Genomic DNA, 111564 nt, shown 5'->3' on the forward strand with positions numbered 1-111564 from the left:
CTTAGATGCTAAATAATATAAAAGCAGTATTTATTTTACTAGGTATTACCGTAGTTGAAGTACAGTAATATACTTTAGTGTAAACAAGCATGATTTTTCTGACAATGTTTAACTTTTGCTCACTGCATTTCAAAACACATGTCTCCTCTCTTAACAGGTTCGTTACTTTTTTCAGCCTGCGCAGATGATGACGCAATATAAATACAGAGGTAAAGTAACAGTTGTTGAAATCTTGATTTATTGAGATCTCGGGGATTTACCATTACCAGTTATGATGCAACACATTCGGAGAACTAAGATGTTTCCTATCCGTTATGTTGAAGAAGGGAGATGTTATCAGCTCCAAAAATGATTTGTGGTGAATGTTGACAGATCAGATCATAGGGGGTGTTTCAAGTTGTATTTATCCTTCGATTTGATCAAAAGATATACCTGAGCTGACGTTTCTGTAACTGAGATTACAGTAAACAGACAGCAATAGTAAATGTTTTAATCCAAAGCCCAAAAGTAATCGTACGCTTTTCTCTGAAATGCTGATAAAGGTTTTATCATCCATCATCCATTTATTAATGTCAGGAGATTTTAAAGAAATCCTTAGTTCATAGTTTGATAGACAATTATGACAATATTATTCAACATACAATATGTGAATTGGGAATTAACAGTACAGGATCAAGCTTTCCATCTTCTGTTTAATTATGGTATACTTTAGTCATAGGCGGAGTTTGACTTTGGGGGCAGGGGGGCACAACACGTTGATGACCCCAAAACGCAGTGTTAGCAATAAAATGAACTTACAAGAATATTTATAATAATAAGTTGACAATTAGCGTTTTTTGTTTCCCATCATTCTTGAGAGAAATTGAGGATGGAATGGAGGTAGGTTTGTCTTTATTATTCAATCCAAAAAAAAAGTTGCTTCAATCAAAATATTTATTTTTTTAATTTAAAAAAAAAAAATAAGTTGTGTCAATTAAAAAAAATGTGTTTGAATGCAAAAATAAATTTGAAAAATCAAAAAAATGCATGTGAAAGCTGTTTTTCTCTGATTTTTTTTATTTGGAGTCGTTTTTTTTTTTTTTTGATTGGAGTAATGTTGATTTGTGTATGAACCACATTTTGGCTAGAACATTTTTGTCTTTATTATTTAATCAAAAAATAAGTTGCTTCAAAAAACATATATTTTCAAAAAGAAAAATCACTTCAATCAAAAAAAGAAAAAATTCAATCATAGAAAACGTTTTTTAATGCAAAAAAAATTTTTGAGATTGTAAAATTTGCATTTGAACACTTAATTTTTCATTGAAAAAGTTTTCTTTGATTGAAGCAATCCTTTTTGTGTTAGGGCCATATTATGGGTAGGACATTTGTGTCCAAATCATTCAATCCCCCCCAAAACGTTACTTCAATCAAAAAAAATATTTTCCATCAAAGAAAAAAATCATTTGAAAAATAAAATTGCTCTCCCCTAATTTTTTGTTGTTGTTGAAAATTATATGCAAAGCAAATGACCGTCTAAGGTGCTAGTCACATGATCTGTTCGAAAAATAATTTTGACCCATTAAAGGGTATGTAGCGGCAAAGGGGGTGTGAGACATCAATAGAACCGTTATGTGCCAAGATAACAAATATTGATAAAGTTAACAAAAAAATCAATCACATTAATGAGCAATTATCGAAAATAGATCGAAAATGACGAACATTTCCGAAAGTGTTCTGGAAACAGCCGAATGGGGCGGAGACGTCACGACAAGTGATTGACAGTCGAGGCGGAGCCAGGTGCCATTGTTTTTTAACGACGAGAGAGTAGCGTTGGGGTTTGTTTGACCAAAACATCACAAAAATGGTTCAAAACTGCTGTGCTATGTGGTATACAAATAGTTATTTATCGGAATATAGTATCCATGAGTTCCTGAACGCGAAAAAAAAAAGCTGGACTACACAGACAATGGGTAAAGTTCGTCCGTGCAAAGAGGGCTAATTTTCTAGACACAGCCTCCGGCACGCTTTTCTGTGGTGTGCATTTTCCACCTGAAAGCTTCTCGAACTATGGACAAGAGAAATCGGGTTTTGCTAAAAGATAGCTGCTAAAAGGAGATGCAGTGCCGACCATACAGGCGCAGCCACCTAAATGTCCCGAGATATCAAGAAAGAGGACGATGACTGGTAAAGGAGGCTAAAGCTAAGCAAAGGAGGGGAGCAGCCAAGCTCGAAATGGCCAGAGTGAGTACTCTTTTATAATAAAAAAATGTCACGCATTGGATACAGGACTGGACACATGTATAAATTATCGTTCGTAAAATATATAGAACAAATCCTCTGATCCCATTCATATTTGTGTTTGTTGGCAGAGCGAAAAGCTATGATAGCGCAATAAAAGATAATTATTCTATGCATTCCTTTATTTTGCAGTGACGGTGTATCAGCTTCACAAAAAGAAATGCAAAACAAATCATTGGTGTTTCCCGCACGATCTGCTGCCGATGTCTCATCAGTGTCATTGCTCCCCTCAATGACCGTTTCATTACCAGGCATGAAAATGGGTCAGGGGTTAAAAAGGTGAGAAAGGTGTGGAGGAAATATGTTCCGGCGTTCTGCCAAAATGTCCGCCGTCGGCAAAACGTCCTACATGTGGCCAATTTGACCATTTTAATTTTTCACATAAGGCTTAATATTCGAGTTAACGGGGGTTTAATTAGTTGAAGGAGTTGATTTCAACCACCATTGACTCGCGCTAGCTTAGCCACTCCGGAGCCCTGAAACTAACAAATAACTGTCAAACTGCACAGAATTTGTTCAAATCATTTCCAACGACTAATTAAACCCTGGCTAACTCAAAGATTAAGCCTAATGTAAAAAATTCTGAACTTCCCCTTTAAAATAAAGACCATTGAATATGGCCCTTAAAATGTTGTCTATAAAAGTTTTAGAGCAATGAAGCAAACAACACAAATGAATAAAATGAACAGGAATCCTTCAAAGTATTTCATAATGGGTCCAAATTATTTTTCGAACAGATCATGTGACGAAAGAACCTTAGAGACAGCCGTTTGCATTGCTTAGCCAAAACTACAGCTGAGGAGGCAAGATGGATATTTAGAATTTCTTTAAACCTAAGCTTTCAAAACCCTCAACAACAACTGAGCTTAAACCGAGGATTGAGCACGAGCAGTATCAAAAAGTCCTGGCTGTCGTGTTACCTGTTGTGGTGCTTGAATTGGATGCTTATAGCGGTGGACAGTCTTTTTGAGCCAGCGCAAAGTTTGCAGCGCACGGAGATATTTTTGTTATCTTTACTGGACAAAAATGTGAAGTAATGGCTGTGTTTCCAGTGTGCAAATGCAGCCGTTTGTAGTATATCTCCTGCCTATTTCATTGCATCCTGGCGAGGTAGCAAGGCTATGTTGTTTTGGCCACAAACTCCCAGCGCTCACGCATCATGGTAATACACGTGACCCTTTTTGTTCCATCCCCGATTAAAAAATGTGACATGTGATGTCACTCCCATGACTACAGTATTCTTCATTCTACACATTATGGGGCAATAACAAAATAGTAACGCACAGGCATCAAGGAAAGTAATTTTACTCAGATTACTGATTTAGAAAAATTAACGCGTTAGATTGTTCTTTACTGAAAAAAAGTAATCAGATTAGTTACGCATTACGATACCGCGTTATTGACAACACTGCTTTTATATTTCCGTTAAATACACAAGCTTGACGCTACCTTAACGGGAGCTATTTTTTCACCGGATGCTCCAGCAGTGTTCAACGCAAGCTGCAACGAACGGCAGTAACTTTGTCATACCACAAAATATGAAAACGAAAACCATTACTCACTAAATTCAATATGCTGGCAAATGCATTCATCTAAAAACAATTGGGAGTGATACTTTACCTCCTCCAGCGAATGTGAATTTGTGCTTAGTACAAGATCATCTGTCGCAATTAGCGATCTTTGACGCTCTTTTTTTTTTTTTCCTCCCCGCATACAAACTTGTTTCTCTCTCAGCGGCTGTGATTAACCTCAATGAAGTTGCTGTCCTAGCTAAGCCTTGCCTATCATTCGTCTTTGTAAGTTTTTAGTAACTGTGTATTGAATTTGAAAGGAAAATGTGTGTTTTGTTTTTGACGAACTTTTTCATGAAGCTAAACTGTTGAAGCTACTCACATGTCGAAATATACGAGTGTACAACGTTTTAAATGTATTCATTTGGTATATTTCAGTTACCACGATTTGAGAGATCAATAAATTGAAGAATTTACGCCTTGCGTTTGGAGTGCTTATTTTTGGGTTTGCTGGAATAGCGTCACTGACACACGCAGCATCAAACAGGGGAAGGGGTAAGCGCTGCCGCGCCAAGCTAATTCTGGCTGCATTTTCGACACATGAAAAATAACGAATACGTACTATTGTATGACGGAAAATTTTAGTGGTTTTGTAACCGCGACGTTTTCATAGCATGGTAATCCGTGAAGGTAACTGGCACATGCCTACAAACGACCCCCCCCCCCCCCCCCCCCCCGCCCCCCGAAAAGTTTTTCTCCTCGGATCTACACGATTCACGTAGGTCATCCTTTTTGACTTCAAAACGGCGAATTTCGCCGAAAGGTGAGAGATTTTCATGCCTGCATTACGCTGCACTGGCGTTCGTTTGGGCTCAAATTGGTAACCTAAAACACCGATTAAAGCTTCGTAACTCTCCTCGTCACCATTAGATGAACATTCGTTACGTCCTTCTACGTCTGATTCGTCGCTGAAACTAGAAACGAAATTGTCTGCCATCATCGCCGCCATTCAGTATTAAAGCACTGAGCCTTTTTCTTGTTGAAGAAACACCCCTCACTGTCAATTCTGAATTCTCTTTTATTGACAACGAGGGGTGTTTCTTCATGAGGGAACCTGGAATATGTGCAGGACGAACACAATGCATCAGCATAAACAGCTCAAAACACCCCTAATTCTCCCCTCACTAGAAGGAATTATATTGATGCAGACAGGCGCTGCCCCCCTAGTGGCCGGTGGCACTCTCTTGTCGTGACGTCACGCACACAATCTGCCAGATCTCGGGCGCCGGTCGTTTTAGCTTGACAATCGAGCCAAATTTCTCTCATTTTCTTGAGTGTAATTACACGAAGTGGCATGATATGAATACAAAAGGCATGCGTTTATGGATAAATGATGGAATATTAAAATTTTCCCAGGGCACTACATACCCTTTAAAAGAAAAAAGTTTTTTTTGTTCATTTCATTTATTCTTGTTGCAGTTTTATTGCTTTACAACTTTTATATATATATAGGAAAGTCAATTTCAAGCAATGACACTTTTCAGCCACCCCCCCCCCCCTTAAAATCCGCTTATGACTTTAGTGTAGATTGTCAGTCATCCAGGTCATGGCAATTCACACAGGTTGATTTAAGGCAACTGGACCTTCTTGTTTATTGAAGACACTTTACCATTGATCCAAAAGACTTTTTCACCTCTATGTTTTCAACAAAGTCCAGGTGTCTTGATTCAATCTTTCCGGACATGTAATAATGTTGCCCAGGGCCACCGCTAGTAACAGCACCAGAAGTAACATGCCAAGAACATGTGAATAGCATGAAGAAGTAAAGTACACTCATCATCGACTAATTGGTTTAATTATTTGTTGATTGTTTCTCCTCTATCTGAAATACACAGAAGAGTATCCTTTTGTACAAAGAATGCAGAAGATCACAGATTTATTCTTAGTTTTTTTTTTTTCTTAACTCAGGTCAGGCCAAATCACATATACAGCCATCCTAACTCACCACGCATCTGCGATGTCTGCATGCCATGCATCAGTGAGCTTCAGGACATTAATGTCATAAAATGAAAACTATGTCCTGGCCGATAACTCCTGGTAACCTACTGTATATATCTTCATTATAACCATATACATTTCTTCTTTGCACATCCAGTCATACTACGTGGAGCCATGCTGGTTACCCATTCAGACAACAAACAAGCACAGAGATGTTATATATGGCGGAAAACACTCAGGTGACTTGAAGTTCTGCTCTGAGACCCCCAATTTAGCCAACTTTCAAAATTGTCCGATATGCATGCATCATTGGAAAGCTTAAAATCTAAATTTTCTGGGGAAGAAAATTTTTGAAAAGAAAGGCATTTAAAAAAAAAAAAAGTTTTTTTAAACAGCAAAACCCTATCTGGAGGTGAGAGCACGCGAGAGCAGAATTACAGACGCCATGACTTTAAGGAGATATTATCGCGTACTTCCCTTGTTTCGATCCAAAAACTCCATGTAGCATGTATCACTGAGGGTCAAGACACAGCTGTGAATGGCCACAGCTGGATTTTTGGGGGATTTTATGGGTGAAACATGGTAATATAACAAGGGTCGCGATGCAGAAATCGCAGACATCAAGGAGTGGTCGCGATTTTCTTTTTCATATATTTACCATTTTCAATGGTTTTTTTTCTATTTTTTTTTTTGTTTTGTTTTAGTTTGGATCGATTATTTATCATCTAACATATCGGAGAAAATGCGACAGAAACAAAAAAATACAATTAAGCGATAGTTTTGAGGTAGATATCCGTGACTTTTTTACAGACGCCATTTTATTCATTGTGACATAATTTGTTTAAAAGTTTAAAATATGTGAATGAATAATTTTTAAGACGTTTTTTTTTTTTTTAAACGAAATATGAGCCATCAGTTAACGATTTTAAGCTAAAAACGACAGACATTTTGAATAATAAATATAATTAAATACCTTCGTTTTATGGCTGGGTTGAAACAAAAGCGGTTGCGTGACGTCTGTAAACGGGGGTATTCAGGGTAAAACGGACAAATTAAAAATAGTTCGGGGGCTTAATACGCCATGAATCTGCTATGGCAGCATATAGACATGTTTGTTCTATCAGGCACAACAGTTCTTTTGGCTTAAAATACAGCAGTTTATTTTAAAGAGGGTTGCAAGAGCCGAAACTGCTTTTTCAGTGTTGTCTGTGTTTTCCGCCATATATATGGCTTCAATTTTGCATCACTGGAATAAGTAGGCTAGGATTGACGGCAGTCACCCGTCTTGCCTTTGTGAGTGGACAGTCAGATAATAGCTGTTGTTTAGTGAATGCTCACATTTGGCTCATATTCAGTGTTCCCGCATTAAAAGGTCTTAAGATGCAAAAAAAAAAAAAAAAAAAAATAGAGGCTTGGAGACCTGAAATAATTTAGTAATTTCTATTTTCCAGATAATGAATTTATAAATTTCTTTCAACTTTGTGATTCTTGTTTTGCAAAGAAAAATACTGTGGCATTTTATTATTGGGTAATGTACTATGTTTATGATATTTTAAGTTACCAATTACTGTACAGGACTATAATTTTAGTTGACTACTGCAGTGGCACAGAGAAAAAGTGGTTAGCACGTCCGCCTTACAGTTATTAGATCAAGCGTTAAATCCAGGGCTTCAGCCTTCATGTATGGAGTTTGCTTGTTCTCCCAGTGCCTGTGTGGGTTTTCTCTGGGTACTACTTTTTCCTCCCACATGATACATCCCCAAAACATGCATGGTAGGTTGACTGACCACTCCAAATTGTCTCTAGGCTAAGTGTGATTGTTGTGCGTGAATAATTGTTTTTTTCTCTTTGAACCCTGTGATTGCCTGGCAAACAGATCAGGATCTCGTCTATTGCCCATTGTCCAAAACATTTGTGCAACAAAAAATTACAAAACATAATAAGTTCTTTCTGCAAGTATCATACGCAGCAGTGCAGGAAGTAATGTAACATACATACGTACATAGCCTGATCCCTCAATCGACAGATTTCCTGAGCGAAACATGGGCGGTGCCATCTTTGACATTATCTGTCTGCTACGGAGTTTCGGTTTAGACAGAAAAACATGAAGTGTGATTGAAGTAAGCAGTGTGTTAAACTGCAAAAACAAACCAAAGGAACCCATGGAATCTCCAAAAATTGATTCAGCACGACGTAGATGAGGCTCCGCGACTTTCTGTGCACTGCGTGGTTGTGTGAACTCCTGGAAGCGCCTATATACAGTAAATGGTTGGAAGTGCAATGTTTTGACCAGCTACAGGATGTTGCTCGACAAACTAAAAGATAGTCTGTTTGGTCTTATCACTTTGTTGATCATTCGTGAACAAAATTCTAACAATCTGTGCAGACTGTGTTAACATGTAGATTGATACGCCGGTCACTTGAGTGACCAAAATGAGGCAAAATTACAAATAACAGTTGTCGAATGCAGAAAGGCTGACACAGATTTTGTTGTTACAGTACATGGAAATACTACAAGGTATTGGTCATCTGGTTAGATAATAGTTATTATATTATGAGCTCATCACACATGTACATATACACAAAAATAGTATGTTTATTGCAGATATTGATCGCAATAAGACTTGTACAAAATGATTCCATTGGTTGTTTTATTCAAAACGACTGGTGCATGTGCAAAACAGGTCAATAAATCACAATTTTTAAAAGTATTAGAAAAATATTAACGAAGGAGCATAAGTCGGGCCTTTTGTCATCAGAGTAGAATGTGTACTGTACTGTAATTGTTGCGAGGCACATCAAGTTGTCTTCCCTTGCCTAACAGCGTTTTCCACCTGTAAACAAACGAACAAAAAATTTGTAACACTTAGTTATGCGTTTACATAATTGTGCCATCCTACACGTACTGATTAGCATTAGGCTAGCAGCAGTTAGCATTGGTTGCAGCCACAGCAGTCCAGGAGTTGTAGTAAATAATATTAAACATCATCATAATTACAATCATCATCGTAATAACAATATCAAAGGCAACATGTCGTTTCATGCGCAAGATTTTAGCGTTAGTATTTTTTGAGCACCGGACACATGAAGATGCAGGGATAGGAGGAACATACCTTCCATAACACAGCGGCCAGAAGCGGAGTTTAAAGGGGGGGCCAGGCCCCCCCCCGGTGGCCGAAAAGTGTCATTGCATGTAATTGACTTTCCTATATACTGTATGTATAAAAGTTGTAAAGCATTAAAGCAAACAACAAAAATGAATGAAATGAACAAAAAAAAAGATTTTTATAATGGGTCAAAATTATTTTTCGAACAGATCATGGGACTAGCACCTTAGATGGTCATTTGCTTTGCATATTATTATTTTTTTTAATTAGGGGGGAGCAATTTTATTTTTTTAATGAATTTTTTCTTTGTTTGAAAATAATTTTGGGGATTGAAGCAACTTTTTGGGGGATTGAATGATTTGGACACAAATTTCCTACCCATAATATGGCCCAAAACAAAAAGGATTGCTAAAATCAAAGAAAACTTTTTAAATTAAGTGTTCATACGCAAATTTATTAGTCTCAAATATTTTTTCGCATTCAAAAACTTTTTCTATGATTGAAATTTTTCTTTTTTTGAATGAAGTGATTTTTCGTTCGAAAAAATATATTTTTTGTTTGAAGCAACTTATTTTATGATTGAATAATAGACACAAATGTCCTAGCCAAAATGTGGCCCAAACGCAAAAAAACAATACTTCAATCAAAACAGTTGCTTCAATAAAAAAAAAAACACGAAAAAATACTTCAATCAAAACAAAAATTAAAAGAAAAATAGCTTTCAAATGCATTTTTTTTTAGTTTCAAATTTATTTTTGCATTCAAACACATTTTTTAATCAAATAATGAGGACACAAATCTACCTCCATATGGCTCCACCCAGGGGATACAATTTTTGACTGGGGTAACTACATTGGCACGACACCGGCGGGCGTACCATATTCAATGGATGACGATCTTGGCGACAAGTATAGCTGTTGTAAGAATCCTGATTTAGAATTCCCCTCAAGAATGATGGGAAACAAAAAAACGCTCATTTTCAACTTATTATTATACATATTCTTGTAAGTTAATTTTATTGCTGACACTGCGTTTTGGGGTCATCAACATGTTGTGCCCTCCGGCCCCAAAAGTCAAACTCCGCCTGTGCCAGCGGCAACATGGCTACCTAAACACCCGGTGTTTGGCCATTGCTTATTATGCGGCGAAACGTCCTACACAATGCTCGCTTGCGCAAGCATCCATACGCATTCACACATCAGTTAGAAGCGGTGAGTACTCACTATTTTTGTTTTTATTTAGTTTTTTAGTAACTTTTCATTGCCTCTTTTTGCATGTATTACCCTATCCTACATTTAACCATTGTGTTTTTTTGTGTTAGCTTTGAAGCAGTTGACCATATTAGTCACGTAGCGTATTTAAACCGTCCTTATTTCATATAGCTACATTTAAGTATTTTCTTAAGGCATTTTTTTAGTACGTTCTGCCCGTATGCATTCAAACAAAACAAGTTTAGAGCGCACCGTAGTACTTTGGGTGTCAAATTCGATTCATGTAGGACATTTCGCCGATGTAGCAAATTTTGGCAGAACACCGGTCTTTGTGGTGGCACGAGGTTGGTTCCACATCTGCCTTCATGAATATGTTGTTCTCCCCTGTCATGATGATGGCAGGTGGATGCGACATTTCCAAATACAGTGGTACCTCTACATACGAAGTTAATCCGTTCCAGGACCTTGTTTGTAAGTCGAAATGGTCGTATGTCGAGCAGGATTTTCCCACAGGAATACATTATAATTCCATTAATTCGTTCCACAGCCCAAAAACCTTCACCAAATCCTTAAAAAATACTGCTGGTACTATTACAAATGGCAATTACACATAGCAAAACAAATAAATTATAAATCAAAATCGTAATAATAATAATAATAATAATAATTAATAATTCCTGTATTAATGTAACGAATCGGGTTCTAATGTGGCGGACGTTTTTTGCTGACCCTGAACGCACCGCGGAGCTGACGTGCCAGAGAGACCGGTGAGTTTGAGTTTCACTTTCACTTTGAATGCTTTCTTGAGAACACCGTCAATTGCGGCAGACAGAAGGTGTTTTTGTTTTGAATAAGTTGTGAAATAAATGATAAAAACGTGGCGAAGTTGGCGATTTCTCTGGAGATGTTACCACAATAAGAATTGTCAGCTTAACTTATGAAGACTGGCGAACGATGGTCGGAGGAGGACCGTGGAGATGTATTGTTGAGCCATTTCACGGATGCCCACCCTACGCTCATATTTTTCTGTCATTTGCATCTTCATTTAGAAGGTAAGAGTCAACTTTTTCCTTGTTTCACCACCTGTACCAACCTTTTCTGAAACCAGTGTTGATTTGTCACACAAGAAAATCCGTTGTGCATTCGTCTGCGGTGCTGCCATTGTCGTCGTATTTCGAGCATGTCGTCGGATGTAGAAACAAATGGCGAGTCAAATTTTACGTCGGATGTCGAAAAGTTCGTGTGTCGAAGCGATCGTATGTAGAGGTACCACTGTAGTCTTTTTTTTTTTTTTTTTTTTTTTTTTAAAGGGATTTTTAAGAGTGAAGCCACTACAGCTCCATTGTTGTTTTGGTTAGAGAAAGTGTAGAACGGAAGTCGCGAGCAGAAATGCGGAAGTAAAGCGGAAGCTTGTCTATTACATTTACAAATCTTTTACACAACAAAAGTGGTAAAGTTACTTGCAAGCATCATCATGTAATATCTTAACTTCATTTTTTTATTTATGTTCATCTTTGTAAATGTGTTCTGCATAGCATTTTAATCACGAATATACTATAGTTGCCGCGGCGCACAAGTAGCAAATTTAGCTTTGCTCTAAAGGAGGCGCCGATTTCAAATCGTGGATGATGCCGCGGGCCACCTCCTCTTCCCCCCTCAAAAGAAAGCCCTCCAACGGACTCAAGTCACCACTCCAGGAGGTGAAGACTGAAAGGGATTTACCACTGACGAGAGAGCGGCGAAAGTTTTGTGTAGCTCTCTTAAAAGTGCCGACACCGTTTATGCGGATAGAGTAGTGGGTAAACGGGGGCGGTGCGTGAAAAGAGGGAGACATTTTTTTTTTTTTTTTAACCCTAAAGAGAGGTTGTACCGGGGGTGGTTCTGAGTGGAGCCCGAACCTCCTTCTCCACATCCACAGCCAACTCAAGTCACGACAAAGCTAACCCTCCTAAACTACTAATTTTGGTCAAGTTACACGAAGAGGTTAACACGATGTTATCGGCGTGTTTTCATTGTCGGTTTTAAAAACGGGACACTGAGGAAAAGTGAGGAAAAACCGGTTTTCCCTGGTGCTTATCCACCGCTTTTGTGTTTGTGAATGGTGGAATAATTTGTCTGTTGACAGCGTCAATTGTCCCGAACAAGTGAAGGTTCCAAGCTGCTGGCTCGCTCGGTAAGTTTCCTTCATTCCGTCTAACATTTTGTTTCCACTTTTGAATTGCTGCCTTTTGTGTTCTTTACAAACTATTGGTTTGTTCCATGTATTGAGTGGACATGTGGTATATGAAGTCGGTCACTAATTCAAATAACGCTTCAACTTCTACCTACAGTGACGTGTCAGTTATTTAATAATTAAAGTCATGCAATAATAATTAGGGTTGTTCCGATCATGTTTTTTTGCTCCCGATCCGATCCCGATCGTTTTAGTTTGAGTATCTGCCGATCCCGATATTTCCCGATCCGATTGCTTTTTATTTTTATTTTTTGCTCCCGATTCAATTCCAATCATTCCCGAAAAATTTTCCCGATCATATACATTTTGGCAATGCATTAAGAAAACAATGAATAAAACTCGGACGAATATATACATTCAACATACAGTACTTAAGTACTGTATTTGTTTATTATGACAATAAATCCTCAAGATGGCATTTACATTATTAACATTTTTTCTGTGAGAGGGATTCACAGATAGAAAGACTTGTGACTTTGTATATTGTGACTAGATATTGCCATCTAGTGCAGGGGTCCCCAACCTTTTTTGCACCACGGACCGGTGTTATTTGGGTCTTTTTTTTCACGGACCGGTGTTCTGACAAATTTTGCAGCCCATCAAAAATTGCAACGATGCGGTTCTGCGCATGCGCGTAACGTTAAACATAGCCGCAAAATGCGCAAATACAGCGATTCCAAAGTAAACACTACAAACTTTCTTGAACGAAAGGAATATTAACTTACGTTTAATCATGGAAGGACTTGTAGAAAAGTTCTCCTCAGATTCATCCTGCCATGTAAGCTTAACACAACAGCTGCACACCGCGCTCACCATTAACGACTTCGCCTTGTCGTTAAACATTAATTAAGAAGCCCGCTTCACAAAGATACGATGTTGGAAATTGTAGCAAGGTTTTCAACGCTCTTGTCGCAATGTCAGGATATTCCAGAATGACTTTAATCCAGAACCTCGGTAGAGTTGTTGTCTCAAATGTACGTTTAATAAGGTCGCCGTCATTTGCGATCTCTCTGTTTATTCACAAACGGGTCACGAATCCACTCCTTCGCGGTTCGTGGGTCTTCGAGGTTGTAGGCTCGTCAGGTGCCCTTTTCGCTGTAAAAATATCCTTTTCGCCGTAAAAATATTTCCAAAGACGTCTGTTTTCCTGTTATCTTCGCTCGTGTGGGGGCTAATTATTTCCGGGAACAAATGTGCTGCGCCGCGGCCTAGTAATACGCTATTATCGAAGACAAGCGCACATAGATATATTATATACACAAACAAGATGTACTGCTAGCAGTCCAATCAATGGACTTCTATGACAACATTGTAATCTATCCTGTAGTATTATATCTAGAGTAGACAGAGATATTGGTGTGTTAAGCAGGGGCACAGGGTTAATTCGGCCAGAATGCGGTCGTTATTAAATTATTTTTTCTTTGCGGCCCGGTTGCAAATGCGCCACGGACGTGGGGACCCCTGATCTAGTGTATTTGTTGAGCTTTCAGTAAATGATACTGTGGCCATCCCAAATGCATGATGGGAAGTGGAACCATGACTGTGCGTAGTGCCACCAATTGATGTATCTTCTCTGCGTTGGGAAATAACATAAGGTGTTAAGAAAAAGATCAATTGCTACCTTGCTTCCCCACATTGCTTCCTATGATATTTCTAATCGTAGGGAGAGGGATTGTAAGGCTTTAGCCGATTAAAAAAAGGCTCCAAAGGCTGCCAAAATTCACTCTATTCATATTACACTGCCTTTAATCTCTCTTTATAGGTAAAACGGCACCATTACAGATTGAGCGCGACAATGCGTGAGTGGGTTGTGCAGCGCATGCATTAATTGCGTTAAATATTTTAACATGATACTTTTTTTTTTTTTTAAATTAATTACCGCCGTTATCGGGATAAATTTGATAACCCTACCGTAAACCTAAACTAAAGACTATGGATGAGTGTAACATATTATGTCTGTAACATTAAATACAATTAGAAAACGATTTAATTAAAAAATGTATATATATTTAAAAAAGGCATGGCCAATATTTTGTTTGCCGAATCCAATACTTTGAAAATGACGTGATCGGACCCGATCGATCAGGACATCTCTAATAATAATTATTGTGGAGTGTTGCTATTTTAAACTCATTGTAAATTCTCTGCCAACCTTCCCAGTTCAAATGGATTGGTGGTCAATAGCCATCAATGGCAGCCAATGAGTTAAACAGCCCTCAGCGCTAAACATGGCTTTATGAGGTGTCTGTGTGTGAGTATAAACAATGATTACGTTTGTTGTGTTGACATTTGTAAAGCATTCTTTCACAGCAACAGGCTATTTGACTAATCTGACCCAAATCTGAAATTAGTTATGGATCCATGTGACCAATACAGCAGTGTTGAATGTACTATTGTTGAATTTGCAATCATCAGTGAAATAACAGAAACAACAGTCACATCTTTTGTGTTTTTATATTTATCGCAGTGAAATTTATATTTATAGAAAGCCATCTATTCTAAACTATGGTAGGAAACAAAAGCACATTTGCTGGTTCATATAGTTCAGCTTTATTGAAAAGACACAATTTTAGGGTTGTGCATTCTATGCAAACCATAAATGCATTCTTGAGTTCACAAGGCCAACATTTCTCCTTGTGGCCTACATGGCATGCCGGCAGTTGGAGCCCTGCGGTTGTGTTTTGTGATCTAGGATAGGAGTGCCTCTCGGTTTTTGGGCAGTCAGATGACAGCCTACAGGTCCTGTCTTTACCAGAATCTGGAACGCTGTACTTACAACCCCCACTTGAGTCCACACCGCCATCTCTATCTATGTGACCTACTCTGTCAGCCTACACCAGATGGTTTTGCCCTTTGAAAAGGCAGAGAGGAAATCCTTCGCTGCTTTGGGGTAAAAGAGAAGACCGGAAAAGAGTCAAGACGACAAGTTAAGCTGTGCTTATTGTTTTGTTTGCCAGATTTTAATTAACACGGACACCAGCATCTTGAGATGTTTTTTAAAAGGATTTAGAATAAAATTGCTTGTTTTTAGAACAGCCTGTTTATTACTGAAGATTAAAGGAGTTAGATTTTTAAACCAATAGGAGGGTTTGTGAGGTAAGATGTGCTTCATAGACAGCGATAGACCAACATTTTGTTAATAAAATTGTATGTACAATTCAGGGCATTTTTAACCTGTTCAAATACAAACTGTGTGCCAACCACCCTTGAATACACAGCAACCAATGGTCAATCCAAATATTGATCAGTTGCTACTCTACTTAATCAAGCTGAATTAGAGACATAACTTCACCCTTGATTTTAAGTTTTCATATAATGGTGGGATACAAGCTGTTGCTTGGACTATTCATTGGCTTTGGTGGACAAGCAAGCGTAAAGTAACACTAGGTAACTTTTCAACTTTTATAAATTTTCATAACATATCATATTTTCATAACATTTGTGATGATATGTCAACTGACAACTAGTTGAATGACACCTGTTTTATATCTTGAGGCGGTCTGTTTCGCTTTCACCGGCACTAATTAACTTTGAGCAGGGTGGCAGGAACCCTGCCACACACACAAAAAAAACTACAAATGTGTTGACTGCTTTACGGCATACGTCACTTCCCTCTTTCCCCATTCATTATAAAGACGGAAGTTAATGCGAAAGCTTTCGCGTGAATTCTGCAAAGCTGGCAGAGCAACAAAAGAGACAAAAAGTTTTATCTGAGGAGGAAAAAATAAGGAGTCGACCAGGATATACAGAATAAACAAAGTTTGGATAGCTGGCGTGACGACCCCCCACCCACCCACAACTGATCTCGTCAGCGCTGACAAGTTCGGGTTTGGGTGTGGGTGTTAGCCACACTAAGCTACACGGTTGCTAACCGTCTTATGCTATTGTTTAGCCACACATGGATTCATTATCTTATTACTATTCATCCTTCACACAGCCCCTGGAAACAGAAATGTTGTTTAATCCATCTGCTGGCGACTGGGAGGTCATGATTTTACGACACTGCTGGTGTGCACTGATCCTCATGGGAAACACAGTGCTGGTCCTCATGGGAAACGCAGTCTTCCTTAAGGCAAAACATTACCGCTTTTGTCCACCGCCGTCGCTAAAATTGACCAAAACTGAAAAGTTACAAAGTGCTGCTTTAATGCTGACAAACAATGGAAAAAAACCTTAGAAAGGCAGACTAATAACAACAGTGCGACTGTGTTACTAACTTTTTAATCGAGGGGTTTTCAACACAAATGGTGTAGCAGCACATTAAAACAAAAAACATAGCAATTATTAGATTTTTTTTTTTTCCATCCTTTGCAAAGAATACGACTGCAGCTGCTTTACTTCTGAGACTGCTCTATCTAATTATGTTGTTTAAAAGTTCAATGTGTTTTCTTCTAATAAATACCCCTTGTTTCAATTAATGGCGTATCCATTCATTTTAATGGGGAGCAATGATTTGCAGTACAAGCATTTTTGAAGAATGTGCTCACTGATCACTGATTGGATTAAACACGAATCTCAAGGCGCCAATGTATCTTATATAGTAGTTGGACAACTTTGGTGTTGAAGTCGTTGATTGCAATAAAGATGGGGTTGCAGCAGGCCCTTGTTATAATGATTAGTTGTCCCAATTGTCAACCTCTTATAGTGATGTTTTTGACTTTTATTTTTCCTTGTAGACTATGACAAACTGTTTGTTTGTTTTTAATCTTTTTCACGTATTTAACAAAAACAGAAAGTCCTGAAAATGGAGTGTACAGTACTTGATAAGAAAACATTTGAAATCCCCCGTTTTACATCAGCTTTGTATTATCGGGGGGGAAAATGTTTTGTCCAAACCAGGGGTCCCCAAACTTTTTCCTGTGAGGGCCAAATAACCCTTCTCTTCTCTGATGAGGGGCCGGGGTCAGTTTGTAACAGAAAAAGTGTGACGATTGCAGGAGTGCCTAAATGTAAAAATGTATTGTTTTTCAGAAAGCCACAATCAAATAACCCTTTCTGGATTCTTCACGGAACCAAAGTAAATAAAATAAAAATGATATAATATAATATAGTATAATATAATATAATTAGGGCTGTCAAACGATTAAAATTTTTAAGCGAGTTAATCACAGCTTAAAAATTAATCGTAATTAATCGCAATTCAAACATCTCTAAAATATGCCTTATTTTTCTGTAAATTATTGTTGGAATGGAAAGATAAGACACAAGACGGATATATACATTCAACATACTGTACATAAGTACTGTATTTGTTTATTATAACAATAAATCAACAAGATGGCATTAACATTAATATTCTGTCAAAGCAATCCCTGGATAGAACGACTTGTAGTTCTTAAAAGATAGATTTTAGTACAAATTATAGAAATTTTATGTTAAAACCCCTCTTAATGTTTTCGTTTTAATAAAATTGGTAAAATTTTCAATCAAAAAAATTAACTAGTAGCTCACCATTGTTGATGTCAAGAATTACACAATGCTCATGGTGCATAAAATCAGTCGCACCCAAGCGCCAGCAGAGGGAGACAAAAAACACAAGTAACAAGTGGACATGACACTGCTGTCATTTTAATCTGTTTGAGCGGGGCATATGCGTTAATTGCGTCAAATATTTTAACGTGATTAATGAAAAAAATTAATTACCGCCCGTTAACGCGATAACTTTGACAGCCCTTAATATAATATAATATAATATAATATAATATAATCAGGGGTGCACATAATTTTTTTGCCCAGGTTCTCAGAGGAGGACCTGGAGATGTGACTTGGTCCTCATTGAGCTTGAGAGCCGACCCACCTGATGCGATAAATTTATGACAAGCTTTACTTAGAGCCAATTAACTTTGATTAATTATGTTAACAGTTAATGCTTGATTAACATCAACTGGCACAACAAAATTGCCATTACTTTGAAGTGAAATGTAAAGAAATAAACATAAAAGCACCAATTCAAAATAAAGGGCATTATGCGGCTCCCACATTAACTCCAAGCCTTTTTAAAAGTGGGATGTCCTCCTCATAAGACCTCATTGAACGTGTATGTTTAGCTTTGTAAAATGCAAGCAAAAACACGTTTGTCAGTGCATGTTGCTGTTCATTACCTTTATTCCGCCCTATTCCGCCACATGTCCATAGGGCGAGTGGGGTCGTGTTTGACATCGATAGTTTGCTTAATTGCCACATGCTCTGTTTTTTTCGTGCTTTTCAAAGTTTGGATGGCTGAAATTCTTTGACCCTACATAAAATGCGTTGCTCTAATCGGCGACATTGGGATTCTCACGGCACATTTTGTACCGCATTTCCGTGCGAGCATCATTCGCTTCTAGCCATGGTACCTCCTGTAGCCACTTTTCAGCAAAAGTCCTTTTTTTCGGTAGCTCCGGTGACGTCTCTGTCGTCTGTCTGTCTTTTGACGGGGGTGGGGGAACACGGAAGTAATTACTCAGTGTGGCCTGCCTCATCGACATTTTGAGAAATTATTTTCTCGTGTCCGCCGCAAATAGTGGTCAGCCATCGGTACGCAAAAGCGCATGGAAGCCGTTGAGGGCCAGCGCATTTGTCTACGTCCAGTACGCATGTGCGGACCACTTATGTGCACCTCTGAATATAATATAATATAATATAATATCATGTAATATAATATAATATAATAATACTGTATTAATTAAATAGATAATAACCAAATAACCATTGCTCAGTTCTTCACAGAAAAAAGCCAGGACATAAATAACTCTATTGGGGAAAAAAAAAAAAAAAATTTTTTTTTTTTTTTTTTACAATTTTTTTTTTTTTTTTTGTTCAGAGGGCCGGACCAAATGTGGCTGCGGGCCGTATCCGGCCCGCGGGCCGTAGTTTGGGGACCCCTGGTCTAAACAACTGTAGAACTGAAAAGTCAAACGCATAAAGAAAAAAAAAGTTTTCTTAGTCTCGTCTCTCCTTTCAAAGGGATCTTGGCTTAATTTAAGGGTTCAAAGTAAATGCAGTTTGATATTTAATTGTAAATTAGTAACCCACTAGTGCTGAGGAGTTACTGTGGGCGTCAGTGCTTTGAGTGCATGCCTTATTCTAGCAGTTTTATCCAGCTGCTGAGCACATGGACACATCCAAGCAACAGAACTTTTAGCTTGAACAACAGCAGTCAAGAAGAGAGGCACAGTCTGTTGCAGCTCAATATCACATAAGAAGGGCATTATTTGGAATACAATACAATAGGAGCATTTAGGTGGATGAGAGGTTAGCATGTCCACCCCAGAGATCGAGTTTGAGATTAAGGGTACTATCCCGTGCTCCGGCCTTCCTGTGTGGAGTTTACATGTTCTCCCATGCCTGCCTAAGTTTTCTCCGGGTACTCTACTTTCCTCCAAAGTCCTAAAAACACGCGTGCCAGGCTGATTGAACACTCTGAATTGTCCATAGGGATGAGTATAAGCGTGAGTGGTTGTCTCGTTGTGACCTGCCATTGGCTGGCAACTAAGAGTGTGACAATATCTCGATACAGCGATATATCGCGATATTTTGCAACCCGATGGGTTATCGATATGCTCCCGCCAAGAATCGATACTTTTATTTAACATATTGGCCATACAATGGAGTATGGATGCTGTAAACTGCTCAATGTTTGTTGAGCAATTCCTTGGCGGTCCACTAGGGGCGCTCGGGAGTGGCGGTGAGGGTAAAGTGCGCACAAGTTGTCTAGAGAAGAAGAGAAGCTCCAAGTGGGTTGAAAAAATAAAAAAGCTCCGTGAGAACGGTGGAGGGAAAAAAATGAGAAAAATATTAGGCTCGAGCGTATGACGTGGCACTCGCGAGGTTTCCGCCGCTATCGCCATTGTGGAAGATAAACTGAGGCATTTCAACACAGGTCGCTCTTTAAAAATGGTTGGAAATTATTGTGCGGTAAAGAATTGCAACAACCGATCGAATAGAAAGGAGAATGTACAGCTCGACGGAACACCATTGAGTTTCTTCCGGATCCCTACATGGAGAAAAGGCGAGGGAAAGCTCATATCTGAACTTACCAAACGTCGAAGAATGGCATGGGTGGCCTCGATCAGAAGGAAGGGCATAACGTTTGATTCTCCAGTTACACACTGAGTTTGCTCTATGCACTTCCACTCCGGTAAGTTAATTTCGTTTGTTTACGCAAATTTCAGTAACTTTACGCCCTAAGTTGGCCTGTTGTTAGCTATTGCTAAAGCTAAACAACTAGCATGCATACATGTGCATTGTCTTCATAAGACATAATTCATGTCGTTGCTAAATGAAAAAGCTGTAATATTTTGACGTGAGAGAGTGGCAAAGAATTTGTACACAGGCTACATTTTATGCAGCAAAAGATTTGTACATCCGTGGTCACAGACTAATGTAAACACACATTGCCTACCTTTGCTAGAAAGATGTGTTGCCGTTTGCTATGGTCATAAAGTGAAGATCCTGCACCCATCCGCAGCAAAACTGTTCGTAGCTTTGTAGCGATTTGTAGTTTCGGAATTGCTGATGAGTGTAGTAACATATACCAAACACTAAATACAGCATGATGTCCATTTCGCGTAGTGGTGGAAGCTTGTCGACATCTTTATTCCATTTGTGTTCGGCTTGCTTGTGAGGGTCAACATTGTTCACATCCTTAAAATTGCTCACATATCTGTCCTTCGCCGTGGTAACAAGTTTGTCTCTGTATCGAACTGGCAAGTATTCCTTACTTTTTTCCATCTTTGGTTGTCGCTAAGTTTAAATGTCCCGTGATGCTTCCGCAATGGTTGCGTTGTCGCAAATCTCGCATAATCCCGTGCTGCTGTGACGTAAACGCTCGAGCCTAATTGCTACAAATCACACATGGGGACACACTTTAGATTTTACACCAACAAGAAAGGAAGCAAGGTGAACAAGGACTTTGCTGTATGCAAGAATTGTCTAAGAAAAATAAGTTTCACTGGGAGCTGGTGACGTAGTGGACACTGGAGTTTGTGAGCTTTGCTTTCATCACTTGAGGTAAGAAAGTTTTGCAATGTAATTGACTTTTTAATTTACATGTATTATTTTGATGACATTTGGTGTTGAATGATATAAAATAAACCAGGACCCTAAACTGGATGAAAATGAATATCGAACAAGCCCACATGAATTTACCGATTTATTTGAGAACCAATTTCCATCTAGTTTACTACACAAACTGTTATTACTGTCATTTTGATACAATAAGCTATAAAAATGGTTTGAATAGGTTCCAAGATATATAAAGTGATGTGCATGATAATTAATGTAGCCTACATATTAAAAATTGGTAATTATTGAATTTTTAATTTCTATACATTCAATTCATATTTTTTTTTAATTCAATACTTCCAACACACACAAAAAATCAGGATTTCAACTCAAACGCTATGAAGTAGCTAATATTTTTTGTTTTATTTTGTTGTTTTTAAGGTGAGGAAGACTGTGACTGAGCAAGTCTGACATCTTAATTGCTGAAGCAGATAGCGGAAGTGCTCAAACCAAGCAACAAAGTTCATATACGAAGAAAAGACCCACCAATTTTATCATTGCCCCACTCCAAGCTCAACTGCTGACACCTACGGCACTTTTTATTTATTTTTTGATCTCTCCAAGCGATATCAGTGGTCGTGGTTGGTTTCCTCTATATGTGCAGGGGCACAATTTGCAGTAGATTTATATTTTACAGCAATGTTGCTCAGAAAAGGTGTCACTGTTTAATAAATGACTTAAACAGTATTTTTTTCTATTTTCAAATATCTTTTTTTTTTTTTTTCGTTTCAACAGTTGTATCGTAGAATTTCATGTATCCAATTTCTGACCAATACATCGATAATCGCTGTATCGTGATATAATCATTATCGTGAGCCTTGTATCGCGAATCGTATCGTATCGTGAGGTGCCCTGAGGTTCCCACTCCTACTGGCAACCCTGCATACTGTTCATAGTTAGCTGGAAATGGAATACAGTCATTGACGAAATTATTGGCATCCCTGGAATTTTTCCAGAAACTACAGTTTCTCCCAGACATTAACGCAATTACAAATGTTTTCAGTATGAATGTGGTTTTTTTTTTAATTTTTATTTGCATTGGAAAAACACAAAAAAGCTGAAGAGAAAAGCCAAAATGTACACAATTTTACACAAAACGCAGAAATGGGCTGGACAAAATTGTTGGCACCCTCAATTCAATATTTAGTTGTGCATCCCTTAGAAGAAATTACAGAAAGCAATCGCTTCCTATAACTATAAACACGTTTCGTTCACCTCTCAGATGGAATTTTGGACCATTCTTTTGCGAACTCTAGGTCTCTCAGATTTGAAGGGTGCCTTCTTGCAACAGCAGTTTTGAGATCTCTTCATAGGTGTTTAATGGGCTTTAGATCTGTACACTTTGATGGCCATCTCAGAATTCTCCAACGCTTTCTCGCCACCCATTTCTTGGTGCTATTTGAGGTATGTTTTGGGTCATTGTCCTGTTGGATCACCCGTGACCTGTGACGCAGACCCAGTTTTCTGTCACTACATCCTACATTGCGGCCCAAAACATTTTGATGATCTCCAGATTTCATGACTCCTTGCACACTGTAAATGCACCCAGTGCCAGAGGTAGCAAAACAACCCCAAAACATCATTGGGCTTCCACCATGTTTGACTATAGGCACTGTGGGTTTTTTTTTTTTTTCTGGGTGCCTTGACAGTGTGCAAGGAGTCATGAAATATAGACACTATCATATTGTTTTGGGCTGGAATTTAGGTCGTCATGTCAGAAAACTGGGTCTGCTTCAGAGGTCATGGGTGTTCCAACAAGACAATGACCCAAAACATATCTCAAACAGCACCAACAAAGGTTGGAGACTAATGCCTAGTGCCAGAAAAATGAATGAGGCCTGCAAAGAAAAGAACACAGTGCCTATGGTCAAACATGGTGAAGGTCCAATGATGTTTTGGGGTTGTTTTGCTGCCTCTGGCACTGAGTGCCTTGACAGTGTGCAAGGAGTAATGAAATATGGAGAATATCAATATGTTTTGGGCCGAAATGTAGGATGTAGTGACAGAAAACTGGGTCTGCGTCAGAGGTCATGGGTGATCCAACAGGACAATGACCCAAAACATACCTCAAATAGCACCAAGAAATGGGTGGCGAGAAAGCGTTGGAGAATTCTGAGATGGCAATCAAAGTGTACAGATCTAAAGCCCATTAAACACCTATGGAGAGATCTCAAAACTGCTGTTGCAAGAAGGCACCCTTCAAATCTGAGAGACCTGGAGTTCGCAAAAGAAGAGTGGTCCAAAATTCCATCTGGTAGCTGCACGAAACATGTTGATGGTTGTAGGAAGCGATTGCTTTTTGTTATTCTTCCAAATGATGTGCAACCAAATATTGAGGTGAGGGTATCAACAATTTTGTCCAGCTTTTTTCTCGAGTATTGTCTAAAATTGTGTCAATTTTGACTTTTTTCCTCAGCTTTGTGTTTTTCCAATGAACGTCCAATAAATAAACATATTCATACTGAAAACATTTGTAATCGAATTAATTGCTGTGAGAAATGCTGTATTTTCAGAAAAAAATCCAGGGGTGCCAATAATTTCGTCCATTACTGCAGGCTCCAGCACCCCCCGACCCTCCTGAGAATAAATGTGTGCCTACTACTGACATACATTCTTGGAGTAAGTGAGATTAATAATTCAATATAATGATCACAATCAATAACAGTAATTCAATATGTTTAGCCACAGTTTAAACAATAAGGGTATTATTACACGAGAATGACACATTTAAAATGAGAATAAATTTATTTACATGAGAATAAATTCATTTTCTTTCAGATTTTTTCTTTGTTATTGACAGACAGACAAAACTGTGCAACGGTTCTACGACTAGTTGATTTGTCAACTTTACTACTCCATAATGACATTTTAGCATGACATCAGCTTGTCGCTCTGTGTTTCTGGTTTGAAGAAGAGGAAGAGCCGCCACAATCGTATCCAGCAATAGATAAGTGTATTGATTGAAATTAAGTCTGTTGCCGAAGTTGTTGTGAATTTGCAGATTTGGTAAGTTGGGGAGAAACCGTCAAGGAGCAAGAAATTCAATTCAGCAGCATTTTTTATTAACTTTTCGCCTCACAGTATCGAGCGGGAAGGCCAAGGGCAAATTACTGTATTCCACAGCACATGAAGAGTGCTGTAATTATATGGAAACACTGCTAAATACCACTATGCGGAACATGCTGCCAGGGTGGGCTAACGAGAAGGGCAGGGTATCCCTGTTCAGCCATGTTGTGCAAACGTTACTTGGCTTAGTTGTAAGCACACTAAGGGAGAACTTTTTTTCGCCATCTGGAAAAGCCTTCACATCACAGACCTCGCAAATGCTCTGATTGATGAGCCAGTTTAGGAACCAACAAGCGGATGCTTCGACTATACAACTCAATGATGACGGTTATAGCTTGAGGTCCCTTGTTTTGGCAAAAGTGTTTGCTGGAATTACAAGGTAGTGGGTTCATATAACAAAATAACAAGTGCCTGAAATATGTGGCAATACTTTACTAAACTCATCTAGCGAATGTTTCTTTCAACTACCAAACTTTATGCATGCAATGAAAAATTTTAACCATGCAATTCAATGTCAATTCAGCAAAACCACACAAACAACTCGCTTCTTGTCCTTTGGGGAGAGCTTTGTGTGGGATTCACATTATGAAGGAAGTTTTCCACCAAAGAACAACAAAAAGGTAAAGCAAGAAAGCCAGCACCTTAAACTTTTAAATCTATTTGGTTGTGTGTATAATTTTTCACACCACATGTTTCCATAGACTGGAGAATCTGTAAAATCTATGTTTGTATAATTACTTCCTACTGTGTCCTTTACAAAGCATTTAATTCAATATCATCCGAGCAAATCGAAATTAAATAAAATAGTGACTCTCCCTAAAAATACCCTGCCTGACACCAAACAATAACGCTGCTGTGTTCCTCCAACAAAATCAACTTAAGAAGCCAGTCTTCAAATACTAGAGTTTTCAGTCTCCAAAACACCATTATTATGGAAACAAAAGGCTTAAATGTCATCAGTTTAAAATAAAATCCTACTTAATGTGGTTGATGACCCACATTTTTTAAATGTTTAACTAACTACAGGCAACTATTAATGCAATTTTTGGGGGTGTTTGTCTCTACAATAGATGTTTTTGTAACACATGCAATGTTGAAAACCACAGGAATCATGTTAAAACTTACTCCTTTAAGAACTTTAAAGACTGTATACCTTATAGGGGCTTTACCTATTTAGGGAATTAGATCTAAGCAAACCCGCCACACCTATATTTTCCTTTCATTCTTAATTATGGAGCTATATTAAACTAGAATGAGTCTTAACAAACACCTTGTCTCTGTGCATGCTCATTTTGGAAGCTCTTATGTTTGTTGTAGAACACCTTAACTCCTGTTCTACTGCTTCACAATGGTAGATGAAAAAAAAAAAGTGAACAAAAATGGTAGATGAAGAAAAAAAAAAGTGAACAAAAACTAATTCCCCCAACTGGTTTCAATTTTAATGAATAATGGAGCGCTTATTTTTGGATTACATTTGAATCTGCACCTGACATTTGACAGGTCCACACCCCCTCAAAAAACACCAGATCTGTTTTCCCAAAATACGTAAACGTGCATGCTGGGACTGCCGGTTATTTCCTTTTCCTTTTTGTGCTAACTTTGGAGCTGTAATTGTTTGGTATTACAGTTAACCAGACAAAAATGAGAGGTTTTGTGTTTGCTTGGAAAAAAAGTTTGCTGTCTTTTCAAATAGTGAGTTCGTTCTCAAGCTACAATTATTGTCAATTGCTGACATACAGTATTTTTGCTTGGGAACACCTTCATACTGGTTAACTACAAGCATTTAACATACTTTAATAACATACATACATACATATCTTGGTTTGTTTTCAACCTCTAATCTAAACCTTATGTCATACATGGTGTTTTATAGCCACACCCAGTGTCAGTTAGACGCTCATCTTCACTGCTAATAGTGTTTTTATACTTTGACTTTACCATATTCTAGAATATCAAGAGCTGTAACAGTAGAGCTGGTATTTATTTGGTTGCTCATTTGAGACAACTCACTGAAGCGTGACGTCACCACGACAGCAAAGTGCATTCACACAACCGTTGCAGCTTCAGGCATTCACTGTACTGTTTACGTTTTGGTGAAAGCAACACGACACTTTAGCCTACACATCTTTAGCGCAAAATATTCTGAACTCGTTGGAAGGTTTTTCCCAAAAACGGATGCGAGTCTGTTAAAATGTGATGCATGCATTAAAAACATGTGACTGACCTTTTAATGGTCCTCTGTTTCTTTTTTCAACGACCTTAAATTACAGACTCAGTCTTTTGTTGAAAGGCCATTATTGTGCAAACTGAAGTCAAGCAGGCTTTAATAGGTGAGATTAGACATAGTAACTAGAGATGTCCCGATTGATCGGCGTCCTGATCGATCGGCATCCCGATCAATCGGGTCCGATCACGTCATTTTCAAAGTATCGGAATCGACAAAAAAATATCGGCCATGCCTTTTTTTAAATATATATATATATATTTTTAATTAAACCGTTTTCTAATTGTATTTAACGTTACAGACATAATATGTTACACTTATCCAGAGTCTTTAGTTTAGGTTTAAGGTAGGGTTATCAAATTTATCCCAATAACAGCAGTAATTAATTTTTTAAAAAATGTATCACGTTTAAATTTTTAACGCAATTAATGCATGCGCTGCATGACCCACTCACGCATTGTCACGCTCCATCTGTAATGGCGCCGTTTTGCCTATATAGAGAGCTAAAAGGCAGTGTAAAATGAGTAGAGTGAATTTTGGCAGCCTTTGGAGCCTTATTTCAATTGGCTAAAGCCATACAATCCCTCTCCCTACAATTAGAAATATCATGGGAAGCAATGTGGGGAAGCAAGGTAGCAATCGATCTTTTTCTTAACACCTTATGTTATTTCCCAACACAGAGAAGATATATCAATTGGTAGCACTACGCACAGTCATGGTTCCACTTCCCATCATGCATTTGGGCATGGCTTTCAGTATCATTTACTGAAAGCTCAACAAATACACTAGATGGCAATATTTAGTCACAATATACAAAGTCACAAGTCTTTCTATCCGTGGATCCCTCTCACAGAAAGAATGTTAATAATGTAAATGCCATCTTGAGGATTTATTGTCATAATAAACAAATACAGTACTTATGTACTGTATGTTGAATGTATATATTCGTCCGAGTTTTATTCATTTTTTTCTTAATGCATTGCCAAAATGTATATGATCAGGAAAAATTATCGGGAATGATTGGAATTGAATCGGGAGCAAAAAAAAAAAGCAATCGGATCGGGAAATATCGGGATCGGCAGATACTCAAACTAAAACGATCGGGATCGGATCGGGAGCAAAAAAACATGATCGGAACAACCCTAGTTGTAACATTAATAAAATATCGTCAGCAATTAGACAGTGCCATGACCATGAAAAACCATGTAATACTGAGCGGAAAGCTGAATGAAAACCGAACTGAAGAGAATAACTGATATTTTTGTGACGCGCACAGGAAGAAGGGCACAAAAACTCAAACTAGTGGGGTTGGGGAGTCTTGAACAGGAGGAACAATGTTAACATTAGCTTCAACATTTAACATTTAGTTAATAGGATTTACCATTAGTTCATAGGAATGCTAAGATCTCTTGGTGACATCCTCTTTGGATTAGCGAGCAATCCAAAAACATTCCGTATATATAACATGTTTTGAGACAATGTTATACAGTCATGTGAAAAAATTAGGACACCCCATGAAATATTCAGTTCTTTATTAAGAAATGTTCACATGTCACTGTCGGATCTTGTTTTTCTTTATCTCTGGAAAAGAAAGTGATTTAATAGCGTACCGCACGCAGTCTATTTTTAGACCGTGACGTCGCATCGTAAAGCGGAAGTAGGACATTATATACACGCCCTCGCATATAAACCATTATTTTTCGGCTTTCTTTCTCCAGTAATCTTTCAAAAACTGACATGCCGATTATTCACTGCTACTATGGAACTTGTAGAAACGACTCTAAACATTATGACATATAAAGGATGTTTTCTTCATACTCTCCCGGATCCAAAACCTCGGAGGAAAAAATGTGAAGACTGCAGCTACTATGCTACTATGGGGCGTACGTCTAAAAGACCAGTTTAACGCCAGCAAAGTGAAGCCGTTCACATTTCATATGCAGTAAACATTTTTGTTTGGGCCACGAGGTAAGCCACTTTGATATTTTGACTTATTTTTTTAGCGTAGCGTTTTGTCGTGCTGCTTCTGTCTAACAATGAATGACCTGGGGGAAAAAAGTGGTATCTGACTGCCACCGTTGTTACCTTTTCTGTTGTAAAGAAATAACTTTAGTAAGGGGGAAGTGTAAATAAATTAATAGAATTAAGATTTGTTATTAATGAAAAAATGAAGTGTTCGTTGGCTGTCAACAAGTAGCATTTGCGATTGCTACACAAAACAGCAATGTCCCACAAAAGAACGGTCAGAGACGGAAGACAACCAGAGGAAATAATGTATAAGAAAGATGGGGCTTATGGTGGTAAAGGATAGATTGTTGGAACAGGAGAATGTTATTGTCAGTGGCGTAAGAAAAAGGTGTCGATAAAAAAAAGCTAAGGGTAAGCTTAGGTCGGCTCATTTCTTTCAGTCTTTTTCAGCCGTCGACACTCAAGCCATCTCTTTAACTGAACATTTGTATGTTCTTCCACATCTTTACCAGTGAATTTGGCACCAGGGACACCATTTTCGGACGGAATTGGTAGGTTTAGCTCTGTAAACTTCTCCTTCGTACACTATTCCCATTCATTTCCTACTAGGGACAAACAAGAGCTTGTCCCCCCCTTAGCTAACAGCAGAGCCACAGAAGCTAACGTCACAAATATTAATGAGCGGAAGTGACGTGTAGCGTGCGGTACCCCATAGCAGATAGACAACAAAAATTAACATTGTTTTAGTCATTAAACCAAATATATCAACAAAAATGCAGATTCTAACTGAGGAAAAAGTTAGGACACCCTACCACCCAATAGCGAGTGTTATCCCCTTTGACTGAAATCATTTCAGTGAGACGCTTTTTGTAGCCATCTACCAGTCTTTGACATCGGTCTGAAGAAAGTTTGCCCCACTCGTCAACGCAGAATGCTTTCAACAGTGAGAAGTTTGAGGGGTTTCTTGCATGTCAATGGGCTTGAGATCTGGGCTTTCATTCGGCCATTCTAGGACTCTCAATTTCTTTTGCCAGTCTTTGATGGATTTACTAGTATGTTTTGGCTCACTGTCGTATTGCAGGGTCCAGTTTTACTTCAGCTTTAACTTCTTTCCACGGATGATCTCACATGTTCCTCACCACTCTCTGATACACAATAGAATTCATGGTGGATTCTATGATGGTGAGCTGGCCAGGTCCTGCTGGAGCAAAGCATCCCCAAACCATTACACATCAACCTCCATGCTTTACAGTTGGTATGAGGTTCTTTTCCTGGAATGCTGCAGTGGGTTTATGCCAAAAATGTCCTCTGTTCTGGTGTCCAAATAATTCGATTTTAGATTCATCTGTCCAAAGAACATTATTCCAGAAATCCTGGTCTTTGTCTACATTCACTCTGGCAAACTTCAGTCTGTTCTTAATTTTCTTCTTGGAGAGCAAAGGTTTCCTCCTTGCAAACTTCCCATGAATGTTAAATACGTGATTTAACATTAACTTTCTGATTGTAGAGGAATGCACCTTCACATCAACAGTAGCAAGAACCTGCTGTAGGTCCCGTGATGACATTTTAGGGTTTTTGGAGACTTCTTTGAGCATCTTGCGGTCTTCTCTCGGGATGAACTTGCTTGGACGGCCAGACCTGGATATGTTGGCAGTTGTTTTAAATGTCCTCCACTTGTAGACTATTTTCCGGACAGTGGAATGGTGGATTTTATATTCTTCTGAGATCTTTTGAAATACCATACCAGACCCGAAGCGTCTGCAATCTTCTTTCTGAAGACCTCAGACAGCCCTTTTGATCTCGCCTTGTTGTTTTCTCTCACTTCAACAGTCAGTCACTGTTGAAAGTATTCTGCGTTGAGGAGTTGGGCAAACTTTCTTCAGACCGATGTCCAAGACTGGTAGATGGCTACAAAAAGTGTCTCACTGAAGTTATTTAAGCCAAAGAGGGTAACACTAGCTATTAGATGGTAGGGTGTCCCAACTTTTCCTCAGTTACAATATGCATTTTTGTTGATATATTTGGTTTAATGAGTAAAACAATGTTAATTTTTGTTGTTTACCTGCAATTAAATTGCTTTCTTTTCCAGAGATAAAGAAAAACTAGATCAGACATTGATATGTGAACATTTCTTAATGGGGTGTCCTAATTTTTTCACATGACTGTATGTGAAAAAGTTGATTTGAATGTTTATAACAGCATAATGTTTTGAAGTTCATGTTCACTTTGGGTGATACAAACATTAATGTTGACGATCCAAAAGATTGTCTGCTGTTAGTGCTGTCGCAAAAACAATGGTGAACCCCTGTTGAAAGCTGATGTTCCATTTCCTCATCAGGTCCTTCCTGATTCTCCAAAGCAGGAAACTCAGTTGAGGCCCATTTGATGTCCTGCTCAATAATCCTCCACTGTGAGAGCAGATGCTAAAGGGAGGATAAGCAATAATTTGTGTTTACCCATCTTTTTATCTTCTGCTCTGCATGGAAAACCATTCTAAACCCACTGATTCAACTACATGTTTAGACTTGGCAGATATTTGGCTCGTGGACATGTTCAGGAGAAGACAGCCTGATAGATGCCTGCAATTGCGGAGCACAGCTTGCATATGCATTCTTTGGTGGCTTCTTCAAGTCAAATCATATCCTTATCTTCTCAGTTGGCCGTGGTCATCAAGTTTTTTAATGACCATGCGTGTCCAATGATTTAGCGCACCCAAATTAGTTATGTGTGGAACTTGTAGCCAACCCTGCCCCCTCGGCAGCTGAGCACTCAATTGTGCATTACTGCTGTGTTTGTTCAGGGGCAGTGTGTTCCTAAGCAATGGTATGGGATGCTTTCTAATGCTGTTCATCACTAGTGTTAACTGACAATTCATACCTAAACACAAAAACTCGATTTTCGACAGCTACAACGTAACCTGTATATGTACAACAGTCAAAATCAAAAACTCACAAAAAATTAAAAAGCCTTTAGTCCTTTAATTATGCTTTATGTCCTTTTCAAGAATGTGTTAAGCACTACACAAAGCATAAATGTAAAGTTGTAGAGTAATCAGCTCCCAGATTTGTATGAAGAGTTTCATGCAGACATTGTAGAATCAATTCCCACTCAATGACCTAGTGGCTCTGTCCGGTTTCCGTATTCAAGTTAGGTTATTTGAACCCTAAATTTTCTGTAGCCAAGTGAATGGTGAATGCTTGCCTCTGTGTGATTGAATTGCAATTTGTCTAGAGTGTACAACGGCTTTCAGCAAATGTCAACTAAAAAAGGCTGTAGCTCTCATGACCAGCACAAGATAAGGACCGTGACCCACAGATAATAGAGTGATGAAAGTTTAGCGATCCCCTGAAGCAGGGGTCCCCAAACTTTTTCCTGTGAGGGCCACATAACTTTTCCCTTCTCTGATGAGGGGCCGGGGTCAGTTTGTAACAGAAAAAGTGTGGTGATTGCAGGAGTGCCTAAATGTAAAAATTTACTGTTTTTCAGAAAGCCACAATCAAATAACCCTTTCTGGATTCTTCACGGAACAAAAGTAAATAAAATAATATAATATAATATAAAATAATATAATATAATATAATATAATATAATATAATATAATAATAACACTATTAATTAAATAGATAATAACCAAATAACCGTCTCTGGGTTCTTCACAGAAAAAAGCCAGGAAATAAATAACACTATTGGGAAAAAAAAAAAATTCAAAATGCTCTCTGGTATTGTTCAGGGGGCCGGACCAAATGTGGAGTCGGGCCGCAGTTTGGGGACCCCTGCCCTGCAGGAAATAAATAAAGCAAAATATTACTGAAGTCCAAACAACAGCTTTGTTAACGTGGTGATGTTCTCACATGACTTGGATAATAGGATTTTTTTGGGGAGAGCATATATTGATTTTTAACGCGCTCAAGTTAAAATGGATACCTTTTGTATTGTTTTAAGGAAATGCAGCCGTACCTAGACATGTACCAAAGATTCAAGAAAAAATATTTTTAAGAAGTTTTTCTATGCTTTTTTTTTTCCACTTCATATTACGAAAAAATATTCATCATATGAACCCGCCTCCTGCCTAGAGTTAGCTGGGATAGGCTCCAGCACCCACACGGGCCTCGTGAGGATAAGCAGTTCAGTAGATGAAGATATTCCATCATCCGAAAGATAATACATACTGTATTAGATAATTCCCACTAGCAGCAATGCAATAATGTAACTAGTTTTTGACTATAAATGTAAACAAACGAAATATACACAACGCAATGTGGAAAAGAATGCTCATGTCATGTATATGAAACAAAAGAGGAGAATAACTTGCAAGCGATGCTTTGGCAAGGCACAAACAGCGAGATGAAATGGGTAGCTACTAGCTAGCAATAGCTGTAGAAGTTGGCTAGTCTAGTGTTTGCTATGAGGTCAAGTTGTCATGTGATAACGTCTGTAACAGCTGTCAAGTTGCCCCGCAACTTTTTTGTTTCGCCAGCAAGCGGAGCTGTTGAATCGCTAAAGTTAATTTAAGTTTTTACAAGACGTGCAACTTAATATTTTTGTGTGCATTATTTTTATTTTCCCGTTGTCATTTTACAATTCATGGAAGTACATTGTTGATAATAATTCGTTGAAAGGTTAAACTAAAATGGTTACATTTCCAAGTTTAATTGCAGTGAACGCACAACCAATCAGGTCGCGTCCTGTTTTCCAATGAGGAAGTGAAAAGTCTGATGCAGCAAACTGTAGCATAAGCAGCACTAGCTCGTCCAAGTTGCTGAAAGTAAGCCATATAAAAGCTAAATAAGTCAAGTAGACTTTCCTGGTTGTTCATGAGCAGGCCAAAGTGGTATGTATATTTTCATTTGTGTTTTATATTTTGTATATGTTCATTTATTCAATTGTACATCACTTCATTGTATCACCAGTTCTACGGTGGGTCTGTGGTGAAAGCGAGACTACAGTAAACATCAGTTAAACAAGAACTCTCGAGCCTCCATTCGTGAACAAGCCGGTATAACGTCTGTAGAATTAGCTGTAACCTAACAAACAAGTTCCACATTAAAGAGGACATGACCGCAAATTAAAAGTTGTGCTTTAGTAGAGCTTGGAACGAATTAGTTGTATTTACATGTAAAATGTGATTCATTATACCAAAAAAAAAAAAAAAAAAAAATCATTACAAAAGCCACTTCGGAAAGAATTAATTTAGTATCTTGAGGTACCATTGTAGGACCATTTGATTTCTATGGTAATAAATACATCTGTTTTAGGTATTATATTCTGTATCTGTACCACTATCTTGATTTTGCTGGTCTAATTTGCTGTAGTCTGCGGTCTTGGATTCATATATTGTAGTCATAATGTTTTAGTGAACAACTTAAAATTAATGCTATTCCTGAGTTTATAATTTGTTGTCACCTTCATGATCTTTAAGTCCTGCTAAACTTTGGCAGCTTGATACATCTGCAAGCTGGACTATATTTTAGCGGGTTGATGTGTATTCAATTAGTTGCCGGGTGACTTGAGTTAATGTTGAAAATGTGGCGTAGAAGCTCAGTTGCTCGAGTTCTATCTTAAAGAGTGATCATGTTCCTCATTGTGAGTCCCCCCTCCCATTTCTCAGCTGCCATCTGAACACTTGGCTCCCAGTTTCAAGTAAACATTCGTTCTGAGCTCGTATCCTTGGTGCCCCAAGTCGTGGTTAGTTGAGTCCCCATTTCACGTGCGTGCTTTCCTGCAAGTGCTGCGAGAGGTCACAGCATGGGCCTCATGGTCTTTGTTATGGTCCACAATGGCTCTATTCTCCAACAGCGGAGAGTCCTAAAAGTTGCAAGACATTGGACACCATTGTGACTCATAGTAACATGATGCAGTTGCACAGATGCATGGGAGTGTCTGCGGGTGTTCATGTAGACTTAACTCAATTATTTCTCAGATGCTTTGGGAATGCTCACACGCAGAGTGTTACTTGAAGTCATAAAGTGACTGACATGTTCCAGCAGCAAAGTTAGCGTTACAGCAAAAAATGATTAATTTTATTAGATGCTCGTGATTCATTACATATTGGCACGTATAGTCCCTCAATGACATCAGATTTAACAAGAATGACAAAAGCCACAATTCAGTTCAACATTTTCTTTTATGGCTTGTTGGAAAGCCCAGTTCAAGGAAAAACTAAATGTTGTAAGTTTCATGCATGGATTAGTCTACAAAGTATTTAGCTTAACACAAGAATACTACAGATCGACCGATGATTAATAGTTAGAGGGTGCCGATAACCGATTTTTGGAGCCGATATTCATTTGCAGTAAAAGTGTAAACATTTGTGGAAAGAAATTGAATAATGCAAACACTGAACTTCATTGAAATATCTAAAGCATGTTTATTTAATCACACAAATAGAAAATAATAGCTCCAGAAGTGCCTAAAGTGCCAAAAGAAAGTTGAATAAAAGGTTAAATAAATGGCTCTCTGAAGTTTTTCCACAGAAAAGAAAGCCCTGATGACCTTGTCTAAGTATCATTGACCAAGATACTAAACCTCACATTGCTCCTGGTGCTGCATCACCAGTAGGTGGATGAGGATATAGTGTGAAGCACTTTGAGGGCCTTAAAAAGATGAAAAGGCGCAATAAGAGTTTAACTCCATTTACAATTACCATTTAACCAGGGGTAAAAGTGGACCGGAACGAGCCGGAACGGAGTTCAGCTATGAGTTTATTAGGCGGAACCGCCCGGAACGCCGGTTTGAACCCGCAAATATGACGGCAACTGTCCAAACATTGTTAAAAAAAACCCAAAAAAACTGTCATGCTGCCACACACACACACACACACACATCTCCAATAAGAATCTACTAACGTCAGATTTACATACACAAGTTTTAAGAAGAAGCCTAATAAAGAGCTTGTGTAGCATCATCCATTTCCACCGATATTTGTTATTCATTTATTTCTTCGACGTAGTTCGTTCCAGCGTCTCTCTCTCTGCCGCTGACAAATCACGTCGCAGGCAGCAAAAAATAAACAACAACATTGACTCCGTTTAATTGGCTGACGTACTGACACGTGATGAGCAAGGATAGTTATCTCTGATTGGTTCAAATGCACGTTCTTTCTCCCTGAGAGTTGGGTGCAAAACATGGGAATGAGATGAGTGGAAGAGGAGCCTGAGAGGGGCGGTTTGCAGCCAGAGCCCTCTCCGTTTTTTGGAAAAACAAAAAGAGGGGGGAAAAACAAGCTTGTTGAATTAAAGCAGTAATGCAACGGAAAATTGATCAGATCTTTAAGAGAAAGGAAAGAATTGATGAATTGTTTTTTAATCTTCCATGTAAATGTACACTTTGGACTTTTTTTTCTCTTTTTATTTATGTAAGGCTACTTATTTATGTCCTAATAATTAAGAAAAAAAGTCTGCTCTGTCTTCAAAATATTTTCCATTTCACTGAGCATAATGTATGTTATTTGTACTTATTTTTTTTGTTAATGGCTGTTACTTATATCTCTTATTTAAAGAAGTGATTGTTCACATTATCTTCCATTTTAAAGTGCATCCTATGTTATTGAATAGTTAAAATTGAGGTTTTGCTTTTAGATTTGCAGAAATGAAGGGAAAATAAAAATTAGATGGTGTTTTAGATGGAATTTTGTAAATCGGTGAAAAAATACAATTTTGAATGGAAATCAGTTTCTCATTTATGCCTTGTTCCAGTGTAATGCAGTAGCCTAATGCATGTGTTAAACCTTTCATGCATTCATTTTCTGAGCCGCTAATCCTCACGAGGGTCACGGGGGCGCTGGAGCCAATCCCAGCTAACTATGGGCAATATGTGGGGTACACCCTGAATCAGTTGCCAGCCAATCGCAGGGCACAAGGAGACGAACAACGATTCGCACACACAGTCGTACATAGGGACAATTTAGAGCGTTTGATCATTGTACTATGCATGTTTTTTGTGATGTGGGGGGAAACCGGAGTACCTGGAGAAAACCCACACAGGCACAGGGAGAACATGCAAACTCTACACAGGAAGGCCGGAGCCCGAGATTTAAACCTTGATTTTTTGCATTTCGATGGTTTTAGGATGTTTGACCAAACCCCCCACCCCCATTACAAAAAAAAAAATTTTTTTTTAAATGGAGTCAGGGAGTTCCAGCAAGAAATTCTAGCCACTTTCACCCCTGCATTTAACCAATCAAAGGACGGGGTGAATACTAGTGCAGGAGACAGCAGGCAGGAGAGAGAGGCGCAGCTGCATCTGAGCCGATAACCCAGTTTTAAATAGAATTTTTTTCATATCGGCCGGTCGGATTAATAAAAAAGACCGATAAACGTCAAATTTCCAAAAATAATCGGCCCGTCCGATAATCTGTCCCTCTAATCTATACCCACCTTCACAACATAAGGAAAAGGTATGGGCAAACATTTAGGAACATTCATTCATTCATTCATTTTCCATGCCGCTTTTTCCTCACGAGGGTCGCGGAGGTGCTGGAGCCTATCCCAGCAAACTATTTGATTTTTAAATCAAATAAGTGAGTATGATCTTCAGTAGTACGTGAGATAAAAATCAAGGCGTTTGTTAAAATGTGTTTATACAATGGGGCAAATAAGTATTTAGTCAACCACCAATTGTGCAAGTTCTCCTACTTAAAAAGATTAGAGAGGCCTGTAATTGTCAACTTGGGTAAACCTCAACCATGTGAGACGGAATGTGGAAAAAAAACAGAAAATCACATTGTTTGATTTAAAAAAAAAAAAAAAAAAAAATCCAAATTATTGTGGAAAATAAGTATTTGGTGACCTACAAACAAGCAAGATTTATGGCTGTCAAAGAGGTCTAACTTCTTCTAATGAGGTCTAATGTGGCTCCACTCGTTACCTGTATTAATGGCAACTGTTTTAACTCATTATCGGTATAAAAGACAGCTGTCCACAATCTCAGTCAGTCACACTCCAAACTCCACTATGGCCAAGGCCAAAGAGCTGTCGAAGGACACCAGAGACAAAATTGTAGACCTGCACCAGGCTGGGAAGACTGAATCTGCAATAGGTAAAACGCTTGGTGTAAAGAAATCAACTGTGGGAGCAATTATTAGAAAATGGAAGACATACAAGACCACTGATAATCTCCCTCGATCTGGGGCGACATGCAAGATCTCACCCCGTGGCGTCAAAATGATAACAAGAACAGTGAGCAAAAATCCCCGAACCACACGGGTGGACCTAGTGAATGACCTACAGAAAACTGGGACCACAGTAACAAAGGCTACTATCAGTAACACAATGCGCCGCCAGGGACTCAAATCCTGCACTGCCAGATGTGTCCCCCTGCTGAAGAAAGTACACGTCCAGGCCCGTCTGCGGTTCGCTAGAGAGCATTTGGATGACCCAGAAGAGGACTGGGAGAATGTGTTATGGTCAGATGAAACCAAAATAGAACTTTTCGGTAGAAACACAGGTTCTCGTGTTTGGAGGAGAAAGAATACTGAATTTCATCTGAAGAACACCATACCCACTGTGAAGCATGGGGGTGGAAATATGCTTTGGGGCTGTTTTTCTGCAAAGGGACCAGGACGACTGATCTGTGTAAAGGAAAGAATGAATGGGGTCATGTACCGAGAGATTTTGAGTGAATATCTCCTTCCATCAGCAAGGGCATTAAAGATGAGACGTGGCTGGGTCTTTCAGCATGACAATGATCCCAAACACACAGCCAGGGCAACAAAGGAGTGGCTTCGTAAGAAGCATTTCAAGGTCCTGGAGTGGCCTAGCCAGGTTCCAGATCTCAACCCCATAGAAAATCTGTGGAGGGAGTTGAAAGTCCGTGTTACCCAACGACAGCCCCAAAACATCACTGCTCTAGAGGAGATCTGCATGGAGGAATGGGCCAAAATACCAGCAAAAGTGTGTGAAAAGCTTGTGATGAGTTGCAGAAAACGTTTGGCCTTTGTTATTGCCAACAAAGGGTATATAACAAAGTATTGAGATGAACTTTTGGTATTGACCAAATACTTATTTTCCACCATGATTTGCAAATAAATTCTTTAAAAATCAAACAATGTGATTCTCAGTTTTTTTTCTCCACATTCTGTCTCTCATGGTTGAGGTTTACCCATGTTGACAATTACAGGCCTCTCTAATATGTTCAAGTGGGAGAACTTGCACAATTAGTGGTTGACTAAATACTTATTTGCTCACTGTATAAAATATATGAAATAGTTCATTTCAGGATTAAAATAATGAATTTATTTATTTATTATTTATTTAGTTTTATTCGTAATTTAATTTATATTGTATAGTATTATACATAATACAGTGAAGTTCCTTGATGTAAAAAATTCACATTTTTGTTTTTTACAAAGTATTGTACATTTGAACAAGTAACCTCGATGTGGCATCACGTGGACGAAAGGCGCACTCATTGATTTGACAAATTTAGAAGAGGGAGGGGAGGGAGCTTGAGACATGGACCCCTCCCGTCTTAAAATTGACAAAATCAATACCAAAATCAAGTTACTCGTTCTCGTATAGAAATGAGCATCTCATAATCAACGCAGTAAAGAGATGGTTAGTCAGTGAAATACCAACAGCTGAAGTAAAGCAGTGATTGAAAAGCTTAATTCAGGCAAGCACTATATTTTTTCTGAGTCATTTAAGACTCCATTGACGTGACCAAAAATTCTAAATAAAAAAAATCTCAGTTGTTAAATTGATGCCAATTGCATTTTATGAACTAATGTATATAAAACTCAATGAGTTATTAAGGCACACCATCAATGAGCAAGTTTATTTTTATATTTAGGGCACAACTGATTATCAGGCACATTAGTTTGGGTTTAATGAATGATGAGTGTGTGTTTTGATCACTTTACTGGAGCAGTATAATACCGCTTTTCTCCAACGAAATAGGCTCAAGATCATTAAGCACAAACAGAATTCATGCATAAAGCACACTGGATTATAAGGCGAACTATCATTTTGGGGAAAAAATAAAGGATTTTAGGTGTACCATATAGTCCGAAAAATATGGTGATTTTTAAATTCAAATGTACATTAAGTTATTTGATTCTAGCTCCAATAATAACCAACATTTTGTTTTGAATATGTTCACTTTCCTTTGATGTCAGGTTTTTGGGTAACGCAGATCATTAATGAAATACTCCAGCATCAAACATGTTCGTAATTGTTCTCAAGACTTTAGTAGTCACGTGCATGGTCAGGGTCTGATGGCTATGATGGAAAGAATTCCTCTCTGTTTGTGCATTGTCCATCAGCAGATATAAATCAAAAGCAGTAGAGGGAAACCAAAAAGTGCACGAGTCAGGAAACGTTTCTGACTAGGCCTCATTTTTCCCTGTAAAGTCATTCCCGGGAAACACATGAAAGTGCGTGTTTTTAGCCCTGACAAACCTTGAACTGTCAACGTGGAAAAACATACAGCATGAGGGAAGCTTCTTGTCGAGGAGCAGAGAAACGTCAAACGAGCTAGTTTAGCAGAGAAAGCCCTTGATAGTAAAGCAGCACCATATGCTGTCTGATCCTGTCTCTCGTAGAAAACGTGAGTTGCTTGTAATCGGATCCAGTCTCTGGTGAGCTCATGTCGGAGACCTGCCATGGTCCAACCCATAATGCCGCGTGTGGCTCCATCATATTCTGCAATCCGTTTAGTTTTAGCGGCATTAACTTTGTCGCAACAAAGAGATGCCTTTACCTTGTTATGTAAGAAGGAACAGAAAAAAACAAGTAAGAGGTGTCTCTATGTGTGTACTGATTGGTCATGAGCTTTAAAGCATTTTAATTTAAAATTGCATGCAAATGTATTTGCATAAGCAACACATGTAGCTCAACTTACCACACGTGGCTGGTCCACCGATATTACATGCCATTAAAGCATGGTAGAGTTCTACCCTTCAGTTTGAATGAAAGATTTTTGAGTTTTGTTTTGTTTTTTTCTCCCAAAAAATTCTTGTACATTTGGTAAGATTACATAATTGAAAGATGTTGGATGGGGTCATTGGATTTACTGTCCAAATGCGCATTTCTTGAACATTTTAGCATTTTCTATGTTTGTGACTGATTTCACACATAACAAATATCATTTCTCTTCATAGCAACCGAAGCAGCTCTGATGGACCTAAGATAACATCACCAGGCAGCCAGTCTACCTTGTGTCCTGGTCTTCTTGTGGACCTCCAATCCCAAAATGGCAGATCCCACCGAACTAAGCCCTGAGTCGGCAGGAGCTGGCATTGCCGTGGCTGACACCTGTAGTTTGGAGATAGAGAGGAAGTATGACATCATCCCTGCTGTCATCTGCTCCATGTGTTGCCTCTTTGGCATCATCTACTGCTTCTTTGGTGAGAAAGAATCCATTCTTGGCACACCAGTACACATGTTCATGTGATCGTAACCCCATAACACAATATTGCCATGTTATTTCACTAGCAATAATGATTTCACCATTTCATGCCATCATTCAATAGCTCTGAGTAATTCATTTACTCCCAGTCCAGATACTGTATATGTACAGTGGGGCAAATAAGTATTTAGTCAACCACTAATTGTGCAAGTTCTCCCACTTGAAAATATTAGAGAGGCCTGTAATTGAGAGACAGAATGTGGGAAAAAAACAGAAAATCACATTGTTTGATTTTTAAAGAATTTATTTGCAAATCATGGTGGAAAATAAGTATTTGGTCTATACCAAAAGTTCATCTCAATACTTTGTTATGTACCCTTTGTTGGCAATAACGGAGGCCAAACGTTTCCTGTAACTCTTCGCAAGCTTTTCACACACTGTTGCTGGTATTTTGGCCCATTCCTCCATGCAGATCTCCTCTAGCGCAGTGATGTTTTGGGGCTGTCGTTGGGCAACACGGACTTTCTACTCCCTCCTCACCCCGTGGCGTCAAAATGATAACAAGAACAGGGAGCAAAAATCCCAGAACCACACGGGGGGACGTAGTGAATGACCTACAGAGAGCTGGGACCACAGTAACAAAGGCTACTATCAGTAACACAATGCGCCGCCAGGGACTCAAATCCTGCACTGGCAGACGTGTCCCCCTGCTGAAGAAAGTACACGTCCAGGCCCGTCTGCGGTTCGCTAGAGAGCATTTGGATGATCCAAAAGAGGACTGGGAGAATGTGTTATGGTCAGAAGAAACCAAAATAGAACTTTTTGGTAGAAACACAGGTTCTCTTGTCTGGAGGAAAAAGAATACTGAATTGCACCATACCCACTGTGAAGCATAGGGGTGGAAACATCATGCTTTGGGGCTGTTTTTCTGCAAAGGGACCAGGACAACTGATCTGTGTAAAGGAAAGAATGAATGGGGCCATGTATCGAGAGATTTTGAGTGAAAATCTCCTTCCATCAGCAAGGGCATTGAAAATGAGATGTGGCTGGGTCTTTCAGCATCACAATGATCCCAAACACACAGCCAGGGCAACAAAGGAGTGGCTTCGTAAGAAGCATTTCAAGGTACTGGAGTGGCTTAGCCAGTCTCCAGGTCTCAACCCCATAGAAAATCTGCGGTTGCCCAACGACAGCCACTAAACATCATTGCTCTAGAGGAGATCTGCATGGAGGAATGGGCCAAAATACCAGCAACAGTGTGTGAAAAGCTTGTGAAGAGTTACAGAAAACGTTTGGCCTCCGTTATTGCCAACAAAGGGTACATAAAAAAGTATTGAGATGAACTTTTGGTATTGACCAAATACTTATTTTCCACCATGATTTGCAAATAAATTCTTTAAAAATCAAACAATGTGATTTTCGGTTTTTTTTTTTTCCACATTCTGTCTCTCAGAGTTGAGGTTTACCCATGTTGACAATTACAGGCCTCTCTAATATTTTCAAGTGGGAGAACTTGCACAATTAGTGGTTGACTAAATACTTATTTGCCCCACTATATACTATCTACAGAGTATGTGTTATTGTATTCAGTCGTAAAAGAAGAATCTCTAAAAAAAAAAAAATGTCAAACATGGAGTAACAACAATAGATATCCAATCAATTTTGATTGATCGAATAATTCCTGCCAGCTCTTCTCAATTAATGTAGATTGTACTTCTATTGCTGTCAATGGCAGACAAAGAGTTAATGAATACAGTGGTACCTCGACATTCGATCGCTTCGACACACCATCTTTTCGACATCTGACGTAAAATTTGACTCGCAATTTATTTTTGTATCCGACGATATGCCTAAAATACAACACCATGACAGCGCCGCAGATGGACACACGGCCGTTTTTCTTGTGAGAGAAATCAACACAGGTTCCAAGAAAGTTAGTGCAGGTGTTAAAACAAGGAAAAAAGGTGACGCTTGCCATTGAAATGAAGATGGAAATGATAGAAAAATATGATCGTGGGATGTGCATCCGTGAACGGGCTCAACAATACAGCCGTAGAATGTCGACGATCTCCACGGTCCTCCTCCGACCTCCGTTCGCTAGTCTTTATAAGTTAAGGTGACAATTATTATTGAGGTAACATCGCCTAAGAAACTGTCGGGTTTTTCTCATTTATTTCAAAACTTGTGCAACACAACAAGCCTACTGTCCACGGCAGTTGACTCATGACTGTGTTCTCAACAAAACATTAAAAGAGAAAGTAAACTCTCAACCGCACCTCTCCCTCTCTCTGTCACTTCAGTGATGCGGTGCGTTCAGGTACAGCACACAAAACATGTCCGCCACATTAGAACCCGATTCTTTACATTATTACAGGAATTATAATTATTATTATTACTTTTATTATTGTTTTTTTATTAATAATTTATTAGTTTTGCTATAATAGTTCCAGCAGTATTTATTAAGGATTTAGGTTGGTAGGATGTAGGTTTTGGGCTGTGGAAGAATTAATGGAATTATAATGTATTCTTATTCAAAAATCCTGCTCAACATACGACTATTTCAACTCACGAACACGGTCCTGTAATGAACTATCTTTGTATGTAGAGGTACCACTGTATATAATATGTACAAATATAATTGATGATTATATTTTTAATGATCAGAACACTAATGGTGTTAATCACCAATTTCATGACAAAGTGATATATCAATGCTTTGGACAATAATACAATATTTGTCGATATTACAAAGTCTGCCACGATTCAATTTAGGGAATCGATTGGCCAATAGATATGATGACCCAGATCAATTAAAACCTCCAGAATATGTATACTTGCTGTCAAAGTTAAAGCTTTAATGTTAAAGGGACAAACAAAATGCTAGCATAAATGACTTTTGTATTGTGTTTTGGTGAAGCATATTAGCATTTGAGTTATTGTTAAATAGTGAATTTGTCTCATTTCTTTTTATAAAGAAACCACACATACAGTGGGGAGAACAAGTATTTGATACACTGCCAATGGGTTTTCCCATTGACTGTGTATCAAATACTTGTTCTCCCCACTGTATAAACCCATTCATATAACAGGCTAGAGTCTGTTTTCAAAACAAACTCACATTCAAGCAGTAAATTGACATACAAGAGAGTTTGGTTTGAAATTTGATTTGGATTGTATTTATGAACAAGTCGTTGATAAAGAAAACTGATTCATTAGTCTGCCTCCCTCTATTCTGTTTTGTTGTCTAGTTTGTTTAAAGAAAATAAATGAGTCATTGACACAATTTAATCAGTGCTTTGCCAACAAGAAAAAAAAGTCAATCAGCAGCACTTTTTATTTATTTAAATGAACAGTTTAGTCTAATTTGTGTACTGAGAAATTCTTTTTATGTTTTGTATTCAGAGCATTTATTAAAAACTTGAACAAGTTTTATGTACTTAAAATAAGTTTTAGACTACAGTTAAGTCAGGAAGCTGTAATAATTTTATTTATTTTTTGTTTTAAGGAAAAGTCATCCATTTTGTCTTCATTGTTACTTACAACATGCCTAAAACAACTTCAATTTAAATTGTGAGGATAATTGAAAAAGGTATTTATCCAATTAATCAATTATAAAATTTATCATTAGTTGCAACCCCACAAAATATCCTAAATATTCTTGTTAATTAAACTTGAGAAACATGGGCTTTGTATGACGTAATTCTTACCTCTCCACACTGACACAGCATTGCATTATGGGGAATTATGCTCTGCAACTTCCGGCGACGTAAAAAACAGTTGTTCAGTTATTCCTTACAACCTGTGCAGTTCCCTTTGAACTGCTCCAAGCGGATCTAAACCTGGTCGTATATCCTCTACTGTCCAATGCAGGGCACTTCAGGGCAATTGGAACGTAGCTTCAGTCTCAGATGGAGAAAGACAGAAGCATATTGCATATGTACAGAAACTATAAAGAGTCAGTGGCTATTTTCTTAGCTCCTTTTTACCTGTTCGGACTGTATCAGCATTTATGTGCTGTACTCATGCCACGTTTGTCACGCAAGGGCGGTGCCCACAAGCATAGTACTTTTCTGTGTTCAAACATGTATATTCTCGGTTATCATAGTTATAAGAAATTTGTGATTTGCATTATTTAGATTATTTGAGCAACCATCTTTCACATGAAAGTCATTCATACTAGGTCTTATTTTTTCTATCTCCAGAGTAGGGATGTCCCCGATCCAATCACATGATCAGAAATCAGGCCGATCGAGCCGTTTTTCAGAGGATCGGATTTGGGGGAAAAGGATTCTGGTTTTTAATTTAAAAAAAAATACATACAGGTAGTCCCCAGTTTACAAACGAGTTTCTTTCCTGTGCTGGCGATGGAACCCGGATTTCCGCGTAAGTCTGGATTAACCCTTTAAATGCCCCAAAACACCCTGTTAAAAAAAAAAAAAAAAAAAAAAAACTATCCAAAACATGTATTATACGTCATGTCTAGCTAAGTCCTAGCTAGACAATGAGCTTATCTCCCGAAATGACTGTCAGACGTCCGTGTGGTTTGCTGACTTCATTCAGCTGCTCATGACATAAACACTGGCTGAATGAAACTAAAATAAAATGAAATTAAATCAGTCTCATCTTCAATAACAACGATTCAAATTTGTGTTTTCAAGTTGCTGCTGATGCAGCAATTACAAACGATTCATATGAATCAGTTAGCGTCCCCACATCATCAAAAACAATCACATAAACTCGCCCCAAGTATTTGACCACAATTGAAAGCCCACAATAAACGGTACAAAAGGGGTTATATACAGCAATCGCGTCTGGATATTTCACAGGCAACAAATGTGCACGCAGGCTGTCACCTCTGTCACTCGGCTGCTCTGTGTGTGCGAGTTGGGCGGGTGCGTCTGTAAAATTTACAGACGTGCCCATTTACAGTGTAAATGCGCTCGCTTCCAGTTCTACACTTCCTGCACCAAAATAAAAGCAAGCATTACAAAACAAAAGTCAACATTTTAAAACAGGGGTCCCCAAACTATGGCCCGCGGGCCGGATAAGGCTAACCTCCACATTTGGTCCGGCCCCCTTAACCATTTTAAAAACATTTTTAATTTATTTTTTTCAATAGTATTATTTATTTCCTGGCTTTTTTCTGTGAAGAACCCAGAGAGGGTTATTTGGTTATTATCTATTTGATTAATAGTGTTATTATCATATCTTATCATGATATCTAAGAAATTTCAATGTCATATCAATTCATGATATGATATATGATATGATATATCATATCATTTACTTTTGTTCCGTGAAGAATCCAGAAAGGGTTATTTGACTGTGGCTTTCTGAAAAACAATACATTTTTACATTTAGGCACTCCTGCAATCGTCACTTTTTCTGTTACAAACTGACCCGCCCCTCATCAGAGAAGGGAAAAGATATGTGGCCCTCACAGGAAAAAGTTTGGGGATCCCTGTTTTAAAAAAACAACAACAACAACAACAACAACAACAAAAAACGATGAGACACAGGCGTCGTAAAGTCAAAATCGCGTAATTCGGGTTTGTTGTAACCCGAGGACTACCTGTATAATACTCCGGAGGAAGTACTGTAAACAGTATAGTACTGTAACATGCTTGGAACTTAAGTTCAAATGGAAAAAACATGATAATTTCGGTATCGGACCAGGAGTCAAAATCAGGTGACCTGACTCGGATGAAAAAAAAAACGCAATCCGGACATCCCTAAAGCTTCAGCAGCGATCAAAACTTACTTCTTAGCAGTGATGTTTTTATTATCAACAAGTCCCTCATCTTGTCTTGCGCATCCTCTCGTAGGTTACCGCTGTTTCAAAGCGGTCATGTTCCTGTCAGGTCTGATGTTTGGCTCCATCATCATCTTCCTGCTGTGTCACAAGGAGCACGTGCTGGACACCCAACTCAGCGTGGAGGCCAGCGCCGGAATCGGACTGGGCATCGGCTTGCTGTGCGGCCTGGTGACCATGTTAGTGCGCAGCGTCGGACTTTTCATGACGGGCCTCTTGCTGGGCCTCCTCTTGGCTCTGGCCGCCCTGCTGCTCACGCAGCAGTTCTACGCACCCACCACGGTGTGGGTGCCTCTGGGTGCGCTGTTGGGCTCGGGCATGTTGTTCGCCGTGCTGACACTGCAGTGGCAAAAACTCTTCACCGTCCTCTCCACGGCGGTGTTCGGTGCCGCCATCATGACTGTGTGCGCCGACTACTTTGTGGAGATGCTGGCTTTGGCCACATACGCATACGGATGCCTGCGCCTCTCGCCCGGCCCGCCTCTTTGCTGGTACAGCTGGGTCATTCTCGGTATCTGGCCCGCCCTCAGCATCATGGGAGTCCTAATCCAGTGGAAATTGACGGATGGCAGCTTCTCCCACACGGATGGTGAGCATTGAAAGCATGATGACGATTGCCTGACCAAGCCGCTCTAACAGTTTCTCTCCCTTTTAGTGGTTTTAAGTCGGCGTCAAAAAAGAGTGCAGCTGATGCGCATTAGAGAGAAGGACAGCAGGAAGCGGCAGCAGGCAGGTGGGCAGGAAGGCACGTACCGCCGTAAAGCCACCCCAGTCAAACGTTACGCTGGGGACCTTCTGGCGCCGGTCAGTGTCACCCAACATGGCGTGTGCTGTGGTTACTCTCTATTTCACACCTTGTCTCCATAATCTTTGATTTACTGCACCTAGGCCTGTCGCGATAAAAAAAATTAGTAGGCGATATATTGTCTCATAAAATTATTGCCGATACGCGATATTATTGTCAATTTTTTTAAACCAATTCAACCACTAATGTATTGACAATACATCTTTTAAATCATCCATTCCAATGCAATAAATTGTTATTCTTAAAGGGTATGACAACACCTGGGGAAATGCTAATATTCCATCATTTATCCATAAACGGATGCCTTTTGGATTCATTTCATGCCACTTCGTGTAAGTACACACATCGCAACACCAAGAAAATGATAGAAATTTGGATCGACTGTCAAGCTAAAAGGACCCGCCCACGAGATCCCGGAAATCTAGCATATTGTGTGCGTGACGTCACAACTAGGAAACAACCGGCTCAGTGCTTAGTACTGAATGGCGGCGATGATAGCAGACAATTTTGTTTCCAGTTGCAGCGACGAATCCGACGTAACAAACATTCTTCTAATGGTGACGAGGAGAGTTATGAACCTTTCTTTGGTGTTTTGGGTTATCAATTTGAGCCCAAACGAAAGCCAATGCAGCCTAATGAAAAGATCATTGAGAGGAGCAATCACACTGATGAAACACAGGTAACATCGTGTGGGAAACACCGAATGGTTTGTTTTGCATTTCTTTTAGGGAAGCTGATACACCGTGAACGCAAAATAATGTAATGTATAGAATAATTATCATTTATTGTGCTATCATAGGTTTTCGCTCTGCCAACAGACACAAATATGAATGGAATTTGAGGATTTGTTCTATATATTTTACAAGCGATAATTTATACATGTGTCCAGTCCTATATCCAATGTGTGATATGTTTTTATTATAAAAGAGTACTCACTCTGGCCATTTTGAGCTTGGCAGCTTCGCTCCTTTGGTTAGCCTGGGGTGGTCTCATCAGAGCCAGTCGTCGTCTTTCTTGATATCTCGGGACATTTAGGTGGCTGCGCGTCTATGGTGGCTGCTTTCATCAGCAATTTCTTAGCAAAACCTGATTTCATTTGTCCATAGTTTGAATAGCTTTCAGGTGTAAAATGTGCACCACACAAAACCGTGCCGGAGGCTGGGTCTGCAAAATTAGCCCTCTTAGCACGGACGAACTTTACTCATTGTCTGCGTAGTCCAGCTCTTTTTCTCGCGTTCGGGAACTCATGGGTACTACATTGCGACGAATGGCTATTTGTAGACCACATAGCATGACAGGTTTGAACCATTTTAGCGATTTTTTGATAAAACACGAACGCAACTCTCTCGTCGATAAACAGCGATTGCACCTGCCTCAGCCTTTCGTTTCCTTGTTATGATGTCTCCGCCCCATTCGGCTGTTTCCAGAATACTTTCGGAAATGTTCGTAATTTTTTATCTATTTTCGATAATTGCTCATGAATGCGATTTATTTTTTTGGTTAACTTTAGTAATCTTTGTTATCTTGCCACATAACCGTTCTATTGATAGCTCACTGCCCCTTAGTGTTTTAATACCCTTTAAATAATTACAAACTATATTAAAAATAACAAATATTAAAAAAAACACACACACAATGCATAAAAAGTCATTTGAAAGCTAGCTAAGTGCAAAATATGAAATAGATGAGAAACCCAATGCCATTTTTTTCTCGGCTAACTAGTCCATCAAAAGTCTTTATACAGTATTTGATCCAAAATGACGGTCATCTTGTTCTGTTAAGTGCACGTTAGCTAAATTGAAGCAAAATTATTCATTGCCAATCAGGTTTTTCATAAAGGATGTCATTTTAAAGCTATTCTTAGTGTAGAATCTGAAGTATGTGTGATTAACTCCAGAAATCGTTATTTATGTTGAGCATGAGATGCTTTTATTTTGAAATGTACACTAGAAGTACGTTCGCTAAGCCGCTAACTGTAAGATTTACACTCCGTAAAAGAAGTGCAGTTTTCTTTTCGCCATGCATGTCGTGTCAATAATAGATTTTTTTTTCTTTTTTTTCATTGGCAATTTGTTTTTAACGACTGATTTTTTTATGTTTGAAGTGTCACCTTTTAACAGAGTTTGACTTTTGTGGAATGGGGCGCGTTTTTCTGTCTTACCTAGTGCAGAACTAGACGCCGCATCCTTTTTGACTGAATATTCCAGTCAGGAATATTTATAATAATACATTGAAAATAAGCGTTTTTATTGTTTCCCTTTTTATTTTTTAGCTGCTTAGGAGAGCTTTGCTTTGTCCGAGATCGTCATCCATTGAGTATGGTACACCCGGTGGTGGCTCTGTTGTACAATTAACGTCTTTAGTGGGGCAAACTGAAACTCTGCTCACCATTTTGGCGGTGATTTCCGGCATTTCATGGTCCACATCTTCAATCCTTGGTTCTCGCTCAGTAGTAGTTGTTGCTTTTGAAAGCTTAGGTTTAAAAAAAATCATATCCATCTTGCCAATTTTGTCCTCAGGTGGTTTTGGCTAAACAAAGCAAATGACCGTCTCTAAGGTGCTTGTAAAATGATCTGTTCTAAAAATAATTTTACCCATTTTAAAAAAATGTTTTTGGTTTCATTTCATTCATTTTTGTTGTTTTATTGTTTTACAACTTTTATAGACAACATTTTACCGGCAAAGTCGTAATTTTAAATTCTTATATAGGAAAGATGCTAGTACATGATCTGTTCTAAAAATAGTTTTGACCCATTCTAAAAAAAATTTTTTTTTTGTTCATTTCAGTCATTTTTGTTGTTTGTTTTATTTAGTGATGCACGATAATACATTTCTCAACCGATATCGATAACCGATAATGTCCTGCCCCTTCCACCTGATAACCGATAATGTCACGCCGATAATTCTATTCAAATATGTATGTAAAATGTTAAAGTATATAAAGATCAAATGTTACTGTGCAAAAATGTAATTTAGTGCTATTTTTTTCCACATCAAATGTGAACAAGTAGTAAATTTCAACATCTAAACAATGGTAATGACATTGTGTAATGGTAAGCTTTTGGCAACAATTACTTAGAGAGTAAACACCCAAGTTACAAAAATGACTTAAAAAGTAAGCCATTCCTAACATATCACATTACTACACTGCAAAAACACCTCCTTAAAACTAGCATAATTGGACAAAACTGTTGATTGCGCACATTTGGAGGCTAAATCAAGTATATAATTATCGGATTGCATTATCGGTTGAATTTCGTTTTATCTGGATTATCTGTGTGACGTCATAATTGCCTTTATCGGCCGATAATTATCGGTGACCGATATTATTGTGCATCTCTAGTTTCATTGTTTTACAACTTTTATAGACACCATTTTACTGGCAAAGTCTTAATTTTAAATTCATATTTAGGAATACCAATTATATGTAATGGCATTTTCGGCCACCAGGAGGGGCTATGACCCCCGGCCCCACCCTTAATCCCCGCGTATGCTTTTAACCGCAAGTTTGCGTTTTGGAGAAGACTGCCAATGTTTTATAGCAGGCTAAAGTGCTTAGTACTTTGCCTTTTTTCTCCATTAGCCTCGATGTAGCAATGCTAAAATTTTACAGTGTTTAATATAGATGTGTTTCCTTCTTTTGTATGTCTGAACTTTAATTCTACGGCGTATTGATGACCAATAAACATCTGTGAAATGAAACGAGAGTCTCATATGCCATCAAGACGCACGTGTACACACATGCAAAAATGTATGTACGCACATGGTGATAAAATGCAGCCGTAGAAATGACCGCCCTCATTTTTATTTACCGTGCGATAAATGGACTTATTGCTTATCGCGACAGGCTTAACTGCACCTTCATTTCCTAATTCAGTGCAGTGGATATTGAGAACTTAAATTCTACCAGGCTCTTCAACCTGCTTTTTTACAACGTTGTAACCAGTGTTGTTAATCTTACTTTAAAAAAGTAATTAATTACAGTTACAAATTACTTCTCCGGAAAATTAATTGTGTTAGTAGCTCAGTTACCTGAATGTAAGACTAATTAGTTACTTGGCAAAGTAACTGGTGATAATTTTCATGTTTTTTTTTCTCAAAAAAAAAAAAAAAAAAAGGGTCACACAATGTGAAGTTTAACGGGTTTCTGGGACAATTGGCCCTAGCTCAATTCTTTACCCTAAACTTAACTAGACACAGGAGTATTGCGGATATTGCGATAACTAGATAGTAACCTTTGCTATGTGTGGAAGTCATTTAATGTTGTGAATCAACCGTTAAAGTTGTTTAAATTGCTCCCGTTATTGCATTAGTTCCCTTCTATTTTTGACATGTGTATATTTTAAAACTGTTTCATCATTTAAAGATAGATTCAAGTTCAGTTTTGCCGATTTAGGAGCATTTTAGATAAAAAGTTACTTAGGTTCGCTAGGAAGGTTCTCTACAGCAGAGCCTTCCTGAGAAGTCTACTGCTTTAAGATGGCGACTGTTTACTAACGCATGTAGTTCTTTATTATACATGTTGCTAATGCCGCCGTGTCTGTTATTTGCATCTAGTTCTGTATATATGTGATATCTACCGAAGCATCATGTGGGCGTAGTTTGTAGGCTATCGGCTACAGTCAGGTATTATTGGAGCGACCTAGCATAGTAGCATCGCGTTTGCAACGGCGTCACCCTCCCTTGCCTTTTCCCCAGTCCTGCTCTGCTCTCAGGTCTCCGCGAGTCCGTCTTTTTCAGACTTTTCTCGCGTCAGTCAGCCAACATAGTAAAGCATAGTAACGCATGGCTTTCCCGCCTCAGTAACGGTAACGGCATTGCCAAGATGAGAAAAGTAATTAATTTGATAACTTAATACTGAAGAAAATAATGTTGTTATATTCTAATGCCGTTATTAACAACACTGGTTGTAACTCAACTTTAGGGTCATATATTCCCTTGAAGTGTTAATTGCTTTTAAAAATGGACAAATATTTGTTCGATCACCAATCCATTTGAGTTCTGAAAGTTTGCTGCATACTTTTTTTTTTTTTTTAATTCTTCCGTATCGCAACAGAGTCCTCAACCTTACAGTGTCTCTGCATGTTTCTCAGAGCTACCTGCAAAGTCTGCGGGATAGACAAATGGGCACCGGTACTTCCCTTAGCAGCCAGAGCACGACCAACCACACCGTCATGGACTTGGACTGTGAAACCGGCTCCACGGTGCCCCTTACGGCGACAACCCCTGTCGTCAGGGTCTGAAAAAATCGTGGTCCTGTTATAACATGTTTGTGATGTTCTGAAGAACCTGTGACAATGTTTTGTTATTGATCTGTGTGTGAAATTTGTGAATAGAAGTTTACAGTGAAGAGGGACGCTGCTTTTTTTTCATTGGAAAAGAAGAACTTATAAAGCCACTACAACTGAGATGATTCTTGGAGGAACAAGAAACTAACCACTCCAATTCCTCTCATCACGTATTCAATACAAAACCAGAGCCGAAGGTGCATTTCTATCAGGTAGCAAATCTGACAAGTACTGTACTTCAAAAGTTGGTCACCTTGCCATTGAGTGTTGCGTTCTTACTATTTTAACATTGAAGGATGTATGATTGTATTTTCGTATAGGCTGGTTTGTCATGAAAGTATGTCATAGGTAAAGCAAAAGTTAATGTTACATTACCATAAGTTGTAATTCGTAAAAGTTTTTTTAGCTGCACATCGTTTTTTTTGTGTGCGTGTGAAGAATTTAGTGCGTGTGTGTGCACTTGTGAAACGTTTATAATTTATTTGTCAAACAACCAAGAACACGGTAGCGATTGTTAAAAAAAAAAAAAGTTGAATCGGTAGCTGTTATTCTGAATCTACCAGGAATAATTCAATATGTTCCCTGAATTTGTACATACATGTTGATAGAAATGAATAAATACATGGGTTTGATACTGTACTTCTTAGTTCAATGAGTGCTATTGTTTTGTTCTCTTTAGGCTCTTAGCAACCAGACCTTTCTCATGCAATAAAGAGGTCATTGGGAAGGATTTCCTATTCTGGAGTTGGTCCTCTCTGCCATGCTGTGTGCAGCCAAGATTTTTTTCCTGTTGCTCACACAAGGCAGGAACAAAACAGCCTTTCATTACATCTTTTTTCCTCCTGTCCTTTTCATGCATCAAAACATTTTTTGGTTGCTTCTGGCATCATACAGCTAGTGTTTAATCAAAAATATTACAAGTTACAATTACGGCTTGTGTTATTCCCAGGCGACTCCGTGTCAAGAAGTGCACAATGGAAGCACTGTGAATCAAAAGTCGACAGAAAGCACACTCCCATTATCATATTACCTACTCTTTGAAGCATCGGTGCTTATAAGCCAACATGTTTCACTCAATAGTGACCATTCACGGTGATAGATGTCCAGTCCAGTTAACTCATTGGCTGCCATTGGGGTGATGGAGGACAACATCCAAATTGTGAATAAAATTGGAATGCAATGACGTGGATTAACAAAATTTCAATATTTTATTCAAGAAAGAACATGGATAACAGGTCAAAAGTTTAAACAAAAAAATGTATACCGTAATTTTTGGACTATAAACCGCTACTTTTTTTCCCCCCTTCATTTTGAATCTTGTAGCTTATAGTCCAGTGTGGCTTATTTGTTGATTTGGGTTAAGAGGTAACACTTTATTTGACAGTGGCATTATAAGACTGTCATGACACCGTCATAATTATGATATGACATCATCGGCATTACTGAATGCTTATGACAGATGTCATTAAGTGTCATCTGGCAAATTATGTCACTAACATTTACACCGCTGGCCAAAAGTATTTGCACCCCTGCAATTCTGTCAGATAATGCTCAATTTCTCCCAAAAATGATTGCAATTAGGGTTGTTCCGATCATGTTTTTTTGCTCCCGATCCGATCCCGATCGTTTTAGTTTGAGTATCTGCCGATCCCGATATTTCATGATCCGATTGCTTTTTTTTTTTTTTTTTGCTCCCGATTCAATTCCAATCATTCCCGATAATTTTTCCCGATCATATACATTTTGGCAATGCATTAAGAAAAAAATGAATAAAACTCGGACGAGTATATACATTCAACATACAGTACATAAGTACTGTATTTGTTTATTATGACAATAAGATGGCATTTACATTATTAACATTCTTTCTGTGAGAGTGATCCACGGATAGAAAGACTTGTAATTCTTAAAGGATAAATGTGACTTTGTATATTGTGACTAAATATTGCCATCTAGTGTATTTGTTGAGCTTTCAGTAAATGATACTGTAGCTATTTAACTGTTCTGCCCAAATGCATGATGGGAAGTGGAACCATGACTGTGCGTAGTGACACCAATTGATATATCTTCACTGCGTTGAGAAATAACATATGGTGTTAAGAAAAAAATCAACTACTACCTTTCTTCGCCGCATTGCTTCCCACAATATTTTTAATTGTTGAGAAGGGGATTTTAAGGCTTTAGCCAATTAAATAAAGGCTCCAAAGACTGCCTAAATTCACTCTACTCATTTTACACTGCCTTTTAGCTCTATATATAGGTAAAACGGCGCCTGTATAGATTGAACGCGACAATGCGTGAGTGGGTCGTGCAGCGCATGCGTTAATTGCATTAAATATTTTAATGTGATTAATTTAAAAAAATTACCGCCGTTAATGCGATAAATTTGACAGTCCTACTTTAAGCCAAAACTAAAGACTCTGGATGAGTGTAAGACATTTTGTCTGTAACGTGAAATTCAATTAGAAAACAATTTAATTAAAAAATATATATATATATATTATAAAAAGGCCATTTTTTTGCCGATTCCGATACTTTGAAAATGACGTAATCGGACATCTTTAATTGCAATTACAAATGCTTTGGTAGTAAAATGTTCATTTAATTTGCTTGCAATGAAAAAACAAGAAACGGAGTGGGGGGAAAAAATTAGATCATCACATCATTTCACACAAAACTCCAAAAATGGGCCGGACAAAAGTATTGCAGCCAGTTAAAACGGATTAAAGTTGACTCAAACTCTGTCCTGTGTCCTTGTGTGTATTACATTGAGCATGGAGAAAAGAAAGAAGACCAAAGATCTGTCTGAGGGCTTGAAAAGCAAAATTTTGAGGAAGCATGGACACTCTCAAGGCTATAAGTCCATCTCCAAAGACCTGGATGTTTCTGTATCTACCATGTGCAGTGTCATCAATAAGTGTAAAAATCCCATGGCACTGTGGCTAACCTCTCTAGATATGGACGGAAAAGAAAAATTGACGAGAAATTTCAACGAAAGATTGTGAGGATGGTGGATAAAGGATATCGACTAACATCCAAAGAAGTTCAAGCTGTCCTGCAGTCAAAGTGTACAACAGTTTCAACCCGTTCCATCCGTCGGCATCTAAATGAAAAGGGACTCTGGTAGGATATGGTAGTGGACCCCACTTCTGGCCCAGAGACATAAAAAAGCCAGGGTGGAATTTGCCGAAACTTACCCGAAAAAAGCCAAAAACGTTTTGGAAGAATGTTCTCCCATCAGATGAAAGTAAAGCTTTTTGGGAAAAGGCATCAACATAGTTTGCAGGGAAAAAGAACGAGGCCTTCAAAGAACACGGTCCCCGCAGTCAAACACGGTGGAGGTTCCTTGATGTTTTGGGGTTCCTTAGCAGCCTCTGGCACTGGACTGCTTGACCGTGTGAATGGCATTATGAAGTCTGAAGACTACCAACAAATTTTGCAACATAATGTAGGGCCCAGTGTGAGAAAGCTGGGTCTCACTCAGAGGTCATGGGTCTTCCAGCAGGACAATGACCCAAAACACGCTTCAAAAAAGCACTACAACATGGTTTGAGTGAAAGCACTGGAGACATCTAAAGTGGTCAGCAATGAGTCCAGACCTGAATCCCACAGAACACCTGTGGAGAGATCTGAAAATGGCAGTTTTGAGAAGGCACCCTTCAAATCTCAGAGAACTGGAGCAGTTGGCCAAAAAAGAATGGTCTAAAATTCCAGCAGAGCATTGTAAGAAACTCATTGATGGATACCAAAAGCAGTAGTTCGCAATTATTTTGTTTAAAGGTTGTGCTACCAAGTATTAGGCTGAGGATGCGTACATACTTTTGTCCAGCCCATTTTTGGAGTTTTGTGTAAAATAATTATTTTGATTTTTTTTTCATTCTCTGTGTTTTTTCATTGCAAGCAAAATAAATGAAGATATAACTACCAAAGGTTTTGTATTTGCAATCATTTTCTGGTTGAAATTGAGAATTGTATAACAGAATTGCAGGGGTGCCAATACTTTCGGCCAGCAGTGTCCAGCTCGGATCTTTTACATCCATTCAAAAGTGACATAATTGAAATAATTATAACTTTCACAACATTGTATTACGTTTTTATTTGCAATTTGTATAGTGTGCCAACTTTTTGGGAATCCGGCTTGTAAGTCAGCAATGGTTTGTTTTTACATTGACCAGACAGCAACTTTGGGATATTACAACTCACAACTCTGAAACTATGGAAACAGATCAATAACACTCCTACTGTTGTAACCATGTTTGTTATTCAACACATTAGCTGCCATTGACCGCAATAGACAGTTAAAATGGTTAGACATTTATTGTCATCAATGGGGTTTTTCCACAGTATATATTCTAATTATTTTACTAACTACCACGGCACATAGTCTAAAATATTATACACAAAGTCAATGAGTTAATAAATTGACTATGGCAGCCAATGAGTTAATTTATTTAGAATGGGAAGGGGAAGCAATCACTTCCTTATTGAGCACTGCAACATGATTATTCAATCATCATGGTTTAAATGGATTTATAGTGTATTGCTATCACTGGCAATGAATAGGTTCAAATGGATTGGATGTCTAATACAGTGAATGGAAACAGTTAAAAAAAACAATGCCCACTACTCAATTTCTCTCATACAAAAATTTCACAGTCACAAAAGTACAAAAAAAGAGTTTGCTGATCTGAGGTCGCACTTGACAGCTACTTTTGGGTTTCTACTGCCCCCTATCGAGCAAATCTCAGCATCGCATCCAGCGCTCTTTCTTGCTCAATGGGTAGCCCCTGTCAACCCTCAGCCGCTCATTGACACGCCAGTAGTCATCTCCCTTGAAGAAGTACACCCTGCCATTGGTCCAGGTGAAAGCGGCATCCGGACTGGAGGGTACGCCAGAGAAGAGCATGGTCAGCGGCCTAGGAGTCACTGTAGTGTACACAAACTCATCCCATTGCCAGAAACTGGAGCCCTGCAAACATTAAAAGGTGCCGTCAAAGGATGTGTGCACATGAATGAGGAAATATCGGAGCATTACCTTGATGAAGATTAGCTTCTTGTTGTTCTCCAAGTAAAAAGCTGCATCAATATTTGAAGGGATGCGCTGCACTCTCTTAGGGTAGCCGAAGTCCAGCATAAAGCCAGTGTAGCGCCACACTTTATTCCCTACAGTAGCAACACAACCAGCACACTTAGCCATTGTTATCCAACTTTTGTTGCTTGGTTTAAACACTAAACAACAAGCAACACATTTATTTAAGTGGAAACTTCAAGTAGGAGGGAGCAGGCTTGCTGGAACAGGGCCATTAAAGGGCTGTGTTGCACAATATCAGCAACAACAAAAAAACACTTTCTACTGTAAAGTCACAAGGTATGGTAACTTTTCAACCTTTATAAAATATTTTCTTAACATTTGTGACAATACGTCAACTGACAACTAGTTGAATAACACCTCATTTATATCTTGAGGGTGTCTGTATCGCTTTCACCAGTACTAATTAACTTTGAGGAGGGTAGCAGGAACCCTGCCACACACAAAAAAACTACAAATGTGCTCACTACGGCATACAGTGGGGCAAATAAGTATTTACGGTAGTCAACCACTAATTGTGCAAGTTCTCCCACTTAAAAATATTAGAGAGGCCTGTAATTGTCAACATGGGTAAACCTCAACTATGAGAGACAGAATGTGGAGAAAAAACCCCAGAAAATCACATTACTTGATTTTTAAAGAATTTATTTGCAAATCATGGTGGAAAATAAGTATTTGGTCAATACCAAAAGTTCATCTCAATACTTTGTTATGTACCCTTTGTTGGCAATAACGGAGGCCAAACGTTTTCTGTAACTCTTCACAAGCTTTGCACACACTGTTGCTGGCATTTTGGCCCATTCCTCCATGCAGATCTCCTCTAGAGCAGTGCTGTTTTGGGGCTGTCGTTGGGCAACGCAGACTTTCAACTCCCTCCTCACCCCGTGGCGTCAAAATGATAACAACAACGGGGAGCAAAAATCCCAGAACCACACGGGGGGACCTAGTGAATGACCTACAGAGAGCTTGGACCACAGTAACAAAGGCTACTATCAGTAACACAATGCGCCGCCAGGAACTCAAATCCTGCACTGCCAGACGTGTCCACCTGCTGAAGAAAGTACACGGCCAGGCCCGTCTGCGGTTCGCTAGAGAGCATTTGGAGGATCCAGAAGGGGACTGGGAGAATGTGTTATGGTCAGATGAAACCAAAATAGAACTTTTTGGTAGAAACACAGGTTCTCATGTATGGAGGAGAAAGAATACTGAATTGCATCCGAAGAACACCATACCCACTGTGAAGCATAGGGGTGGAAACATCATGCTTTGGGGCTGTTTTCCTGCAAAGGGACCAGGGCGACTGTGTAAAGGAAAGAATGAATGAGGCATGTATCGAGAGATTTTGAGTGAAAATCTTCCATCAGCAAGGGCATTGAAGATGAGATGTGGCTGGGTCTTTCAGCATGACAATGATCCCAAACACACAGCCAGGGCAGCAAAGGAGTGGCTTTATAAGAAGCATTTCAAGGTCCTGGAGTGGCCTAGCCAGTCCCCAGATCTCAACCCCATTGAAAATCTGTGGAGGGAGTTGAAACTCCCTGTTGTCCAACGACAGCCCCAAAACATCACTGCTCTAGAGGAGATTTGCATGGAGGAATGGGCCAATATACCAGCAACAGTGTGTGAAAAGCTTGTGAAGAGTTACAGAAAACATTTGGCCTCCGTTATTGCCAACAAAGGGTACATAACAAAGTATTGAGATGAACTTTTGGTATTGACCAAATACTTATTTTCCACCATGATTTGCAAATAAATTCTTTAAAAATCAAACAATTTGATTTTCTGGTGTTTTTTTTCCACATTCTGTCTCTGATGGTTGAGGTTTACTCATGTTGACGATTACAAGCCTCTCTAATATTTTCAAGTGGGAGAACTTGCACAATTAGTGGTTGACTAAATACTTATTTGCCCCACTGTAAACAATGGTCGCCGACTTCGCAGGACGAGTGGGAGTGACGACTACCCGCCGTTGCAACGGCTTAGCTATGAAACTGCGCATGTCGCTGCTCCCACCTATCGCTGTAACCCTCCAGAATGAAGGAAAAATATGTTCATTCATGGACGCACACAGATCAAAATTCCCTCGCACATCTCAACAGGTGGCTGCTTTTGGCCTGAATGTGCACCCGCGCTGGCACACGCCTTTCTCAGTCCCAAAACACTTAGTGCGTACAACTCGAGACCAAAACAGGCAGTAACTATGAGCGGTTACCATGGAAACGAACATGTAATGGGAATCTTTTTAACATTTTCTTTTGTTAGACTAACATTTAAAATGCTCTTCGTACGTGACTACAATATTCTTCGTTCTCCATACATTATGAAGCAATAACAAAATAGTAACGCACAGACACTATGGAATCTAACTTTCATCAAATTACTGGTTTGGAAAAATGCACGCGTTAGATTACTCGTTACTGAAATAAAGTATCAGATTAGTTAGTGACAACACTGGTATTAATGCAGCGACATCGTCACATAATTGCATAGAAGTTGAAGAACTTCAGCAAAACAAAGTTACCAACACAGTGGAGTGACTAAAGGACTTTGATAGTGGTTTACCTTTCAGAAAGTATGTCTTGTTGGTCCTTGGAGAGTGCACTGCTGCATCCAGGTTCCCAGGGAGCCTGTTCCACAGCCTGTCAATCCTCATTGGCATGTTGTGTCCCAGATCAGAGATCGTCCACAAGTAGTTCCCGCTGAAAGCAAAGGTTTTCCTCCAAGGACCTGATTGATGGTACAAATAGAAACATCCTTTAATGACGGGTTGAGTCACAAGAAAAACGAATGCAAGTTTGTTAATAGTTTCTTCATCATGTCGTTGTTGTTATGTTACAGATGTTTCCGTCTATTTTCGTACCAAGCATGATGGCATCCAGTGTGGCCGTGCACGGGTCTGGGACGATGCCTGTGCCACTGCTGCTTTCAGTAGGAACGACTGCATCTGGTGTCATTGGACTGGATGAAGTACCGGTGGTGGGTTTTCCTGAAGCAGATGAAGTTAGTTGTGGAGAGATTCCTTATTGTGTCTGAAAAATCGTTTTTGATGTACATACACTTTTGAGAAACCGAACAGAATTTGGGTGGTTTTACTAAAGATGAAAAGTAATCCCACAGAACATTTATGTTGGACTTTTATAATAAGTGCTCATATCATATATTTTATTTTTTTGTTATCAGGGCTGATTAATTAATTTCAGAATTATAGTTGGGAGTTAGCCTCTAGAGGGCAGCCTTCTATAGGCTAGGATTTTGCCAGTAGAGGGCAGCCTTCAGCCTGTAAAGCACACAAGTTGATCTATTCCCCCTTTATTCGTGCATTGATCACAATCAACTTTGGGAGGTACTGTACATTCTGCACTGTATATGCATTGATCCTCGGACCCTCCAGAGATTTGTAATTAATTGGTAATTAATTGAACAACTTGACTACAATGAATGAGATGTGTATTTTTCATTTAACATGCATCAGAACTTCTTAAAATTCGATACAGATATTCTACAGAAGAGTACCTATAAGGCCTCAGCGGCCAATTTCTGAAGAAGAAACGCTACTCTTACTCAGCTACTTTAGGCTACACCAGTTGTTACATTTTTCCTCTTTATTCTACATACGGTAATAGATTTTAGTTTTCTATTTTTTGGCCAGCGCTGCCAACAGTAGTTCTACCAGTTTCACCAATGAGACGTTGTAACAATAATCACATGACTCCATTTTACTAATCAGACTCAAGCTTGCCGTTCAACCACATGGCGTCTTTAAAGCACCGTAAAAAATTAAGTATTTGACAAAGAGCGCTGCCATTAGCATGACTCAAAAGCGCGGATTTTAACCTCTCTCTTCAGTTTTATTCGGCACCGATTGAGCACGTAAAACCGGAGATATGATCCTTTTAATTTCATAATAGTACCTATGAAGGAACTATTCAAACTAGGAACTATTTTCTCCACTAGAGGGCACTCATGCTCTTTGGACGAATGATGCTTCAGTTCTGTAATTTCTTTTCTCTCACTCGAATTATTTTTTGGGGGGGGGCTTAATGTGCTTATTTAAAGGGTTATTGTAAAAGTATAATAATAACACTTCATATAGATAACTTTGTGCCATAGATTTCACCATCAGTCGACGAGACAGCTCCTACAAACATTGCACCACGGCTTCCCATAGGCATAGCGTCGTGGCAGCTCTCACTGCGATAGTCAAACACACGCTGTGTTCTAACGCCGGATTTAGGTGGAAACGGAAATAGGACAAAAGTTTTAGTGTATACAAGCAGGCAGGAGTGCTTTAAGAGTGATTTGGTCAAGGATTCAAGGTAATTATTATATAAAATAGCACCGTGCATGCACTTTAAAACGTTGTGGAAAAAAATGAATGGGAAAAAAATAGTGTAACCTTAGGTTGAAATATTGACTTAAAATGAATGATACAGTGGGGCAAATAAGTATTTAGTCAACCACTAATTGTGCAAGTTCTCCCACTTGAAAAGATTAGAGAGGCCTGTAATTGTCAACATGGGTAAACCTCAACCATGAGAGACAGAATGTGGAAAAAAAACAGAAAATCACATTGTTTGATTTTTTTTTAAAGAATTTATTTGCAAATCATGGTGGAAAATAAGTATTTGGTCAATACCAAAAGTTCATCTCAATATTTTGTTATGTACCCTTTGTTGGCAACAACGGAGGCCAAACGTTTTCTGTAACTCTTCACAAGCTTTTCACACACTGTTGCTGGTATTTTGGCCCATTCCTCCATGCAGATCTCCTCTAGAGCAGTGATGTTTTGGGGCTGTCGTTGAGCAACACGGACTTTCAACTCCCTCCACAGATTTTCTATGGGGTTGAGATCTGGAGACTGGCAAGGCCACTCCAGGACCTTGAAATGCTTCTTACGAAGCCACTCCATTGTTGCCATGGCTGTGTGTTTGGGATCATTGTCATGCTGAAAGACCCAGCCACATCTCATCTTCAATGCCCTTGCTGATGGAAGGATATTTTCACTCAAAATCTCTCGATACATGGTCCCATTGAATCTTTCCTTTACACAGATTAGTCGTCCTAGTCCCATTGCAGAAAAACAGCCCCAAAGCATGATGTTTCCACCCCTATGCTTCACAGTGGGTATAGTGTTCTTAGGATGCAATTCAGTATTATTTCTCCTCCAAACACGAGAACCTGTGTTTCTACCAAAAATTTCTATTTTGGTTTCATCTGACCATAACATATTCTCCCAGTCCTATTCTGGATTATCCAAATGCTCTATGGCGAACTGCAGACGGGCCTGGACGTGTACTGGCTTCAGCAGGGGGACACGTCTGGCAGTGCAGGATTTGAGTCCCTGGCGGCGCATTGTGTTACTGATAGTAGCCTTTGTTACTGTGGTCCCAGCTCTCTGTAGGTCATTCACTAGGTCCCCCTGTGTGGTTCTGGGCTTTTTGCTCACCATTCTTGTTATTATTTTGACGCCACGGGGTGACATCTTGCATGGAGCCCCAGATCGAGGGAGATAATCAGTGGTCTTGTATGTCTTCCATTTTCTAATAATTGCTCCCACAGTTGATTTCTTTACACCAAGCGTTTTACCTATTGCAGATTCAGTCTTCCCAGCCTGGTGCAAGTCTACAATTTTGTCTGTGGTGTCCTTCGACAGCTCTTTGGTCTTGGCCATAGTGGAGTTTGGAGTGTGACAGACTGAGGTTGTGGACAGGTGTCTTTTATACTGATAATGAGTTAAAACAGGTGCCATTAATACAGGTAACGAGTGGAGCCTCGTTAGAAGAAGTTAGACCTCTTTGACAGCCAGAAATCTTGCTTGGTTTGTAGGTGACTAAATACTTATTTTCCACTCTAATTTGGAAATAAATTCTTTAAAAATCAAACAATGTAATTTTCTGTTTTTTGTTTTCCACATTCTGTCTCTCATGTTTGAGGTTTACCCATGTTGACAATTACAGGCCTTCAAGTAGGAGAACTTGCAAAATTGGTGGTTGACTAAATACTTATTTGCCCCACTGTAACTGCCCCTTTTTTTATTTTTATTTTATTTTATTTTATTTTTTTGACGGCAAGAATCTAGACTGTTTTACGTTCATATCTATACAATTCTGGAATTTATGCATTTATTTACAAGAGTTTTCTACTTAAAAAGTTCTTTGTTTTGTGATGGCCGCCATGTTGGATTTTGTATCCATACACAATAGCGTAACTTTGCATTCAAATAATCAGGTAATATTTGGTCAACTGCCAGTTTTTTGGCAAGAAACTAGTAATTTAGAAATTTCTGCGTCCATACAAAACAAAAATCGGCTTGTACATGTTCTATTTTATGTAAACATAACAATCTAAAAATGACGACGGCTAGATAGACGTGCTGAGACAATAGTGACATTGGAATTCAACCTAAATAAGTTGTGATTGTATCTATAAAAATGCAAAATTTTGCTTTTGTTGAGTAAAATTAACATGGATCTGCATGCTTTCCTCAAGTGTTAAGTTTTTGATGTTAAAATTGAGTGATTTATTATTATTTCCTGCTCATTTTGGGGGTAATTACTAGGGTTGTTCCGATCATGTTTTTTTGCTCCCGAGCCGATCCCGATCGTTTTAGTTTCTGTGTATCTGCCGATCCCGATATTTTCTGATCAATTGCTTTTTTTTTTTCCTCCCGATTCAATTCCAATCATTCCCGATAATTTTTCCCGATCATATACATTTTGGCAATGCATTAAGAAAAAAATAAAATAACACTCGGACGAATATATACATTCAACATACAGTACATAAGTACTGTATTTGTTTATTATGACAATAAATCCTGAAGATGGCATTTACATTATTAACATTCTTTCTGTGAGAGGGATCCACGGATAGAAAGACTTGTAATTCTTAAAGGATAAACGTGACCTTGTATATTGTGACTAAATATTGCCATCTAGTGTATTTGTTGAGCTTTCAGTAAATGATACTGTAGCCATTTTACTTCTGTCCAAATGCATGATGAGAAGTGCAACTATGACTGTGCGTAGTGGTACCAATTGATATATCTTCTCTGCGTTGGGAAATAAAATATGGTGTTAAAAAAAAAACAACTACTACCTTTCTTCGTCACATTGCTTCCCACGATATTTCTAATTGTTGAGAGAGGGATTGTAAGGCTTTAGCCAATTACAAAAAAAGCTTCAAAGGCTGCCAAAATTCTCTCTACTCATTTAACGTTGCCTTTTAACTCTATGTATACGTAAAACGGTGCCATTATAGATTGAACGCGACAATGCGTGAGTGGGTAGTGCAGCGCAAGCATTAATTGTGTTAAATATTTAAAAGTTATTACCGCCGTTAACGCGATAAATTTGATAGCCCTAGTTTAAGCCAAAACTAAAGACACTGGATGAGTGTAAGACATTTTGTCTGTAATGTTAAATACAATTAGAAAACGATTTAATTAAAAAATATACATATATATATATATATTAAAAAAGGCATGTCCGAAATTTTTTTGCCGATTCCGATACTTTGAAAATGACGTGATCGGACCCGATCGATCAGCACCCCGATCGATCGGGACATCGCTAGTAATTACTGTTCATTTAAAAGTAAACATCCTGTTAAATTGTGAGCGCTCATATTCAATGATTTGTAAAGCATATCACAAGAATAATTAATTTGACTCTAAAACTAAAGTGATTAATTTTGATTCCTATTACCACATATTTACACTTTGTATCAATAAGTAATACTAACAGTGTTTGAAAGGACTTACCATACAGTGCCTGGATACCACGCACATCATCAAAGTGCAGCTTAAAGTTGCTTTGGTAACCAGTATAGACGGCAGCCATCAGGGCGCTTTTGAACTGAGAGTGAGCTAAACCGAGAGCGTGTCCGATTTCGTGGGCCGCCACGATGCGCAGATTTGTGCCGGAGTACGTGCCCTCCGTCCAAAACTCATCCTCGTCGAAATGGACCATTCCGGATTCTGGTGCTTCTGCGTGGGCCAGTACATGACCTATAGGGAGGAGGTGATGATTATTATAAAGATGCAGTAGCTAAACGCAAATGTCAACACTGTGATAAAGCCTAACCGGGGCCGTCAAACGGCGAGGCACAGTAGCCGTCTCTTTTGTGGAAGGCGATCCTGATGTCACCTCTACCATATTCCACTTCTCTGAAGGTCAAATCTGTCACATCACTCCAGTACTTGAAGGCCTCCTTGATGGCTGTTTTCACCAAGTCTTTCTTCATGTCTGGTGTGTAGTTGTAAATGCGGTAGGTCAGACTCTTCTTCCTCCAACGACCTGAGAAATGCACAGTGTTTCTTCTGCTCTGATGCACAGTGGAGCGTTAACATTAAAAATCAGCCAATCACTCACCCATTACTCTGTATTTGTGCTGTTTATTGTTGAAGGGGTCCTCCAAGCCACAGCGAGGCTGCCTCATTACAGCAAGGGTGGCTTCATCAAGCTCTCCACTTGGGGGCAAATCATTCACCCTTTGGAAGACCCTGGAGACAACAACAACAACAAAAATCAGTTCACACTGCACGGCCATGCTGTTGTAACAACAACATTCAGCATAACAGCTGTTCAAATTTGATTAGAAATACTCATTATCATTGTTTTTGTGTTTGGGCAAATCCAGGATATTCTTATGCTATTAAAAACCATTTGTAAATGTTTTTTTCAGTTGGTTCATAGAGTAAAACCACTTTAAGATCTTTGAGGATTCACAAAGAGAAAATATAGCATCAAATTCACAATTTTGCTCATAAATTCTATTAAAAAAAATAATAATAATACAGGTAGTCCCCAGTTTACGACGCACCCGACTTATGTGATTTCGACCTTACGACACTGGAGCAGAGGTGGGTAGCCAGGGTAGCCAAAAAATTTACTCAAGTAAGAGTAGCGTTACCTCAGTATAGGAAAAGAAGTAATCCAAAAAATCTACACAAGTATAAAAGTATCGAGTGAAAAGAATACTTAAGTAATGAGTAACATAGTAACTTTTATATTTTTTAAACAATGGTATTTTTTTCTCTCAGAACATACTTATCTAAATGAACCATTGTTATAATGATACTGTACAATAACCCATTCCATTACATAACCACTTTAAGCCAAAAGAATTGGGGGGAAAAAATCATTGAATTCTGGCGAGAGGTAAAAAAAACCTAAATGAAGCATTATTCATCTAAAGAGCATGAGTGCCCTCTAGTGGAGAAAATAGTTCCATAATAATTATTATTATAAAATTAAAAGGATCATATCTCCGGTTTTCCATCCGGTCAATCAGTGCCAAATAAAAACTAAGGGAGCGGTTTAAATCTGCACTTTTAGTCATGTTGAAGGCAGCGCTCTATGTTAAATACTTCATTTATTACGGTACTTTAAAGACACAACATGATTGAACAGGCTGGAGCAATCATAGAACGGCAAGCTTACATCCGATTGGCGTAATGGATTCATGTGATTATTGTTGCGACCAGAAACGGAGATTGAACCCCCCCCTCATCCCCCTCCCTCCCCGGGCTGGCTGAGTGGGGGCCGTGTCCCAGGGTTGGTGCCCGCGTGGCGTCTCCGCTCGTCTGCATGGCTCTCGCGTGCTTGGTGGGGCTCGCATGCGGCTGGATGTGATTGGACGCACTCAGGTGGGGGGTCCCGGTGCCGGGATTGGCGATGGGGCGGCGTAGGGTCGGTCGCCAACGGGCTTACACTCACAAGGGATTCACACAATTACTGGGTTCTAGATCACAGAGCTGATTTGTGTACACTCTACCCCTTTCAATCACTTAGCTTATAGACTCCCCCACCCGTCCCCTTCTTTCCCTGGTCAATAGGCCCCCCACATGGTGTCAACCGGAAATACATCTAGCTGACGATAGACCCAACATATTAATAGTTAGTGTAGGCGTTCAATGTATTTCTTGTTGTGTTTCTTTTCTTTCTTCTCTTGTGTTTCTTTTCTTCTTTTTCCCCATAACCCCTACCTGTTCGCCGCTTTGTCATAATAAACGAGGTATGTTTAATGATCACATTGGGAGTATGTCATACTCTCAATGTGCAACATTAAAATTGTTTAGACCAACCGGGCACTTAGACTTCCTTTTTTTTTTTTTTTTTTTTTTTTTAAACCTGTCCTGTTCAGCTGTTTGACACAGAGAATGGAAGTCTAAGTGCCCGGATTCTGAACAGTTTTAATGTTTCACATGGAGAGTCTGACATACTCCCATTGTGATCATTCAAAATACCTTTTTATTATGACAAAGCAGCGAACAGGAAGGGATTATGGGGGGACAGAAGAAAAGAAATACAAGAGAGGAAAGAAAAGAAACATACACAAACAACAACAAGAAATACATTGAACATCTAAACTAGTTACTAATATGCTGGTGCTATCGTCAGCGAGATGTATTTCCGGTTTACACCATGTGGGGGCCAATTGGCCAGTGAAAGAGGAGAATGGGGGTGGGGGTGTCTATAAGACTATAAGCTAAGTGATTGAAAGGGGTAGAGTGTACACAAATCAGTTCTGTGATCTAGAACCCAGTAATCGTGTGAATCTCTTATGAGTGTAAGCCCGTTGGCGACCAACCCTACGCCGCCGCATCGCCAATCCCGGCACCGGAACCCCCAACCCGAGCATGCCCTACCACATCCAGCAGCACGCAAGCCCCACCGGGCGCGCGACAGCCACGCAGACGGGCGGAGAGACCGCGCGGGCGCCAACCCAGGGCCACGGCCCCCACCCAGCCAGCCCGGGGAGGGAGGGCGGGCGGGGGGTTTATGGGGGCCATGCGCAGCCCATCCCTCCTCCCGCCGCCCAGCAAAGGAGCCACCGTCCCCCCCCGGGACCCAGGGTGGTCCCCTGGGCCACCCGCGCGCCCATCAACCGGCCTTCAGGGATGGCAGGAGGGGACGCATCACCAACCCCACGCCTACACCCACCCCCGCCCGCCCACCCGGGCCACGAGCCACAGCCACAGCCCCCCAACCGGCACGGCACGCCACGGGACCCCCAGCGGCCCACCAAGCCCCAGGCAAGGCAGGGTCCCCCGCCGGTGCAGGCGACACCCCGCTGATACACCGGCGCCCAGCCAGCGACCCGCGACGGAGCGCAGGACGGATGCCCAGCCAGAGAAGAGAGGGGAAGGCGGAGGCAGGAGAACGCCCAGGAACTGCCACGGGGCGATGCAAGATCGGAGACCCGACCCCCCAACCCACTCCCGCGGCCGGCAGCCGAGGCAGAGGGGAGGCCACACCCCGGGAGCCACGCCATATAGAAAAAGTGTGGGACCCACCTACCACCCTTAGACTTCCATTCTCCATGTCAAACAGCTGTACAGGACAGGTTTAAAAAAAATTTTTTTTAATTTAATTACACAGAGATTAAGGGGGGATGGGGGGGGCCCTTGTGGCCGAAAATGTCATTGCATGTAATTGACGTTCCATTCATTCATTCATTTTCCATGCTGCTTTTTTCCTCACGAGGGTCGCGGAGGTGCTGGAGCCTATCCCAGCCACCTATGGGCAGTAGGCAGGGGACACCCTGAACTGGTTGCCAGCCAATTGCAGGGCACAAGGAGACATACAACCAATCACGCACACACTCATACCTACGGACAATTTAGAGTGTTCAATCAGCCTACCATGCATGTTTTTGGGATGTGGGAGGAAACCGGAGTACCCGGAGGAAACCCACGCAGGCACGGGGAGAACATGCAAACTCCACACAGGAAGGCCGAAGCCCGGGATTGAACCCTTGATCTTAGAACTGTGAGGCAGACGTGCTAACCACTCAGCCACCGTGCCGCCTGACGTTCCAATATATGAATTTAAAATTAAGACTTTGCAGGTAAAATGTTTATAAAAGTTGTAAAGCAATAAAACAAACAACAACAATGAATGAATGAAATGAATAAAAAACATTTTTTAGAATGGGTCAAAATTATTTTTCAAAAAGATCATGCGAGTAGCACCTCAGAGATGGTCATTGGCTTGGCTTAGCCCAAAAAAAAAAATAATAATAATAATTTAAAAAAAAAAAACTGATGATGGAAGAGGCAAGATGGATATACAAAATTTTTTCAAACCTAGGCATTCAAAAGCGACAACAACTACTGAACGAGAACCAAGGATTGGAGATGTGGACCATGGAACCCCGGAGAGCACCGCCAAAATGGTGAGCAGAGTTTCAGCCCCAACTAAAGACGTTAATTGTACAAGAAAGCCACGGCCACCACTGGGCATACCATATTCAATGGACGACGATCTTGGCCATAAGCATAACTGTGCTAGGCAGCCTGATTTAGAATTCCCCTAGAAAATGATGGGAAACAAAAAAACTTCAACATATTATTATAAATGTTCCTGGATCAAACATTCAGTCAAAAAGGATGCGGCGTCTTTTTCTCCACTAGATAAGACAAAAAACGTTCGCGCTCACACACACGCACAAACACACAGCTAGGATGCCTGTATGTACGAGCATTGGCTAAGCTACTATCCAAGCATATATCTTGTAAGTTAATTTCATTGCTGACACTGCGTTTAGGGGTCATCAACATTTTTGCCCCCGCCACAAAAGTTAAACTCCGCTTATGGTTGCGACGTCTCATTGGTGAAATTCTTAGAGCTACTCTTGGCATCGCTGGCAAGAAAAATAATAAATCTAATATGTTGAATATATAGGAAAAATGTAACGACTTGTGTAGCCCGAAGTAGCAGCGTAAGAGTAGCATTTTTTCTTCAGAAATCTACTCAAGTAAAAGTAAAAACAGGGCCGGCCCAGGCCATTTGGGGGCCCTAAGCAAAATAATGCAAAGGGGCCCATATTTTTGGCCCACCATTTTGTCACAGTGTACTGTGAAACCCATACATGCAACCCAACCCATACATCCATATTTTGTATATTAATCAGATTTTGTTGCACTGCATACTTCAAACTTCTCACCCCAAATGATTGTCAGTACTTACAGTAGATAGCGCCAAACCTTTTTCTAAAAGAGGAAAGAAAGAAGTTAAGGAAGAACCTTTATTTTTTTAAGCTTGTAATCAAGTATCAAAACTCACAAAAGTCAAATAAAGCAAACTGTAGTAAACAAAATAGAATATAAATTAAACAATTGCCAGATTGGGGGCCCCTTAGTGGTCAGGGGCCCTAAGCAGCTGCATAGTCTGCCTATAGGCTGGGCCGGCCCTGAGTAAAAAGTATGTCTTATTAAAAAAAGTTACTCCAAATAAATGTAACGGAGTACATGTAACGCGTTACTACCCACCTCTGACTACCTGTAAGAAAAAGTGTTTACTGGTTTCTTGGAGAAACAGCTGCAATTGATAAAAGGGACCTATGTTTTCATACTCATTAGTAAAGAACTGATGAAGGTCGAACCAAACCTTTTTTCCATTGCGAAAAAGAGTCTAACCATCAATTTGAGGTTTTGTTTGATTGAGGTTATGTCATTATAGAAGACAATATTGTATAATTCTACAAATATTTGAAAATGTAATTATGTGGTTGGCTTCTGGCAGTGAATGATTATAAATATTTAGCAGCACGAGAAACAAAATACTGGCAACAATTCTTCTTATAATTGGAACTGCCGTCAAAGTTACCTGAGTGCTTGAATGACCTCCTCCAGATAGCTCGGGTCCTGTGGATTCCCTGGCTCATTTAGGTAGCCGTATTGTTTCAAATAGGCCTGTGATGTGCATTAACAAACAAGTAACGTTCCTGCAATTATAAGTCAAATACCAAAGTAGAGTTTGTTTTACCTGTGCCTCGTTCAGTTCCATCCACTGCACCACTTCGCAGAGTGCGCCCCTGCAACTGAGCAGAACGAGAAGCACCAACGGCCCTCTGTAGTCCATGTCGGAGCTCTGAGGCTTCCAAAACAAAACTTTCAACTGGAATGCTCTGTCTGTGCAGGCGGCGGAACTTTTAAAGTGAGTGTAGTGTGTGACTCAGCACTGATGAGCCATCATTGAAGAATGCAGATTTGAAGAACAGCACAAAATGTGTGTGTATGAGTGGTTGTCTTGTCCAGCTGTACAGAGAGGAGGATATCTCCAATATGCTGTACAAGCATCTGTAGAGGCACAGGCTGAAGGAATGAGCAACTTATGGGAGTTGGTTGCAACCAAAATTGTGCAACCATACTGTGGTGTCTAGACCAGTGATTATCGAAATGTGGCACGAGAATCACTGGTGGGACTCAGGCTCCCTCCAGTGGTACGCAAATGAGTCGCGGTTCAAGTACAGTTCAGTTACATTTAACTTTTAAGTTCAACTCATTTGCATTTAAAATTTAAGACTGGCTTGTTATGACACTTATATTTGAGTATTTTTTTTATTTGACAAAGCTTAACTAAGTAAGTAAAAAGTATCTGAACATTTGGAATTTCTCAGATTTCTGCAAAAAATCCCCATCAAATGTGATCTTATCTTTGTCAAAATCACACAGATGAAAATACAGTGTCTGCTTTAACTAAAACCACCCAGACATTTATAGGTTTTCATATTTTAATGAGGATAGTATGCTAACAATGACATAAGGGGGAAAAATAAGTAAGTAAACCCTCTGCCAAAGGAGACTTAAAGAGCTCAAGTAAGTAAGTAAAAAGTATCTGAACATTTGGAATTTCTCACATTTCTGCAAAAAATCCCCATCGAATGTGATCTGATCTTTGTCAAACTCACACAGTTGAAAATACAGTGTCTGCTTTAACTAAAACCACCTAGACATATACGTATAGGTTTTCATATTTTAATAAGGATAGCATGCAAACAATGACATAAGGGGGAAAAATAAGTAGGTGAACCCTCTGCCAAAGGAGATTTAAAGAGTAATTAAAACCAATTTTTACCAAAACATTTTAAGTCATTTCTTACCACACCTGGTAAGAAATGTCTTGATGAAAAGCATTGTCTGATGTGCATCACGGCTCGGTCAAAAGAGCTGTCTGAAAACCTGCGATCAAGGATTGGTGATTTGTATAAAGCTGGGAAAGGATACAAAACAATCCCTAAAAGTCTGGATGTTCATCAAGCGACAGTCAGAGAAGTTGTCTAAAAATGGAGAGACTTTGGTACTGTTGCTTATCTCCCAAGCAGTGGCTGTCCACCAAAGATGACGCCAAGAGTTCAGCGCAGAATACTCAAAGAGGTAAAAAAGAACCCTAGAGTGTCTGCTAAAAACATACAGAAATCATTGGCACAGTCCTATATCTCAGTGTACACGCCAACTATGTAAAACTATGGACAAGAATGGTGTTCATCGGAGGACTCCACGGAGGAAGCCACTGGTGCCAAAAAAAAAAACTGTTTCTCATTTAATACTTTGGCACTCCACAGTTTTGGCAAAATATTTTGTGGACTGATGAAACCAAACAATGTCATGTGTGGAGGATAAATGGAACAGCTCACCAACATCAACACCTCATCCCCACCGTGAAGCATGGTGGAGGGAGCATCATGATTTGGGTCTGTTTTGCTGCTTGAGAGCCTGGACAACTTGCAGTCATTAATGGAAGAATGAATTCAAAAGTTTATCAGGATGTTTTGCAGGAAAACCTGAGGCTGTCTGCAGACAGTTGAAGCTAAAAAGGGACGTATGCTGCAACAAGACAATGATCCAAAACACAGACGTAAATCAACTTCAGAGATGTTTCAGAAGAACAAAAACACATTCTGGAGTGGCCAAGTCAAAGTCCAGACTTGAAACCCATTGAGATGCTGTGGCATGACCTAAAGACAGCGATTCATGCCAGACATCCCAGGAATCTGGCTGAACTACAGCAGTTTTGTAGAGAAGAATGACCCAAGACTAGTTCTGATTGATGTGCCAGACTGATCTGCTGCTACATGAAGCGTCTGGTTGAAGGTATTGCTGCCAAAGGGGGGGCCACGAAATGTTAAATGTGATTGTTCACTTACTTTTTTCCCCTTCTGTTATTGTTTGCATACTAGCCTCATTAAAATACGGAAACCTATAAATGTTTGGGGGGTTTTAGTTAAAGCACTGTTTTTTTCATCTGTGTGATTTTGATGAAGATCAGATCACATTTGATGGGGATTTTATGCAGAAATGCGAGAAATTCAAAAAGATTCAGATATTTTTCATACCACTGCAAAACATTTGGAATATAGAGTTGTGATCACAATTTTTCAACCCCAACTGTAGTATAGTAGTTTTGTAGTATATTTATTTATTCATCTTATTCATAATTAGATCAAATTAAGACTTGGCATTAGTCTATAATTCACTTAAGTCCTTTTTGGATCTGTTTATGAATGAGATTTAAGAAAAAAAAAAACAAATCTGAATCGAAACAACACTATACGGGAGTTGGGGTTGAACATTTTTTAACACAACTTTATATTTGAAATGTTTTTTTAGGGCTGTCAAAATTATCGCGTTAACGGGCGGTAATTAATTTTTAAAATTAATCACGTTAAAATATTTGACGCAATTAACGCTCATGCCCCGCTCAGACGGATTTAAATGACAGTACAGTGAACTGGCTACTTGTTAATTGTTTTATGGAGTTTTGCTGCCCTCTGCTGGCGCTTGGGTGCGACTGATTTTATAGGCTTCAGCACCCATGAGCATTGTGTAAGGAATTATTGACACCAACAATGGCAGGCTACTAGTTTATTTTTTGATTGAAAATTTTACAAATTTTATTAAAACGAAAACATTGAGGGGTTTTAATATAAAATTTCTATAACTTGTACTAACATTTATCTTTTAAGAACTACAAGTCTTTCTATCCATGGATCGCTTTAACAGAATGTTAATCATGTTAATGCCATCTTGTTGATTTATTGTTATAATAAACAAATACAGTCCTTATGTACCGCATGTTGAATGTATATATCCATCTTGTGTCTTATCTTTCCATTCCAACAATAATATACAGAAAAATATGGCATATTTTATAGATGGTTTTAATTGCGATTAATTGCGATTAATTACGATTAATTAATTTTTAAGCTGTAATTAACGCGACTAAAAATTGTAATCGTTTGACAGCCCTAGCTTTTTTCTTATATTTTGATTCTTTTCACATAAATAAAATGGCAAGACATTTCATTTATTTGTGTTTAATTCATTTTTGTATATACACTTTATGTAGTCTCGGATCATTTTTGTGGTCTCCTTCACATACCAAAATCAATTTTTACAGTCTGAAGGCCTGTCAAGTCAGCGCTTATGGTGTTGTCAATGAGTACACTGTCATTTTTCATATATTCTGTTGTTATTTGCGCACGGATCGGGAAAAAAATGGTGGATATATTCTATGGATCAATTCCCATTGAACCTCGAGCTATTTTCCAGAGTTTCCTCCTGATAAATTTGTACTTAATTAAACAACGGAAAAGAATGAGATGTCGATTGTCTTTAAATTTGACACAGATATTCTACAATAGAGTATCTATCAAGCTTTAAGGCCCAATTTCAATTTCATCGATTCATTTGCATTTGAATAATGAGCCAAACAGAAAATAATTGAGAAGCACTGCTACAATGAGTATCACATGTGAATCGGGCATAGCCTTCAGCCTGTTTTTTTTTTTTTTAACTTTATAGTGTGACCTCAACAGTAATTACTGTATTATTGTTTTCCACCCAAAATGACAGCTTTCCTGTAATACAACAACTTTAGGAGTATAATCTGTCTCTTTAAAATTGATGAACACTTAGTTGCTGTATTTCAATGTTGGTCATTAAAGTGATACTTGAAAAGCCAATTACTGCACTTTTTCAGATGGTACTCGTCTCAAAAGTTTGCAAAGGAGTGGTCTAGACACACAGTCGTTTAATTTTATGTTTTCTCATTATTGCATGTTATTTGTTTTTATGGCATATGGCATTTCTGAGCACAAGCACACGGTCCACTCACGAATGAGTCACTGTTTGTTTTCATCCAAAAACCAAGATACAGAACTTATAATGTTTTGATTGGTACTTTGTACACTAATTTTCAGGCAGCCCTGAGTCAGAGAGGGAGACGAGGGGACAACTTCAAAACATCTGCCAAAATCTATTTCCACACGGCAGGTTGGCTGGTGCGAAATATACGATTACCACATGGTGATAGGCAGGAAGTTGCACAATTCAGTGTGTGAACGAGACAATGGGTATTGCACGAGGCCTGAAGCCAAAATAACCAAATTCCCTGGACAGGATGAGACTTAAAATTCCCCGAAATTCTTATTTTGCTTTGACTTCCTTCACATCACCATTGTCTCAAACATTGCGCTGAGCTTCAGTGTGAATCCTTGCATTCTGCTGTTTGTGTCAGCTGCAGTCAGCAAAGCGGAAGCCTAATTTTAGTAGAACCAGATCGTGTTTGCAAAAGCCACAGAATGTATCACTGGCATGTGAGTGCTATCTCATCTAGTACGCGCACACACCACATACCAGCGTTCGTTTCTTTATCTCTAGAATGGTGGCGGTGAATCCAAATGTTTACAGTGATATGAACTAGGTTGGACACTCTGTATATGGTTGACTAGATTTTTTTTTCTTGCCAGGCACCCCCTCAACAACCAAATAAAGATCAGCAGTGCAGAGAATGGATTGTAAGTACAGTGAGTAGCAGAAGTATTTGCACCCCTTGTGATTTAGCAAGTTCACCCACTTAGAAAATAGGAAGAGGTCAGAAATTTCAATCATTGATGCATTTCCACTAATAGACTCATAATCTAAAACAAAAAAAAAAAAAAAAAAACTGGAACTCACATTGTATGATTTTTCAATAATTTATTTGTAATTTACTGGGCTTCATTAGTATTTGTACCCCTGAGAAAATCAGTGCTAATATTTAGTGCAGAACCCTTTGTTTGCAACTACAGAGGTCAGGCGCTTTCTGTAGTTCTTCACCAGGTTTTCACATATGGAAACAGGGATTTTGGCCCATTTCTCCACACAAATATTCTCTAGATCTGTCAGGTTTCGGGGCTGTCGCTAGGAAACACGAAGTTTGAGCTCCATCGAAAGATTTTCTATTGGATTGAGGCCCGGAGACTGGCTGAACCACTCCAGAACCTTGATCTGTTTTTTACGCAGCCCCTCCTGTGTCAGCTTGGCTGTGTGCTTCTGATCATTGTCATGTTGGAAGATCCAGCCACGACTCTCTGACTGAGGGAACCTTGATAAACCTTTTATGCAGCCACTCCTTGGTCAGCTTGTCATGTTGGAAGATCAAGCCACGACTAATCTTCAAGTCGCTGACTGAGAGTAGGAGGTTGTGGCTCAAAATCTGAATATTTATTTCACCATTCATCCTCGTCCCCCTGTCCACTTTGCCGAAAAGCAGCCCCAAAGCATGAGGTTTCCACCCCATACTTCACAGTGGGGATGGTGTTCTTGGCATTCTACTCATCCTTTTTTTCCTCCACACAAGACGAGTAAAGTTTGCACCAAAAAGTCATCTGACCACGAGGTTCTTCCATGACCCCTCTGCATCATTCAGATGGCGCCTGGCAAACTTCAGACAGGCCTTCGCATGTACTGGCGTCGTCAATAGAGGAACCTTCTGAGCAATGCATGATTTTAAACCATTGCACCATAGTGTTTTACTGACAGTAGCCTTCGAAATTGTGCATCCAGCTCTTATCAGGTTATTGACCAGCTCCTGCCGTGTAGTTCTAGACTGAGCCCTCACGTTTCTCATCATGAGTGATGCCCCAAGAGGTGAGATTTTACATGGAGCCCCAGTCTGAGGTAGATTATCAGTCATGTTTAGGCGTTTCCATTTTCTAACAATTGCTGCAACAGTTGATTTATTCTCATTAAGCTGCTTTCCAATTGACTTTTTCCAGTTGACTTTCCAATTTTTTAAGGTAGACTGACAACTCTTTGAATGTCATAATTATTGCTGATTCTCAGGGGTACAAATACTTATGAACCCCAGTAAATTACAATTATTTTTTTAAAAAATCATCCAATGTGATTTCTAGATTTTTTGATGATTATGTCTCTGAGTGGAAATGCATCTATGATTGAAATTTCAGACCACTATCTATTTTCTAAGTGGGTGAACTTGCAAAATTGCAAGGGGTGCAAATACTTCTGCTCCTCACTGTATCTATCATGTACAGTAAATGGTGAAAAACACCCACTTTAATAAAAGTACTGACAAAGCAGGTTTGTTTTTGACCAGTTGAAATCATCACAATGACTCAAGTATAACATTAAAATCTGTTGATTCATCATCTTCAAAGACAATGAACATTTCCCATATTAACCCCACTATTGTGTTCTCAGCATCTTTCACTGCTTATTAATACAATATGACAACATTAAGGGAATACAAAATTCTTTATTGAAACTTCAAAAAGGAACAAAGGTTTAATATTTCCTATGTTTTTCTGACACAGCAAATCATCTTCATTTTTATAATTGCTGTGCTCTCTATCCATAGAGTCAAAACGACAGATAAGCCATGCCTAGCAGTTTAGACATGTATTAAAATATCTAACATTTCACTTCATTAGTTACCATTTTTAAATTTCAAGTACTTATCAGAACTTCAACGAGAACATTTGAAACTAGAAACTGCAGTTTCTAGAGAAATTAAGATGGGGCTTTGCTGTGATGGATACAGAGCTATCAAGTCACTTCCTGTTGATTTGGGGACATTCGCGGGACATTTTCTGTTCATATCAGGTCACTTGTTGATTTGGGGATATTTGGGGGACACGTTATGTTGATATCAGGTCACTTTTGATTTGGGGACATTTCGGGGAAACGCCCTATTGATATCATTTCCTGATTATTCGGGGACATTTCCGGGACACGTCCTGTTGCATGGCTGTCAATGACATGGACTTACATGGGGGCCCATTGAATGTCATTAGGCTGTAATGGTATGTTTTTGGTCAAAAATCACAACCATACGTTTTTCTGCCATTGAACATGGGAAATTTGGTCGTACATGGCCGTCAATGGAATGTACGTGAGTGCCTGTCATTGGCATCGACTGACTTGGGCGCCAGTTATATGTCAATGGGCTTTCTTGGTAAATGGTCAAAAACCACAAGGACCTATTTTTCCCTTCCATTGAAATGAATGGGAAATTTGGACATACACTCACCGGCCACTTTATTAGGTACACCTGTCCAACTGCTCGTTAACACTTAATTTCTAATCAGCCAATCGCGGCAACTCAGTGCATTTATGCATGTAGACATGGTTTAAGACAATCTCCTGCAGTTCAAACCGAGCATCAGTACGGGGAAGAAAGGTGATTTGAGTGACTTTGAACGTGGCATGGTTGTTGGTGCCAGAAGGGCTGGTCTGAGTATTTCAGAAACTGCTGATCTACTGGGATTTTCACGCACAACCATCTCTAGGGTTTACAGAGAAAGGTCCGAAAAAGAAAAAATATCCAGTGATCGGCAGTTCTGTGGGCGGAAATGCTTTGTTGATGCCAGAGGTCAGGAGAATGGCCATACTGGTTCGAGCTGATAGAAAGGCAACAGTGACTCAAATAACCACCCGTTACAACCAAGGTAGGCAGAAGAGCATCTCTGAACGCACAGTACGTCGAACTTTGAGGCAGATGGGCTACAGCAGCAGAAGACCACGCCGGGTGCCACTCCTTTCAGCTAAGAACAGGAAACTGAGGCTACAATTTGTACAAGATTATCGAAATTGGACAATCGAAGATTGGAAAAACGTTGCCTGGTCTGATGAGTCTTGATTTCTGCTGCGACATTCGGATGGTAGGGTCAGAATTTGGCTTCAACAACATAAAAGCATGGATCCATCCTGCCTTGTATCAACGGTTCAGGCTGGTGGTGGTGGTGTAATGGTGTGGCGAATATTTTCTTGGCACTCTTTGGGCTCTTTGGTACCAATTGAGCATCGTTGGAACGCCACAGCCTACCTGAGTATTGTTGCTGACCATGTCCATCCCTTTATGACCACAATGTACCCAACTTCTGATGGCTATTTTCAGCAGGATAATGCGCCATGTCATAAAGCTGAAAACATCTCAGACTGGTTTCTTGAACATGACAATGTTCTCAACACTGTACTCAAATGGCCTCCACAGTCACCAGATCTCAATCCAATAGAGCATCTTTGGGATGTGGTGGAACGGGAGATTCGCATCATGGATGTCCAGCCGACAAATCTGCACCAACTGTGTGATGCCATCATGTCAATCTGGACCAAACCCTCTGGGGAATGCTTCCAGCACCTTGTTGAATCTATGCCACAAAAAATTGAGGTTCTGAAGGCAAAAGGGGGTCCAACCCGTTACCAGCATGGTGTACCTAATAAAGTGGCCGGTGAGTGTATATGGCTGTCTAAGGCATCTCATTAGAAATGAATGGGACAGTTTTTTGCAAATTTTGGGGGGACCGTATAAGTTTTTGGCAAATTCTTCCCAAAAATTTCCTGCGTCGCGTGAAGGTTTCGGTCATTTTGATAGTTGAACGGTGACGGTCGGTCAAACGGTTTGGGCTGTGCACCGCGCCGAAGAAACGCCTTTCAAAAAAAAAAAAAAAAAAGGAATTTTACTATCTGGGCCTTTGCCTTGCAAAGCCACGTTTAATGAAAGATATTCTTTGCTATAAACAAAAATGTAACACTTCCCTTCCAAGTGTGTGTGAGGTACGGAAAAAAACATTTGATAATTTACTACTACATTGTCCTTGAGATCCAGCTTTAGGTGCATGTGCTAGTACTCTTTCCAAAGTAAGACACTCTACCAGCTGAGCCATGCTGACTACTAGTAAACGGACCTAATGTTGCACAAGACATTCAAATAAAAGCTCAAAGGGCTTTCCATTTCTAATTTTGGCTCAGTCACTCCAATTCTTGTACAACTTCAAAATTCCACATGAACCTATCTGCACAATTGCACCCATTCGGCAAAGTTAAAATGCAGACGGAACATCCAGCCGGGTTGTCATCAGTGGTCCGATGAGGTTTATTGTTCATCGTCACTGATGGTGACCTTCACCCTGTGCCAGGCGTTACTCAGCACACCTCTAAGGTTCCAGATAGGAGCAACCGTGTCGGGCTGCATGTTGTAGCTATTGTCCACCGCCTTACAGACTATCTCCAGCTGGCGAGCATCTGGGGGAAGCGGGGCCGTCAGTTCCCAAAGCTTCCAGGCCCAGGCTCTCCCCGGCGGTGGGGGAGGTTCTAGGGTTTCCCCGCTGTCGCCGCTCCTCAGCCGGGCCACCTGCCACGTCTTCCCTCCGTCCAGAGATACATCGACGCGCACCACTTCTCGTCCTCCGCCACTCCAAGCGTAGCCCTTAACCGTCACTTCTTCGTCAGCGCGGGGGACCGAGGCGCCTTGCGCGGGCACGGTGATGGCCGACTGGACGGGAAGTTCTTGAATGGCCGGCGCGGACTTAAAGTCGACGGTATCCCAGTCGGTGGTCGGCGAGAAACCTTTGTAGTCGTTCTGCTGCCAGTGGCTACCGCTCTCCTCTGCGCTCACCGTAATCTTGGACAGCCACTTGACATTCCGAGCGCCAACCGTTCCGGGCACCACCACCCGAACCGGAAAGCCGTGGTCGGCCGGAAGAGGCTCGCCGTTCATTTCGTAAGCCAGTAGCACGTCGCCTTCCTCGCTAACTGCTTTGTGTATAGGGATGGATGCGCCATAAGTTGTCCCCGTCACGTCTTTGTCCAGTCCCTCGAACTGAACGTGGCGCGCCCACCGCGCCGCGTCTGGACCGTAGCCGGCCGCCAGCAGCACGTCCCGAAGACGGGCGCCGGCCCACACGCCGTTACTAATGGCAGAGATGCCCCAGTTCAGTCCTTTCACCTGCTTGACTGTGTTCATCTCGGAGCGTCGGTTGCCCGCGCACTGCAACGTGGCCGTGACCGTGTGCTTGGGGAAGCGGCTTTTCAAGTCCTCCAAGGAGAGCTTGAGACCCCCTCCGGGTAGGCCGTCCACCTGCAGTTCATAGGACGCTGGATCCACCTGAGGGACGGGCAGGTGGTTCCTCTTGAAGAAGATAGCGGATGGCGTGACGTAACTGTCTGAGAGAATTTCGGGTGGCGGCTCAGCGTTAAAGGGCTTAAGGCTGTTGACGCGCAGGGCAGGGTGTCGCACGGGGTCCGACGAGTACGGATCCGATGACGTCGCACTTTGCTGCTTCTTCTGGTCTTCTGCTCGCAATTCGCCAACCTTAGGCAAAATAAAAGCTGTTGATACCTAAGGTCTTTCTTCAAAATTATTAGATTCTAGTGCTACAACAATTAATCGATTAACTCGAATAATCCGATAGGGAAAAAGCTTTGTATCAAATTTTGCTGCTTCAAGGATACGTTTAATTAGTGACGTGGTGGTGGGAAAGGTTTGTTTTGAAAATGTAGCATTTAGTTTTATTGATTTGGATGGATACACTACCCTCTAGTGGCAACAGTGAATATGTCACAACATCAAACCATATATATACTGTATTTTTCGGACTATAAGTCGCAGTTTTTTTCCCCATAGTTTGGCAGGGGGTGCAACTTATACTCAGGTGCGACTTAAGTGTGAAATTATTAACACATTATGATATAATTTCACATGTTATTTTTGTGTTTTGGAGTGACACTGATCATTTGGTAAACTTGTTAGCATGTTCTTTATGCTATAGTTATCTGAATAACTTAAAAGCTATGGTCACGTTCGTGTTCTGCCTTTGGCAATGTGTGTTCAATTGTATAATTGACTTGTATATTGAAATAAATGCTTTTAGTTTGTGGCGCTTTCACGCCCACGTGGGGGCGCACTCGCACCTGTTTACGTGAAGAGGAACGCTCACACGCCAGAAGAAGACGGACAGCTACGCAGCTCTGAGTGAGTTGGCGAGTTAGCGAGAGAGAAACACTGCTGCGAACCTACGTTCATTGTTTATGCTTGTAAAATATCTCTACAGACGCAACGCCTGTGTGTATCATCTTTTCTGTTGTTATAGTGTGTTTTCCACCCGCGATCGGACACTTAGAGCCAGTTGCGTGGTTGTTTGAACGATGTGCTAATGCTAGCGAACGCATGCTAACCGTTTGTGTCATTAATGTAATAGCACCTAATTATCATTTATTTACGTTGATGCGAACCTGTTTGGTATCGAGGACGAAATTGATTCAGCAAATTATACGGACGTCCAGCATTGTCATTTGGGAGTTTAGCTCGCTGTATAGCCAGGACCGAGCCGTAGAGTCCTGGTGAGGAGAGGATACTCGCATTTTGTTGTTCATTTACTGTACACTGTACACTTATTCAGCATGTTGTTTTCTATTGTATTTTTATATTAAATTGCATTTCAAGATGACATATCTGTTCTATGTGATGGATTTTATGAAGTAAATTTCGCCCAAAAATGCGACTTCTACTCCGGTGCGACTTATATATGTTTTTTTTCTCTTTGTTGGGCATTTTATGGCTGGTGCGACTTATACTCAGGTGCGACTTGTAGTCCGAAAAATACGGTAGGCGCTTCCCGGAGTTCACACACAGCCAGGGGTCGCGTTAACCGAATATTTTCCGTCGTTGACCGATTTTTTATCTGTCATTTTGACAGGTTGCAATTCACACCCCAGACCACAGGGTGGCGAGTGAGCATATTAATTAGCTATTGTCTCTTGATGCATGACGTCGTTGGCCTTACTCGGAAAAATGTCATGGCAATTGAGTGTCCGAAGTTTCTTCAAAAAGCCCCAAAACGACAATGGTGTTGATAAAAGAGGTGAAAAAAGAGGGACTGCACAAGCGGGCACGCAATTCAAGTCCATGCGCACCAGGAGGAAGGTGTAAGACAGCGTTCAGGCCACAGCAGGTGAACTGTTAATTTCATTGTTCCATATGTAGCCTACCTACTGGGGCCACAGTCAGCTGTTTTTGTCACTGCGGAGAAAAAGTTACATATTCATCTGCTTGATGTGTGATGGCACGGTGTGGATTCTCTGTTAAGCTTATTCGGACAGAATATTAATTTAAAATGAATGAAAACTAAATACTATTGAATATGTTGAAGCGGTATGCAATGTTAAGAGTCTTGTTAGCTCGAATTGCTGTGTCCAGCCGCTGTAGCTCTGCTGCTCTCTGTGAACTCTCTATCAAGCCGGAACGCGCGCGGCTCTTAAGTGTCTCTGTCACGTGACTGTGTCGTAGCCAGTAACGCGCTCGGCCAAATGGACACACAAGTACGGAAAGGGAATTATGCTAAACAAAGCTATGTCATTATGATCATTTTAAAAATTTAAGTGACGGGTAAAAATAGATTATGACCGGATTTTTATGACCCTGTCAGTCAAAATGACAGCCAACGAAAAAGTCTAGCGCAACCTCTGCGCACAGCACAAAAAGTCTCGGAGTCTCATCTACGTCGTGCTGAATCCATTTTTCGAAATTTCGTGGGTTCCTCTGGTTTGATTATGCAGTTTTAACTTTGTCAACACACTGCTTACTTCAACCGCATTTGATGTTGTTCTTTCTAAACCGGAAATTCGGAGCAGCAATTTTCCAAAATGGCGCAGCCCATGTTTCGTTCAGGAAACTTGTCTATAAATGCGAAATCATATTAGAGGTATTGCTTCCTCGGCAGCCACCCTCCGCAAACATGTTTTACATGTCGGTTGGCCCTCCTCTTCTAAGTCAGGGTTATCTGTAACTGTTCTGTAGGCGAAGTATTCCCATACCAGCAATTTCATATTCTTTGATGGGGGAAAAAGTTCAGGAGCTTCACCTCCTCCAGCCATTGTGTAGCACAGCTAACTCACATTCACTGAGCAACAACCGGTGGGGGAGGGTCGAGCCTTGCAGCTGCAAGCGAGGGATTTCTCCATTTATTTTTGGGACATAAAAAAAGCTAATACCTTAGGGACGGTATGACGGAAATTTTTTGCGGTTTTGAAATCGTGACGTTTTCATACCATGGTATAACTTGAAACCAGTAATCGACACATGTCTAGCGATAACCAGTGTGTGTTTCTGTTTTTATTCATTTCAATTGGAATTATTTAGTTTTACTTAAAATTGTATTAATTTTCAAGATTACTTGAATATTACTTATGATGCTTAATAATTAAAACAAAATATGTATACAGTGCCTTGCAAAAGTATTCGGCCCCCTTGAATCTTGCAACCTTTCGCCACATTTCAGGCTTCAAACATAAAGATATGAAATTTAATTTTTTTGTCAAGAATCAACAACAAGTGGGACACAATCGTGAAGTGGAACAACATTTATTGGATAATTTAAACTTTTTTAACAAATAAAAAACTGAAAAGTGGGGCGTGCAATATTATTCGGCCCCTTTACTTTCAGTGCAGCAAACTCACTCCAGAGGTTCAGTGAGGATCTCTGAATGATCCAATTTTGTCCTAAATGACCGATGATGATAAATAGAATCCACCTGTGTGCAATCAAGTCTCCGTATAAATGCACCTGCTCTGTGATAGTCTCAGGGTTCTGTTTAAAGTGCAGAGAGCATTATGAAAACCAAGGAACACACCAGGCAGGTCCGAGATACTGTTGTGGAGAAGTTTAAAGCCGGATTTGGATACAAAAAGATTTCCCAAGCTTTAAACATCTCAAGGAGCACTGTGCAAGCCATCATATTGAAATGGAAGGAGCATCAGACCACTGCAAATCTACCAAGACCCGGCCGTCCTTCCAAACTTTCTTCTCAAACAAGGAGAAAACTGATCAGAGATGCAGCCAAGAGGCCCATGATCACTCTGGATGAACTGCAGAGATCTACAGCTGAGGTGGGAGAGTCTGTCCATAGGACAACAATCAGTCGTACACTGCACAAATCTGGCCTTTATGGAAGAGTGGCAAGAAGAAAGCCATTTCTCAAAGATATCCATAAAAAGTCTTGTTTAAAGTTTGCCACAAGCCACCTGGGAGACACACCAAACATGTGGAAGAAGGTGCTCTGGTCAGATGAAACCAAAATTGAACTTTTTGGCCACAATGCAAAACGATATGTTTGGCGTAAAAGCAACACAGCTCATCACCCTGAACACACCATCCCCACTGTCAAACATGGTGGTGGCAGCATCATGGTTTGGGCCTGCTTTTCTTCAGCAGGGACAGGGAAGATGGTTAAAATTGACGGGAAGATGGATGCAGCCAAATACAGGAACATTCTGGAAGAAAACCTGTTGGTATCTGCACAAGACCTGAGACTGGGACGGAGATTTATCTTCCAACAGGACAATGATCCAAAACATAAAGCCAAATCTACAATGGAACGGTTAAAAAATAAAGGTATCCAGGTGTTAGAATGGCCAAGTCAAAGTCCAGACCTGAATCCAATCGAGAATCTGTGGAAAGAGCTGAAGACTGCTATTCACAAACACTCTCCATCCAACCTCACTGAGCTCGAGCTGTGTTGCAAGGAAGAATGGGCAAGAATGTCAGTCTCTCGATGTGCAAAACTGATAGAAACATACCCCAAGCGACTTGCAGCTGTAATTGGAGCAAAAGGTGGCGCTACAAAGTATTAACGCAAGGGGGCCGAATAATATTGCACGCCCCACTTTTCAGTTTTTTATTTGTTAAAAAAGTTTAAATTATCCAATAAATTTTGTTCCACTTCACGATTGTGTCCCAGTTGTTGTTGATTCTTGACAAAAAATTAAAATTTTATATCTTTATGCTTGAAGCCTGAAATGTGGCGAAAGGTTCAAGGGGGCCGAATACTTTTGCAAGGCACTGTATATATGATAATTACTAATATTCAAGTCTTTTTTTAATAATCACCTGCTAAATAAAGGGTTAACGATCTAACTTTTGAATAGCTGTCCACCGTCATCACCACTGTCCTTGAAATGGTTAAACTTGTCACCATATTGTAAATCCCACCTTGTATTCCGAGAGGATTTCTAGCACATGCTCCTGGTTGTGCACGGCATAGAGGGCCCAAAAGGGTTCGAGGGCCCCACCTGCCGCCAGCAGGATTTTATCTCCGCCGGGGTGCATCGCGACAAACTCGGTGATGTCGTAGACGCCGCCGTTGAAAGTGACCCAGATACCATCTTGCAGTGTGCGGTGCTTGGTGACCTCTTCTTGACTGAAGACGGGAAATTGGGAGTTCTGTGCAGTGACTGGTATGCTAACAGCGTCTGCCCGCTCCGCCTGCATGGCAGATATTATGACAGTGTATCATATTTATCAATCAGAAAGTACAGCAGTTTGTGCAAGTTCACTTTCAAATACATGATGACTACTGTGTGAATCATTTCTTTTTAGTTTGGGAGTCATTCACACTATCCAAACTCAGATTTGTCTAATTTCCGCTGACCTTCAAGAGATCAGACAGGGAGGCTGAGTTCATGAGGTGAATGCCGAGTCACAGTGGATGTGGGAGTCAAAACTGACAAATGTGCTGAGTCGAGTTGCTGCTGCACCGTCTGCAAAAACACTGGCGCGGCATAGGACCAGCAGCAATGAACACAGCTAACTAGATTTAATTGGAGTCAGGAAAAGGAGTAATGGAGCCATAGTGATAAAATCATAATCACGCAAGAAGTATCAAATACTATTGTTCTCAAAAATGTGAATGTCATTTAGAAAATAAACAGCTTTTTTTCTTTTTCATGTCCCTATATGTAGTTCCAGTACAACTGGAAAGATAAGTAATATGTCTATGTTCATGTGAAATTACAACTATTCTTAAAAACACCTTTTCTTCAAAAATAGACCTTATTCTCATAAAATTATGTTTTTAATTTTGAAAAAATGTAGAACATATACACATTTTACCTTGAAATAAAAAAAATTAAGTCTCCTAAAGTTACACCTTGAATTTAAAAATAAACTTTATTCTGAAACTATATTACTGTTTTTCACTTGAAAACATACAATGGAAATGCATGGACTGGTATTTTGAAAACGTATCTCTTTAATCTTGTAAAAGTATGACTTCAATCTTAAAAATGCTTTTAAAAACTTATCTCTACTTTTTTCTCATAAGTGTATGACTTTAATATTGAAAAAAAAATAAAACCTAGTATCACAAAACTGTTAAAATTACTGTAAAAAATATACAAGGAATTTAGAGGTTCTAAAAAGTATAAACAGTGATCCCTCGTTTTTCGCGGTTAACTCTTTCACTCCCAGCCATTTTCACCGGAGCAAGGCGCTTCTCGCTACAGGCCGTTTTACTGGATTTTGACTGATTTTGCAAGGCCCACAGAAAATTCTGTTCTACTGCCATATAAACATGGAACCCACCAAAAGAAAGATTAGACTCTCGTCTTTCAGCAGAAAAAAGGTTAGTTCATATCTTTTTCCATTCTTTAGAAATCAGCATTAGAAAATAGCTTATTTTGAGCAATTTTCCAATTTCTGATGAAAAAACGGAGACATTGAGCTTTTTGTGAAAGCATACACTTCAAACATAACTTTGACTTTAACACAGCTATTTTTTGCTTTAGTTACATCCCAAACATCTGAATAATGTTTTACTTTTACAAAATAAGATAAACAACTAGACAAATAGAGCTTTTGATAGCAAAGTAACAATTTATTTACACATAACTAACTGAAAGATGACGCTCTTCCAGCTGCGACAGTCGGTTAAACTTTTCCCTCATCGTCGCCTGTCTCATAAAGATGAATTTTTTATGAGTCTCTGCACTCTCTGCTCGCGAGCAGCACGGACTCAAAGGCATCGTCCACTGCACTAGTGGCCCCGGTTGTTCTGCTCGGTCGTCCAGCGCCTGGAATCCCGGGCATCCTACCGGTTGTTCTGCTCGGTCGTCTGTCGCCTGGCATCCATTCGGTCGTCTTCCGCCGGTGCCCCAGCCGTGCAGCTTGGCCGTTCGTTGCCGTTGAATTGGGTTGTGAGTTTTACCAAATGCGCTACTGCCCTCCAGTGGCCAGTTTTATTGCTTTAAAATGGATTTTCAGCTTTGTGCTTTGGAGCTAAATTGAATCAGAACCCAGAGATGTCTCTTTTGGAAAAAAAAAAAAAAAAAACGTAAAAGATGCATAAATACGTCTTTGGGACACTGAAACAAATAAAAATAGAACGTATTTATACGTTTTTTGGAGCAAATGAGTTAATAAGGGACAGGAACCTGCCGCAATAAGTGAAAAACCGCTAAGTAGTGACCCATAAAAAAAAGTTTTTTTTGTGTGTTTAATGCATTTATTCAGATTTAGCATTGGAAAGAGATACATATAAGACATTGTTTTCCGTAATTTCCAGGTTTGTGGTGAATCAGTAACAGCCACACTTTTGCAAAATAGACAATGTTTATTGATTAGAAAATGCAGAATAAATGAGATTTATTGATTACAATCCCACAAGAGCAAGCAAACAAGTATCAACAAATGTCAACGATGACGCTAGATTTGAGTTTGTCAACCTCAGAATCTCGCGTTACCGTTACAGCAAAACGAAATGTCCCTTAGCAATGAAAATCGCTCACCGTGAAGTCTGCCAGCGGGTCACTTACAGATCGCCTGGCTTTGTTCCTTCGCCGCCTTACCGGAGTGTGTTGGCTCCCCGCTCATTTGTCACGGTAAGCGATTTTCGTTGCTAAGGGACATTTCGTTTTGCTGTAAAGGTACCGCGGGGATTCTGGGGTTGACAAACTCAAATCTAGCGTCATCGTTGACATTTGTTGATACTTGTTTGCTTGCTCTTGTGGGATTGTAATCAATAAATCTCATTTATTCTGCATTTTCTAATCAATAAACATTGTCTATTTTGCAAAAGTGTGCCTGTTACTGATTCACCACGAACCTGGAAATTTCAGAAAACAGACATGTTCTTCACTTTTTTCCCCATAGTATAATTAAAAAAAAACTTTGTACTTCAAATCTAATGATTATGATAAGTTTTAAACATGTTAGTGTCCCACCGAATTATTTTCAAACAAGAATAAAGTAGAAAAATGCTCATTTTTGTTAAATGCTTCAATGAGTGGGTCCACTCCAATCTGCTCAAGTTGCTCACTTACAATGAGTTGCCACAGCAACTGTTTAACAAGTTAAATGATGATTGACGTATGCCTCGCTTTGAAGTTTCGTCTTACAAGCGTCTTTGGCAAGATCAAACCTTAACGTCAGTCAATCATCGTGAACTTTGATAAGCAACTCCAGTGCACTGCCTGACCAAGAAAAGCGGCAGAAGCGAGAGTGAGAGACTACCAGTCGGATCAGGACAGCTCTATGAAACACTGCATTTATTTATTTATTTATTTTTTAATTGAAAAAGAAAATCCGCAAAGGACCGAGGGCGTGAAGTTTAAAGCGCGACTAAGCGAGGGATCACTGTAACATTAATTTTGAAGCTATGCAACTTTATTTCTTTAAAAGATATAACCTTATTGTTTCCAAATTTTAATATCATAGTAACCCCCCCCACCCCAGTGTAGCTTTGATTCTCTTTACAAATGTATCGTTTCCACAGATTATCTATTTTCACTGTTGAATTCTCCGATGCAGACATTTTCAAATAAAATGTTCATCGTTTCCCTGAATAACTTGCCAGCAAATCTTTAACGCAAGTTAAGGAAAAATGCTGACCTTATGATGGTTGAGGCCGTAAGCCAATACAGCTCCTGTCCCAGCCAGGAGACCCGCCAAAGCTCGTCTCCAGCTCAGACCGTGTCCAGCGTTCTCCCATCTCTGGTCTTTGCTGTTGCCACCCAAGAGACGAACCGCGCACCACCCAGCAGCAACGGATGCACGGGGTCTACGAAAATTTAGACCATCTCATTAGAACACTAACAAAGACGCATGAAACATGTGAGCAAAAGGAAGAGTACCTTAGAGGCACGAGGGGACCAAACGAAGTCAGACCTGAACAGCGCCGAAGCAGCAACATGGCATTGATGTTCTGTGGATATGTTACAATGACAAGATTTAGTCAACATAAGCTACAGTATGAATCTACCTGCTTTCTATCATAGCGTGGTCAACTATTTGCTTAGGTTTGTTTGAGAGATTTGTGTCTCGGCTGTCACTTTGTTCCACCAATCAAATTTAAAGGCGAACAATGCTTAGTTTATATTTGACCGATCAAAAAGAGGCAGAATGGAAAATGACTAGACGCAAAGTGGCTGTTGCCTCACACGGAAGCAATGTTTTCAGTTACTATTTTTTGTGAAATAAGCCAAAAACAACAAAGGAAACACATTTAACAAATTTACCAAATGCCTAACACGCTCTACATTGCAATAGAGTAAAAAAAGAGCACCTCGTTGAAAATTAAATGGCTATTTTCATATTTAGAAACGTGTCTTACACTTAGTATCACCTTTCGTCTTACGTGCAACCATTTAAACGAGTTACAAATGATTAACTACATCCTACTCCTGTGTCTGACAACGGATGTACTACACATTCTTGTTAAAATAGCAGTGCACCTTTTAAACTCTTAACCACCTACTGAAACAACCAATCAGCAGAGGGCTTTAAAACAGGAGCTCAACCAACAGATTTGGTAAACACAGATAAGAAAAATATTTAGTCGAAACATACTCCCATCTACTACATGTTGAGAAAAATGTCATGGCATACTAGCCTAATGGAATTGAGTACATCCATTATGCATTTTGAAGGTTTTAAGCTTGTGAGTTTAGGATTTTCACTGAATGGGCGTGTAGGTAACAAGTATAAAACAACAAAAATAGCATTTCACAAATATGGAAAGCCTTACTCAGGTACGTTATATTTGTTTAACATTAAACCTAATGCCAATAAAAGATCAAATGTAGTGAAGATGAAATCAAAGGAACAAGGCGCTTATGAAAAATGGGAAAAGATTAAAAAGATTTGTCTTCGATCATCAAAGATAAGTGCACAGTACAACCAAGATATATACAGTGAGGAGCAGACGTATTTGCACCCCTTGTGATTTTGCAAGTTCACCCACTTAGAAAATGGGTAGAGGTCTGAAATTTCAATCATAGATGCATTTCCACTTATAGACACATACCATAATTTTCACACTATAAGGTGCAACTGACGATAAGCCGCTACCCACCAAATTTGACACGATAATGCCATTTGTCCATAGATAAGCCACACTGGACTATAGACCCTACTCACATGACGTCACAACCACGCCTCCGCGCCATATTGTCCGACAGCTCATCGGGTTTAAGCATTACCGCTACGTAAATTCCTCCTATTATGGCGTGTTTTTCTGCTCGTTAACATTTATAATCAAAATGGTGAAGGTGTGTGTGGCGGTTGGTTGCAATAACAGAGAAGATAGACGGAGAGACTTGAAGTTCTACCGTATTCCGAGAGACCCGGAGAGGAGAGCAAGATGGACTGCTGCAATTCGACGAGAAAACTGGGCACCAAACGATCACTACAGATTATGTAGTAGTCATTTTATATCTGGTAAGATGCATTTAATATATATTTAGAGGGTTTTGGGCTGACAACCACAATTAAGATCATTGCGAGTAGGGTTGTTCCGATCATGTTTTTTTGCTCCCGATCCGATCCCGATCGTTTTAGTTTGAGTATCTGCCGATCTCGATATTTCCCGATCCGATTGCTTTTTTTGGCTCCCGATTCAATTCCGATCATTCCCGATAATTTTTCCCGATCATATACATTTTGGCAATGCATTAAGAAAAAAATGAATAAAACTCGGACGAATATATACATTCAACATACAGTACATAAGTACTGTATTTGTTTATTATGACAATAAATCCTCAAGATGGCATTTACATTATTAACATTCTTTCTAAATACTGCCATCTAGTGTATTTGTTGAGCTTTCAGTTCAGATACTGCAGCATGCCCCAAGGCATGATGGGAAAGTGGAACCATGATGGGAAGTAAAACCATGACTGTTGCCACGTTTACATGGAGCCAAATATTCCAATTACAATCGGAATATTTGTTCAAACCGAATAAATGTGTTCCATATAAACACCTCATTCGGAATGAACAGGCCCAAACCCAATGGAATTTCATTCCGATTCACAGGGGTGGAATATTCCTTTTCCCAAACCGATTAGAAGTAAAATTATATAATGTAAACAGGGAAGCGGAATGGTGTCTGGTTGCGTTCTTTCTGCACATGCTCCGTACTGACGTGGTGATGTCACTTTGTGACGTAAGTAACGTCACTTGCAACATGGCTTCCAAGCACAGCGCACCTAATTGGAGTCCGGCAGAAAGATTGTATTTAATTCAAACTTTAAAAGAATTGAATATAATTGCTCGCTTAGACGGGCGTAAAACGAGGAACAGTGAACTATTTAAAAAAGTTCACGAGCGGTTACACGAAGCCGGAATAGACCGGAGCGTTGACCAGATTAGAAACCGGTGGAAAACCGGCTACTACAAGGCAAAAGAGCAAAACAGCAGAAGCGGATACGACCCCACAAACACAACAAGTGGGTTAAAGTTAAAACAGCACCACTCTGACGATCAATCTCCATGTTTTGCAACGTGACGCTTTGTTTTGATTAATCTGCGCATGTCAGACGGCAGTTGTCAAACGTCCTTTCGGAATAAAGGCAGTCACGTAAACGCTGGATCGGAATAGATGAAGTGACATGTAAACAGCTGATCTGAAATTTCCATTCGGAATGATTTGAATCGGTACGAATAAAAGTCAGCATGTAAACGTGGCTAGTGAGTCATGCTAACAATGGATATACCATCTGTGCTTTGGGAAATAAGTTATGGTCTAAAAACAATGATTTATTGCCACCTTGCTTCTCCACATTGATTCTCATGACACTTCCGCATTATAGGGAGAGAGATTGCAAGGATTTAATCAAATGAGAGCCGGTTTGAAAGTCTGCCAAAGTTCACTCTACTCAATTAATACTGAATTTTAACTCTCTTCGTATGGAAAATGGCGTTACAAAAGATTGAGTGCGACAACGAGTGAAAGGGTCGTACAGCGCAAATGTTACTAGTAGGCATGTGCCGGTATGAGATTTTCACGGTACGATAACCGTGATCAAAAATACCGCGGTATCACGGTATTGCAATTATGGCTCCAAAATTTTGAGATGTATGGGTTTAAAAAAAAAAAATAAAATTCCATTGAACAGGATTTTTTTTCAAAACATATTTGTAAATTGGAACATGAATATAATGTGAAAATAAATAAATTAACACAAAATAACAAATATTTTATATAAAATTAAAATAAATAGAACCTAGACTATACCCACAGCCACAGCTCAAGTTGCTCAATATTAGAGTAAGAACAAAATAATTGCTATAAAAAGTAAAAGACTTCTAAATAAAATTAAAAATATATACTGTATGACTTTTTTTGAAGGGGGAAGCTCAAGTGAAGTTTTGCCATTTTCAGCCACCTTTTTCAACTCTAGTCTACATGATGCCATGCCTTTGTGTTAAAAAGAACAAAGAATTCATAAGTTAATAAGTTAGTTAAAAATGTATAAGTTAGTTTTATAAATGTTAAAATGTAAATATTGTTGAGGAAAGGTTTCATCTAATTTAAAAAAAAAAAAAAAAGTGAGGAGTGGGACCTCTTTTCTCAATTAGCGATCTTTGACGCGATTCTTTTTCTTTCCCCCCTTCATTCAAGCTTGTCTCTCTCTCTCAGCGGCTGTGAGACATAAAACCACAACGAAGCTGCTCTCCCAGCTTAGCCTAGGCTAACATTTGTCTTTGTAAGTTTTAGTTAGTTTGTATATTGAATTTGAAATGAAAATGTGTGTTTTGTTTTTGGCGAACTTTTTAATGGTGCAACTGCTATCCTGTTGAACCTAATCACACGTGGAAAAATACAATTGTACAACGTTTTAAATGTATTCATTTGTATATTTCACCACGATTTGAGCGCTCAATAAATTGAAGAAAAGTACGCCTTGTGTTTGGAGGATTTGTATTTGGGTTTGCTGGCTATTTAGCAGAATAGCGTCACTGACACTCACGGCAACAAACGGGAAGGGGTGAGCGCTGCCGCACCAAGCCACTTCGGCTGCATTTTGGCACATGAAAAATAGCGAATACCGTACTAAGGTATGACGGAAAAGTTTAGTGGTTTTGAAACCGCAACGTTTTCACACCACGGTAAACCGTGAAACCGGTAACCGGCACATGTCTAGTTACTAGCTTTAAATACTTTAACGTGACTCATTTATCAATCAAGTAAATCCCGCCGTTTTCGGGATATTTGTGAAAAACCTATGCTAACCCTAAACTAAAGACTCAGGATGAGTGTAACAAATTATGTTTGTAACGTTAAATACAATTAGAAAAAGATTTAATTAAAAAATATATATATTAAAAAAAGGCATGGCCGATATTTTTTTGCCGATTCCGATATTTTGAAAATGACGTGATCGGACCCGATCGATCGGGACATCTCTAATTGCGAGGCTAATCGCCGACAACATACACTTTCAAATTCAAGATGCTTATTTCTTCCACCATCATTTTTTTTTAATAATATTTAGCTGGTACCAGGTGAAAGAAGCTGGCCTCGTCTACGGATCATCAGTTAAACAGGTGTGTCCAAACCTTTTGCAAAGGGGGCCAGATTTGGTGTGGTAAAAATGCGGGGAGCTACCTTGGCTGATTTACATAGAACAATATATTTAAACAAATTTTAACAAGCCCTTCTGTGTGTCACATTTGCTTTATAATTTTTTAAATTCATAATTTCAACAATCTCGTCTTTGTGGCGTTCTCTTTCGACACTCGGGCTCTTGCGAAATACTGCTGCTGTGAAATTAAACTAGCTTCAAGTTGCTATAATTTCTCGCTGCGTATCTTCCCTGTATTGTTGTCGTATATGTCAGCGTGTCTTGTTTGGTAATATTGCGTCACATTGAACTCTTTGAAAAAAGCGACTGTCTCTTTGCAAATGAGGCAGACACAGTTGTTGCGTGTTTTATTGAAGAAATAGTCCAATATCCACCTATCCTTGAAGCGTCCGCCATCGCAGTCAACTGAAAATTGGAAGGGTCACACGGGGTAATGTTGCTTAGAGTGCTGCTCTTAAAGTTTTTCAAACTTTCTTGAGAATAGGCTGATTTTGTGTGGACAAGATAGTTGTAGATATCAGGGTAGCAGATGTCAGGCAGAGAGGGCGAAGACAACGGATCGAAAAATAGCGATTTAGGCATCAAATATGGATCTGGCGAATGGATAGACTGAAGCTTTTCCACATACCGCCTTTTATGCAACGCGTCCAATGAGTTTACAGCGTCTGAAAGCACCGGGGCTTCCATGAATTGCACTATAAATTGCACGACAAATTGAAACCATTGAGAATACGGATAAACACTGACGGACAATATGGCGGCCAGGTACAGCGACACGTCATTCTGTCACGTTGGTGAGTAGGGTCTATAAGCAGAAGCTGTCCTCGCTGTATTACGGGATATTTACACCAAATGATATCAAACGGTAACACTTCATTTGACAGCAGCATCAAAAGACTGTCATGAGACCAAATGAACCACCTTTGCAGCCAATTGGTTCAAAGCTTCATTTAGCCATCACTGTTCTCTTGGGTGGAGACAGTCAACCTCTGCTGCCACCTGCTTTCAACACTGGTGTCATCCAACATCCCTCCTAGCATGCATTGCACCACTACAGATGTAAATAGCAAATCAAAATTCATGTTCTGTGTTAATTATTTCTTCAGTTACTGTTGTTTCATTAATTGCTAGTTATGGAATTTGGTAACACTTTATTTGACAGTGGCGCCATCAGACTGTCATAAGACCATCATAATTATGACATGACACTGCCAGGAGCATTAATGAATGCTTTTGATTGTCATTTTGTGTCATCCGGCAAATGACCTCCCTTTTGAACAGATGTAAAAGATCTGATGTGGAAATAAATGGAGTTAGTGACATAACTTGCCGGATGACATGTCATGTCATAAGCATTCATTAATGTCCATCATAATATCATGTCATATTTATGACGGTCTTTTGGCAGTCTTATGATGCCGCTGTCAAATAAAGTGTTACCTATTAGCCCAAATAAATCAACAAATAAGACACACTGGACTATAAACCGCAGGATTAAAAACTAGGGAAAAAGTAGCGGCTTATACTCCGAAAATTACGGGGTATCTAAAAAAGAAAAAATCCGGAACTCACATTGTATGATTTTTCACTAATTTATTTGTAATTTACTGGGGTTCATAAGCATTTACCCGAGAAAATTAGTGGTAATATTAAGTGAAGAAGCCTTTGTTTGAAATTAGAGAGGTCAGACGCTTTCTGTAGTTCTTCACCAGGTTTTCACATCTGGAAACAGGAATTTTGGCCCATTCCTCCACACAAATCTTTTCTAAATCTTTCAGGTTTAGGGGCTGTCGTTGAGAAACATGAAGTTTCAACTCCATTCAAAGATTTTCTATTGGATTGAGGTCTGGAGACTGGCTAGGCCACTCCAGAACCTTGATATGCTTTTTATACAGCCACTATTTGGTCACCTTGGCTGTGTGCTACAGATCATTGTCATGTTGGAAGAACCAGCCACGACTTTCTGCCTGAGGGAAGGAGGTTGTGGCTCAAAATCTGATTATACATTTCACTATTCATCCTCTGCTTTATACAGTACTGTTGTCTTGTCCCAGTTCCAAAGCATCAGGTTTCCACCCCCATACTTCACAGTGGGGATGGTGTTCTTGGGATTGTACTTATCTTTCTTTTTCTTCCACATAAGACGAGTAAAGTGGGCACCCAAATGTTCTACTTTGGTCTCATCTGACCACATGACTTTCTCCCATGACCCCATCAGTCAGATGTTCCCTGGCAAACTTTCAGACAGGCCTTCACATGTACTTGCTTCAACAGGGAAACCTTCTAAGCAATGCATAATTTTAAACAATTGCAACGTAGTGTTCTACTGACAGTAGCCTTGGAAACTGTGCATCCAGCTCTTTGCAGGTCACTGACCAGCTCCTGCCGTGTAGTTCTAGGCTGAGCCCTCACTTTTCGCATCATGAGTTATGCCCCACGAGGAGATATTTTACAAGGAGCCCCAGTCCGAGGTAGATTATCAGTCATGTTTAGCCTTTTCCATTTTCTAACAATTGCTGCAACTGTTGATTTATTTTCACCAAGCTGCTTTCCAATTGTCTCGTAGCCTTTTCCAGCTTTGTGAGCACAACAATTTTTTCTCTGGTGTCTTTCAAAAGCACAGGTGACAATATCGCGCTCAAACGGGTGGTGTATGGGTGATTATTTATAGGGTAAAGTTGGACTTTTTTTTAAGGTAGACTGACAACTCTGAGTGTCATAATGATTGCTGATTCTCAGGGGTACAAATACTTATGTAGCCCAGTAAATTACAATTAAATTATTTAAATAATCATATTATGTGATTTCTGGATTTTTTTTTTTTTTTAGATTATGTCTCTACGAGTGGAAATGCATCTATGATTGAAATTTCAGACCTCCACCTATTTTCAAAGAGGGCGAACTTGCAAAATCACAAGTGGTGCGAATACGTCTGCTCCTCTCTGTACATTAGATTCCACTCTCCATCAAGTCATTTTACCTTTTTATTAGGGGAATAAAACAACCTGGCAAAATTTCCAGAATTTAACACTACAAAAAGTCTGTTAAGATTTCATTTATATTTCAATGCTGTGAAAATAACTTACCAATCGCAGCCAAAAATGCATGGATTGCAGATAGAAGTGCTCACTTTTAATCATTTAAACTAGAGATGGGCCGATTATCGGCGCTGATTTTTAGAAATTTGACGTATATCAGTATCTGTCTCTTTTTTATTTTTTTTAAATCCGACCGGCTTAATATGGAAAAAAAACAATTTAAAACTGGTTTATTTTTGCTCAGATGCAGCCTGATGCATTATTATTAGGGTTGTTCCGATCATGTTTTTTTGCTCTCGATCCGATCCCGATCGTTTTAGTTTGAGTATCTGCCGATCCCGATATTTCCCGATCCGATTGCTTTTTTTTTTTTTGCTCCCGATTCAATTCCAATCATTCCCGATAATTTTTACCGATCATATACATTTTGGCAATGCATTAAGAAAAAAATAAATAAAACTCGGACGAATATATACATTCAACATACAGTACATAGGTCCTGTATTTGTTTATTATGACAATAAATCCTCAAGATGGCATTTACATTATTTTCTGAGAGAGGGATCCACGGATAGAAAGACTTGTAATTCTTAAAGGATAAATGTGACTTTGTATATTGGGACTAAATATTGCCATCTAGTGTATTTGTTGAGCTTTCAATAAATGATACTGTAGCCATTTAACTGTTCTGCCCAAATGCATGATGGGAAGTGCAACCATGACTGTGCGTAGTGACACCAATTAATATATTTTCTCTGCGATGAGAAATAACATATGGTGTTAAGAGAAAGATCAACTACTACGTTTCTTCCCCACATTGCGTCCCACGATATTTTTAATTGTCGAGAGGGGGATTTTAAGGCTTTAGCCAATTAAATAAAGGCTCCAAAGACTGCCTAAATTCACTCTACTATATATAGGTAAAACGGCGCCTTTATAGATTGAACACAACAATGCGTGAGTGGGTCACGCAGCGGATGAGTGAATTGCATTAAATATTTTAACGTGATTAATTTTTAAAAAATTAATTACCGCCGTTAACGCGATAAATTTGACAGTCCTTCTTTAAGCCAAAACTAAAGACTCTGGATGAGTGTAAGACATTTTGTCTGTAACGTGAAATACAATTAGAAAACGATTTAATAAAAAAATATATTTATATTAAAAAAAGGCATGTCCGATATTTGTTTGCCAATTCCGATACTTTGAAAATGACGTGACCGGGACATCTTTATTATTCAACTTTTTAGATGCATCTGAGTTTAGGAAATTCAGGCACTTCGGGAGCTATACTGTGATTCAATAAACATGCTTTAGGCCAGCGGTCTCAAACCGACTCCACAAAGGGCCGCAGTGGGTCCTGGTTTTTGTTCCAACAGATCCAGCACAAACAGTTCAACCAATGAGGTTTCTACTAACATAAGCAGCACCTGATTGCAATCAACTGATTACACTTGTAAGAAACCAGATTGGTGAAAAGGTATTTGTCTCGTTTGGTTGGAATGAAATCCAGTACCCCCTGCGGCCCTTTGAGGACCGGTTTGAGACCACTGCTTTAGGCATTTCAATGAAGTTCAGTGTTACCAATCCTTTTTTTTTTTTTTTTTAACGCCAATTTTTACACTTTTACTGCAAATGAATATCGGCTCCAAAAATCTGTTATCTGCCCCTCTAAATAATAATCAGTATCTGCGGTCGATCTCTAATTTAAACTAATCTTATCAAGTTTGCCAGTAGCTTGTGAGATTACTACCGCGGTTATTTCCCAGAAGCCAGTAGCAAAGCATATATTATGTTACTGTACTTCTCGTAAGGTTATTTTAGGTTGCTGTAGTTTAAAGGTGAATTTTCCAACTACTTTTTAAATTTTACTGCTGATTTGAAACGCTTCTGGTTCTTACTTTGTCGAAATAGGTTCAAATTCAATACAGTAGTCCTCCTCACCTTTCCCAAACAACACTTAACTGAAACTGTGAATTATTTATGATGATGAACTTTATGAAAGTCCATAAAACGGAAAACAACATACAGTTCACAAATCACAAACAAAACTTAATCGGACACAAATGCAGGTGTGCCTCTCTAATCAGTACTTCTTTTACTACTAAGATTAGGAGACTAATTTGAACGATAAGTGGCAATAAAGCATAATGACTGCCTGCGGAAAAACAGAAAAAAACATGTCAAATCTCGTTTATTCCCTGTCGTGCTATTTAAAAACGCTACATTTGGGAATTTCCGAGCTTTTCCTGTAACGTGAACGTCACGTCAAAATTAATTCTGCGGAAATATTAATAAACACCAGCCAGAATTTAATGAAAAGAAATCATATTAAATTAAGTTTGGGTGTTGGCACTAAAAGAACACGGTACGTATAAGATTCTGAAGTTTGTAAACTGGTTGTTTGTACATAGCATGACGTCCTCCTCAGTGGCTAACTAGCTAACAGCAAGCCTGCCACTGATGTGTCAGGACGCACAAAATCACGACATCTCCCAAAACCTATATATTTTTTCATGAAGGACTCTGTACGATTCTTTACGCGTGACGTGAGGTAGATAAACAAAAACAAACTTACACATGCAAAGTCTGTCAGACGCCCGCTTGTTTGTAGCGACTTCAACTCTGCCACGCAGAATCTATCGAATATCCTATGCGAAAGCGAGCAGCACCGCCAAAGCATGATGACCGCCAGTCGAGAGGCGTTCAAGATAACAAATGTGAAGTAGTGTTAGAAAATGCAAGGCGATATTAAATATAATTCTTACAAGGGACTTTGGGGTGTTTATGTACATTTTATCATAAGTAGGCATGTGCCGGTATGATATTCTGACGCTATGATAACCTTAAGCCAAAATATCACGGTACCAGGGTATTGCAAGTACAGCTCTAAAATGTGCTACTTTGGGATATCTGGGTTTATTATTTTTTTTTTTTTCCATTTTCCACAGGATTTTTATTTTTCAAAACATATCAGCAAATTGGAACATCAGCGTTGTTAAAAAAAAAAAAAAATTGAAATAAAATGGAAATAAATGCAGTCCTTTAGGTAAGGGCCCAAATACACCAGATGCATGATCGTACCGGTTCCGGTCCGGCTCAGTGTTGACTGCGTGCCACGCAGTACGTCAAAAACAGGCAAATCATACCGGCTGCGCACGGCTGCGGTCCGCCAACTCCGTTCCCTCGTGAGCGCTCGCGTGATCGCGGGCTATCATGTGCCATTTAAAACATAACATACATAACATAACAGTCTATACTCATCAGAGATGCAGAAAGAGAGCACATTTTTTCTTTGCTTATTGATATTTATGTTATGTGTCTCTTAATTCCAGATTGACTGCATCATGTTGAGATCAGGGCTCCGTGTGTGGAGGGCAGGGGGGCAGGGCCCTATTATACCCTTGGTGTCGGTGGGTTTATATCTTTGTGCACATTTAAAATTTATGGCACATAACATCTCATAGAGCTGTTATAAACAACTTAAATAATCTAATATTTATAAAATGGATAGCGAAATATATACAGTTGTGGTCAAAAGTTTACATACACTTGTGAAGAACATAATGTCATGGCTCTCTTGAGTTTCCAGTTATTTCTACAACTCTGATTTTTCTCTGATAGAGTGATTGGAACAGATACTTCTTTGTCACAAAAAACATTCATGAAGTTTGGTTTTTTTATGACTTTATTATGGGTGAACAGAAAAAAGTAATCAAATCTGCTGGGTCAAAAATATACATACAGCAGCGTTAATGTTTGGTAACATGTCCCTTGGCCATTTTCACTTCAATTAGGTGCTTTTGGTAGCCATCCACAAGCTTCTAGAAAGCTTCTGGTTGAATCTTTGACCACTCCTCTTGACAGAATTGGTGCAGTTCAGTTAAATTTGATGGCTTTCTGACATGGACTTGTTTTTTCAGCATTGTCCACAAGTTCTCAATGGGGTTTAAGTCAGGACTTTGGGAAGGCCATTCGAAAACTTTAATTCTAGCCTGATTTAGCCATTCCATTACCACTTTTGATGTGTGTTTGGGGTCATTGTCCTGTTGGAACACCCAACTGCGCCCAAGACCCAATCTTCGGGCTGATGACGTTAGGTTATCTTGAAGAATTTGAAGGTAATCCTCCTTCTTCATTATCCCATTTACTCTCTGTAAAGCACCAGTTCCATTGGCAGCAAAACAGCCCCACAGCATAATACTACCACCACTGTGCTTGACGGTAGGCATGGTGTACTTGGGGTTAAAGGCCTCACCTTTTCTCCTCCAAACATATTGCTGGGCATTGTGGCCAGACAGCTCGATTTTTGTTTCGTCTGACCACAGAACTTTCCTCCAGAAGGTCTTATCTTTGTCCATGTGATCAGCAGCAAACTTCAGTCGAGCCTTAAGATGCCGCTTTTGGAGCAAGGGCTTCCTTCTTGCACGGCAGCCTCTCAGTCCATGGAGATGCAAAACACGCTTGACTGTGGACACTGACACCTGTGTTCCAGCAGCTTCTAATTCTTGGATTCTTGGATCTAATTCAGATCTGCTTTTTGGTGATTCTCGGTTGAATCTTCACCCTCCTGACCAATTTTCTCTCAGCAGCAGGTGATAGCTTGCGTTTTCTTCCTGATCATGGCAGTGACAAAACAGTGCCATGCACTTTATACTTACAAACAATTGTTTGCATTGTTGCTCTTGGAACCTGCAGCTGCTTTGAAATTGCTCCAAGTGACTTTCCTGACTTGTTCAAGTCAATGATTGTTCAAGTCAATAATCACTCACAAGAAATTGCTAATTCGTGTTGCTGTATGTATATTTTTGACCCAGCAGATTTGATCACTTTTTCTGTTAACCCATAATAAAGTCATAAAAGAACCAAACTTCATGAATGTTTTTTGTGACAAAGAAGTATCTGTTCCAATCACTCTATCGGAGAAAAATCAGAGTTGTAGAAATAACTGGAAACTCAAGAGAGCCATGACATTATGTTCTTCACAAGTGTATGTAAACTTTTGACCACAACTGTACTACACGAACTAAAAAACAGCGTACTTGGAATTGGTGTCTCAACACTGCAGATTCCTGTGCCCAGCGCAAACTGTTGGTTTTTCAATGAAAAGTCAAGTAAAATGTAGGAAAGAAAGAGAAACGTCTTGAATAGACCACCAGGTCGAAACTTGTGGGTGTCTCTTTATTCTCTTTCGTACTTTTCCCCCTCGCCGGGTACGAGAATTTCTGCAGCGGAGCCACTTCAGATACGCTGCTTTTTTTTTTTTCCCGCTCAAAGTTGTCAGCACGTCGTGTGTTTGATATCATTGCCAGAAAAACACCCATAATAGGACACCTTGCAGCTTCCCTTTTAATGCTGTCCTTATAATAACGATCTGCTGCATCGTATATCATTTTTTGACTTTCCACCTCCATGATGAAACGTTCTTCGTCCATGTTTGCTGGTGTTTAAACCGTGAATAAGCAACTGGGCTGTTACGTCTAGGCCCAGCTCCGCCCATTTTGTCGGATGTGTGTCCGGCAAAAATAGAAAAAAACCTATAACATCCGGCGGGCTGTAGCACCGCGCGGCCGGTATACGTTGAACGATAGGATATCATGGGAACGGATTGGCTCCGGCGCTATTTTTTACCGGAGTCGGACCGGAACCGCAACGGTCATGCATCTGGTGTATTTGGGCCCTTACCTAAAGGACTGTATTTATTTCCATTTTATTTCGATTGTTTTTTTTATTCAACAACGCTTATGTTCCAATTTGCTGATATGTTTTGAAAAATAAAAATATAAAAATATGTCGAAGTCTAAACCCACAGCCGCAGCTTAACGTTATTACCATCAGAACAAAAATAATTATTTTCCATAAAAAGTACATGTGCATAACTCGTATCATGTTTACATTATACACACACTCTTTCTCAACACAGGCAGTTGCCAGAGAGAAAAACACATGTTTTACAACTGCTAGACACACTAAACACACTGGAGTTAACTCTCGTAGCCAGAGTTGGGTAGTAACACGCTGCATGTACTCCGTTAAATTTATTTGAGTAACTTTTGAGAAAAATGTACTTCTAAGAGTAGTTTTACTAAACCATACCATAGACTTCATAATGATATTGACGGGGCGCCGGGCCAATTAATAGGGGCCTGCATTGTTGGTGTGGCCGTCAAAGCTGACCGGGTGGAATCACAGACAAAGAGTTTTTTTGTTTGAAAATTCTTGTGAATTAATGCTTAAATCCCCAAATTCTTTATAGATATAGACGTAAAACAGTCTCGATTCTTGGCTAAAAGCAAAAAATAAATAAATAAACGTGCAGTTAGCATTTATTTTGTGTAAATATGTCGAAGTACGATACTAGGCTGTCAGTCAATGTGGTGGCCTCCTTATGTAAACAGAGCTTTTCCGTTGAAAATTCTTGTGAATGAATGCTTAAATACCTGAATTCTTTATAGATATGGACATAAGACATTCTTGATTCTTGGTTAAAAGCAAAAAACCCTGTGCAGTTAGCATTTATTTTACGTCAATATTTCGAAGTACGATACGAGTCTGTCAGTCAATGTGGCGGCTGTCTTACAGTGTGTAAACATAGCTTTTCCGGTGAAAATTCTTGTGAATAAATGCTTAAATCCCTGAATTCTTTATAAGTATGAATGTAAAATGTCTCGATTATTGGTTAAAAGCAAAAAAAAACAAAAAAAAAACGTGCAGTTAGCATTTATTTTATGTAACTATGTCAAAGTACGATGCTAGTCTGTCCGTCAATGTGGCGGCCGCCATATGTAAACAGAGCTTTTCCGGTGAAAATTCTTTTTAATAAATGATTAAATCCCTCAAATCTTCATAGATATGGAAATAAGACAGTCTCGATTCTTGGATAAAAGCAAAAAAATTAAAATGTGCAGTCAGCATTTATTTTACGTAAATATGTCGAAGAATGATGCTAGTCTGTTAGACAGTTGCCACGTTTACATGGAGCCAAATATTCCAATTACAATCGGAATATTTGTTCAAACCGAATAAATGTGTTCCATATAAACACCTCATTCGGAATGAACAGGTTCAAACCGAATGGAATTTCATTCCGATTCACAGGGGTGGAATATTCCTTTTCCCAAACCGATTAGAAGTAAAATTATATCATGTAAACAGGGAAGCGGAATGGTGTCTGGTTGCGTTCTTTCTGCGCATGCTCCGTACTGACGTGGTGACGTCACTTGGTGACGTAAGTAACGTCACTTGCAACATGGCTTCCAAGCACACGCACAGCGCACCCACACAACTTTTTAAATGAACGGCGTATCATTCTGAAGTTTTGTTTCCACTAGAACAGTTAAAACAGCAGCTGATCTGACGATCGATCTCCATGTTTTGCAACGTGACGCTTTGTTTTGATTAATCTGCGCATGTCAGACGGCAGTTGTCAAACGTCCTTTCGGAATAAAGGCAGTCACATGTAAACGCTGGATCGGAATAGATGAAGTGACATGTAAACAGCTGATCTGAAATTTCCATTCGGAATGATTTGAATCGGTATGAATAAAAGTCAGCATGTAAACGTGGCTAGTGTGGCGGCAGCCTTAGAACAAAGAGCTTTTTACGTTGAAAAGTCTTGTGAAAAAAGGAAAAATAATTACCTTGAATCCTCGAACAAATCACTCCTGAGACAATCCTTCCTGTTTGTATGCGGTACAGCTTTCGTACTTTTTCAACACAAATCCGGCGTTGGATCGCTACATGTGTCGCTGCGACCGACTGCGAATAACTGAAACAGCTTGTGGGATGGCCCCCTACTTGAAGGCGTGGCACAGTTAAGGAGGATTCTTACCCGTCAATATCATTATGAAGTCTATGGCCATACTTTTTACTTTTACTTGAGTAGATTTGTGAAGAAAAAGGCAACACTTACGCCACTACGTTGGGCTACACAAGAGTCGTTACATATTTCCTCTTTATTTTACATATTAGATTTATTATTTTTTGCTAGCGATGCTATTGCCAAGAGTAGCACTACTAATTTCACCAATGAGACGACGCAACAATAATCACATCTATGATCACGCAAGCCTGTTCAATCACGCGTCTTTAATGCACCGTAACAAATGAAGTATATGAAATGGAGTGCTGCCCTCCACATGATCGAAATCGCGGATTTAAAACTCTTTCCCGGTTTTTATTTGGCACCGATTGACCAGGGAAAATCAAAGATATGATCCTTTTAATTTTATAATACTAAATATGAAGGAACTACAGTATTCACTACTCAATCTAGTAACTATTTTCTCCACTAGAGGGCAGGGCACTCATGCTCTTTAGACGAATCATGCTTCATTACTGTTTTTTTTTTTCTCTCTTTAATGATTTATTATTATTTATTATTATTTCTTTGGCTTAATGTGGTTATGTAATGGGTATTTGTACAGTATCATGATGACAACAGTTCATATACTGTAGATAAGTAACCATTGGTTAAAAAAAAAAAAAAAATCAGACAAAAATAAGCAGTTACTCAAAGTGTTACTCATTACTTGAGTATTTTTTTCCACTGGATACTTTTTTACTTGTACTTGAGTACATTTTTTGGATGACTACTTTTACTCTTACTTGAGTAATATTATTTTGAATTAATGCTCCTCTTGAGTAAAATATTTGGCTACTCTATCCACCTTAGCTCGTAGCTGGTGGGAAACGTTCATGACAGTATCTACTAACCTTTCATTTTGTATAAATGCGAAATCATAATGGACGTATTGCCTCCTCGGCAGCCACCCTCCGCAAACATATTTTATATGTTGGTTGGCCCTCTTCCTCTAAGCCGCGGCGCTTTGTATCTTTTCTGTAGCTGAAGTATTCCCATACCAGCAATTTTGTTTTCTTCGATGTGGGAAAAAGTTCAGGAGTTTCTCCTCCTTCAGCCATCGTGTAGCACAGCTGACTCACTGACACTGAGCAAGAACCGGTGGAGGGAGGGTCGAGCCTTGCAGCTGCAAGCGAGGGATTTCTCCATGTGTTTTTGGGACATAAAAAATAGCTAATACCTTAGGGACGGTGTGATGGAAAATTTTTGCCGTTTTTAAACCTTGGCGTATTCATACCATGGTATACCTTGAAACCGGTGATCAGTACATGTCTAATCATGAGTGTCCGGAGTATTCTAAAATAACACAACAGCGATTTTAATACAGGTACACTTGAAAAGCGCTTAACACCTTTGCTGCCATTCACAGCAACAGATGTCCAGTCTATTGAGTGTAGTCGCTCGCTGCAAACCATTCCCTATAAATTCTGCATTTATATTAAAAAGAACATTTATTTTTAATGAATAAGCATGGGTGAAAGTGGCTAGAATTTCTTGCCTGAACTCCCCGATGTGAAAGTCGCCACGGAGCCAGAAATTGTATTTTATTTTTTATTCTTCAGTTTTTTTTGTGTGTGTGTGTGTGTGTTTCTTTTCTCTTAAACTACTGAAATGCAAAGAAAACTTTTAGCAGTTATTTCTATAACACATACAAAAACTGATTTTCATTCAAAATTGTATTTTTTTTTAAATGATTTGCAAAATAAGTTAACAAAAACAGCAATAACCCCAACCTCCACCTCCTAATTTTTATTTTCCCTCATTTCCTCACATACTAAATGCCAAATATCAATTTTAACTACTCAAGAACATAGGATGTATATTAAAATTGAAGTAAATGTAAACATTTACTTTTTTTTTTTTTAATAATAAAGATATAAGTAAAATACATTCAGAAAAATAAGTACAAATGACTTATATTGAGAGTGAAATGGAATATATTTTGAAGATCGCGCATTGACTTTTTTAATTATTAAGGAAATTAATAAGTAGCCTAACATAAATGAACAAATATAAGTCCAAAGTGCACATCGACAGCTAAGATGTTCTGAACCTCCCCATCAGATCAAATAAAACTAAATATGATAAATAAGCCTCAACTCTGTCAATGCTCTTAAAGATTTGATCCATTTTATGTTGCATTGCCCTTTTTTGTCGCATCAATTCAACAACCTTTTTTTTTTTTTTTGCTGTTCCAGAAAACATGCACATTTGAACCAATCAGAGCTAACTATCTCTGCTGATCACATTAGTATGTCAGCCAATTGAACGGATAAATGAGTCCAGGCGTTTTGCTTTGCTGCGTGCATTCGCACAGTGACGTGACTCATCATCGTCAGACTCAGATAACTGCAGCAGCTGGGGAATCCTCCATGCCGTCCGTGAAATTAAATAATAAATATTGGTGGAAATGGATTATGCTACACAAGCATTTTATGATGCTTGCTGTTAACGCTTGTGTATGTAAATCTAATGTTGGTAGATTGTTCTCTTCTTAGAGATGAAATGCATGTGTGGCAGCTTAGCATTTTTTTTTTTTTTAACATAACGTTTTGACAGTTGCCATCATATTTTCGGAGTCAGAGCACCGTGTACCAAAACAGCATTCCGGCCCTGAATCTTATACCGGAACTGCGTTCTGGCCCTTAATCTTATACCGGAACTGTGTCCCTGACCGTTCTGGCCCACATTCACCCCTGTGACTAAGTAATTGAAAATAAATTTTCAGAACAAAATCAATTATATTAAAATGAATGAAATCAGAAATATGCAGTTGTTATTTGACTCATTGCATGCCATTGACAAATATAAACGCCTAATTCATTTTAACTGAGAGAAAAGCCGTGAATGCTCATGTTTCAATGCCATTGACGGCACTAGATGTCCAATCCATTTTGACTGGGAGGATAGGCATCAATGATTTAGTGTCGGCCTCTCCATGGTTAAAATGAATGGTACGTTTAAAGCCGTCAATGGCAGTCAATGAGCTGTATGAGTGATTTATAGAAAATTAATATGGTATGCAGACTATACAGTGGGGAGAAAAAATATTTGATACACTGCCGATTTTGCTGGTTTTCCCACTTGCAAGTCATGTAGAGGTCTGTAATTTGTATCATAAGTTCTCTTCAACTGTGAGTGACGGAATCTAATACAAAAATCCAGAAAATCATATTGTATAATTTTTAAATTATAAATTTGTATTCAACTACATGAAATAAGTATTTGATACATTACCAACTAGTAAATATTTCGGCTCTCAGTTCTTTTTTAAGAACCCCTCCTGTTCTCCACTCATTACCGGAAGTAACTGCACCTGTTTGAACTTGTTACCTGTATAAAAGACACCTTTTCACATGCTAAAACAAACAAACTCCAACCTCTCCACAATGGCCAAGACCAAAGAGCTGTGTAAGGACATCAGGGATAAAATAATAGAACTGCACAAGGCTGGGATGGGCTACGGGAAAATAAGCAAGCAGCTTGGTGAGAAGGTAACAACTGTTGGAGCGATTATTAGAAAATGGAAGAAGTTCAAGTTGACGGTCAATCTGCCTCGTTCTGGGGCTCCATGCAAGATCTCACCTCGTGGGACATCACTAATCATGAGGAAGGTGAGGGATCAGCCCAGAACTACACGGCAGGACCTGGTCAATGACCTGAAGAGAGCTGGAACCACAGTCTCGAAGAAAACCACATTACGCCGTCATGGATTAAAATCCTACAGCGCACGCAAGGTCCCGCTGCTGAAGCCAGTGCTTGTCCAGACACGTCTGAAGTTTGCCACTGACCATCTGGATGATCCAGAAGAGCAATGGGAGAAGGTCATGTGGTTGGATGAGACCAAAATTGAACTTTTTGGTCTAAACTCGGCTCGCCGTGTTTGGAGGAAAAAGAAGGATGAGTACAACCCCAAGAACACCATCCCAACCGTGAAACATGGAGGAGGAAACATCATTTTTTGGGGCTGTTTCTCTGCCAAGGGTACAGGACAACTTGCACCGTATTGAGGGGAGGATGCATGGGGCTATGTATCGCCAGATCTTGGCTGACAACCTCTTTCCTTCAGTGATCGCCCTGAAGATGGGTCGTGGCTGGGTCTTCCAGCATGACGACGACCCAAAGCACACAGCCAAGGCAACTAAAGAGTGGCTCCGTAAGAAGCATCTTAAGGTCCTGGAGTGGCCTAGCCAGTCACCAGATCTGAACCCGATAGAAAATCTATGGAGGGAGCTGAAAGTCCGTGTTGCCCGGCAGCAGCCCCGAAACCTGAAGGTTCTGGGGAAGATCTGCATGGAGGAGTGGGCCAAAATCCCTGCTGCAGTGTGTGCAAACCTTGTCAAGGACTACAGGAAACGTTTGGTATCTATAATAGCAAACAAAGGTTTCTGTACCAAGTATTAAGTTCGATTTTTGTGATGTATCAAATACTTATTTCATGCAATTAAGTGCAAATTTATTATTTAAAAATCATACGTGATTTTCTGTTTTTTTGTACTAGATTCCGTCCCTCACAGTTGAAGAGAACTTATGATACAAATTACAGACCTCTACATGCTTTGCAAGTGGGAAAACCAGCAAAATCGGCAGTGTATCAAATACTTGTTCTCCCCACTGTATATCACCACCATCACAACAATGATAAGTACTGGACTGTCTCAGGAAATTAGAATACACAATATTCTAATTTTTTGAGACAGTCCTGTGTATATATACAGGACTGTCTCAGGAAATTAGAATACACAATATTCTCATTTCCTGACTGTCTCAGGAAATTAGAATATTGTGTATTCTAATTTCCTGAGACATTTCCTGACTGTCTCAGGAAATTAGAATATTGTGTATTCTAATTTCCTGAGACAGTCCTGTATATATACACAGGACTGTCTCAAAAAATTAGAATATTGTGTATTCTAATTTTCTGAGACAGTCCAGTATATTCAGGGGTCAAAGTGGGCCAGAACGGTCAGGAACGCAGTTCCAGTATAAGATTCAGGGCCGGAACGCAGTTCCGGTACATGGTGCTTCGATTCCAAAAATATGATGGCAAGTGTCAAAACACAAGGAAAAAAAAAATTCTAAGCTGCCACACATGCATTTCATCTCCAAGAAGAAAACAATCTACCTAGCAACATCAGATTTACATACACAAGTGTTAACAACAAGTTATAATAAACTGCTTGTGTGGCG

General features: G+C 39.5%; 3 protein-coding genes across 7 annotated transcripts; 1 reads left to right on the forward strand and 2 right to left on the reverse strand.

The window, feature by feature from the left end:
* Nucleotides 1-11717: 11717 nt before the first annotated feature.
* Nucleotides 11718-58501, forward strand: LOC130921482 (transmembrane protein 198-like). Of its 4 annotated transcripts, none has more exons than XM_057845444.1 (5): nucleotides 11718-12280; nucleotides 40741-40986; nucleotides 46814-47389; nucleotides 47456-47545; nucleotides 52699-58501. In XM_057845444.1, the coding sequence occupies exons 2-5, from the start codon at nucleotides 40833-40835 to the stop codon at nucleotides 52722-52724; spliced, it is 846 nt and encodes a 281-aa protein (XP_057701427.1). In that variant the 5' UTR covers nucleotides 11718-12280; nucleotides 40741-40832; the 3' UTR covers nucleotides 52725-58501. The 4 variants fall into 4 exon arrangements, with proteins under 4 accessions (XP_057701427.1, XP_057701429.1, XP_057701425.1 ...); XM_057845446.1 differs by having other exon boundaries at nucleotides 47456-47533; nucleotides 52699-58500; XM_057845442.1 differs by having other exon boundaries at nucleotides 47456-47604; nucleotides 52699-58498.
* On the reverse strand, nucleotides 57324-71952 carry mmp19 (matrix metallopeptidase 19). The gene is made up of 9 exons (XM_057845441.1): nucleotides 71755-71952; nucleotides 71596-71681; nucleotides 66355-66485; nucleotides 66067-66279; nucleotides 65745-65990; nucleotides 60843-60968; nucleotides 60545-60709; nucleotides 57929-58056; nucleotides 57324-57862 (listed from the first exon to the last, which is right to left on the reverse strand). Exons 1-9 carry the CDS (start codon nucleotides 71848-71850, stop codon nucleotides 57638-57640), a joined length of 1416 nt encoding a protein of 471 aa, XP_057701424.1. The 5' UTR covers nucleotides 71851-71952; the 3' UTR covers nucleotides 57324-57637.
* A 4770-nt stretch (nucleotides 71953-76722) lies between these two features.
* suox (sulfite oxidase) lies at nucleotides 76723-101210 on the reverse strand. Of its 2 annotated transcripts, XR_009064362.1 has the most exons (6): nucleotides 101092-101210; nucleotides 90739-90809; nucleotides 90497-90665; nucleotides 86822-87094; nucleotides 78662-82146; nucleotides 76723-78611 (listed from the first exon to the last, which is right to left on the reverse strand). XR_009064362.1 is itself a non-coding variant. In XM_057845440.1 (5 exons), the coding sequence occupies exons 1-5, from the start codon at nucleotides 101194-101196 to the stop codon at nucleotides 80929-80931; spliced, it is 1836 nt and encodes a 611-aa protein (XP_057701423.1). In that variant the 5' UTR covers nucleotides 101197-101210; the 3' UTR covers nucleotides 76723-80928. The 2 variants fall into 2 exon arrangements, 1 of the variants encoding a protein (XP_057701423.1); XM_057845440.1 differs by having other exon boundaries at nucleotides 76723-82146.
* Between the last annotated feature and the right edge of the window lie 10354 nt (nucleotides 101211-111564).

Source organism: Corythoichthys intestinalis, chromosome 9 (genome assembly GCF_030265065.1).
Source record: "Corythoichthys intestinalis isolate RoL2023-P3 chromosome 9, ASM3026506v1, whole genome shotgun sequence".
Classification (NCBI taxonomy): Eukaryota; Metazoa; Chordata; class Actinopteri; order Syngnathiformes; family Syngnathidae; genus Corythoichthys; species Corythoichthys intestinalis.

Excerpts from the sequence above, each read along its gene's own strand:
- LOC130921482 (XM_057845442.1), top strand. The coding sequence starts at position 40,833 with ATGGCAGATCCCACCGAACTAAGCCCTGAGTCGGCAGGAGCTGGCATT. Across the intron at positions 47,390-47,455 it reads CAGCTTCTCCCACACGGATG|TGGTTTTAAGTCGGCGTCAA; the intron begins GTGAGCATTGAA and ends TCTCCCTTTTAG. Across the intron at positions 47,605-52,698 it reads CTGGGGACCTTCTGGCGCCG|AGCTACCTGCAAAGTCTGCG; the intron begins GTCAGTGTCACC and ends CATGTTTCTCAG.
- suox (XM_057845440.1), bottom strand. The coding sequence starts at position 101,196 with ATGCTTTGGCGGTGCTGCTCGCTTTCGCATAGGATATTCGATAGATTC. Across the intron at positions 90,666-90,738 it reads GGTCCCCTCGTGCCTCTAAG|ACCCCGTGCATCCGTTGCTG; the intron begins GTACTCTTCCTT and ends AAATTTTCGTAG. Across the intron at positions 82,147-86,821 it reads AAATCCTCTCGGAATACAAG|GTTGGCGAATTGCGAGCAGA; the intron begins GTGGGATTTACA and ends ATTTTGCCTAAG.
- mmp19 (XM_057845441.1), bottom strand. The coding sequence starts at position 71,850 with ATGGACTACAGAGGGCCGTTGGTGCTTCTCGTTCTGCTCAGTTGCAGG. Across the intron at positions 66,280-66,354 it reads GCACAAATACAGAGTAATGG|GTCGTTGGAGGAAGAAGAGT; the intron begins GTGAGTGATTGG and ends TGCATTTCTCAG. Across the intron at positions 58,057-60,544 it reads CAAGACATACTTTCTGAAAG|GGAATAAAGTGTGGCGCTAC; the intron begins GTAAACCACTAT and ends TTGCTACTGTAG.